Source organism: Trachurus trachurus, assembly GCF_905171665.1.
Source record: "Trachurus trachurus genome assembly, chromosome: 16".
Lineage (NCBI taxonomy): Eukaryota > Metazoa > Chordata > Actinopteri > Carangiformes > Carangidae > Trachurus > Trachurus trachurus.
In genome coordinates, this window is record NC_139902.1 from 27,477,614 (window position 1) to 27,621,792 (window position 144,179).

At 43.3% G+C, this 144,179-nt stretch overlaps 3 protein-coding genes across 3 annotated transcripts; 2 read left to right on the forward strand and 1 right to left on the reverse strand.

The window, feature by feature from the left end:
- Window positions 1–28,702: 28,702 nt before the first annotated feature.
- On the reverse strand, window positions 28,703–37,277 carry LOC310998808 (alpha-N-acetylgalactosaminidase-like). The gene is made up of 9 exons (XM_083989010.1): window positions 37,182–37,277; window positions 34,997–35,153; window positions 34,113–34,253; window positions 33,141–33,352; window positions 32,947–33,041; window positions 31,584–31,745; window positions 30,675–30,872; window positions 30,143–30,283; window positions 28,703–29,082 (listed from the first exon to the last, which is right to left on the reverse strand). The coding sequence occupies exons 1-9, from the start codon at window positions 37,219–37,221 to the stop codon at window positions 28,897–28,899; spliced, it is 1,332 nt and encodes a 443-aa protein (XP_083845136.1). The 5' UTR covers window positions 37,222–37,277; the 3' UTR covers window positions 28,703–28,896.
- Window positions 37,278–44,954: 7,677 nt separating this feature from the next.
- rrp15 (ribosomal RNA processing 15 homolog) lies at window positions 44,955–52,938 on the forward strand. Its single transcript, XM_083989877.1, has 5 exons — window positions 44,955–45,013; window positions 46,377–46,711; window positions 49,416–49,513; window positions 51,239–51,431; window positions 52,453–52,938. Exons 1-5 carry the CDS (start codon window positions 44,974–44,976, stop codon window positions 52,606–52,608), a joined length of 822 nt encoding a protein of 273 aa, XP_083846003.1. The 5' UTR covers window positions 44,955–44,973; the 3' UTR covers window positions 52,609–52,938.
- Window positions 52,939–56,975: 4,037 nt separating this feature from the next.
- On the forward strand, window positions 56,976–95,269 carry tgfb2 (transforming growth factor, beta 2). Its single transcript, XM_083989863.1, has 9 exons — window positions 56,976–57,935; window positions 58,325–58,699; window positions 84,008–84,171; window positions 89,666–89,798; window positions 89,945–90,055; window positions 91,620–91,818; window positions 93,017–93,170; window positions 94,411–94,733; window positions 94,770–95,269. Exons 2-8 carry the CDS (start codon window positions 58,354–58,356, stop codon window positions 94,567–94,569), a joined length of 1,266 nt encoding a protein of 421 aa, XP_083845989.1. The 5' UTR covers window positions 56,976–57,935; window positions 58,325–58,353; the 3' UTR covers window positions 94,570–94,733; window positions 94,770–95,269.
- The last annotated feature ends 48,910 nt before the right edge of the window (window positions 95,270–144,179 follow it).

Consider the following 144,179-nt stretch of genomic DNA (forward strand, 5'->3'; position numbering starts at 1 on the left):
GTCTTTGGTCTAAGTATAAATCTTTGGATAGTTATGTAAAAAAGAAAAAATTCCTCTCCACATTTCTTGCATTTCAGCATCTACAGAAACCACAATGCATTGCTCAGTTTTGAAATCGTGTCCAAGAGCCCAGAGATTGTAAAACCCAGCGGAGCCCAGAGAGGAGCCGACCTTCAGCAACACTCACATGGAGCAATATTCTCTTCAATCAGCGTGATTACAACAGAAACGCTGTATAAAGTGTAAAGAGTGCGATGATGAAGACCTGTCTCCACGCTCCAAAATCCTCATCATCATCATCAGCATCAAGCCATGTGAGGCTTCACAATCAGCTGCTCGGGCGTTGATGGAAACATTATCACCCTCAGAAACGTGGTGGCTTTGCTCTTGAACTTTAAATTTAGCTCTGTGTTTGTTGCTTTGTCCACCACACACACACACTGATTGGTTGTCGTCGCCCCCACAGACAGAATCACTATTGACACGTACTTTATTGCATGAATAGAGATGATGAGTAATACATACAGGGAGCATCAGGGAGAGTTGGTGATGCTCAGGAACAATGAGTTATACAATAAACGTCTCTAATCACAGTGTCTGTGGAAGTGTGTGGTCATGTGGTCGTGTGGTCATGTGACTGTGGTCAGCAGACGCAGTAAATGTGGGTTGTTTGTGTTTCGGTTTCCACAGAAAAGTTGTTCCAGGACACCATAAAGATTTACTGGTGTGAGTCTGTGTCATAGACGATCGGATGTGCCACATCAGACGCTTCAAACTCAACCTCCACCTTCCACCGTCACTCTGCAGGCTCCAGTCGCTACCTCCCTTCAATAATTCGCAAATTTTCTACTCATCGTCATGCCAAGGAAGGGTTCGGAGAACTTTTGGAGTCATCAATCAAAACGCTTTAGGAGTTCCAGGGGGCGTCCGGCTGGCAACGGATTGTCATATAATGGCGGCGGATAGAGTTCACTTTTGAATCGTCCAAAACACACACTATGAAACATCCAGATACCTCCATACTGCTCGTCTGTACTGTAGTCCAGGCAATTTAGCTCATTTTGGACCCACAAATAGAAGTAATTGTCACAGAAGGTTTTTCACCATACATCATTTCTATGAGGTGTCTAGAACAACATACTAAAAGTCCTAAGAAATCTTAGTTGGGGAAATATGTTTAATTTGCATTATTATTTACTGTATAAAGTCTATGGTGCCGACAACAATACACCCCAATGGGACTATTTTTTTCCTTTACACCTATCACAATGAAACTTTACACAATGAAAGTATCCATGAAATGTAACATTTTTTGTATTACAAGTTTCTTTGAAAATTAATTTGAATATGCAAATGAGCCTTACACTAATCAAATATGCCCAAAATACACCCGAATAGGCTTATTTTTTTTCCTTTACTCCTACCACAATGAAATTTTACACAATGAAAGTAGACATTAAAAGTAACATTTTTTGTATTACAAGTTGTGTGTCAACACACACTATGAAACATCCAGATACCTCCATACTGCTCGTCTGTACTGACCCAAGTGTCCTGAAGCAGCCACATGAAAAAGTTGTTTGGAAAAAAAATAATTTGAGTGCCTGCGCAAGATGTTCTTTGTCATACATCCAGTAGTTTACAATGATGAACGAACATCTCACAGCAAATCTCGTGCATGTGCACAAACATCAACAGAGCCACTGGGAGCTACTGCTACAACAAGGATAAAAACAGAGATCAAATTATTTTTTTCCCAACAACTTTTTCATGTGGCGGCTTCAGGACACTTGGGTCAGTACAGACGAGCAGTATGGAGGTATCTGGATGTTTCATAGTGTGTGTTCTGGATGATTCAAAAGTGAACTCTATCCACCGCCATTATAGTCTACTTGCCAACAATGAGTACCCGGAAATGTTGAGTACCCCAAAGTTTTATGTTAGAAATAGATAGTATGGGTCCCCAGTATTCAGAAACTGCCGGATGCTAACTTATATATATTGGACAATTAGCATAATTGACATAATTAGCATAAATTAGCATAATTTCCTATATGGGCAATATTTCAACAAAATTGACTTGGCTGATCTGGGTTATATTGGAGTGGTTTTAGGGGTTATTGATGATGCTGAATCCATTTCTGACATTTTCAAAATCCAAAATGGCCGTCTAAACCGGTGACCAGATTTTGAAATCCATCAAAATCGGCCCACTGGTGGTTAAAATCTGGTCACTTCCGGTTTAGACAGCCATTTTGAATTTTGAAAATGTCAGAAATGGATTCAGCATCATCAACAGTTAGCTTCTTAGCAGTTAGCTATGACCTCTCTCTCTCTCTTTCCTGCTCTCTGCTCTGTTTGCCTTATGGTGACTAATTCTCCTCTGCCTCTTTAAAAAAAATACTAATACATGTAATAAAGGTGGGTAATTTGCCGTAATGGAGGCGAGGCTCAGTGTACTGGAAGTGCAGCCCTGCTTCCCAGCAGCTCCTGTTTGGGTGGCTGCCTGTAAAAAGAGGTGTAGTCCTAAGCCGCCGGCTCACACCCGCGCACAGTCCAGTCATGCAGCGGGTTTCTGTCTGGTCAGGGTTCACGTCTCTTAATGATCCTTTTACTGTCTGATGATTACATCAGCGTCTTCATACAGTACACACACAGCAGCACGTCACCTCCATCTCTCTCCGTTGGTCACTTTATTGATCATGTAGGCAGTGGCTGGGCCGTCCGTGGCCCGAGGTTAGCTCAGGGACATCCTGTCTCACAAATCAAACATGCTTCATTTCCTTCTTATCAGGGGGGCTGTTAGTTGCTCGGGCGGAGCGATGCCGTATCTGTTGCCAGGGACGAGCAGAAGACAAATGCACGTCTCATGTTGATTCAGAGGAGCTAATGCCTCCCATTAACAGTGAGACCACTTTGTTCCACGAGAGAGAGCTGCCAAAGTACACAGTGATGTAGCAACAGGTGGAGCAGAGAGCTTCGCTAAAATGGAAAAGGAGAAGCAGATTAAACGAAGCCCCACTGTTTCTGTTTAAAGGCTCATTTTTAGAAAAATCTGGATCATCTATCCTCAGGAAAAGTTTAACTGTTTCCAGTATGACAAAGATCCTCCTCCTCCTTCTTCTCCCTCTCCTCCTCCTCTTCCATCATCACCCCAAGAAACATTTTTCATGGAGCGGGATGAGCCGGCACTGTTTACCATCAAGTAAACAAACAACATAAGTGTTCAATTTCAGTTTCAATGAGGTTTCCTAGACGTCTTTCTCCAGGAATTGTTTGTGTGTTTGGTTATTTCTACAGTAACGACATGATGAGACACTATCGTCCTCTGAATCATCAGAAAGTACATGGATCACATGACAAACTATGAAAAATACAGTATAAACAGCGCTTGAAGAAAAGTGAAGTCTAAACAGATCTCACAGGGTCAAAAAAGCAAACCTCTAGAGACAATATTTAGTCCTTGAATATGATAAAACTCATTTTTTTTTATCAATTATATAATATAAGGCAAGGTAATACTGATAAACTACAGAGTGTTTATTTTTAGTAACAAACCTTGTGGCTGAAAATTTGTTTAGAAAACACTTTGTTTGGTCTGGATATGATTGTGGTGGGTTGATAACTGAATCTCATGCTCATATGCATGAATTTTATTTTTGCTGGGTGAAGTGGCAAAAGTATTTTGCAGCACTGAGGTTTATTTCTGAGAGCAGCTGTAGACATGACAGAGAGAGGGAGAGGGGGGAAATGACACTGTTTTGGCAGGTTCAAGTGTTATTTTCCCTCCGTGTGAGCCAGTTGTGAACCTCGAAATGAGTGAAGTATTTTGAGTATTTTAAGTTTTCCAAGTGTTTTTGAGTTGTGTTGCGTGCTACAGCTGCAGGAGCGCAGCCAACACAACATGTTGGCATTGGCTGAAAGCAACAACAACGACTTGCTGCCTTATGCACATACACACAGGCAGGACAAGCAGGAACCAGAAGTAAACCAAAGTTAACAGACTGACCTAGCACTAAGTCTACTGTCAGGACTCAGAAGACCTGTTCGTGTCTTCAGTAGGGCAGAGTACACAGATATCTATTATCTATATGGTTACAGAAAAGCTGGAGGAGTATGAGTAGGAGACTTTTATCATATCATATTTCTGGTTAGGGTTAGGGTTAATCAAACTGAAAAAATACCGAAGGAAATGATGAATGTGATCATTTCTTCCAGCTATAGGATGTTACAGTGTACACTGACTGACTACAAAAGAGGACAGGGTGCATTTGTTCCATATTTTGGCAAATTGGCCCATTGCTATAATCCATATAGTCGAAAAACTGCAGACGACGGGAATGCGCATCAGCGGTTTTGCATGAATTTCCCTCTAAAAAAACTCTGTCTCATAACGTTACATTATTATCTCATAGCGTGGTGAATGTACAGGTCACATGTTTTGGAGTTGTTGGATTGTGTATTTGATGAGTTTGATGAGGGAAACCAAGAAATCCCACGAGCCTCCGTGCTCAGACAATTAAAGGTAACAAACCTACTGCTATGACTACAGGGATTATGGCAATGGGCCAATTTGCCAAAAATGTTGAACTATCCCTTTAATGTTGGTGGGACTAGACAGAGGAAAGGTCAGAGGGTCAATAAAGGCACCACAGTTCATCCTGAGGTCATGAATGTTCAATAAAAGAAAAGGAGATCAAAGTCATGAATCACACAGTACTTATCGGCCTGGATCTAAGTGGTCAACGAAACAGTCTCCATCTCCTGAGCTGCTTGTTGAGCTTCACCATGCTGCACACACTGTACATGAGCTATAACACACCTACTGTATATCTTCAGTTACATTAAAGGGATAGTTCACCCAAAATTCAAATTGCACTCATTATCTACTCCCCCTCATGTCGACTAAGGGCTGGGAGAAGTTTCAGAGTCCTCCGTGGCTTCTCTGAGTTACAGGGGGTCTCGACGTAGCAGTGCATGTCCATATAACGGTTGCAAATGGATACCACTTTTCTTCGTAACAAAAAGACACACCAAAAAACATCCAAACACCTCCATGCTGCTTGTATGTAATGTCCGTCTTGTATTGAAGCCCCGAAATGAGAAATTGTTCTGAAAAAAATTAAATAAGTCTATATTTCAAGCTTGTTTGTAGCGAAAGCTTCTCTTCCTGGTTCGTCCAAATCTCGCGAGATTTGCGCCGGCATCAGTGCGATTACTGACGCTGGCGCATTACATTACATACGAGCAGCATGGAGGTATTTGGATATTTTTTGGTGTCTTTTTTGTTACGAAGACAGTTGGTATCCATTTGCAACCGTTATATGGACATGCACTGCTACGCCGAGACCCCCTGTAACTCAGAGAAGGTTAAGGCACGGAGGACTCTGAAACTTCTCCCAGCCCTTAGTCCACATGAGGGTGAGTGGATAATGAGTGCAATCTGAATTTTGGGTAAACTATCCCTTTAAAGTGTAAAACATCACCGATTCATCAGAAAACGCTCACTGATACATACATACCGCCTGCAGAGCTGTGGTCCGTCCCGTGTTGCTACACTGTCATCAGGGTGAAGTGGTTTGGTAACCGGGCCTGGCAGCCGCCGGCGCTGTGGGTGGTAACAGCATCAGCACCGTTCACCCAGATTACACCAGAGCTCAGAGTGGAGCCACACTGACTGTCTGTGACTGTAACTGTATACCTGTATGTGTGTCTGTAACTTGTTTGTCTAACATTTGTCTTCATTGTTTCTCTACCAGCATCAGAGACATCCTCACTGCAGCTGCTCTGATATGAAGATCTGACAAGGCTGAAACTCCACAGACAAGGAAACGAGAGTTACTGCATCATATTTCTTTCTTCCCCCAACCTCAGAGTTTCAGAAAATATACTCATTAACTCTCCTACCTGAGTTACAGCATTGAATATACAACAAAAAACTGAAAAATTTTACCTTTTGGGTGAATTGTTTATTGTTAATTCCTAAAGACATTTGAGTTCAACCGTGACATAGTTTCTGTATAAGTTTCTAAAGTCACGGTGAGTTCTAAAATTCTAATCAGCTCCTCTTTGAGTCCAAGGTCTTGAGATACCACATTAAAAAATTGTATTTTCTCGGGGCACTGCGACCTTGACCTTTAAACTTTGATTACCAAATTCTAAACAGGGTCATCTGTTACCACATTAAAGAGGCTAAAACAGTGTTTTCTCAGGTCACTGTGATCTTGACCTTTGACCTTTGATGACCAACAATCAGTTCATCCTTGTCGCCGCAGTGTGAAGGCATGAAAACCAAAAGGTTCAAACAGACTAAAGATAAAATTAAATTAACAACAACAACAAAATCTTCTTCTTTTTTTAAAAATAAAAATATATATAAAATTGAAGTGGGCTGTGATTTTAACCAAATCATCTTTGTGACAGGCGTTGAGCAGATTCAGTGAGAAAAGACTCCAAATCAGACTCGGAAATGATACATTTGTTTCATTTTTCAGCTATGGTCCGCGTTCACACGTTTGTTTTCACTCTGGTCCAGATGCCGAACCACTGGCATTTTGGGCATGACTCCTGATTTTAAGAATGAAACTCTGATAAATAACACAAAACTTTAACAATGGAGACACACGTACGCTAGTTATTTGTAGCACTGGTCAGTCCCTTTATTTACCACTCTCTGCAAATAATAGATTGTGAGCTAACTACGGGAGCCTTTTAAGCTCAAACTTGTGGCGTAGGCCTTGGCACGGACTAGGGTGCGGCCGCTTTCACACAACAAACGGACTTTAGCTGTTTTTGTGCACATCTGAGTGCAACGGTTGTGTTCACACTGATCCAAACGCACCACACTTGGACCCAAAGTTCAACTGGGTCAACCAAAACACTGCCTGTGTGAAAGCACCCTTAAAAGCTCTTATGTCCTGGTCCTTCTTCAGCTCCACTATAACTATGGTTATATTCATCCTCTGTGCTACAGAAGAACCACGTCTCCATGTTCTCCAACCTTCATGACAGAACATGGAGGCTGGAGGTCGGGGTTCCCTCCAGATGATGTGTTATTAGCATTGTAGCATTTAGCTGCTCCTCCTGGTCCTATCAAACCAATGAGAACCAACAAACTCTGTTGGGTGTAAAATGTCTCATTAGTATCAGACATCAAAGTGAGAGTACTTCCTCTTTAAAACTCTGTTGTGAAAATACAGCACATGGTTTATGTCCCTCAGCGTCCACTGTAGCTATACCCGGTGTCAGATGTGCGGATGCGGCTGTGATTCTCCGACCGACACAGCTCCATAAAAACTTGTCTTAATGTGTCTGTAGGTGTGTGAGACATCTCACAGTCTCACAGCTCCCCAAGGCTCCCACTGTCTCAGCCCTAAAATAAGACCGGAGCTATAATGGAAACCATGTAGTTAAATCTAAATCGGTGCATGTGTATTTGCGTGGGCGGCATATTTTATAACAAGGAAAGTGAAAGCATGGATTTCATGAAAAATGCCTGTTTGCGCCGAGGGCAACCGTAATGATAGGGCCGCGGGCCGAGGACGTGAATGCTGACATCCACGTTGCACGACAACCTCAGGGGAACGGCGAGCTGCCAAACACGCCTGGTCGGATAAATGCTGGGCCATGTCGCATTACTTTGCTGTAACAAGCTTTTTTACATGCAATTACAGGCATGCAGAATGAGTTTGCTCAGCATTAAGGGGACATTTTAGGGCCTTACAGCTCAGTTAACTGACTGACCTTGGGTCGGCCCTCTCTCACACTATTTTCAGGTTGGAAACAGCCTTTTTTTTCTCCACTTGGAGCGTGACAAACGAGCTCATTGCGACAGGTCTGCGTGCAGGAGAAAGACAGCGGAGAAAATACATTGTATGCATTATGCTGCATGGCCTATAATGTGCTGCAGAGGAGAAACTATAGCTCCAGCAGGGAGTCTCTTTCATCAACATAAAGCTGTGTCCATGATGGACAGGTCAGCACAGATGTTGTCTGAGCTTATACATGAAATCAAAGAGTAAAGAGCTGGAGCCTGCAGCAGCAGCAGCAGCAGCAGCAGCAGCAGCAGCAGCAGGTGGTCTGATCTGTCATCTACTTCTCTTTTGATAAAAAGAAAACGGTGAGGTTATGATTATAAGAAAACAAAACCAATGACTCCTCCAGCCCCGAGCAATGTTAGATCATTAGTTCTCACTTTCAGGTTCATGTTATAATGGATTCAGGAAACAACAGTGCTCTGCTCCTGTTGTATTTACTACAGCCACATTTTTTTTTTTACAGGATAGTCTAAATGTTATAGATCCATCCACATATTCCTCTTTCTGACCTGAGGGGGAGCTGAACGGACAAAACCTCAAATCACAATGGATTTAATGTAACATGAGTGGATCCTGAAGGAGGATAAATTTGCCCAAAATTGGAGAAATATTTAGGACAAAAGTATTTGCAAAAATCAGAGATGAAACCCCACACGATGTGTTTCTTCAGACTTTTTTGCTGTCTCCTCTGTGGCCCAGTGAGGACGGAGCTATAATAACTTGTTGTCATTGAAATATTACTATTTTCAGTGGTGGATTAATCAACATCTGGCACTGTGGTGAGTGGTGAAGGCAGCAGAAGACTTTGTGTGTGTGTGTCTGTGTGTTCACAGCAATGGAGGAATTTGTCATCTCATAATTTTTCCACCAAAATTTGCAGATATAAGCAGATTTTTTAAACCCACTACTAAAAGTGGATTGTCTTTTCCACTGCTCGTTTGCATAAATGAATTTATAGAGCTGCTGTCTGCTGTGCAGGTAAAACAGATCAATCTCATCCCCAGGTTTGTGCTCCTGAAAAACAGTTGCCTTCATGATGTGTGTTTTTAACTTCTAAACTCATTCTAAACTTATTCTGATGCTGCATTCACTTACTCTTTCTAAGTACAATGTTGCCAGTGCCACAGAGTTTCCGATTCAACAGCATTGTCCTGGATAACAGGTGTGTTTACAGTGTTTGTGCTCTGAAATACACTGCCCGTCCAAAAAAAAAAGGCACACACTAATATTTTGTTGGACCACCTTTAGCTTTGATTACAGCATGCATTCACTGTGGCATCGCTTCAATAAGCTTCTGCAATGTCACAACATTTATTTCCGTCCAGAGTTGCATTCATTTTTCAAATATTCTCAATGGGGTTCCAGTCTGGACTCTGTGGTCACACTGGACCGCATGTCTTCCTTGAGGATGATGGATCCTCACTCTCCTTCCAGTTTTTAATAATGCGCTGGACAGCTCTTAACCCAATTTTAGTCGTCTCGGCAATCTCCTTAGATGTTTATATTGCTTGATGCATGCTAATAATTTGACCCTTCTGAAACAGATTAACATAATTTCCACGACCACAGGATGTGTCTTCCAACATGGTTAATTAAGGGTTAGGGTTATGAGACTTCATCAGTTAGGGTTAACTAAGTTGTTGCCTGCTGAAACATAATCATCCATGTAGTAATTATCCAATGGGAGGCTCTTTTTGGATGGGCAGTGTGTGCTGCAGCAGAAAAGATTAGAAAATTAGTGGTTTCATCCAGCTGTTGCATTTATAGCTGATTGACGCAGAAGCCAAAAAAACACCCAGTGCTACTGCAGAGTCATTTGAACCGTGTGAGAGTGCTGACTGTCTCCTTCTCCATCCATTGTCAGAAACTCTGTGTTTGTGGTTCTGCTTGACTTTCACACCTTAAATCCATGTTATAAGTTAGTTTTAACTATGAGCTCCTCTGGTGTGAGGTTAAACTTCACCTGTCTCACCTGTCATCTGCTTCCTGCCTGTCAATCATCAACATGTTCTTGGATGGATGCATGGTTAAACATTGTACTGTATTGTACTGTATTGCACTGTACTGTACTGTACTATACTGTATTGTATTGTACTGTACTGTACTGTACCAGACTGGGTCTCTGTAGGATCCAGGTCCTGGTTCTGTCACTGCTCTGCTCTAATGACTGAGATGAATTGCTCTGGTTATTTTGGTTCAGGTCCTCAGACCATGTGTGTGTGTGTGTGTGTGTGTGTGTGTGTGTGTGTGTGTGTGTGTGTGTGTGTGTGTGTGTGTGTGTGTGTGTCACCGCAGTGAGGGTGGAGGCGCTGGGTGTATGGTCAATCTGAGACACACCCCCTTTCTCCGTGTCCTCATGTGACCTGTCGACCTCATTTAAGCCATCTTCAGAAACACACACACGCACGCACACACACACACACACACTTACACACATACTTCGACATTCTCACTTGCTCTTTCACAATGTAACACACACCCACTGACCTCAGAGCAGTTGTCCATGTCAGTCCTTGATTGTATCAGACTAGCTCACTACATGAAGCTGATACACTGAGGCTGGAGGTGGAATCAGCTGATCGGCTGACCTGCACACTTCCCTCCGTGTATTTTCATCAGTGCACGTCGCTCTCGGAGACACTGTTATTGATTTTCATTGTCTCTGAGAGGACATCACGAGGACAGGGGAGAGACTCTCAGCTGATGACTTGGCGACTAGGCTACCTGCTGGGCTGGCGGGTGACCCGCTGTAGATGACCAGGCACATTTCTTTAACAAAAATGTACTTACGTAATGAGGAGAATACAGCTCAAATGAAGCTGTTTTCATGAGCTTATTGTGAAGATTGACTTAAGTCTCCACTGACAGAACCAGTGAGGAACCAATCGGTGACCTTGACTCTGCAAAATTCACCTGTCAGTTAGTCTGGGGCCGTTGACTCACTGTTTTGGTAGCAAACTGATCCAGGGCGAGAGAGACAGGCCTTTCCGTCAAAATAAAAGCAACGAGCTAATAAAATGCGGTAAAACTCTTTAATTTAAGGAATATAATTTACAAGAAAGTCCCCGAGCCATTAAGTTAACATTTTGCTTTTATTGTATTACGAGTTAATGTCTATTTTATACGTTTTATGTTGGTAAACACTTTTATTTTGGTGAATTTGGTGATTTCGGTATCCGTCGGGTACCAGAATGCAGACAAAATTCGGAGTTAACAGACACCAGGCTCTTCGCTTGTCTGAAGAGCCTGGTGACGCGAGGCTACCTGTCAGTCCACGATTGTTTCCTGCAAAAACTGAGTGGTTGTATCATTTCCTACGTAAGGCAGCATTCGTTCAGATAACTACGTAATACTATATCTGCTGCTCATTTTAGTTTTTGAATTAGTGATTGAAAACTCACTCACTGTATCAGGTTCACTGCTGCCATTTTTAACTCACTGAGCATCTTAGTTATGTCACTGGACTCAGACTCAAGATTAAACTGGATGCAGATTTATACGGATAATTACACTCAAGATGATTAATGAAGTTTATGATTTATTTTATGCTGGTCTCAGGTAACCTGTCCTATCATTTATTGAGGTTAATATTAAAGAGTTTATTTGTCCTTTGCCAATTAAAGGTGGATCTACATTTGATTTACTCATCTGTCAAAAATCATTTGTATTGAATTTGAATGTTCACAGCAAACATGCACATATTTCATTAATTCAGATTCATTAATCACAGAGAATGCCATTAATTACATTATTTTGTAATCACGAAGACAGTCCTATTTCTAATCACACACTTCACAGATATGTCTTTTTGTAGTGTACAGTAGTAAACTAGTACATTAAGAACAAATGAACTAACTCAGTCAACTGTGTGGTGGTAAAAAGCTCCTACTGAACACCAGGAAGTGAGCAGGAGGCCCACATCTCCAGCTCCAGATGTTTACTGCTGATCACATCTGGGTGCACCTCCCCCTCTCACCTCAGTGTGTCTGTGTGACTGTGGTCACGACACTTGCACAGTGAAGCGTGAGTTGAGTTGAGTCTTGGCTGAGGAGCAGAGGATCAGCAGAGATCTGTGGAGGAGGAGGAGGAGGAGAGTATATGAAGGCTCCTCTGCAGGATTAAACACTCTCATCAGGAGTAATCCCACGCTGGGTCATGTTTCTCCAAACCAACCACAAACACACTAAGGAAGTCCCGATCCAGACAGTTATCCGGGTCTGGAAGGAAAAAGAGCACGCTGATAAAAACTAGACAAACTTTCCTGTGATGTGTTTGTTTATCCAGTTAAAACCATTTCTGCTGATTAACACCTCAGCGTTTCCCTCACTGATGTCTTAACCAGCTGATGAATGTGTCATGGAAGAAGTTAGAGGATCCATCATCCTTCATCTGCACGGAGAGAGGAACAGCTGACCTGACGGAAAGTAGTAAGCGAGCGGAAACTTCAGCTGAAACGGTTCAACCTGGGAAGGTTCCCGCTCGTTCCATCTGTCACTACCTGGAAAAATCAGTGGATCACACATTTGTGGTTCACAGTGGCTCAGACTGTCAGGTGATAACAGACCGGGGATAATGCCCCAATTTCTCCCTTGAAATCAATGCAACTACAAATGTTCTGGTATTTAGAAGAGTATGTCTTTGGTTTGCAAATGACTTCATCATTTTTACTGGGGAAGATGATTAGATGAGATGATGGTTGATGCAACAGTCTGTGTTGTCTCTCCATTTAAGGACATGTGGACCAATTTGAAGAATGTCATCCATCCTCCTAGACTTTCAAAGACAGACTTCACGCTCTTTGGTTGGAGAACACTTAGCTGTCGACATTTGGCAGCTGCTAAATTTACTTGCCAATATTTCCTGACAGCATTACGACTGACATAATTTAAATTTTACACTTTTACGCTGCAGTACTCCTCCTCTCTCTCCCATTGGCAAGCTCCCTTCCATGTTATTTATTTAACTTTAATCAGTTTTCTCTCCCTTTATCCAGGCCGGTCGGGGGAAGAGAAGAGAGAATGAACTGTTTGTACGTTCACAGATCATTAGATCAGAAACATGAACATCTTCCAACCTCACAGGCACACACAATGTTGTAAATGAAAAGTGACAGAAGTAGAACAACAATAATAGAGCTCGTTGTCTCAGTCGCAGAGAGAGGTATTTCTACATCACAGAGAATAAAGCTGCAGAGGAAATTATTTTTGTTATTTTTGTTCCAGGAGGAGGAGGATGTGAGGACTGTGATGCTGATTCATTATCTCTGTACTGTCAGTCACTGAGTCCAAGATTTATGATACTCACATCCAACAGTGCTGAGCTGGGGAAATTATGGTTAATATAGCTAGAGCTCATGAGAATGGGTCTCATACAATCATTAAAAGCAAACTGTAGGACAATCACTGTATATTTTTTAACAGCCAAAAACACTCTTTGTATTGTTTGTGAACTATTGTGAGGACTCAAATATTTCTCATACATCCACATAAATTACTGGGAAAATTGCTCCTAATGAACTTTTTGTGTAGGTTCCACCATCAAATCAATGTTTCTTTGACAACATACATCACTGTTGCATTACAACATATGCTCACAGGGAGTGAACATTCGTGGCCCCAGAGGATATCTCCTTGTGTCCTCACAGTGACACACTGACCTGCTTCAGGCCTGGATCTCCACATTAAACATCTTAATCCAGTTAAACCTGTTGTGCTCATTCACAGGCTCCAGAGGATGAACCCTGTGGGAGCTCATCAAATGTCAACTGTGGACTCGACACGGATGATGATGATGATGATGATGATGATGATGATGATGATATGATACGGAGGAATCTCTTGATATACTTCTCTGTGAATGCATACCGAGCATTTTCCATCTTCTTGAGAAATGATTGTCCAAACGTTTGGATTGTTTACGTGCATGTTTGTTGGTTGTCAGTCTTCTTCTCTGGCGATCTGCTGGTACATGACTGACCCCTACTGTTGAGAAGTGGAAGAGTGTAAAAAAGAAACCAAGCAGAGGTCTTCTCTTACAAACATTGTGTTTGCAAACACACAGATCACATTTATATATATGAACCCACTGGAGGTCATTGGCCCTGTGACCTCCACCCCGAGAACAAACACATCATATAAAGCTGTTGATTAAACTTCAAACACTATCATGTTGTGATCTCGCTTTCTCTTTCTATAGATCCTCAGCTTGTTTCATGTGAAGTTGCTGTGGACCCCCCACTCCCCCACCCCCCATTTATCAGAGTAGGAGACAGGATATATTACATGTGTTGGTCTTTTAATTGTCCTCGAGACCCTGCTGACCCCCGGCTGCAGTGGATTATTGGAAACATGAGTCAGTGTAGATGGAAGCCAGATGGTGGAGTGAGGGTCTATAGAGGGAACACCTTCTCCCACTGAGTTATAACATGAGTTATGTAAGAGCTGTGTTTTTCCATAACAGGTCAAGTGTTGAATTATTAGCCACGTTTAAACTCAGTAAGAGTCATGTGACACCTCTGTGTTTGATCTGTGGTCAGACTGACGACAAGAAACCCAACGCTAACTGCCCACAGTGTTTATGAAGGTTACATGTTGCCCATGTCAAGTTTGAAGGATGGAAAAACTATTGTTTGTTGGATTTTTTTTTTCATTTATATATCTGGAGAGATGACCCGGCACTGACATTAGCTGGCACTTAACCCAGTCATAAAGACTTCTCCCATAACTGCTTCATAATCACCTCTCATTAACGTGAGCTTTAGCCTGTGGTTTATCTTTGGTTTTTATCACTGCACCATCAAAGGAGAACATGATCCCATTGAAAAGTCCAGGTCTAATATTAGTAGACGTGTTGCACCCGTCTTTCCTGATGGTTCTTTTAATCTCCTAGGACCCATGATGCCTGACCAACAGCAGTGACAGTGATGAAGTGTTTTGAGGGTCAAGTGAACAGGTACAGTATCGCAATCGCTGAACTTCACAGACCCCCCTGTAATTTACCAACCAGACCTCCAGTAGGTAGAAGATGCAGCTCTGCAACTCTACTGTAAACTCACCAAAGGAACCATAAAATAATGTCAATATTCTGTTTATGGATTTCGTCATCTGCTTTTAACAGTAACCCAATATTTTAACAGACATGCTCGCTACAGAGGCTGCTTTGATCTCGTGGACTCTTGATTTTCTCAGCTGTAGGATCCAGAGGAGACTCATCTCTCCGGGATGTGATTTATCTCCATTGTTTATTGTATTCTCTAACTCCTACACTGGTAATTTCCCAAATACACATGTTACTTTAGTATGCAGACGACGCCTCATTTGTGAACCTCCTGTAAGATAAGGACTGGTCCCTGACTCCCTTCTAAACTAATGTGTGAAGTCCAACCAGTTTCCCCTTCTATTTGTCATGGTTACAATAATAAACACGCACACTGTATCAGGAAGGGCGTAACTACCATGACCTCTATTACAAGCAGGGCCATTGCTAGTAATTCTGGCCCCCCAGAAAAATTACTTAAGTGGGCTTCCTGTATATTATCACTTTTTATTTATTTCAGCCAGGGCAACGATTACGATAAGTGACAGTTACAGACAACTTGTCTGTCATTCTGATTTAATACTTCTTGTTTCTAATGTCATACCAGGCATGTGAAAAATAATAACATTGCAGCATCTTGTATTGATTCAGTAAGGGACAGTGCATGTCATTTTTCAATACAGGATGATGTTGTATTATACAGGATTATTCCAGTATTGTTTTTACTTCATTCTTTTATGTGAAATGTAGGTTTTTCCTGTGTAATTACTGTATTATATCTGTGTAATGATGGGCTACACTGTCCTCAGTGCTTTTCAGTTGCTCATCTACCATGCACAAGTGAGTTTTGGTCTGTCTTTTCCATCCCTGTACGCAAGCCAGTGAGTGTCAGTCCAGAGTCCTCTGGTCTACGGTTCCCTCGTGGTGGAACAAGCTACCAAAGTCCATCAGAGCAGGAGCATTTCTCTATCTTCAAGAATCTCTTACAGAGGAACTGTGCAAGTCTGGTCGCTTCTCCTCTGTTTTGCTAACCCTCCTCCTGGCCATGTGCATTTGTTTTTATCGAAGTTGGTGAGAAAGCAGTTCATGGAGCACTGGGTAACGTTATTTATCATATACGATGTTACAATGTATATATTTGTGTCGTCTTATACGTCATAAACAAGAAATTACGGGTTACAGGGGGCGTTTGTGTCGCGGTGCCACAGAGACGAGAGCTGGGACACCGGGTTGTTGGCTCTGATTGCCTCCATTCTGCCTGTAGCATACAAGTCATTTATTAAACCATCACAATTACTCTGAAGCTGTTTAATTAAGGTGAAAATGCAGCATAGTTAAGGTAAAAAGTCTGCATAGTTCCTCTTTAAAAGGATTTGGGGCAGGATTTGTGAAAAAATGCACATGCATTGTACGTTTATTAATGCTAATGGGTGATGAGGCATTCAAAACCAAAAAGAATGAGTCCACCCACGTATCTCTCCGTTGCCTTGAACAGGCTGTATGCTGCATAATGCGCTGTAATTCCTGGTCCGAATTTCCCGTGCAGTCCTGCGGATGTGCATCAAATGAAGCTGCATGCGCTTCCTCGACCAACGGCTTTGGCTTGCGACCGGCGACGGAGCTCTTGCAGTCAATAGAAATGTGAACAGCGAGTAAGGAAATAACGTCACTTTCTTAAGTTTAATGTTTTTCATGTGAGAAAGTGACAGTTTAGATTCCCAATCTGTGGTCAGTTTATCCAAATAACGCCTGTAAAGAGATTTGCACCAACGTTTTCGAAGAAGTGACTGTGGGAGCAGCCGTGTGGCACAAGAGGCATCAAATCTGGATGGGTATTCAATGTAGAGTCTGAAAGAGTTCTGTGATGATGGGGTCAGAACAGGGTTGTCGGCCCTGACTAATCTCTGAGGATCCTTGGTTTCTAGTCTGCATTCTGTTGATCAGCCAAGGAGGGACATAATACTACTGGCCCTGAAGATGATGTAAATCAGAGGTGTAGATGTGGTCATGCACCTCGGAAGCACTGCCTTGGGACTTAACATTCATAACATATCTGCAGTGGTTGTTGTATCGCCAGATGAACGTCCGGATGGAGCCAGACATGCAATGGTCTCGTCAAGGCGTTGACCTTTCTCAAAGGGACTGTTGAGTGTGAATGTGGAGTGTGAATGCAGGTTTAAGCATTTAACCTTTGGGAGAAGAGTCAGACTCGCAGCCTGGTCACACCAGTATGCATGATAGCGATGCTCTGAATCAGAACCACTTTATTTTGGTGCAGTCACAAAGATTGTAACCTATGTAGGTAAAATAAGGTTTGACTATCTGACGCCAACCCTTACTCTCTAACACTCTGAACATTTGAGCCCTTCTCCAGTTGCAGACTATCTTCACACTGCTGACCGCAGTGGAGGAAAAAGAGCGTTAGCTTAGTCACGTAAGCATTGACATGTCATCCAATTAATGACATCTGCTCTTTGTAAATAATTCCAAAGGCTTTAGGTATGGTTTAGAGTCTCGGTAAGTGAAGGTCTCATATGATGTATCGTGTCTCCATACTTGAAGCTGGAGCGCAAAAGCCTGCCATCATAAACATGGATGAGAGTTACGAGGTGTAGACCCATAGGGGAATAGTTCACACCTTTAGAGAGGTCCTTGAGAGAATTCAGAGAAATAGAGAAAACTGTCCCTAAAACATGTGACTTCATCTGTCAGTGAATTTTGTCACCTCCAGAGTCTCGTGGGGGATTGGTATCATGCCAATATTAACCCCAGAGGCATTAGTCCTGCCTCCCTTTTAAACATTAACCCAGCGGCAGCTGCTTTTATCTCGAAGCCCTATGAGGAATGTGTTGACCGTGGTGTGGTTCAGTATCTGTAGGACAATGTCAGGGCTTGACTTCAGAACTATGTGAGACTGGGTCATATCCAGAGGGGTTTGCACCAGAGAAAACAGTGGCCTGGTTACTATGTTGTTTTCTGTGACATAGAATCAGAGAAATCCAATCACTAGCTCCCCTCTCAGGTCCTCTGTATTTATGTTGGGGGCTTTACAGCTGCATGCTGGGAAGTGCCGCTCCATTAGAAGAGAGGGTTTGTTCAGGGATGACCTTTGGGTGCCTCACCTGGAATCAGCCTCATGTGCTGCCATCTAAGCCACATGTGCAGATTGCATTTCAAGTGACTCGCATTTGTCACCGTCCTGTGGTGAGAAGCTAATTTGACTCAGGATTTACTGGGCTCTGTCCTGGGACTGCTGTCTCATGATCCCTCTGACCACTCCCTACATTTGATCTCTACTGTTTCTATTGACTTGTCTTGACTATCTTTATTTAGATTTGGTTATTTTTGCTTTCGCTTTATTTCTTGCTTTCTCCCCCACTCCGTTCCGAGATCTCGGAAATACACATTTTTTCTCTCCCCAGCTCCGCTCAAGCGAGGCTGAACCCGGCTTGAGCCCGCATTGGAGCAAGCCTGCTGCAGCCGCCGCTCCTGCTGACAGCAGACCGGGTTAGAAAAAAAATATCTTTGCTCGGTGCTTTGGTTGGGTTTAAGCAATGAAGAAAGGAGTTTGTTAAGTTTAGTAAAAATAGACCAGGTAGAGGCTAGACTGGCTAGAAGCATAATGAGCGTTATATGTCATTGTTATGAAGTATTTGCTTGTTGTGCAGTTAATTATGCACATGATCTGTTTGACCCCAAAAAGGAAAAAAGGATCAATGTGCAGCCTCTGTTTCCTTTCTGACTGTGTCCGTCTGAGTGGGGGGGGGGGGGGGGGGGGGGGGGAATGGAGAGTTTTCCCCAATAGCCTTTTCGGAATAGTGGGGTCTTTAGAAAAAATAGGAAACCCTGCTATTACCAAGAATGGAAGTATATTTTCGGAAAGGTGGGGTTTCGGAAAAGCGGGATCTAACCGTCTTTATAATGATGTTGTGATATGGCAGCAGCAGATGTTGTTGTTGTACTTGATGTGACCCTTTTGGTTCATAGCAACTTGGCCTATTTGTGTAAACTTTTATGTGCCACCTTTGACACACTTTTTACAGGAGTCCCAAAATTTTTGCTCAAAAATAAACGCAGAAATCCGGCTTAATCATTACGGTCTTCTAGTCCTGTGTGGTGGTGACTGTGTAGGGCCCCCTCCCCATGTCTGAATTTTGGTCTTTTGCTTTGTTTTGTTGTGCTCAGGGACGTTGGAGAGTCACGATTTCTCTCCAACCAATGACAGACCTCAGGTGAAGCTCTGTGCAGCAGAGTATGAGGGCTGCTAGCAAGTGCTACATATCCGCCACCGCTAACACCCACTAGTTCAACACTAACTTCCGTTAGCACTGGCGGCTAGCATCTGCCGCTAGCACTCGTTTCCCAGTTCAACACAACAGCCCTTTCCTTTTGTTACGGCATAACACTCAAGGCTCCTGTTGTCAGTGACGCAGGGTATCGGTCTGCCACTCCAGCGCTTCACTCAGACTGTATAGGCTATTTCCTTTTCTTTGCGGCCCTGACTGCTGCTACTGCTGCTGCTGCTGTCTGGGGCAAGAGGCTGCACAGTTGAGCACGAGAGGAGGGCCCCAGTTTGAATGTTTGTTTACTGCAACGAACAAACCTCCAGACTCTACTTTTAATGTGCAACATTTGCTTCTGATTGCAGCTTGAAGATCCACTCCTGCATTTCCTCAAACATATTCTGCTACATTGGGTTCAAACTTTTTGGGGTGATATTTAGGCTACTGATAAATCAGAAATGAAACAGTTCAGCGTGTTATTGTGTAATTTATCATTTCCTAAAACAAACACACCTACCTCGTTGCTATCATGTCATCATGCATCTCCTTCTAATCTTTTTTTATCAATATTTATGACAGATGAGTTCCATTGGTAGGCTGTATGTGAATAAATAGCTCAGTACAGTTTAACACCAATTAAGTGTTCTCACATGAAGTGAGTATAAAATAAATATTGATTATTTTCCATTATAACTCAATGAGGCCATTCCTTTAGGATTTGTGGTTCTGGAGCTGAATAACTGGGCTTGATATGCTTCACAGTTTGGCCTGAGCTGGATTGAGGCAGGTGGCTCTGACTTTGACCTACTATCAGCTGCCAGCAGGCAGCTGACGACTTGGCCCAGTGCCATCCACAGACTACTGCTGCTGCAACGTGCAACTGTTCATGTAGGCACTTGACCCAAGCCTCAGAAAGGCTGATAGAGGCCTGGATTGGGTGGGGTTTTCCAAGGGGTGATTCCTTTTCACGTTTTTGTTCTTACATTACATTTCTTTCCTATAAGGTTTTCAATCCTGAGTTTTTGTTTGTAGACAATCACCCAGTCACACAAGGTTTGTTCAAGTCTCTGAGCTGCTTTCACTGCTCTCACCGTCCTCAGGTCTGGTAACAGGTGAAAACTTAAAGGTATGACTACACCCTCCTGTATTTAAAGACGCAGTCCTCCAAATTTGCTTACACTGCCTGCTGGTGGTGACATGTTCATATTACATCCTGCTAGGTACAGTAGTTGTACTCGAGACACGATCTGGAACATTCTGCACTGTGAAAGAGCGAAGTCTCCTTCTCAGTCAGGACTGAGTCTAATTTGAACACACAGGTTCATAATACAAATGGTAGTAAAAAAAATCTGATTAGACACTATAGACAACTTCAGAGTCTTGTTAGGGGTTGCACGACTTCAGATTTTTTAAAGTCGACTCTAATGTTATGAAAGTCGAGTCGACGTCGACTAGTCGCTGATGACGTCATTCATATTTTTCCCATCATAACTAAAATCACAGGAGGAGGGAAAAGCTTTGCAACATCTGTATTCACTGACTGACAGCTCACGCACAGAAATGAGTCCACAGAACAGCAGCTTTATAAACAACAAGCTCAACAATCAGTTTGTTTTTTTGTAACATACACTCCTATAGCCTACAAGTGCAAAAGATAATAGGCTACTGTACCTATTGTCCGTTAAACAATTAGGGAGGAAAACGACACACAGGCCTCGTCACCATCACAGTCCTGCTCACTCACTGTTTAACTCACAGTTTTTTTTCCTGGTTGGTTGTTGCTGTTGTTGGTGGTTGTTGTTGTGCGCGACGTAAAGCTGTCGATATGAGCGGAGTTTTTTTTTTTTTTTTAAATTGCCGGCAGCCGGACACACTGCCCGCGGCAGCGCAGCGCCTCACAGGCGCACCGCGCTTGGCGTCTCGCAGGCAGCAGCTTCTCCTGCTCTCTCCGCGCCGGTCAAACATCGACCCGTCTGTGCTACTCGGTTTTCCACACACACACAGGTCTGTCTCTAGCGCTGTATGTATGGATGTGTGTCTTGTGTGCAGACGCAACTGATATAGACGGACAAGCAAACTAATCATCATTTATTTTATTTTGAAAATTGACCGGATTCTCTCGCCTTTTCTGTGTCCGACTTCCTGTCTGGTACGCGCTCGTTCCATCCAGCTTGACGGCGCTCGTATTTTTTTCATTCAGCGCACTCAGCTGTTGTTTCAAGCCGCTACTCCTGTACTGTCACGTGATCAGCGACTAGTCGACGTCAAGCTGAAAACGTCATTGTGGAGCAGTAAGGTCGACTAGTCGATTAGTCGACTAGTCTGTGCAACCCCTAAGTCTTGTCATTATCTCCAAAAGCCTTTTTTTTTTAATCAAAGTATCACAGTGTCACAGTTCGGAGCTCTTGTACCTTCTCCTGGGAGATCTTGAGCTGTTCTCAAGCCAGATTAAATATGTTATCCCTCTTGCATGTTCTGGGTCTCCTCCAGGGTCTCATTCCATTTTGTCACACCTGGATAATCTCCACATCATAACACTAACATTACTGCTGACAGCACTTCAGTCTGGCAAGAAATCCTTGAGGTGCTGACTCTGATCCACAGTTTGATGAACCAACAAAACCACATTAACTGCAAAGGCCAGAGGGCAAGAGTGAACTCTCTCTACAGCACCCAAGGCACCCTCAAGGGACCACAGCACCCAATGACAATGTATTTAACCTTTTTAACACCTTTTCAAGTGCACAAAACTCATGTAGACTGGAGGGGAAGCCTCTAAAACACATACTCCTTCTGGACTCTCAGAGGAACTCTGGGTCAACCAAGAATTAAAGACCTCCATCTTCCGCTTGACAACCTCCTTCACCACTGGCATCCACCAGAGTATCAGGCTGAAATTGTGACAAGCACTTATGGTTCTCCTTACTTCAGTTCTACAGGTTCAATACAGGTTTGTTCAACAGTCTGCTGCACCACATTAAGTCACCACTCCGTATTGATCAGGTATCCGCACAAATACCTGGTCTTTCTCAATGTAGGCAACTCCAGAGGAGGAGAAAGTCAAGCCTACTCTTGAGGCCTGTGTTAAATTTTTCCAATAAGCTGCTCCTGCTCCAACTTCTGCAGCAGACAAATAACATACGTCATTCCTAGAAACAGGTTGTAGTTCCTGAGTCACTATACTTACCAGTTACGACAATGCATCCATGGCCAATGGTTCAAGGTTCCTCCACCAGATGTTCACTGACAAGCTCCCCTCGTTGGCTTTGCTCCAGCACTGCCCAGATAGCATAACAAATCTGGCTCATACTTGGGCCACCTGCTTAACTTCTTCTAGCACAACACAGTCCCAGTTCCGCCTCCCAAATCCAACCCAGATACAGCACGATTGTCTGATGCTGTTTTCACATCTGGACCAATTCTGGCACAAACACAGAAAGCCCTCTGGCTGTCAACCAACACTGGAGCACAACAGTGGGAATCTGCCCAGCTGGGGGAGTATAGGGGGCAGATGTCGTGCGAGGACTCAGACATATGATGAACCAGAAGTTCAGTTTTTGCTGTGATAATGATGATGATGTTTTATCCAACGTCTGAAGTGATCTCTGTGTTCTTTGTCACCTGAAATAAATGTACCTTGGGAGACCTTATTATGGACCTTAAGAAAACAGCTGAACAACCTCTCCACTGTAATGGGATGGTGAGTTTTATATCCATGACACTCTACTTTTTCTATTAATATACATGGCCTGTCTATGAATGGTGAGTGGTGTGTTGGAAACCTGCTGAGATACAGAGGGAAAAACTTTAATTTAGATCTGTGACACTCTTTTTCTTTAAACAATAAAACTGTCCTGGAATAAGTCGAGAAGAAAAAAAACACAGATGTCCTTTTTAAAGCATATTATTCAATTGATTGTGAAGTCGTCAATCCAAGACACATTACGGATAAATCAATTGAAAATAAAGACGCATATTAAGAAGTAGAGGTAGATATCTACGACGTCTGTCATCTCTTCCCCATGTTGGCGACACACTGACGTTAACAGCCTTTTAGTGTGGGGTGGCTGTGTCTCAGTTATGTCTAGTTAAGCGTGTAACTGGGTTGTGCAACTTTACTGCTTATATAACAGGTCATTTAAAATGGTTAATTGGTTTGGTCGTGTAGGCTACGTGCCGATTGTCCAGTCCAGAGTGTTAGTTTGTGTCAGTGGGTTGAGAAATCTGAGAGAGACCGGTCCGTGAACAAGAACCTGGAACATCCTGGGGTTGTCTAATTACAAATGAGGGGGCGTTTAACGATATCAGAAACTCGCCCATCAGAAACAAAGAGACGACTGTGTTGTACAACCAACAGATGTCACAACACTGACGAACATGAAAACGACCTGTCAGATGATGAGAGAACAATAGGACGAGCCCTGTAGAGACAGATCGGTCATCTCCATCCCTATATATGCCACCCACAGCGTCCGTCAAACCTCTCACCTGGTCACTCTGCGAAACGAGGGACATCAACGGTCATGCAGCAGGTTTGATGGATCGTCATGTCACATCCACAGCAGTTAAAGGGATAGTTCACCCAAAATTCAAATTTCACTCATTATCTACTCACCCTCATGTCGACTAAGAGCTGGGAGAAGTTTCAGAGTCCTCCGTGCCTTCTCTGAGTTACGGGGGGGTCCGTGCAGCAGTATTTGTCCATATAATGGTTGCAAATGGATACCAACTTTCTTCGTCCAAAAAGACACACCAAAAGACATCCAAATACCTCCATACTACTCGTCTGTAATGTCCCTCTTGTATTGAAGCCCCGACATGAGAAATTGTTCCGAAAAAAAATGAATAAGTCTATATTTTAAGCTTGTTTGTAGCGGAAGCTCCCAGTGTCTCAGTTCACTGCTCTTCCTGTGTCAGTGCAAATCTTGCGTGATTTGCACAGACCGGCGGAACAATTTCTCATGTCGGGGCTTCAATACAAGAGGGACATTACACACGAGCAGTATGGAGGTATAATACGGACCCCCCCCCCCCCGTAACTCAGAGAAGGCACGGATAACTCTGAAAATTCACCCAGCCCTTAGTCGACATGAGGGTGAGTAGATAATGAGTGAAATTTGAATATTGGGTGAACTATCCCTTTAAAGCCAGCGGAGCACTTCAACTTGCCGTTGCACTCACTCGTGGTGAATCTGACCCCCAGACCAGGCCCCTCCCTCCCCTCCCCTCCCCTCCTCTCCCTCCTGATCCCTGAGACAGCAGATCAGCGGGGGTGGAGGGGTCACAGGGCAGGGGAAGCGGCTTTATTAGGGGCAGTAAGTCTAAATAATGGCCTGGATTAGTTGCAGATGGCAAGGTCACCCGGACTGATCTCATGCAGGGAAGTTTTGGATCTGAACTCAGTGATCTGCTCATAAACATTAGAGACAGTTTCAGAGACACACAGAGTACGAGCACATAGGGACAAGCACATGCTCTGCAGCTAAACACATATAAACCAGGGGACAAGCTGCCCCACCTGGGTCAAGCCCCCCCCCCACCGCCGATGTGTCCTCTTCAGAAACCATTAGACCAGACAGCCGAGGTCTGTGGTATAACCAGGGCTGGAAAGACCATAAAATATAACCAAGTGCATCTTATTTCTGTGTTTATTATTTATTATAATAATCATTTATAAACAATCAGTCGAGTAAACATCTCTGTTTGTAAATTATCATACTAGTTTAAACATTATTATTATTATTTAAAATTATGAAATACACTGAGTACACTTATTCTGTGTTTATAAATAGTAATAATCATAAATAATGAAATATAACCTCAGACTCTCTGTTTAACATCCTGGCTGAACTTTTATTTTGAAATTACTTACCCTATATGTCCTTTTTTATTATCACTTACTGCCTTTGTCTTTTTTCCCACCACATTTCGTTAGGGAGTTTTCCCACCCACCTACTCACCGGTCTGCGGTTTGTTTCCAGTCAGTGCACTGTTCAGCCTTTGTCACCTGTTGCTGTTTATTTCCCTGTTGCTGTTTCTATCTGTGTTTTCTTTCTGCAGGTCATCGCTGCATCAGTCTGGTGCCAGTATGTTCCCAGTTTTTGTTTAGCCTGTTTATAAATAATTAGTTGCTGTACATGTTTTATTTTGCACTAAATAAGGACTTTGTTACATTTTACAGTAACTGTGACTCCTGCTCTGACTCGTCCCTCTCTAAAATACATCCAACAAAGGAAACCAGAAGAATATAAAGTGGAGAGACTGCCGCAGATACACATTTATACACACACACTCTCTAAAAATGGTCTTTACACACAGCAGAACAACTATCCTCTGAGAGCAGCTAAAATAACAGCAGTTTACCAGCAGCTATTTGTGGAGCTGGTTTATTTGACCCGAGGAGTTTCCCTCGGAGACTCTGAGCAAACACGGAGCAGGACCAAGGAGCACCAAGGTGCCACATCTGTGGGCAGCTGCTGTGACCTGAGCCGTCAACTCGCAGCTGAGGATCCCACAGTGCAGGTGAACAGGTGGTCAACAGACTCACTGACTCTCACTGAAACTCAAGACACAAATGTTCACATATATGTATCTGTGAACATGTTGGATCAAACCCATTTGGTCCAACAGAAGAAATGACATTTTTTTCTCCTGTTTCCAGTGAACCTCCAATTCTGACACTCTCCAGTGCAGCTACTGAGGGATTTATGGACAAAAACACAAATGCAAATACCTGTGATCCACCTGGACGGGAGGTGGAGTCCACAGACTCAGGAGAAGTTTCTGTTTTCCTGAAAATGAAAATCGAGGCAACTGATTCATCTCAGAGCGATGGCTTAGTCCAATGTGCCACAGACCAACACTTAAAAGGGAAATCAGTTAGGCCTACAGTGAATGTCCACACTGTATGAAAACTGCATGAAACTAGTGGAGGATGTAGCTACAGTTCAATGGTGCATGGAGAAAGAAAAATCTAAAGAGCTCAAAACCAAAGCAAAACCTTCATCAAGGTCACCTGTTTGATTTGGTTTATCCATGACTGTTTTATCCACATTTTTCTGAACGTCAAAAATGTAAGCTGGTTTTGCTCTTCCGGTGGAACTGAATGTTTACATTTCCATGGTTTCAGTAGTCGCGGTAAACGCATGGATCTTTTTTTTTTTCATTGAAAATCTGTAAAACGCATGGATCATCACGCCAGCTTTTAAGGCAGAAGTATAAGCGGAATATTTGTGTTAATATAAGTCTTAAATAGTTATATCTTCCGACGGCAATCACTTACATAGAGTGTTTGTTCCGAAACACGGGTCTGTCAGTCACTTTGCTCTGCTGTAAGCCGAGGAGAAAACGTCTTGTATACTTCCTTGTATCCTACAACCTTTATCCAATGAGGAGAGAGAACGGCATGAAGGGCTGTGTGTGCAGCCAAGGGATGCGCGTGAATGTGGCGACGTAGGGACGAGGACCAATAGATCCATGACGAGGGCGGGGACTGCTAACTCTATCAGCTGACAAGAACGACCGGATCGCTTACTTCTGCTTTAATAATTGATATGATATCACACAAATGGACAACCACTGTTAAAAGGCAGCGTAACAGATCCATGCGTTTACCCCAACTATGACAACTAGTGAAACCATGGAAACGTAAACATTCAGTTCCATGGGTAGTGGATGCTGATGGAGGGAAAGCTTCGGTCAGTCACTCTCTAACCTCTGGTCCAAGGCCGAGACCGCAACTCCTCCCCCCTCCTCCCCCTCCTCCTCTGACAGTGACGTGTGCGGTTGGGACGGTGGACCGAGAGCCATGTGACCGCCAACCACACGGCGCACGTGATCAAGTCCACCAGTGTCGGTGTGGACGGACAGTGAGTGCGAGCGGTGCCCATTCATTGGCGCATCAAAGCCTCTTTGTAGCATTAACACACAATAGGAGACTGAAAGTCAGACTGTGGTTCTCTGAGCAGCTGCTTTCTGCAGGGCCACAATCGGCCCCTTCATCTGATCCCAGGGGTCAGGAAGGATCGTCCTGTTGGGCCCACAACAAAGAACTTCCACAAATGATGATGCACCCTCCCGCCCCCGCTCCTGCGACCTCAGCAAAATGGCCGCTCTATCCCGCAGTCATTATCCAAATGTATGTGAAGACACAGTGTCAACTGTGTGTGTGTGTCCTCTGCAGCTCTGGTGGCTGCTGGGTCAGTGAACTGTCACTGATCTGCTTTCAGCTCATCCAGCCTCATGTTGGGATGCACCCTGTTAGACCAAGTGCAACTTTCATCAGCTTTCTAAATATAAAAAAAAAAAACCACTGCACTTTCTCTCTCCTAACCCGTCCTGTATCTGTTCTACACACAACCTCAGTGTCTCCCAGGATGGTTTCACTTTCTTTTTGTCTGTTCAGCAGTCTTCATCACACTGTTCCTAACCCTCGGGTATCTCCACACTCAGGACAACCAGACTACCTTTCTTCCTGCACCAATCATCCTCTTTTGGTGCGACCCATTCACATTGAAAGTCATGAAAAACGTACAGGAAAGCCATTAGCCACTGCTAGCCATCGTTAGCAATAGCCTACTATTTTGATAACACACATATTACACATAGGCTACAAACAGCGTAGGAAAACATCCAGGTATAAGAATTTAACAGTAGCCTACTTTGCACATGGATGGGCAACAGTTTTGAGAGAAATAAAATAAAACCCTAAAATTGCAGAGCGTTCACTTACTGTTGAGGCGAGCAGCAGCAGCCATCTTGAATTCTTGTGGAATTCGTCTGACTTCCGTGTTGGAGGGGGCGTTCAAGATTAAAACTGCAACTTGGTGCTCAGAAATCCTGATAACTGGAACGCACCATTTATATTCTCCAATTGCACTTCACTGCTGCATCCTGATTAGATTCCTTTTTCCTACAGTAGAGCTCCTCCCTCTTTCTTGATGACTTCCTCCTTTATGACTCATCACTTTACCCCCTCACACCACTTCTTCCCACTGGCATCTCTCCGTCTCCATCACTCTGTTGTTTCCTTTTAGAGTCAGGACAGTGTACAAACCTTAATCTGGACCATCAGGCCAGACACAAAAACAACCAGTCCTACACTTGTATAGCCCAGTGTCCACAATCCAAAGTTAGCGTGGGTTAATAATCAGAAATCAGAGACTTTATCTCACCAACATTACACACACGAATGCACCAGCACACTATCAGGTTTCCTATATTAATCTGAAGACATGTCAAAACCTAATAAATCCTAACTAATCTTTGTCAGTGTTTGAAAAGCTGTGGATCAAATACTTTCCTTCACGTGTGACTGTGTTGAGTCAACACAACTTGTTTAGCTGTTGTATTCAGAACCTACTTGTTGACCTTTACCGGCCCAGTTTGAACATTATACTTGTTTGGGGGTAAATAAAATACACTGTGTTCTCACTGCCTCACTGATTTGACCCAAACAAGTTCGATCAGCAATATGATGATGTTTTTCTTTTTTTATACATTTACTGTTTTAACCTCCAACCTTTAATTTAATTTGACTCCATGGAACATCAGAAAAATTTATTTCAACAACAACAACATCTAGACAAAATTACTTAAAAGTTTCCTGCTGAAACAAACAGCATAAAAAAATCAGTGGTTTTAATCTTTAAAAGAGAAAGTTCATCGGAGCACATTTAGCGTTAAAGATTCAGAGAAAAACAACAACATCAGCTCGGTGATGAGATGAGTCTGTCATTATTTAACGTCCCGGCTCGTCTTCTTTAAAACAATGAGTGACGACCAGGTCCGGCTCTGTGACGGTCTCTGAACTGTGACGTCCTCCTGTGGACGGACTCGGCCTGCGGGTAGACGTACCACATGACCACACCTGACGGGTTGATGGAGACGGTGAACTCTGTGGAGACGTTCAGTCCCGTCACCGTGGAGCCAGCGAACACGTCGTAGGCCTGGAAACGAGAGCGAATCAAGTAGATGAAGAATAAACTCACATTGTTGTAATGGAATATCAATAACTTTATGTTGTCTGTGTTTGTTGTGTTTATGCATCCTGATTTAAGCCAGACACACACACACACTCTTCAGGCCACTGTTACAATCTCACTGTGATGTACACACCAAAACAGACTTTGTTGTTTCAACACTTGTGTCATGAATCACTGAGCAGAGTCGCAGAGACAACAACACACTGAAAAAGATGCATGCTGGGTAAAATCATCCTGCTCAGTAAAACTATTATTACATCATCACTCATATACTGTATTACTGAGTCATCATTTATTACTCTGAACAACCTCCTGTTCTGAGAAAAAACCTGGTGCATGCTGGGAGGAGGATTCCTGATGATTAACTGACTCTGACTGGCTGATGGTGTTTCCTCTTCTCTTTCAAAATAAGAGTATGATGTTATCCAAGACCCAATCAGCTGTCTGTCAATCAGAGTGTCTACTCTTCCACAATATCTGATGTTTCTGCTTAAAGGGATAGTTCAACATTTTGGCACATTCACCATGCTACAGTATGAGATAATAACAGAACGTTACAAGACGGGGTTGTTTTCGAGGAAAATGCAGAGACTGCTTGCTGAAAAACTGCCCCCGACATCAGCGGTTTTGCATGAATTTACCTCTAAAACAACTCTGTCTGGTAACGTTCTGTTATTATCTCATAGCGCGGTGAATATGCAGGTCACAACTTGTCCACCAGAGCGTTTTGGAGTTGTTGGATTGTGTATTTGATGAGTTTGATGAGGGAAACCAAGAAATCCCATGAGCCTCCGTAGTGTAGCTCTGAGCAGCTCGCGGCTCTGCTCCGCCGTTCCAAAAATAGCTTGCACCGACAATTAAAGGTAACGAACCTACTGCTATGACTATAGGGATTATGGCAATGGGCCAATTTGCCAAAATGTTGAACTATTCCTTTAATCAGTGGCTGAAACAGTTGATTGGTTGTTCCGTTAGTGAACTAATCATGTCAGTGCACACAGACAAACACGGCTGGAGGACAAACCTCGTAGTTTCCAGGTTTATATTTGAGTTTCTCCAGAGAGCAGCGGTAGAGCAGCGGCATGTCCGTCCTCCGGCTCAGGAACACCAGGCTGCTGGCCGACTGAGCCAGAGGCCGCCAGAACACCTCGATACGACTCTTCTCCTGCTCACACACACACACACACACACACACACAGATAAATCAAAGTCAAAGTGTTTATTGTCATTTGCACAGTGGAAAGGTGAGTTTCCCTGACAATGAAATTCTTACTTTGCTGTCCTCGTCATAGAAAGCCAGCAATTATAAGAAAAAAACTAGATGTCCCTAGATGTACAACACAACAACAACAATGAGCAGCAATAGTAATACAAGAGATAAAAGAAGAGAGAAGGAGGTATGATGTGTGTGTGTAATATGCACTATGTATAATAATAAATAAATAAATAGTGTGCAAATTGTGCATGTGCAAATGAGGTGCTACTGTGTGATAAATGATCTGTTAGTTTATCGTAAATAACCTGACGCCTCTGATGATGATGATGATGATGCTGACCTGCAGCAGGCGTCGTCCCTGGATACCCAGAGGGTCCTGGTTGATGGCGATGGCCACTTTGTTCTGCAGGATGGCCCTGGCGCTGTTGTCCAGGTCTCGCAGGTCGTTGGACATGATGAGCGGCGACGCCATGACGGCCCACAGAGCCATCTGAGAGCGAGCCTGGTCCAGGCTGAGGCCAAAGTTACCGATGATCAGCTGACGAGAGAGAAGGAGGCAGGCGGAGGGATCATGAAAGCATTGTCTACATATACAGTTACTGTTATTCATTTGATATCCTTTGGTATGTGCATGTGGGGTGATACAACCCTACATATGTACTTGATTTTTATATTTATTATTATTTTATAATTTTATTTTATTTTCTCCAAGTTTTTGGTTTTGTAAAATATGTACCATTGCTTCGAGATCTCTGTTTCCTGTTACTTTGGTGACATCGGATGGATTTTTTTGCTCTATTTTTCTTGTCTATCACCTGATATGAATGTATTAAGATGCCTCTGGTACTGATCACATGACTGTATGATGGTGTTTTGTATACCTGATGATAGTGTCATGTTACTGTTGCCATAGCATGCTTGTGCACATATTTTTTCTTATTCTTGTTGAATATTTACTATGGAATGTTTTGAATATTGTGCATTCAAGATGTCTGACCTGATTGATCATGTGACCCAAGAGTATATTAGAGGCTCGCTTTCTTCACCTGTGTTAGTCTGAGGAAGGGCGCTTGAGCCCGAAACGTTACTCCCTTTGGGTGATAATAAATTATTTATTGCTCTGGAGCTTTTTGCTGGTGTGCGGATTTTTCCTTTTTCATCATATGAGGGATCATGAAACCCTGATGGTTTTTGGAGAGAGAGAGATCACCGGAGAGATCGGTTGTGTTCGAACCCCATCGTACTGTACCATGTCGGGGTCGTTCCAGCGCCCCGGCCCTGCAGCCGGCTGCAGTTCGTCCTGGTTGGTGAAGAACCAGTCGACGATGCCCTGCAGACTGTCCCAGGAGTCCTGGATGTCATCGTAGTTCCTCCACAGGTGACAGATGTCCCCCAGCAGAGTGTAGTTCACCTGGTAGCAGCAGGAAACACAGAGTCTTATCATCCAGTCGGCAGCAGAGAGAGAGAGAGAGTCTATAGTCTACAATATAAAGCAGCTGCAACAGTTTTAACCTCACTGAAGATTCACTGTAAATAACTAAAAATCATATCAAAGACCAGACAAGGAATTTGACTTTTGGCTCCTTATTGTTTATACATTTGTTGAATGTGCTTTTATTTTGAAAGACTTTTGTTTTGAAACGTGCTTATCTTACTTCAGGAGTTCACAGTTCACTCCCTGTCAGTGGTTTTGAGGGCACCAACTGAATTTGTACACCTGCATTTCTTTCACATCACAGTCATAAGTCAATAAATTCATAGTTGCACCCATATATTAAAGTCCTTTTGTTTTTTGTTTTAAATGTATTTGATTCGTGAGCATTTAAAATGTTTTAGCTTGCAAATCGTTATGACTTTGTGACATTCACTATGTTTGAATTATTTTTACTGTTTTGATCCTTTTTTAAGATAAGATCTGAATACTTCTTCTTGCACCGATGAGTAAACAGCAGCAGCTCTGTGACACAAACTCAGAGCTTCAGTTTACACTGTGTCAGGTTCAGTTTGGGTTCAGCTCAGCCTCAGTTTATATTGTCCTATTACACTGATTAACAAACAAATTCAAATCGCCTTTTGCTTTCACCACACACACTTGTGATACCACGCAAACTTTCCCTGTTGTCCTGGTATGCAAGCAGCATAAGCATCTTAGTAGTAGTTTCTAGAAAGTTAGCATGTAGCCTATAACATGTGTCTTTGGTATGTTTAATGTAACATACCAAAGACATTTTGTAATTTAGTGTTAATTACATCTTTATTTGTTCAATTGTGCTACTTTTAGGAACTTTTTTTTTTTTTTCAAATTGGCAACATCAGATCTGTAAAAAAAAACAATATATCAAATGTATGATTGTATTTAAATTGTACTGAAAGTGTTTTATTCAGACTTGAGGCTTGTATCATCCACATCCTGAAGAGCTGTCTGTCTCTTTGTACTGCCATAATCCACACAAAGCAGAAAGTGTAAGAGTTGCTTTAACTGGGTATTTTTAACAGTTTATACAGGATAGTTATAATAGTCCTTTAGTTTTACTGCAGTAGCATCATCCTGGTCTCAGAGTCAGTTCTGTTATTGAACCCTGGTCCAACAGTGACACAGTGAGGACACTCACACTGGGGGGAAGTCCTCCCAGGTAGGCAGGCCAGCTGCAGGAGTAAACCATCGGTCTGCCTGTAGCGTTCAGAGCCTTAGACATCCGAGGGTAACCTGCAGGACACGAGACAAACGGTCTGTGGCTGCTCCGTATCTATACATTTACATTCAAAACATGTGTGAATTCGGTAGATGAGTGGACGTTCTTCTCACCAAGCATCTGCTCCGCCGGGTTGGACCAACAACCATCAAACTTCAGGTAGTCCACCCCCCAGCTGGCAAAGGTCTGGGCATCAAGCTCGATTTTGTCCAGCGTGGTCCCGGGGTAGCCCATACACGTGTGGTTGCCCATGTCTCCATATATGCCCAGCTTGAGTCCACGGTCATGGACGTACTGCGCCAGTTTTGCAATGCCCCCTGGAAACCTGGAGGAAAGAAGGAAACAAGTTTAAAGGGATAGTTCAACATTTTTGGCTAATTGGCCCATTGCCATAATCTGTATAGTTTTAGGAGTAGGTTCATTAACTTTAATTGTCGGTGCAAGCTATTTTTAGAACGGCGGAGCAGAGCCGTGAGCTGCTCAGAGCTACACTACGGAGGCTAAAGGGATTTCTTGGTTTCCCTCATCAAACTCATCAAATACACAGTCCAACAACTCCAAAACGCTCTGGTGGACAAGTTGTGACCTGCACATTCACCACGCTATGAGACAATAACAGAACGTTACCAGACAGAGTTGTTTTAGAGGTAAATTCATGCAAAACCGCTGATGTGTGTTCCCGTCGGGAGCAGATTTTCAACAAGCAGTCTCTGCATTTACCTCTAAAACAACTCTGTCTCATAACGTTCTGTTATTATCTCATAGCGTGGTGAATGTGCAGGTCACAACTTGTCCACCAGAGCGTTTTGGAGTTGTTGGATTGTGTATTTGATGAGTTTGATTAGGGAAAACCAAGAAATCCCATTAGCCTCCATAGCGCAGCTCACAGCTCACAGCTCACAGCTCGCGGCTCTGCTCCGCCGTTCTAAAAATAGCTTGCACCGACAAACCTACTCCTAAAACTATAGGGATTATGGCAATGGGCCAATTTGCCATAATGTTGAACTATCCCTTTAAACACTGAACGTGTCTCAGATATCGTCCAATGATTCCTGGATGTTGGTGCAGGGCGCGATGGGACCGACCTGGTGGGTTCAGGCTGCAGTCGTCCTCCCGCGTCTCTCTGCATGGACATCCAGCAGTCGTCGATGATCACATACTCGTAACCCAGCTCCTTCCAGCCGTCCTCCACCAGTCGGTCCGTCATGTCTCTGAACAGGCCCTCACTGTGGACAGAGGGGACAGTAAATGTGTCAGTTGTGTATTATTGTGTGTTTTTTTATATATACTTCCTGTTTTTTTTGTTTGTTTTCTACATTTCTTCTAAACTTTATTTAAAGTTGCAATAACAAACAATGAATTCAGTTCATTCCAGTTAACATTTTCTGCAATAGTAACATTATAGTTGCATACATAAGACAGCATAACAAGAGTCAAATAAAAGAGAGAAAATAAACAAATGAATAAAATAAAATCCTGGTGTGACAGACTTTGTAATGTAGCCTAATTATAATTGTTGTGATAGATTAGATCATAGTGGATATTCATTATTGATATACATTTCTTATTTGTAATTAACTTAAGAGACTTAAAATAATAATCAACTTGAAATTTCCATTTATGGATGTGAAATTTGCCTAATAAAACATAAAGGTTGGAAATAGTAATTTCTTGTCTTTGAATTCGAAAAAAGTAATAATGTTCTTCCCCTCAATGTTGATTTTATGTTTTGTTTTACATACTTCCTGTTTAGTTTCTCTTCTTGTCAGGTTGACCCCATGTATTTCAGTGTGGGCAGAGCTGATGGTTTGTGTGTGAACAGCACCACCATGTGGACACTTGTATATCACCACATTATGATGTTATGATACAAAACCAAAGTGTTTTCCTCCAGCAGAGATTTTATAATCAGTGCTTCAGTGTCTTCACCCAGAACGAATAAGAAGAAAGAAAGAATCATGAGTCAAACCTGATGCAGTTCTTTGGGTCGTCTTTACAGTCCACGTCACAGCGAAAGCGTTCCCAGGCCATCCATCCCATGGGTGGCGTCCTCGCCAGTCCGTCTTCCATGGCCACGGTCAGGGAGACCAGGACCAGGAGCTGAATCACTGTTAGAGACCCCATTCCTGAGAGAGGAGCAGCATAAACTCATCATGGTTATGAGACTGTGACCTGTTGCATATCAGATTGTTCTGCTCTGTCGGGGTTTATATCCTCAAACTGTCCTGATGCACATGGTTTTATTATGAGTATCGTGTTTTACAGTGTGTTGTTAATGCTGCACAGTTTATTCAGCACAGAGAGGAGCTGTGTGTCTGTCTCTAATCTTATCTTCAACGTAGATTTCAAAACCCACTGTAAATACCTCCGGATCATAAATCAGGTGAGTTCACTTCCAGAAAACACGACTTTAAGTGTGTTTGTATTTCAGTAAAGAAGCTGCTGTAGGTCTGAAACCTCCTCACTCAGTGCAAGTTGCCTCGTAAAACCTGGAAAATTTAGTTTTAAACAAACTAAACTCAAACAGGAGGAAACATCGCCTCATCTGTTTGCACTATTTTGTTTTTAAATATTTTAAATACTTCCATTTAAATCACTGTTTTACTCCTTTCTTTCTTTTGTACGCTTTTGCTGTATTTCTAGGCCCAATACTGTGTGACACTGTGGTATTGTTCAAACTCACATACAGGATTAGGCTATTCGTTCATCTAGCACCTATTAAGAAGAAGGCTTCAGTGCTGTGCAGACATAAATAAGCTGCAAACAGTGGTGGCTAACATTAACACATTGAAACTAAGGCATAATAGTTAAATGGTTAAAGGCGAACATAGTAGTAGAGCTGTAACAATTTATCGATTAATCAAACAACAATCGATTATTAAATTAATCGTCAACAATTTTGATAATCGAATAATCACTTTGAGCAGTTTTTAAAAGAAAAAAAAGGCAAAATTCTCTGATTTCAGCTTCTTAAATGTGAATATTTCTGGTTTCTTTGGTCCTTCATGACAATAAACTGAGTATCTCTTTGGTTTGTGGACAAAACAAGACATTTCAGGACGTCATCTTGTGGTTTGAGAAACAGTGATTGACATTTTTCAACATTTTTTTTACATTTTATTGACCAAACTACTAATCGATTAATTGTGTAGCCGAGCGTTCTGGGTTCGCCTATACTGTAGTGATGTAGAAAACAATAAACGGGACATGAGACAAGATAGCGTGTCCAGTAGCAGCTCCGCTCACTTTATTCCTCCAGACCGAGACACCTATACACACCAGCGGTAAACCCCGCGAACTTATTTCCGCCCTACGGCAACTCAGAGGGACACACCTCCTTTTCACACATAAACACAGAACAGTCTGTTACAATTGTTTAAATAACTGACGGATTAATCGATAATGAAAATATTCGTTAGTTGCAGCCCTATAGTGTAGGGTGCAGGAGCAGAGGCATTTAAAACAACAGCAGATGGAGAAAATAGAGACATTAACACAAAGCTGAGAGGTTATATAAATGAGATTGTGCAGATCTGATTCGCAGGGGGAAGTTATTCCACATGGTCGAGTCGGTCACCTTTTGTTAGGAGATCAGATATATAAAGGCTACGAGGTAATTTAGAGGTTTGGTTAATAATCTTTGAATCAACAGTTAAAGGTTTGTAGCTCAGCATATTTCTGATTTTGGCTATATTTATCAGTTGCAGGAAACAAAGAACAAGGTTTAAAAGACAGATTCATGCCCTGTTGAAGTGATATTTGATATTAATGTCATATTTAGCTATAAATAAACAGGAGGTAGTGAACCAGCAGAACCGTCACTGTGACATAGATAAACAGACACAGTTCAGATATTTTGCCCATATCCTACTAACAGATTCAATGACTTAGTGTTATAGTAGTATCCTCAGAAGTAGAGACATCTGAGGATAACAATCTGTTTTGTTAGGCCTATAGACTAAGACACAAACAGAGAGAAACAAACTTCTGTTTCCTTATTACAGCATGAACTCTGACCCTGTTTAATATCTTGTCCAGAGAAAAACAGGAAGTGGAGCAGATCCACAGACCACATCTACACACATTCACGCACACACACACACACACACACTAACTGTATCTTAATGTTATATGATTAAATGGCAGCGTCTTACCTGTTAACCTGAAGCTGCAGCTGCACTGTACACAACTCATCTAAACGGTCACATGACCTCCTCCCCCTCCTTCTTCCTGGATCTCCGAGCGGGGGCACCATACGGCCAGCCATACGGCGGCACGCTCCTTTGCTCTCTTCCTAGTAAGGTAGGTGTCATGTCATGTGACTTGGAGTCACATGATCAAACAGGAAGCTGTGGTGTTTTTTTGTTTCTTTTTTCCACTGCTTCAGTTTCACTCTGCTCACACAAGAAATACACACACACACACACACACACACACACACACACACACACACACACACACACACACACACACACACACACACACACACACACACACACACAGGGTGTTTCTGCACTGGTGTTTGTGCTGTAATAAAACATTAAACCTCAGACATAGAGTGTTTTGTGTGTATAAGACATTTTTTAAATTTCCTGTTTATTAGGTCTACCACCTGTTTTGTGCGGTAATGAATGCGTATCAGTGCACCTGCAGCTACTGTAAAGTGTTTAGTTTACCTTAATACCTAGAGATCCAATTTCAAAATTAAACTTAAAGGAATAATTCACCAAAAAATGAAATTCAGTCATTATTGACTCACCCTCATGCTGATGAATACTCCAGAGTAGTTTTTTATTTATGCCTGGGAGGGCAGTTCGTAGTCCAATGAAAGTAAATTAACTAAATAACTAAATTTACCATCGATTGTTGCTTTTTAAAAAATCTAAAATATTGAATTATTAGATAAATATAGTGATAAGGTTTTTCAGGTGTTTTATGTCATTCAAGCTGATTAGAGCATGATAGGCTAAGTTCAGCCTGCAGTCACATTCTCTACTGAGGGAATTTACACCCACCCTGTGTGTGTGTGTGTGTGTGTGTGTGTGTGTGTGTGTGTGTGTGTGTGTGTGTGTGTGTAATCTTCCTGTAACAGGCGATGACCCAGGTTACCTGAACATCGTCTCCTGCTCTTCCACCTGCAGCCTCGGTAACAGATCAGGTTCCTCCACATTCTGCCTGTATCTTATCTGAACATGTTCGTGTGACTGCAGGGGGGGGTCACTGTCAGGTCAGAGGTCACAGAGAAGAGAAACACATGACACACATGAACCCCTCACATCACAGTCAGTCAGTCAGTCAGTCCCGACGAGCCATGACTCAGTGTCTCAGAAAAGTTTTTTTTTTATTATTATTATCAAAATCTGCAGAAGAACTGGATCAACTGCTTCAGGGACTGAATCACATAAACCAGATCTCATTCATTAACTGTGAGGTTTGAAGCAGAGCCCTCGGCTGAAATCTGGGGAGGTGGAGTTCGATCTTCACCTTCATCTTCATCTTGGGCCGTCACAGAGGTCAAAGGTCAGATTTGTATAAGTATAAACACAAAACCACAGAATAATGTTTGTTTTTTTATCCTCCTCCTGTTTTTCAGGTTTATTTCATATAGGGGACAAGACATAAATATTATTCAACTACATCAGATAGCACCAATTACTATAGGACCATAATGAGGTAAAAATATGAATGAATGAAGTTTTGAAGTATTATCAAAGAACTGTTGTAATATGAAAAGTGGAGATATTGGTGTCTCTGCCCTGGGGCTTCTGATCAGTAAGTAACACAGTGAACAAAATTAGAATAAAATAATAATAAATAAAAAAATTATTTATTTAAAATTTGTTCAGACATTGTGTTTCAGTGTTTATCAGCTTCAATATAAAAACACAACACACACAAACAAAAGTCCATGTTGTACCATCCCATCATCTCCTTCACTCTTATTATAGAGAGCCTAAGCGGAAGCAGGAAGTAACGGCGCCATGGGACCTCAACTCTGAAAAACTCGCCATTCAAATGAATGAGACTGAAAATTTTATTTCGTGATCCGATTGAATTGCGCCATGAGAAAAAAATATGTCCTCTACCTGTTTAAAACATCACGTTTCATGCCGAGAAATCGGCCGTTTATCATAAAACGGCAACAGAAGAATGTATTTTGTGTAAAGACCGCTCTACGGACTACAGATCTGTGTCCCACAGAAAATACGTCACCAACTGACACAGGAAAGGGCGGCATTTGGTGTGTGACGTCACCTACGCGACTTGTAGTCTTTCTGCTTACAGATTCTTCTGAATTTTATTCTACAATAGCTTTACAACAAACTGCTGATTTCTCGGGATGAAACGTGATGTTTTAAACAGGTAGAGGACATATTTTTTTCTCATGGCACAATTCAAACGGATCACGAAATAAAATTTTCAGTCTCATTCATTTGAATGGCGAGTTTTTCAGAGTTGAGGTCCCATGGTGACCGTTACTTCCTGCTTCCGCTTAGGCTCTCTATGACTCTGAAGCATCGTCAGCTCATTGTGACACATTCACATCCAGTGTTAAAGTTCCCAACAGCGACTGGTGATACTAAGTGAATTAAAGTCTTACTGAGCTGCTGTGCAGTGTAGTTTGTGATGTGATGTCACATCTCGATTTTGAGATAATGAGGTTGGTTTTAGAGGCACCTGGTCTGACAGGAAACAGAGGGATTTGGATCAAATCCTGAACAGAACAACAGAACAGCTCATCTCTGACTCTCTTTACCTGCAGCTCCAGTCTCATTGGTTCCTGCTAATGATGTGACCTCTCCTTTAAAGGGATAGTTCAACATTTTGGCAAATTGACCCATTGCCATAATCCCCGTAGTCATAGCAGTAGGTTTGTTACCTTTAATTGTCGGTGTAAGCTACTTTTAGAACGGTATTTCCCTCTAAGACAACTCCATCTCGTAACGTTCGGTTATGATCTCATAGCGTGGTGAATGTGCAGGTCACAACTTGTCCACCAGAGCGTTTTGGAGTTGTTGGATTGTGTATTTGATGAGTTTGATGAGGGAAACCAAGAAATCCCATGAGCCTCCGTAGCGTAGCTCTGAGCAGCTCACGGCTCTGCTCCGCCGTTCTAAAAATAGCTTGCACCGACAATTAAAGGTGACAAACCTACTGCTATGACTATAGGGATTATGGCAATGGGCCAATTTGCCAAAAATGTTGAACTATCCCTTTAACTAAACACAGTCAACACACAGCTACAGTAAGTGCAGCGGACACACACCTTCCCAGCGGGGGTCTGCGGGTCTCCTCCTGACTCTGACGTTAGAACGGGTTTGTCATGGCGAACACGTACGCCACGGGCACCTGCAGCCCGATGTTGACGACGTGCCACTTCCCCATCACCAACGCTCCGGCGCTCAGACCCGTGACCGTCGCCACCGTCCCCGCCCACGAGCTCCACCTCCCGGCCACGGCCGAGGCGGCGCCCACCGACACCCCCGCCGCCCCGACCACCCCGAGCAGCGCCCCGGCTTTCCCTCCTTCACCCAGAACCGGCGCCAAAACCTCCACGGCGGCCAGTAAACCCCCGGCGACCAAAGCGGCGCCCGCCACGACTCTAACTTCCCCGGCCGCTCGCCTCACCAGCGGGCCGCCGACCGTGGCCCCCAACGCCAGCTGGGACAGTTTCGCCACAAAGAAAGCGGCGTTCAGAGCCTCCAAGGACGACTGATGGTTCATGCGACCGCCGACCTCCTCCTTATTGGGCTGGATCTTCCCGCCGGCCTTGTGCACCTTCATGGCGGTTGTCACGACGACCTGGCCGGCGTGCAGCGTGAGGATGGCGATGACGAAGGTGGCGAGCATCCCCATGCATCCCACCAGCATCCAGAACTTGAAGTCGGAGGAGTTCAGCAGCACGTAGGCGATGACGCCGACCAGAGCCAGGAGCACGATGAACACGGACTGGTGGCCGCCGTAGCCGAACACGCCGAACGCCGACGTCACCGCGGCGACCACCGTCATGGGGATCCCCGCGAAGGCCAGGAAGTCCACGTGTCTCATCACCACGGTGTTGATCCAGTCCTGGATGGTTCTCTGCTCCATCTCCGCCTCCTCGCTCTCCGCCTTCCTCCTCTCCAGCTCCTCCCTCTTTCTCCGCTCATACTCCCACGCCGTCATGTCCGCCGCCGCCGCTTTGCCGCCTTTCTCCAGCAACAGGATCCTCTGCTCCACCTGCGCCGTCGCTCTCTGCCTCTGCTCGGCCTCTGTAATCTCGATCTTTTTCCTCTCCTTGTCCCACACTACAGATCCCAGGGTGCAACAGGCCTCCGACTGCTTCCAGAGGAACTTGAAGACGAAGTGCAGCGGCGGTTTGAGCGCCGTGAAGATGCACAGCGCCCACAACAGCCCGACCATCCCGAAATTCTTCACGATCCACTCCACGGCGATCCCCAGCGTGGCGCCGCTCAGCGTGGTCCCGAAGGCCCCGGCCAGTCCGGCTGAGGCCCACAACCCGGGGGTGTTTGTGGTGGTGGCGTGGGAGGAGGAGCCGCAGCTCCACGTGGCCACGAACACCGACGCCACGGCCGCCGCCAGAATCACTCCGGCTACGACCGAGGTCATCGCCGTGGTCAGAGCGGTGGCTCCCATCAGGGTCCCCAGCCCCAGAGCTCCCACAGTCTGGACCTCCTCTACCACCGGTTTCAGCAGCTGTGGCGTGGTCATCACGGCCAGGATCTGGTCCACCGGGTCCTCGGTGGCGCCCAAGATGCAGCCGCCCACGGCGCCCAGCGCGAAGCCCACGGCCGCCTCTTTGAAGGGGCCTCGACCTGTTGACACAAGACAAGACAACTGTTCATTTATGTTTCTACAGAGGAAAATTTAAAGGGACTACGAGGAGTTTCGGAAAGCAAAGTGTTTTCACACTACATTTCCCATGAGCCTCCGCGCGCACGGTGAAATTCTTGGACCAGCGCAAGATGGATGAAAGCGAAAACATTTGCCAAGAATGTTTTCATTGATCAAGAACGAAAGTAGGAGGTTCGAAGACGATCAGATACCGTCGTAGTTCCGAGTCCGACCATAAACGATGCCAACTAGCGATTATTATTCTAGTGACATGTTATTCCCATGTTATTCCCATGACCTGCCGGGCAGCGTCCGGGAAACCAAAACTAGGAAATGTTGGGCGAGTCAACCACTAAATAATATTAATAATATCAACATAACTATAAAGACAAAATAATATATTTATCGAAAATGGACCCATTAAAGCAGAAGTAAGCGATCCGGTCGTTTTGGCTAACTTCTTGTCAGCAGATGGAGTTAGCAGTCCACGCCCTCGTCATGTATCTATTGGTCCTCGTCCCTACGTCACCACATTCACGCGCATCCCTTGGCTGCACACACAGAGAGGACCGCCCCTTTATGCCGTTCTCTCTCCTCATTGGATAAAGGTTGTAGGATACAAGGAAAGTTTTCTCCTCGGCTTACAGCAGAGCAGAGTGACTGACAGACCCGTGTTTCAGACCAAACACTCATATAAGTGATTGCCGTCTGAAGATATAACTATTTAAGACTTATATTAACACAAACATTCTACTTCTGCTTTAACAAGTGGGTAATGTAGATTCATCCACATTAATATGAGACTCTTTTATAACCAAAAGCAAACTCCTCAGGCCAGGGTCTCTTTAAAAGAAAAGTTATGAACAATTTGATTCTGTAAAATCAAACTGAGAAAAATCTTCTGTTATTGGCGACACAACTTAAAACTTCTGACAGCTAAGTGTGTCAGCGGACAAAATAATAATGGATCAAATGTAAAACATTTCACTGACTAGATAAAGATTTTTTTACCTCTGATATCATACCACCCACCTCCTTGTCATTGAATCATTTCATGTCCCACTGTCACTGCCATATCCTGCTTACTGTGCATATACCGCAATACAACTCTGCTGTAAATAACATATATATCTGTATATATATGTCCAGTATGTATTATTCATCTCATTGCACTACTACTTCATTGTTTATTTGCACTACCAACTGACCACCTTTAATCCACCGGCCACTTACTTATTTATATTGTACTGTATATAAGCGATAAACCAGAGTCAAATTCCTGGTACTATACTTGACCATTAAATGTGATTCTGATTCTGATTCTAGTGGTGATAATATAATAACACGATAAATCTGAGCAACTCACGACTCTCACTGACTTCATGCTGACTTGTGTCGAGGCATCGCAGCCTCTCACCTGACTGGCCGATCTGGTTTTACCTGCACAGCCACCATGCTGCCACGATCCCTATCTGTTCACACACAGCATGTGACTCCAGTGAGTGACATGACATACTGTAAGCATGTGGCTGAGACGACCGAGGAATAAGAGGAATATTATTATTCTTATTAAAGTAAATCTGAACATCTGTACCAGTTAACATTAAGACACATTGTTTGTCTACTCACTGGACTGCACTGGAGGTGAAAGAAAGTCACTCACTGAAACTGTTGAGAGATAAATGAAAATACAGATGCAGATGCAGAAAGAAGGCGTGTTTGTTTTCTTACCCAGTTTAGCCTGTGCCATGTTGTTCTGTGACGGGTTCAGACTGAAGGATCCTCCTCCTTGTGGTTCTGTCCGGGCTCGTCCAGACCTGAGTCCTGAGTGAGTGCAGCTCTCTCCGATCTAACATGTGGTTGAAACTGCTTCTCAACTCTGTATATATATGACAGCAGCTCATACAGGATCCACCCACTGTACCGGTCTGTCTGTCTGTCTGTGTCCTCCTCCTCCTCCCTACAACTGGTCCTGATCTCCAGGTGATTGGTGTCAGGTCAAGCAGCATTCCTCCTTGTCCTGGTGGCGTCATCTGTCATCTGTCATGGCTTCTCCACGTGCTCTGTCATAGCGGAAAGACAAAGACCTGGACCCTGAAAACCCCGCAAAAAAGAGCAATGGACAGTTGAACAAGGCAACATTTGACCAGCAGCGATCTTTGTCAAACAGAAAGGAGGATCAATAATTTATCACTTAGGTGGATGTGATCGGTATGACTGTGACTCAGATACTCTCAATGGAGAAACCAGAGCCAGGGCTGAGTAACGGATACACCCATATAGCTACACCCAGAGAGGACAAAGCATGGCTTTATGGAAGAGACGCATAGTATTGGATTAAAGTATTTTTACTTTGTATTAGTCATGACTCATGATAGAGCAGAGACTGTGGGATTGAGGTTTACTGAGCAGCTGATGAGAGTAGGTTGTCAAACACCTGTCGAATACTAGTGAAAACTGGACACGTTTGAGTTTAAAAGTTTAAAATTTAGGATTAACTGTAAAAAACAAACAAACAAAAAAACAAAGAGTAAAATTAAAATAGAATATCTTATTTCAAATTGTCTTAATAAGTTTGTACACAATTTTTTTTTTTAAAAAAAGGAAATTTATTATTTTTTTGTTTATTTTATCTTCTTTTTTCTTTTCTTTTTTACAGTGCAGCAAATATTTTATTGGTGTGACAAAGAAATATTTTGATAGTAGGGTATACACTAGTCTATTTTAAAGCCTACTGAGTTTTTTTGTTTTTTTTAATAACTTGACTCACCAGTTTATTTTAAACTCTAATAAAAGAAAAGCTGTTCCCCTTGTAATAATACTTTAAAAAACACAAAAACAAAGTCAGACTATGGCAGAGGAAAAACATGACTTTTACCTAATAAATAAACAATTAATATCCAGATAAGACGGTGTGTAATAATATAAAATCTTGCTTTTATGTTTACTTATTAATTCAATGTAATTTTGTTCGTTTTATCATATTATTTTGATATAAACTCCCATATTGTGTGGTGTTGAGTGGTGTGAACGGGCGGAAACCGGAAGTGGAACCATGCTGCCTGCTGCTTGGTCGTCTGTTCCCACACGGAGCAGTTTCAGTGTAACACCATGATGGCAGCCGTGGAGAGAAGACATGTGGATGTGTCGGGTGAGTTTGTGTGTCCTCGTTTCTCTTGTCTCTTCTGTTTAACACACACTCACAGGTGTGTGTGTCGCGGGTCTGAGCCCTGACGGACTGACACGTTACAGGTGAACGAGCTTCTTCCTCCGCGTGCTGTCGGGCCAACTAGCCTAGCATTAGCTTAGCGTTAGCTTAGCACGCTAGCACTGTGGTCAGCTTCGAAACACAAGAAAAACAAGAACAAGAAGAAAAAAACAGTCACGTTAGGCACAACTTGAAGATCGGGTCGTGTGTCCCAGAGTGCTGCTGATAAATGTTGTGTTACGGTAACTTAGCAACAACACCTTCACACCTGGGCAGGCTGCTCCAACGGTGTGTTCACGTGCTGGCAGTTAGGAGGCGTAAACAACATGTTGGAAACTACAGGTAACTGTAATTAGACCAGTCCTCCTCACTGATATAGTTTACTGTAATTAGACCAGTCCCCAAACTAGTTAGACCAGTCCTCACTCTTATAGTTTACTGTTATAGACCAGTCCTCACTGTTATAGTTTACTGTAATTATTAGACCAGTCCTCACTCTTATAGTTTACTGTTATAGACCAGTCCTCACTGTTATAGTTTACTGTAATTATTAGACCAGTCCTCACTCTTATAGTTTACTGTTATAGACCAGTCCTCACTGTTATAGTTTACTGTAATTATTAGACCAGTCCTCACTGTTATAGTTAGCTGTGAATAGACTAGTGGTCCTTACAGTATTCAACTCTCAACACAACTCGAATTGTGTTTATGTGGCAGTTGGCCAAAGTGTCAGCATAGATCAACAAAAAAAATTAAAGACAATAAAATAAAGTAAATTCAAATAAAAGCTATACTAATAAAAAGATAAAAGTTGAGGTGTCTGTGTCAGGTTGAGTTGAAAGCCAGCAGGAAGAGCTGGGTCTTTAAAAGTGATCTGGACCGGTCACACACAGGTGGTTTGCTGCTGAGTTTCGTTTGGTGCCTGTCAGCATGCACTGTGGTACCTGATTTGTGCTCCTGCTGTTTACTGTAATGCCTCCTCCTTTCATGAACTGAGGAATAGCTCAGCTTCATCCTCTCAGTAAAGCTGTAAACTCTTACACCTGCTCTGACACAAGGAGGAGGTCTCTGAATGTCTCTGGTTGACTGTGTGGGGAATGCTTTTTTCATCAGGTTCATGTTCACTGAAGTTTATTCTCTTACAACTTAGACACAGGATCTGGTTCGTTACTCATTGATATGATTGAAGTTTATGTCCTTATCTCATAAAGAGTGACTGTGGGTAGAAGCATCATGAAGTATTAAAAGCAGTGAAAGCTGAATATATATTGAACTGTGTGGGTTTTTTTTTCTTTGTGTGACTCAGAGGACGACTCGGAGCCTCAGTTTGAGGAGGAGAGCGGCCAGAGTGAGTCTGAAGGAGAAAACGAGCTGGACGGGTCCGACGGTGAAGAAGGAGAAGGAGGGAGCGGCGGGGACGAGGCCGAGGACGAAGATGGAGGAGAGGAAGAAGAGGACGGAGAGAAGGCAGAGGACGAGGATGAAGACGGAAACACCAACGCTGGGTGGGCCGAGGCCATGGCGAAGATCCTGGGGAAGAAAGCCCCCGACAGCAGCAAGAGCGTCATCCTGGTGAAGAACAAGGAGCTGGAGAAGGTGAAGGAGAAGGAGAAACAGGAGCAGCTGGAGAGGAAGAAACAGGTGAGACACACTGGTTTCATCCAGCTGGAGGATGAACAGATTTCAGGGATGCAAACAGCGCGCCGAAAAGCGAAACTCGCTTTTTTCATGACCAATTAGGTGACTTGTGTGAATCGTTCAGATCCGAAGAGTTTTTGTTTTTGGGAGGGGGGGGGGGGTCTCAGCTGGGGTCAGTAAAATGTTTTTCTAACAGGCTGACAGTGACAATCACGTGAAACTGAGGCGAACTCATTCATGGTTGTCTCTGGTTATAGCACATTATATAGGCCTATATGTCCATTACACACTTTTAGGCCTTAAAATGTCTTAAATTTGTTGAATTATTGTGTTCAAGACTTAAATAAGACAGCTCTTAAATTTTCGTATGCCCACCATGGGCGAGCATTTCGCTCGCATTTGCCCCTAAAAAAAAAAAACATGTGTGAACCAGGAAAATCACAAAAAAGAAAGAGCACAACCTGCGATTGGTCAAAAACTACAAATCCCACAATCCTCTGGCCTCAACAATAACAGTAGTTGTGTAAGTAAGGGAGAGTGGAGCTGTCGGTGAAAAGAGGAAACAACGCCACGTCTGGTCCTGTTCTATGTTGTTCGTTCACACCGTCACCGTTTATTCGTTACGTCCGCGGTGTAAAAGGCCGTGACGCAAAGACGCGATTAGGCGCGAGACGCGGTAGACGCGACTTTTTTTTTTTGCGACGCAATACACCCGATTCTTTTATGGCGACGGGACCCTCGCGTCTTCGTCTATTTCATCGTGTTTGGTGGGAAGACCCAAAGGGGGCCCCAAAGGGGCTTCCCCCCAAAGGGGCTTCCCACTCAAACACGAGGAACGCTTTTTTTTCGCGCGAGCTTTTACGCGCAACCAAACGCGAGATACGCGAGATAAGCGAATTAGCGCTCGTTTTCACTCGTTTCAAAAAAAATTCACGAGCCCGCCTATTTTCACTACAACAATTTTTTTTTTTTTTTTTCAAAGGAGGTTAAATCGAAAGCAACTGGACTTAGTTATTTACTTATTATAACTAAGTCCAGTTGCTTTCGATTTAACCTCCTTTGAAAAAAAAGTCTAGGAAGACGTTTCACCTTCATCCAAGAGGCTTCATCAGTTCATGTAGCATCTGACCAGGCTGGGACTGGTCCAACTATCTGGTGTGGAGACTCGGTATAAGTCCAGTTGCTTTCGATTTAACCTCCTTTGAAATACTATGACCTGGACAAATGAGAATATGCACAGGCCTACAACAACATTTCTGCTCTCACCAACCATGGTTGAGGTCACAACGCTGCTGTAGCTGCTCTGGAAGTCCGAGACACTGAGGCCAAACGCCGTCGCTTCTGGTCCATGAGGCGAGTTCCGGGCTGATGAGCTACAGAGACTTTAGAGTCAAAGGAGCAGTGCGTCGCTGTGTCGGACTGTTTGGATTTAATGAAGAAGCTGCACAGAGTCAGGTGAGCAGAAGCTGCCCCCCCCCCCCCCCCCCCCCCCTCACCGTGGAGCCGCTGCTGTCTCACAGCCGCCACCGACCCCTAGAATAAAACACACCGACCCCTAGAATAAAACACCACTAAGCCGTGGACGGTCGCTGCGTGGATAAAATGCTGACGACCAAAACAGCCGCCACCAGGTCACTGACTGGAGAGTTTTAAAGTCGGCACATGAACGCAGCTCAGACCGGCCGGTGCCTCAGCGCGGTGATCAGCAGGACGCTATACCCAGTACCGGCCAGCTCAGTACAGAGGGGGGGGGGGCGATAACGTGACGCACAGTATACTGTTATGAGACACATTATGCATCCCAACTGTCTTTTTTTTAGAGGATTTTTTTTTTTTTTTTTTTTTACCAAGAATGCGCCCAAAAAAATCATGATCCTGGGGCCAAAATTCGAAACAAATATGTATTTTTTTTAATCATAATTCTCATTATTCTCCTGATGTCGGTTTAATGTAAACAGATTGCGCTGATATGCGTCATGTGACAGCGGGGCAGAGCTGCAGCTGCTGTGCTGTGATGGACCTGATCAGACTGGTGGTGGTCCACAGTCAATCAGTCCCAGAGCCTTCCTATTCACCTCCAATGTAGACGCGACGTGCGCGCTCGTTACCCAAAGCGGCGCGTATCCGCGTGCATTCGGTGCGACGGCGCCGCCGTTTTCCCCCCGTGCATGTCCGTTGCTGTGTCAGGCAGGTGTCTCCCACGGAGCTCTGCCCCGTTTCAGAGGTGAAGGAGAGACGTCGCCTCCGCGATGTAGAATGTGTTCAATTAAAGTGAAACTAACACATTATATCGGCCTATATGTCCATTACACACTGAATGGGATGTTAAATCCCATGTCTTTATTTCTTCAGTTTATTTTAATAGTAATAATTATGACTAACATTCAGTGAAGACCTAAAAATCAGTATCTCCAAAATTGAAATATTGCAATGGTTTTTATTTTTTTAAAGCATTTTTAATATAGAAATGTTGGCCTTCTGAAAACTGTCCATCTATATGCACTCAATACGTGGTTGGGGTTGAACTACTGGAAATAGACTTTTCTGTGATATTGTTAATGGTGAGCCCCCCCCCCCACGACAATTCCTCTCTTTTTTGGTCCTGACCCGTTTGCATCCCTGAGATTTATAAACTCCAAACAAGAAGTCCCAGCTGTGGGAGAACATCTGCTTGGTGCGATGATGTGTTTGTGTTTCTGTCCAACAGGTCGACAAGAGACAGGCCTGGGAGATGCTGTCCAGAGTGAAACCTGACATAGCGAAGGACCGAGAGAGTGAGAGAGCTATGCAGAGGATCGCCACCAGGTATCTATTCTTTATCTACCAGGTTTGGTTTATTCTGTCTAAGGATGTAACTAGGGATGCACATGATTAACCGTTTAACTGTTAACCGATAACAAGAACTTTGACCGATTAATACTATCGGTTATTTATTTATTTTATTAGCTCCTTATGTCGTCAACTCATGGGGGCGTGTCGACACGTGCAGAGTTCACGTGCCTTCAGTCATATTTCGCAGCAAAAAGTTACACAGGAGGACTGACAGTATGTGCAGCAGCCCCCATGAAGGAAGATCAGACAATAAATGTAGCCTACACGGACATAGATGTTCATCACCTGTAACAACGGCGCTGGAAAAAAAAAAAAAAAAGAGGACGTCGCTGCTCTCCAGCCTGTTCACCTGCAGCTCTCCTGCAGCTCCACAGAGGAGCTGTGAGAGGAGCTCTGCTGCTCCTTCAGCCTGGTGTTTGGCAGCACTTTGTATAAAAACAGTTCTACATTGGACGATCTAACCTCCAGAGCGCGATCAGCTGAGACAGAGCGCACTGATCAGCTGTCGCGGCGCACGTGTGTATTTAACGGCAAAAAAAAAAATAGAAACCAAAAAAATTGTTTGTTTTTTTTGTTTTTTTTGGCCGTGCGCCGCAAGATTCTTAATCTTATCGGTTAACGGTTAATAATCGGTTAACGAGCGTTGGTTATCGGTCAGAAAAAAAATTCAAAATGTGCATCCCTAGATGTAACCGAATCCACTGTTTAGGATCGGCATAATCCGAACCTTATACCCAATCCTACTCCCATCGTCAGCCCATACAGTAAACACATCATAAATACAGTAAACATTACACAGTGTGTTTTATTTTAACTGTAAAGAAAACAACGGGCAATAAGTTAAACCACGATTTTGCATTTGAACAGAATTACTGCATCTCAGAACATCACTGAACATTTAAAGAGGAACTATGCAAGTCTGGTCACCTTTCCTCTGTGTTGCTAACCCTCTTCTCGGGCCATGTGCATTTGTTTTCAACAAAGCCGTCGAGAAATCAATCAATAGAGCGGTGCATAATGTTATATATCATATAGGATGTTATGACATGTATATTAATGTAATGTTAATGTAATGTAATGTATAGTAATGTAGTTTGATCTTGCAAGGTTGTTCTTCAGCCAAGAAACGTTGGAAGGCAGAGAGCCTCCATTCTCCCTGGAACAACATTTATTAAACCATCACAATTACTCCAAGGCTGTTTAATTAATTTTAAAATGTAGCATAGTTAAGCTAAAAATCTTGCATAGTTCCTTTTTAGGCTTCAAGTCATTCAGGATACAGGCTTTAGTATTTGTTGTCATTCAAAACAAGAAAGAAAAAGACCAAAAATGTGAAATTATTTCCACAGAGCAGAGAAAATATATGCCTGTAAGTAGTATTTTATGTGTTACATGTTAATGTTAAAATAACAGCTGTTCGTCTTAAATGTTTTCCATTATATGTCAGCATCAAGCAATATTTAGTTTGTGATTATGACAGTGATGCTGGCTGTGCTGAGAGTGCTTTGAACTTTGTCGTTCAGGGAGGGCAGAATATCGTTTGTAGGCATTCCTGTAACCGTTGACATGCGCAGGGCAAACCATCAAAAAGCTCAAAATTCATCCCACTCCGAAATCGAACCTGGATATACGGTCCATCCCTAATTCTGTGACAACCTCATGTTGATGCTGATCCACTGTGTGTGTGTGTGTGATCAGAGGGGTGGTGCAGCTGTTCAACGCTGTGAGGAAACACCAGAAAACCGTGGACGAGAAGGTGAAGGAGGTGGGAGGATCAGAGAGGAAGAAGGCCAAGATCCTGTCCTCCGTGTCCAAGAAGGACTTCATCGACGTGCTGAGGAGGACAGAGGGAGGAGGAGGAGGAGGCTCCACCAAACCTGTGAGATTGGAGGTCAGTCCAGTCATGTGACTAATTCATGTTCAGATGTGTCGTCTGAGAGCCCGTCCACACGAATACGGACTTAATGAATCCACATAAGTATTTCATTGTTTCAACGTTACTATATTTTTTGGAAACGCCGCCCCAGTGTTTTCACGTAGACGCCCAAAACGGATCTTTTGTGCAATGATTATGTCACATCCCCCACCACTCTCACCTTCTGTAACCTGAGCCACAGCGCTTGATGTTTATAGTCTATAGACGTAATGTAACAACAACAAGCCGACTACTGTCGCCTCCCTCGGACAGTGCAGCTGAATCGTGCCTGTTAGATCATCCCTGATCGCCATATTTGCTCTGACACAACTCCCAGTCAACATTTAATCCACTTAAAGCAGAAGTAAGCGGAATGTTTGTGTTAATATAAGTCTTAAATAGTTATCTCTTCCGACCCGTGTTTGGTCCGAAACACGGGTCTGTCAGTCACTCTGCTCTGCTGTAAGCCGAGGAGAAAACTTCTTGTATACTTCCTTGTATCCTACAAGCTTTATCCAATGAGGAGAGAGAACGGCATGAAGGGCTGTGTGTGCAGCCAAGGGATGCGCCTGAATGTGGTGACGTAGGGACGAGGACCAATAGATCTTGACGAGGGCGGGGGCTGCTAACTCCATCGGCTGACAAGAAGTTAGAAAAATGACCGGATCGCTTACTTCTGCTTTAATAATGTTTGGAGTTTAAATAGAGTGGGAACACTTTCAGTCTTCTCTGTTTTTGGTGTTTGTTTGGCAGCGTTACAGCGCCACAGTGGATCCAGATATTTATGGAAACGATGTCGTGTTTACGGGGATTTTTTTTTAAAGAAATCGTTTTGGGTGAAGCTCCGTTTTCGTGTGGATAAGGCTTCAGTGGCCTTCACATAAATTAACTAAACTGTGATTTCATCAAGTGGCCACATGGGGGCACTGCAGCCTCAGGAAACCTGTAGGGAGCAGCGCAACATGTTCTCACTGTCTGTGTCTGTGTGTGTGTGCAGGCTGCTGCAGAGGAGAAACCTGCGTGGAGCGTCCTCAGAGACGACTTCATGATGGGCGCCACCATGAAGGACTGGGACAAAGACAGTGATGGAGAGGAGGCCGGTGCTCCTGCAGGAGGAGGAGGAGGAGGCGCGGACGAAAGTGATTCAGACTGACACCGAGGGGACTGTGTGGTGCCTTCAGGGACGGTCTGGGTTATTACAAACCCTGACCTTTAGAGACCAGCTGCTTCAGAGAGAGGACGATGACAATCTGACAAATCTCTGTCCAGTCGCTGAGGCCGGTCTGTGGAGGAACCGTCCTCTGCTCTGTGGACACAGATGAGACTGGAGGACGGGACAGAGGCTCCTCGGTGCGGATCTGCAGCTTCTGGAGTCAGAGTCTCTGCTCCTGTCTCGTCTACAAACTGTTTTCTTATCCAAGTGACCTGTTAACTCTGTAAATATGAGTGTTTTGTACAGTAACGGTTGAATAAACAGCCAGTTCTTATATCTCCTTCAACTCTTGTGTTATCGCTCAGTGAGAGTGGTTGTGATTTGTTAAAGGGATCGTTCAACATTTTGGCAAATTGGCCCATTGTCATAATCCCTATAGTTTTAGCAGTAGGTTCGTTGCCTTTAATTGTCGGTGCAAGCTATTTTTAGAACGGCGGAGCAGAGCCGCGAGCTGCTCAGAGCTATGCTACGGAGGCCAATGGGATTTCTTGGTTTCCCTCATTAAACTCATCAAATACACAGTCCAACAACTCCAAAACGCTCTGGTTTTCGAGGCAAATGCAGAGACTGCTTGCTGAAAAACTGCCCCCGACAGGAACGCGCAACAGCGGTTTTGCATGAATTTACCTCTAAAACAACTCTGTCTGGTAACGTTCTGTTATTATCTCATATCCCTTTAAAGCAGCTGCTCACTGTGGCTGTTGTTGTCAAACAGGAGGAAACAGTGTATTTGTTGGGGACTATTTTTAGTGGTGGATTAACCTACAGTAGGAGCTCTGTGTTTGTGGTAAGCAGGACTGTGTGCGTATGTTTGTGGGACTGAGTCAGAAGATCCTGAGGATTTAGACACACAGACAATATTCAGGTGATGAACGGTGACTTGTCTGAGAGTTGAGAGTCCTGGTTTCTGGTTCCTGACTGTTTCAGAGTCTTTTTCTTTCTTTTTTTTTACAAAGCTTCATTGAGAAGAAGCTTCATCTGCCAGTGAGTGATGGTTGTTCTCCTTGAGATTCTTCCATCTCTGGAGCTCAGAGCCACCTGTTCAGCTTCTTGGTCTCCTCTCCTGCCCCCGATGTCTCTCTTAGTCCAGGTCTAGCTCTGGTTGTGAGGCCACTGCCACTTCGTCTTTTTGGGAAGCATCAGTCCTGCAGCAGCTCCATCCTCCTCATAGTTTCTCTTCTACGCCGTCCGCTTTAAGACTTCATAGATACAGGTGTGTGTCTGTCCACATTACATCCTATCAGCTCAGTTTATCACACATGTAGAGGCATCTCTGATAGATCCAGAGGAGCTTGGAGAGTCACAGGAAAAAGACTCTGAATACTTACGTCAGTGTAAGATTTAAGTTTTCACTTTCCAAAGAAAGTCTAACAGTCTGTTTTCACTTCATCAGGATGGAGCTCTGAGTGTCGACTGATGAAAACATGACCCACAAATGGTTTTTATCACAAAACTAACAATCTGTGAATCAGTGCTTCTGAACGAACTAGTGTGATCTATTAGCTCCTGTATGAGGAGCAGGCGTTGGACATGACATCCAGACTTAAACACACACACATGACACCACAGCACACACACACACACTAACACTGTCACATGTGATTTAGTGGCACCATCTGGTTTGCAGCAGCAGCCTCCGGTGCTCAGAGTCTCGCAGCGGCTGTCGGGTCTGATGGGCGAGCGGCTCAGCACGACAGGTGAACGGAGATGCTCTGATCCGTGGACCGGCTGATTTGACGCCGCGGCACCTGTCGGGGATTTAACGGGACTTCCTGCCCCTCAACACACACACACACACTATACATATATATACAGTATAAATATATGTATAAATCCTATGTGAGATTCTGCTCTCCTACACAGGCTACATCAGATCTGCCTGGGAGGTCTGGTTCTGCACGACAACCAATCAGCTGTCACCCTGATGGACTGACTGATGACATCATCACCTGTTGCACAGAGGCTCAGGTGCAGCTTCGTGCCGCGATAACACATCTTCAGGACGCTATGACTGAAACACAAGATTCCTGAACCCGGAGTTTGTCCCTGTGCAGAACTACAGGGACAGTGTGTGACAGGTGCATCCATTCAGTCTGTTGTGTTATTATAGTTTATCATTCAATTATTGCTAAACACACAAAAGCCTCAAGGTTCTTCTTGCAAAACCAACCTCAAAATCAATCAATCAAAATAAAACCACCACTCATAAGTAAACATATATACATCATGTGTGTAAATATAAATGTAAATTCACAAGCAAGACCAAGAACAGTCATTTCAGAAGAAAACCGAGCAGCTTTAAATGTGCATATACTGCTGTTGTGTTATTATAGTTTCTCATTCAATTATTGCTAAACACACACTCCATAAAAGGCACTTCATGCACAACCAACCTCAAAACTGTTTTAGCTGATCTGTTTTATCAACCCAATCAAAATAAAACCACCCCTCATATGTACATATATACATCATGTGTATAAATGTACATATATATTCACAAACAAGACCAAGAACAGTGAAACTGAGCAGCTTTAACTGTACATATATGTATATTTAACATAAAATATACACATACACAATCTTCAAATCACTGTTATTCATCTTGCTCTTCCTCCTCAACCTTTTTTTTTTCTAACTTCAACCTTCAACAACCTGTGACCTCTGACCTGTTGTGTGTGAACAGTGCGTCATGTGTGCATCACAGTGCACACTATTGAGTTTTTAGTGAGTGAGTTTTTAGGGGGGAAAAAAAGATGATATGAGATCTGCACCTTTGTGTCGTAACTGTTGAAAATTGTCTATGGTTTTGCCAGAACAGTGATTGATTGAACAAATGTGTTGGGGCCTCTGAGGATTTCGGTTCAGACGATGGAATTTAGTGTTTCTTGAGCGATTCAGAAAAAAAAACTCTTAACTTGTCTGGTTGTGTGATGGCTTCACTAGTGTGTTGTTATCATTTTGTGTTCACTTTTGTCCACATCCAGCTCCTAATGAACATGTTGTGAGGTGACACAGTTCAGACAGACGTCACCACCAGAGGGGACAGGGCCGATCGTCATTATCTAATCAGCTGCATCAATAAGCACGTTACACTGCAGTTGCATCAGGAGAGACTCCTGTTAAAACCGTCCTGTTGTCCTGCTGGGTCAAAGTGACCCGATCTGTTCCCTTCCTCCGTCCTTCCCTCTTTCCTTCCTTTCTCTCTTCCTTCTTTCCACAATCCTTTCCCCCTTCCTTCCTTGAACCAATCTATTCTCTCTCTCCATCTTCCTCCCTCCCTTCCTTTTCCCCTTCCCTTTTCCTTCCTTCCTTTCTTTGTTCCCTTCGTCCTTACTTCTTCTTTCCTTTTTGACCCAATTGACCCAATCTGTTCCCTCCCTCCCTCCATCTTTCTTTCCTTCCCTTTTTCCACAATCCTTTTCCCCTTCCTTCCTTGAACCAATCTGTTCCCTTCGTCCTTACTTCTTCTTTTCTTTTTGACCCAATTTACCTGATCTGTTCCCTCCCTCCATCGTTCTTTCCTTCCTTTTCCCTTCCTTCTTTCCACAATCCTTTTCCCTTCCTTCCTATCTTCTTTCTCTTCGTCTTTATTTCTTCCTTCCTTTTTGATCCAATTGACCCAATCTGTTCCCTCCCTCCCTTCATCTTCCTTCCTTTTTCCCTTCCCTTTTCCTTCCTTCCTTCGTTCCCTTTGTCCTTACTTCTTCTTTCCTTTTTGACCCAGTTGACCTGATCTGTTCCCTCCCTCCATCCATCTTTCTTTCTTTCCTTCCTTTTCCCTTCCTTCTTTCCACAATCCTTTTTCCCTTCCTTCCCTTCGTCCTTATTTCTTCCTTCCTTTTTGACCCAGTTGACCCAATCTGTTCCCTCCCTCCATCTATCTTACTTTCATATTTTCTTCTCTTCTTTCGTCCCATCTTTTCCTTTGTCCTTCCTTCCTTCGTTCCCTTCGTCCTTATTTCTTCCTTCCTTTTTGACCCAGTTGACCCAATCTGTTTCCTCCCTCCACCTACTGTATATTTCTTTCATTTTTCCCTTCCTTCTTTCCTCCTATCTTTCCATTCATTCTTTCCCTTCGTCCTTCCTTCCTTGACCCAGGAGGACAACAGGAGGGTTAAAAAGAGAACGAGAAAAAAGTGGATCTTGTTGTCTGATGGAGAGACGCTTCTCAGTCTCTGGAGGAGTAAACACGACCAGCAGAGTTTCCTCGCGCGGACCGGCTTTAGGACCCTGCGTCGCGCGCACCGGAGGCCAACGGACCATTATCCGCTGCAGCGCTGTCCCAATGGGCACAGCGAGCACTCCTATTTACAACAAACCGTCTCGTAGCGTGGATTGAAGGGTCCCCAGCTCCGGCGGTGGTGATGATGATGACCGCAGACCGGGTTTGAAGCGGGCGGAGGGGGGAGCAGCACGTGGTAACTCCAGTCCCTTATAAACCTTCCCAGCGGCCGCTGCTGTCCGCTTGGCACGCGTAAAAGAAGCCGTTCCCAACTAGATGGGGTGAGGGAAGACGCGTCAAACGCTCTGCAGTCGCACCGAGGAGAAAGGCCCAGCTGTTTTTTGTTTTTTTGTGTGTGTATGTGTGTTTTGTTTTGTTTTTTCTTCCTCTTATTCTTCTTTATCTCACCGCGCTGCTTTTAAAGGAGGATTTTCACCGTGAAACCAGTTTTCTCTGGATTCGGTTTCACCGTGAGGCGGCAGCTCAGCCTGAGAGAGTTGGCACCGCGCGTCCTCCGCCGACGCCAGGAGCGGGTTTTTTGGGGGGGGGGGTGGTGTTTGTTTTTACAGAACTTGTGGAAAATAAAAAAGAAAGAGACGAGTATGGAGACACCGAGGCTGAACAGATAGAGAGCTCGGTGGCCGGTGAGGAGCGGAGCGGAGCGGCGTGCCCAGCAGCGGTCTGGATGTGGTGGAGGTGTGCTCAGCGCTGACGGATCACCACCGCTCAGCTGTTTTCATCCACATCGTCTGCTCCAGCAGCTCACTGGCAGCAACTCGGCGCCTTTTTACGCACTCGGCTTGGCTGTGGTGCGGTCGGTCACGGTCAGCGGGGAACAGATCTCGGACGGACGCACGGACGGCGGCTCTTCTTCTCTCCGTGGAGGCAGTTGAATGGATTTTCAGGTTCACTTTACTGAAACTGTGGGAATTTTAGAGCCAAACGATTTTCAAGTAACTGCTTGGCGCGACTCGGCTGGCGTGCGTAAACGCTCTCCGCTGTGATCAGTTGATCAAGAAATGCGTCTGCCTGGCGACGTGTAACTGTAAGTTCCCTTCCCTCCCCCCCTGAGTCTGTTTGTGTGTGTGAGTTTTCAGACATTTTATTTAATAGGATAAACCCCTTGAGAGGAATCCTCAACACAATCAACAATCTACAAACATACAACAACAAAGACAGACAGACATCAACACAAACATACAAGAATCAGCACAACCTCTCAATGGCCGCAAATGGAGAAATGTATAATAATAACATAATATTGCAAATTGAAATTACAGTGTGTTACAGATAATATTGATATAACATCATCTCAAACATGTGCAATTTAACTCGAAATAAGAAGACAAGGCTTATTTAAACCTATATAGCGTATATTTAAAGGAAGATTATTCCAGTCTGATGGCACTTTAAACATAAATGCTCTTTGTTTAGCTCTTAGTTTGAAGACACCGGAGGAGAAGATGAACCTGTGTGTCGTCGGGCTTCTCCTCGCGCTGGATTTAGCCACCGTGGCGCTCAGCCTGTCCACGTGCAGCACGCTGGACATGGACCAGTTCAGGCAGAAGCGCATCGAGGCCATCCGAGGGCAGATCCTGAGCAAGCTCAAGCTCACCAGCCCCCCGGAGGACTTCCCCGAGCCCGAGGAGGTGTCGCGGGACATCGTGGCCATATACAACAGCACGCGGGACCTGCTGCAGGAGAAGGCGAACGAGCGCGCGGCGACGTGCGAGCGGCAGCGCAGCGAGGAGGAGTATTACGCCAAGGAGGTACACAAGATCGACATGCAGCCCTACTACCCGTCAGAGAGTAAGTGTGTGTGCATGTGTACGTGTGTTGTGTTCTCTGTGTGTGTACATGTGTGTATTATGTGTGTTTGTGCCTCTGCTTCTGAGCGTAAAGTGTTAAAAGTCTCAGACAGCGTTTGTGCGCTGGTCACGTGTGCTTGTGATTGTTTTGGAAAATCCGTCCCATCATGCTCTGCTGGAGCAAAACCCAGTCCAACTTAACAAAAAAAAGAAAGAAAGAAAAAACAGTCCAGCACCGTCACTGTTTGGACCCGCAGCAGCAGCAGCTCTGACTGTCAGACCGAGCCAGGGTGTGTCAGAGCGGCTGGAGCGACCTGACAGGCAGAGCTGCTGCTGCTGCTGCTGCTGCTGCTCTGGAGCTCAGAGCCACGAGATCTGGGGTGATTTGACTTACAATAACACATAGACACACACAAAATGTCTGTGGATATAAGTAGGTTAGAAGTTCAGAGGGATTTTCACACAACGCCTTGATTTAACAAGGATTCTCTCATCCTCTCACTGGGTCACTGGGAGTTGGAGTTTAAAGCAGAAGTAAGCAGAATGTTTGTGTTAATATAAGTCTTAAATAGTTATATCTTCCGACAGCAATCACTTACATAGAGTGTTTGGTCCGAAACACGGGTCTGTCAGTCACTCTGCTCTGCTGTAAGCCGAGGAGAAAACTTTCCTTGTATCCTACAACCTTTATCCAATGAGGAGAGAGAACGGCATAAAGGGGCGGTCCTCTCTGTGTGTGCAGCCAAGGGATGCGCGTGAATGTGGTGACGTAGGGACGAGGGCGGGGACTGCTAACTCCATCTGCTGACAAGAAGTTAGCCAAAACGACCGGATCGCTTAACTTCTGCTTTAATCCCAGTTGACACAGAGCGAGGTGAGGGTCTCCAGGACTGATACACACTCACATTCACACACCTATAGGGCAGTTTAGAGCAGGCATGTCCAAACTATTCCACAGAAAACCTGGCTGCAGGTTTTCGTTCCAACCAACCAGCAGCAGCAGCAGCAGCAGCACAACAGACTTGACTCATTTTAATCAACTGATATCAGATAGTTGATTGGTCAGACTGTGTTGTTCTTGATTGGTTGGAACAAAAACCTGCAGCCACACGCTACTCTGTGGAATAGTTTGGACATGCCTGATTTAGAGAGTCTCCAATCAACCTAGTGTGTGTGTAGACTCTGTCTGTGGAGGAAGCTGGAGAACCCAAAGCAGGTACATGCAAACTCCACCCACAATCAAACCTAGTGGTGTAGTCTCATTTGTTGTTGCGGGTATACTGAAATCTAATGCTTTTTAATCTGATATGCTGTTCATACAATAGACTCTATAGTTTTGTTATAGTGGGTATAATGGATATACCTGAGTATCACATAGACTACACCACTGCTACAACAGGGCTTCATACTAACATCTTTTACTAGGCTCACAGTAGTGGCTCCCCTAACTTCAAATTTTAGGAGCACAAGCAGAAAATGTAGGTGCGTAAGTCGACTTGCAAAACAAATATTCACATTTCCTTTTCATTGATTGATTGATCCTCACACACATTGGCCTGACACCTGTAGTGACAGAGAACAGATTAGTTGCCCCTTTCCATGTTTCACAAGTGTTACAAAAAAAGGCAAATTTACTGGTTGCACATGTGAAAGTAGATTACTTGCACTGTTTCAAATTGCAAGTTTGGAGCCCTGCTCAAGGAGAAACTAAAACCTTGCGTGGCTTTTTGTTAGCTGCTGTGTGTGACTCACTGGGCTCATGTGAAGATGCTCCATCCTCCTGGATGAGCACAGTGCACCTGTAGTCACCTGTAGTCACGCTTCAGACAAAACAACAGAGGCAGCGACACCTGAGGATGTAGCCACAGCTGCTAACACCAGTATCAACGTAACTGCTGCAAAAAAGCAAAACAAAGGAAATATAAACTATAAAACTCCAAGTCAGAGTTTGATACGATGACACGTTTATTGAAGTTCATAATTCACATTTTATTTCATGTTCTCCTCTTCTATTCTCCTGCGTGTGGATCCATCGCTGCAACGTTACTTCATCACACTCGCGTGACACAGCTGTAGAGGAACCAAAGAGGAAGTGTGACATCATCATTGGAACAACATGATGTCAACACCGTGTGCTGCTCGTTGATTGGTCAGGGGGGTATTCATTAGTTTAGTATAGCAGATGCATGAAAAATAATGAGGTACATTAAATTGATAACAGAGAACGCAGCAGGAGCCCCTCCCACCGCTATAAAAACACGACATGTGATGGGACGTCCTCATTTTTTTCCCCCTAAAAATGTTAAAACCGGCGCTGATGTGAGAACAGTGACATCATGACCAGTTGTTATTGTTCTGAGTGTAGTAGTGAAATCTGTTCCTCGTGTTGTCGTGTCGTCAAACCATCACAGAGCAGACCTCAACTCCAACTCTTCAGCTTGTCATCGAAGATCTGACCGTAAATCACCAGTTCCTGTTTGTCGATTCAGTGTTAAAACTCATCAGCTTGTTTTTTTCTGTGTGGTTTTCCCAGAATGCACTGGACTGGTCTTTAAGTGTGGCTTTTTATTTGTCTTTATTTATTCACACTCAGTGTAACAGGAGTTGATCTAACACTACGCGGCCTGATGTTGATCATCTGTGTGTGTGCGTGTGTGTGTTGATCTGCAGAAACAACTGGTTTCATTCAGCTCTTAGCGTTTGCAGAGGAAGCTGTTTGTGTAATAATCCTTCAGGCGGGAGGCGCGGCCTCAACCGCTCTGCTGACAGCCCCTTTCTCCACGCACCGGGCTCTGCAGCCGGCCCTGACCTTTGACCTCTCGTGCGGAGATGAATTTCTGCTGCAGCAGATCAAAGACACATGAAGAGGAAAGGCTTTTTGGCCGCGGAGGCTGAATAATCACAGTCGGCGAGTGAAGCCGCGGCGGAGACGTTAACCAACACGTTTCCTCCTCCACATCAGAGCCGCGAAGCGAAACCGAGCAGAAATAAATGAGTCGACGTCCCGAGGCCCCGAGGTGTTTTCTGCGCTAAATGTTTTTCTTGGCCCCCGCCTGTTGTGTAAACACCTTCAATATGAATAGACAGGGCTCGATGCCAAGGGCAGTCAGGAAGGCATTCACAGGGTATAAATAATATAGAGTCAACACACAGGGAGGGGGAGGAGGTGAGGAGGGAGGAGGGGGGAGGGGCCGCGGACTGGTCCCGTGAACTGGCGACACTGGCCAGGTCCTGACATCTGGAGACAGATGCTGACAGCAGAGAGTTAACCCCCTCAGCTGATAGGCCGTGTTTATTTAGTCTGTGCACACTGCGACGTGTGAAAGTGAACTTCACACACACACACACACACGCACGCGCGGTATCAGCCTTATTTGGTGGGGCGCCAGGAAGTCCTCAGAGGCTGCAATGTGTGGCACAGGCTCTGGAAGGTTTACAAAAATGTTGGGCAGCAGCAGGGTGAGAAGTGGAGGGGGTGAGGCAGAGTCAGTGTGTATGTGGACGGACGGACGGAGGGGCAGGGAGAGGGGGGGAGGTGGGGTGGGGGAGGGAGGGACGGGGGGGTTTGGAGACACCGTCCCAGGTCTCACAGTCGTCTATTTAAACCCAGTTTGCTGGGAGTGAGAGAGCGAGTGTGTGTGAGTGTGAGTGCCACTGCCACTTGCTCCATGGAAAATTCCAGCAGCACAGACGCTGTTGCTGGGCTGTGGACGGGCGGAGGGAGGACGATGACCCCCCTCCACCCCCCCTTCCCCATCCATCCTCACCCACTCCAGCTCTGCTCCCTCCCCCCTCTTCCCCCCCTTTTTGTCTGCAGGTGTTTTCTTCTGTTACACTGAAGTAACGAGTCAAAGGGGAATTCAGACAATGTTTTGTTACACACACGTGTCAGGTCTCGTCCGTCTGTGTCACGGCTTCCGATGACGTCGCTGTGATGTCATCAGGGTTACTGAGAAACAACACACAACTATTATTGACTGTTATGGGTGGGGTATGTGGTCCTTTTAAGAAACCCACTGTCTTGTTACAGACATACAGTATAGTGTCGAAACGTGTTGGGTCGTCCCTGCAAATTCAATCAGAATCAGAAACAGAAAACCTCAATTGTCCCTTGCAAAAAGCAGTGGAAAATTCTCTTTGACGTGTGCATAAAATAAACATAAGTTAAGAAAAACACAGTTTAACATAACATAAAACAAACAACATATAAAGACAGAATAAGACCTTAAAATCTCTCTGATTCACTCAAGAGTGCCTCAGGATCTCCTTTTGACTGCATCATCGTTGTTCCAGACAGTCAGTTCTCTTTTTAACTCCATTATTATTTTTTCTTGACCTTGAGTTTTTTTCCATATTCAATTTTTCACCTTACTGTACACCTTTAGCCTTTTGAAGCACTCACCCCACCCCATTTTTTTCACACATTGATTATTTTCAAAGTAAGGTCATGATACAGAGGAGATATAGTGAATTCGAGGTGAGGTGTAGTGATCTCAGGTGTCAGGTGTGATGTCATGTGAACTGTAGCAACTTCAGGTGAACCAGACTTTTTTGTATTTTTCACCTGAAAGCGTTGTGTTGTACCGCTCTCACTCGTCCCCTCCACTTCTCCAGTTTACATCATCACCATGCACCACCTTGTTTCCAGAGAAACGTCGGCTCCAGAAAAAACCTTCAGTGGCACAAAATGTCCGAGGTCACCACAGACTGAATCCTGATTCTTACCATTGAAAACAGAAAACATTTTTTTCTGCAGCAGTGGAAGCTAATGAAACACTTTCTCCAGTGACAAACCTCTGATTACCATCAGGTCACTGAGCTGCATTGCAGGAAGTCAGACTGACAGAACTATCTACTGGATAGTTTGAAACCAAAATTTGCAGCATAAAGTGAAAGAAATTATGCATTTTATCTAATGAACAACACAAATCTCACTCAAAAAGTTTGATCCTGGTTCAACTGCTCATCTGGATCCAGCAGGAGGAAAATCAATAATTAAAGACTTGTCTCGTTTGATCAGTTTAAAGGGGAACTATGCATGTCCGGTCACTTCTCCACTGTTTTGCTCCCTCCTCCCGGCCATGTGCGTTTGTTTACAACGAAGCCGGCAAGAAATCAATCAATAGAGCGGTAGATAACGTTATATATTATATACGATGTTACGTCTGTCATAAACAAGAAAATACAGGTTACGGGTCTTGCAAATCTTGCAAAGTTGTTTTTCAGCCAAGAGACGCTACATTGAAAGCAGAAAGCCTCCATTCTCCCTGGAACAAGTTACATGTAATTTATTAAACCATTAAAAATACTCCAAAGCTGTTTAATTAAGGTAAAAATGTAGCATAGTTCCTCTTTAATGTGTAAGCAGCTGCAGCCACACAGGAGGAGGAGAACGTATCACACACTGCTGTTTATGGTCATCAGGTTCTTACATGTTGTTTCCTTTAAAGGGACACCACATTAAATCAAATAAATCTATAAACGTATCTCTTCACCAACCAAGTAAAACATTGTGTAACTTCTCCTGTTATCTATTCACGAAAATCGATTATTTTGTTCAAAAGTAAGTTTTTCATTAACCAGTAATCCCCCCATCAACAAACTGAAGTGTTCATTTCAGCTCTGAATGAGCCGTTCATATCATTCATATCTACATGGAGCGGTTAAGCTCGGTGCTGCTGCCATGTGGTGTCTCCATGTTTTTACGTTCAGTGGCAGCGTGACGGTAGGAAACCACGGAAACTCAGCGGAGACACCGGAGCTGTCGGCTCAGGTGGAGGTGGCGTCTGTGAACAGTCACCGCGGTAACGCAGTGAGGAGGAATGGAGCGTTACACTGATGCTGCATTCACCTGCAGTCGGGCAGACGGCCGTCGCTAACAAACCAGATGTCATTTTAGTCACAGAAGTCGAGAGAAAGCCGGTAAAACGTGGGTCAGGTAAACAATACGACATCGCCATTGTTTTGCCTCGATCTGTCTGCCGTCTGCCCAATTTCAGGTGAATGCAGCATGAAAAATATGATTGAGTTGCTTGCGATATACAACCGCAACGCTAGATGGGAGTAATTCCTACACAATGTACCTTTAAGCAGAGCAAATTCTTTATTAGAGTGAATTATCTGTTCATCTTCAGATCAGTATCGGGAACACCATGTTTATTGATCATATTGATCACACAGTTGCATGCGAACAGAATCAGACTCCACAGCTCCACATGGTTTGGTTTGGCACAGGCTGTGTGTTGTGTGTGTGTGTGTGTCCTCTGCCCTCAGCATGGACTCCTCACACACACACTGACTAATATTGTGTTGTTGTTATCGTGTGTGTGTGTGTGTGTGCGTGCAGAGATACACTCAATCACAGCCAGTGTTTGTCTATGATGATGTGCAGCAGCTGATTTACTCCTCTGTTTGCTTTGGAGGTGTCCTAGAAACACACACACACACACACACACACACACACACACACACACACACACACAGCGTCCACAGCCCCGGCAGCAGTGTATCTGACAGTGACAGGGAGCCCGCTGCTATAAATCTCCTGTCAGGGTCTAATAATCTTGGCCGAACTTTCAAACAGCGTGCAGAGAGAGAGGCTGTTTGTTACAGCAGCGAAACACGGAGCCAGAGATTTACTGTGTATTTACAAAGTAAATGTGGACCACATGTTGCTCTCTGCTCTTATTTACTGAGCAGTAATTAGCTCCCATCAGGTAACAATCCACCACATTACACACTTTGAAGCAGGTTTAACAGCATTTGTGTTGGCGAGGTCACATGAAAACACACCGCACGGCGCTGGAGAACATCAGTGTGAAACAGCACAATGAGGAGACTGAGAGCTGCTAATCTCCCACAGTGGAGGGTGTGTGTGTGTGTGTGTGTGTGTGTGTGTGTGTGTGTGTGTGTGTGTGTGTGTGTGTGTGTGTGTGTGTGTGTGTGTGTGTGTGTGTGTGTGTGTGTGTGTGTGTGTGTGTGTGTGTTCATGTATCACCAGAGTGGAGACACAGGACACCGAGAGCCACAGGTCTCAGATCAGCCTTTAAATCAGGACTTCTGGAGTCTGAAGGAAGAATGTGTCACTTTTTAATAGGAAGCAGATATTATTAGTAATGGTGTGTGTGTGTGTGTGTGTGTGTGTGTGTGTGTGTGTGTGTGTGTGTGTGTGTGTGTGTGTGTGTGTGTGTGTGTGTGTGTGTGTGTGTGTGTGTGTGTGTGTGTGTGTGTGTGTTGTGGTTGAATGTTGTGAGTTCAGTGTGGAGGAGCTCATCTGAAAAATTAAATAAACATTAAAGGGATAGTTCAACGTTTTAGCAAATTGGCCCATTGCTATAATCCCTGTAGTCTTTGCAGTAGATTTGTTACCTTTATTTGTTGGTGCAAGCTATTTTTAGAATGGAGGAGCAGAGCCGCGAGCTGCTCAGAGCTACGCTACGGAGGCTAATGGGATTTCTTGGTTTCCCTCATCAAACTCATCAAATACACAATCCAACAACTCCAAAACGCTCTGGTGGACAAGTTGTGACCTGCACATTCACCACACTATGAGATAATAACAGAACAATACCAGACAGAGGTAAATGCAGAGACTGCTTGCTGAAAAACTGTCCCTGAAGGCAACACGCATCAGCGGTTTTGCATGAATTTACCTCTAAAACAACTCTCTCTGGTAACGTTCTGTTATTATCTCATAGCGTGGTGAATGTGCAGGTCACAACTTGTCAACCAAAGCGTTTTGGAGTTGTTGGATTGTGTATTTGATGAGTTTGATGAGGGAAACCAAGAAATCCCATTAGCTTGTGGCTCTGCTCCGCCGTTCTAAAAATAGCTTGCACCGACAATTAAAGGTAACAAACCTACTGCTATGACTATAGGGATTATGGCAATGGGCCAATTTGCCAAAATGTTGAACTATCCCTTTAAGCATGAGAGCAATGCATGATGGTCTATATTGGTCATCAACCGATATATTGATCAGTGATAGATACATCTGATGTGTGTGTGATACATGTGTGTTACAGAGTGTGTTGTGACGTGTCTCTGTGTGGATGTGTGTGTTTTGTGAGTGGGTATGATTGATGTTGTTGGTCTGAGTGTGTGTGTGTGTGTGTGTTGCTAAGTGTGGGTGATGGATGTTGTTGGTGTGTGTGTGTGTGTGTGTGTGTGTGTGTGTGTGTGTGTGTGTGTGTGTGTGTGTGTGTGTGTGTGTGTGTGTGTGTGTGTGTGTGTGTGTGTGTGTGTGTGTGTGTGTGTGTGTGTGTGTGTGTGTGTGTGTGAACCTCTGGTTAATCTCCTGCACCTCTGTAAATAAACAGAGGCGTGTGGCAGCTGCTGCTTTGTGGAGGGAGTCTTATAAAAACACACCAACACAAACACACAGATCAGAGATGTGGGACGAGCTCCAGACCAGTGTGCAGGTCTCTGAGTGTACAGCTACACACACACACACACACACACACACACACACACACACACACACACACACACACACACACACACCCGCGATCGACCTTTATCTCCACAGGTGACCAATCATCACTGTGTGACAAGTGGGCGTGGTTAACTGTGGTTTGACAAACTGTGTAGAGGACGACACAGAAAGCTTCTGACAGTTCTCTTCACTCTTTGTCTTTCTGCACTAGAGCAATGCATGATGGTCTATAGCCTACAGTGGCATCATGCAAAAGTTTGGGCACCCCTGGTCAAAATTTCTGTGAATGTGAACAGTTCAGCAAGTGGAAGATGAAATGATCTCCAAAAGGAATAAAGATACAGATGACACATTGTCTTTACATTTGAAACAAGATTAATGTATTTATTTTTCATATGTTACATTTTCAAAGTGACAGAAAACTTTAGAAACTGTCACAGAGTGTACATAGTAAATATCTTGTCTGATATCTTGGTCAAAGTTATGAGAGCTCAAGTCTTCTTTTGCAGGCTGCTGCTTTGTTTTCCCTTTTTCCACCTAAAACTGTAGAAAACAAAAAATAATACACTGATATTGCTTAAAATACTGCAGAAGAGTGTTTCATGTTTAACTTTATGCCTTTTGAGATCATTTCATCCTCCACTTGCTGAACTGTTCACATTAACAGAGACTTTGACCAAACTTTTGCATGATGCCACTGTATTCATTTATTGGTCACATCCTACATAGTGTGATACCAATTTTCACAATGCATTGTGGGATACTTTCCACTAGTCCACTACAAGAATTATGGTGTCTTCCTGTTGCACTCAGAAGTCAGAATTTCTGAGCTCCGAGTAGAAACTTTTATCTCGAACGCCTCCTGAAGTTGGACGGTACACAATTAAATCGTTATATTTTAATTTAGTTATATTAATCGTCCATTTTTCCAACTTCCATGTTTGTTTTTCACCTGGAAAGCGCTCAGCTGAGCCCGGAGGTGATGTCATTCCCAGCTCCGACTCCCATTAGTTTAAGGTCACATTGCGGCTTTAAGGCCGGTCCAGCCAGTCCTGATCCAGGCGGCTGCTTGCTTTACTGTAATGAACTTATATGACACTGATGTGTTCGGCACCGTGCGCTCAGACCGAGGTGCCGCGGCGCCACAACCTGCAGGCGGTGTGTTGTTGCTGCGTTGCTGCAACAACACACTGCCTGGTTACTGACCATCATTTTTCATGTCTGTGGCAGTGCACAGCCAGCAGTCAGCTGTGGCGACTGCAGTCCAGTTGTTTTTGTGTCTCTGAGTCTTGATCCGGGTCCTCGCAGTCCAGATCAGAGGGAGGGGGGAGGAGGGAGGGAGGGAGGGAGGGGTTGGGGTGGGGGGGAGCAGCTGCAGGGAGAGCTGAACACTTTAAGACCTCGGGGTATTTGCCTGAGTGACGGACCTCACCACAGGGTTGTTGTTGAGAGCCCGCTTTCTGTTCACTTACGCAAGACCTGGACGGCGCTCGCTGCCGTTGGAGCCGCTCAGCCTCTGAGCCAGGCAGCGTTGCATAACGGGAGGAAGAGAGAGAAAGCGAGAGTGAGAGTGAGAGAGGTAGAAGAATAACAAGTTCTCTCCCTCAGCACTCTCTGTATTGTTTACAGCAACGGCACAAGTCCCGAGTAAGATGATAGTCTTAACAGCAGTGCAGGATGGAGGAGAGGAGGGGAGGAAAGGGGAGGGGAGGGGGGGTGTGGCGCTCGGGCCGAGGCCGAGGCCATGGTGGTGGTGGTGGTGGTGCAGCGGCTCACATGCTGGACAGTTGGAGTGTGGACAGTGTTTGTGGCTCTTTGATTATGCAACAGGTAGAGATGTGGTCACGGCTGCTGTGTGTCTGTCGCCGAGTGATGTGATGAGGCAATGTCACTGTGTGTGTCAGTGTGTGTGTGTGTCAGTGTGTGTGTGACATCAGCCCAGACCTTCAGTATGTTGTTGTTGTGGAAGAGTCACATGGTGATGGAGAGCAGAGAGCAGAGAGAAGAGCAGATCAGATCAGTCGTCCACCGTCCTGCAGGTGATGTGAGATGTTCAGTCTCGTGATCTTAAAGGTGGCGACAGATGTGGAGGTCAGTGGTGTACAGATGTGACCTAAGGTTCCTCTAGATTAGTCTAGTGGGTTTATTTTGGTCTTGTAATAAACAAGTACAATAGAAAATCAAAAACAAAACACAAAAGGTGTAGGCTGAAGCATCCTACCCTTCTTGAATTAACATTTTCCATCCACTCATTTGAAAAATGTTGACAACAAAAAACCTGCATATTCTACATACAGCCGTTTTATGAGCACACTGGTATTTATAATTCAGTTTTATATTTATTAATACTATTATTTTTAAACAATCAGTGGTTCCCAATCCTTTAGGCCGCGCACCCCCTTCTACTTTCCGACCTATAGCTGACACACCCCCAGTGCCCGACACATAAAAATAATCATCTCTTTATCAATTGCATTTTGGGTACATGCTTTTATTTTTTATCAAAATGATTTATTAAAACATTATTAATTCAGGTTTATAAATGATTTACATTGTGAAAACCCCATTTGAAATAATGTCTGAGTTATTTATTTATTTATAAAATATAACACCATAGCGTCACCATTACCCTTTTCATGGCACGCTCCACAGTTTGGGAATCCCTGCTCTAGATACTTGGTGCTTGATTATTTAAACCATGTGATGACCTCATACAAGCAGATGTTGTTCTGAAGGAGTTCACCTCTGTGATGCTGCAGTTGAGTCAGGAACAGCAATATCAACTCTTGTCTCTGTAGTGAAAACGCTAACCTGCTACCTCGGCCTGGACAGTGTTTCTGAATGCATCCTTTTTTAAATCTATTTTGAACTTTTTTTTTGTTTTTTTTAATTGATAGGTCTGTTGAGAGAGACACCTGCTCAACCCAGTGAGCTATACGTACGGTACACAGCCCCTAGTTTCTATTCTTAACAAGTGTTTATACATTTCTCAGACATTTTTTAAAGGTGGTAAAGTGATGCATGGTATTTGTTTTCAGACAAGTTTGGATCTTTGCTGGTTATTGAACAATCAATACACGCTTTCAGTGTCTGTGTGTAGTGATGTCCTATAATGGACTGTACAAACAATAGTCTAAAGATAACACACCCCAGATGGGACTCGAACCCACAATCCCTGGCTTAGGAGGCCAGTGCCTTATCCATTAGGCCACTGGGGCTTCGTGTGTTGAGGCGAAAGCTCAACTGTGCCTTTGTTGTTGTTTTTTTGTACCAAGCATTTGCACTATTTAGTCTAATTTGTTGTGAATACAATTTCTTTTGTTGCAAATTAAAGACTTGTTGTTTTCTCATCTTTATATACCGGCTATAAAACCTTGTTAAACTATATTGGACCAAGACTCCAAAGTTAATTCTTGTACTTAAAGTGTTTTAATCTGTTTTTTGCTTTTTTTTGTGATCCCAATAAACAAACTGTTTTGTTACATAATACAAGTAACTGCCGTGTTGGGCTCGTTAAGATTCATCTGAACAGACTTCTGTCCTTGAAACAAGTAGGAGTTGTAGTTTAAAACTTTAATTATGACAGAAAAAATGTCATAATTGCTCAGATGCTTTGATAGATGCATCTTATTAGAAACACGACGATGCCTGAAGCTCTCATCCAGTGTCCATCCCCTCCACCTGCTCGTGGAAAGACAACAGAAAGAGAAAAGTTAACGTTTCTTACAGAAGCTTTGAACTCAGTTTCGGGTGTTTTGTGTTGAATCTGTTCACTAATTATAAAAAAAATCTCTTTGTATCTTGTGTTCAAGTTCAAACCCACGAAAAAAAAGTGTGTTTACTAATCCAGTATCAGTGCCGATCACAGCGCAGTGCACGGTGATGTCATGTTATAACGGACTGAGCAGCTGCTGCTCTGGGCCTTTTTGTTTTGATCAGAGGTCACGGGGTCACATTAAAAGTTTGTTGTGTGTGTGTCAGCGACTGTGTTACCTCATGTGTGTGTGTGTGCAGAGTGTGTATTTGTTGCTGTGAACTGTGCAGACTGACAGCCCGCCCGCCCGCCCGCCCAGGGCAGGCCCTTCACAGCTCGGTTTATTTTTAGTTCAGGATTATGAGCAGAGTTGTTTTCAATTTACTGTTGGCAGGTGAGAGCGGAGTGGGCGGAGTCAGGAGGAGCCAGACAGGCGAGAGCTCACATTCCCTCTCTGCTGATCCTTTTCTTTCCTCTCTCGTCCTTTTCTCACACTGTTATTCTCTCACCCCCCCTCCCCTCCCTCTCTCTCTCTCCCCATCCCTCCCCTCCTCTGCTCTGTTCCTCTTGTCTTCATCACTCCTCCTCCTCCTCCCTCTCTGTCACTTTGTTTTCCAATGTGTGTGTGTGTGTGTGGGGTCTTTTACTGCAGCTGTCAAACAACAGAGGAGCAGCTGATGTAAATGTTGTTGTCTCATCTTCTGTTATTATGAGTTTACTGAGCAGCCGTGATGGTTCATAAACTTTATGCCCCGAGTTTTGACTCCCAGGCTGCGCTCAGTCTGCAGGTTGTTGCTACTGCTGCTGCTGCTGCTGGGACACTATTGATACGATGAATGAAAGTCACTGGCTTCTTTTTGCATGTTGTGTTTGCAGATGCATGAGTGGATTTATACTTTACTGTTGAAATCAAGACTAATTTTAGTCTATCTAACCACCCAGGTGAGAAACCGATCTTAGAATAAGTGAGATTACATCAGCATCTCAATGTTTTCACATGAAAACAAAACAGGTGAGATGAAAGTTGTCCAAAACATCCTGGATCAGCATCTCCCCACCTGACAGCAGTTTCATCCTCTGGCTCATATACAGACCCGTTTCCCTCTCAGTTGGTTAATGAAACTCATTTTCTTTTACCTCGTCATTTGAACGTATTTAGCATGTATTTCTGTTGGCGTGTTTGCGATTTCTTTCTCTCTCTCTCTTTTTCTCTCTCTCTCTCTAAATAAACCCACTTTCTCCACTTCTTCTTTTTCCTGGTTCCTGTCTGATGTTAGAAATAGTCAAAAGTAGGTCAAATATTTTTCCCTCAAGTCAGACGAGAGTTTTTCAGCCCCGCAGACCGACACTCAGCCGCTCTTTCCATTCTCCAATGGTAGGAGTGATTCTGAGGTAGTAAACAGTCGCATCCGCTAATAAATCTGAGTTTGGGGGAATTTGCACAAATAGAAATAGTCTCCACCCCTTCCTTTATGAAAAATAAACCACACTATCTCCTCATTAAACATTAGACACTTGCATGGTGTGATGTTGCGTTTCATTAAACCTCCATGTTTTGCAGTGGGAGTTTCCATAGCAATGGAAATGTTTAAATTATTACACAAGACACCCGATAATGCGACCGCTTGATGATGATGATGATGATGATGATGATGATTACGTCCGTGCCAGAAGTTTTAGACCAGAGCTCAGGAGACACATGTGCACATGTGGACGTCCCGATGCCAGCACATCTGCAGAAGCAGTCACAGCTGGATTCCTCACAGCGTAATTATTTCACAGCAAATGTTTTCATTTATGTATTCCCACACTCTGAATCTGTTATTGTTCATGGAGCCGAGCAGTATGGCCGCCACCTGCTCCGCTCATGAAGGAGGAGAAGCTGAGGTTTGGAAAATAAAAAGGGAAATGGTAAAAAAAAAAAAGAAAAGAAAGAAAAAACCTTCATGACCTGGACTGAGCGAGCGGAGCTGCGGTGGAAGACGCAGTCAGAGTCGTCCTGAGCTCGCTCCAAGTGAAACAGTTTGAGCCGCGATTGTTTCTTCCTGTCTTCGGTCAGATGTTTGCCCGCTGCAGGTGTCCTGCTGCTCGGCTCCGGCCAACACCATAATGACTCTTTCATGTTGCAGCCTCCGACTCCCCGACACTGTGTAAAGTCGCCTGTAAAGTTGAGGCCATGCAGCCGCAGCTGAATCATTACACCTCCTCCTCCTCAGAGAGAGAGAGTGAGAGTCCGGCTCAGTGAGGAGAGTTTGGTCAGCTGCTCTCCTCTGACGACACATCCACACCTCAGGAAGTGTGTCTGTGGTCAGCCGAGGTCAGGGTCGGGTTGTGACCTCAAACAGCTTCAGACCCGACGACCTCGACGCTCAGGTGTGTGGGAACGTCCTCTACTCTGTCGTCCTGGTTCAGTTCTGCCAACAACATCTGTCCAGGCCCAACATCTTTTATTTTTATTTAAACCAGAAGTAAGCGGAATATTTGTGTTAATATAAGTCTTATCTTCCGACAGCAATCACTTACATAGAGTGTTTGGTCGTCAACACGGGTCTGTCAGTCCCTCTGCTCTGTAAGCCGAGGAGAAAACGTCTTGTATACTTCCTTGTATCCTACAAGCTTTATCCAATGAGGAGAGAGAACGGCATTAAGGGCTGTGTGTGCAGCCAAGGGATGCGCGTGAATGTGGTGACGTATCCATGACGAGGGCAGGGGCTGCTAACTAACGAAGTCAGCCAAAACGACCGGATCGCTTACTTCTGCTTTAAGGAGGACAGTGCACATTAATGAACATAATAAAATGTAAAGGTACCAGTGTTGGCCAACGGCTAGTTTCAGACTGTAGTCCTCCTGGCAAGGTGTTAAAAGCCATTAAAATGAACAACAAGGACATAACAACATAATTCATAAAGACAGGAAAAACACAAGAAACACAGAAAATCGGTACACAAATTGGAACTTATCCAAACAGAAACCAACAGATAATAAAACTACAAAGAGAGACAGTTAACATGACACTACTATAAAAAACAAACAAAGAAACAAAAAACAGGAAGTATAGTGCAATTTACTGTAGTAGATTTAGGTGAGATGGGCTGTTTACGATAGATAAAATGGATGGAGATGCAACAATGCAAGACCAGAGCAGGGTTTCTTGATGGAGTTGTGCTAGGATGGGTTGAGAACACAACAACGTCTAGAACTAGACATTCACCAGATCTGTGAGTTTCATTATAACAAATCTGAAGCCTGAGGTCTCTCGTCAGTGTTTGTCACTCGGGGCCTGTTGCTTGGTAACAAGTCTGTATATACGTAGGTGGTTAGCTGTCGGCCGGTGTCAGGTTCTGCTCACGTCTCTGTCGGTGACGGTTTAATCTCCGAGGACAGATTTAAGAGCTGCTGCTGCTGCTGCTGTAGCGGGTCAGAAACTCCTCCTGCACCATAAATAAACTCTGGAGCACTGGAGCGCTTCGTCGTTCCTGTTGGTTTTTACCACCGTCACCACAGAGAAACCAGAGGCTTCAGTTCACACACCTACACACAACTACACACACAACCTCAGCAGCTCAGTCAACAACTCACATCTCACTGGTTTAACCCTCCTGTTGTCCACCTGGGTCAAGGAAGGAAGGAAGGAAGGACAAAGGGAAAGTAGGAAGGAAGGAAGGAAGCGGGAAAGAAGGAAGGAAGGAAGGACAAAGGAAAAGATGGGAGGAAAGAAGGAAGGTAAAAAGTAAGGAAAGATAGATGGAGGGAGGGAACAGATTAGGTCAAAAAGGAAGTAAGAAGGAAGGAAGGGGAAAAGGCAGAAAGATGGAGGGAGGGAACAGATTTGTTCAAGGGATGAAGAAGGGAGGAAAAAGGAAGGAAAGAACGATGGAGGGTCAATTGGATCAAAAGAGGAAGGAAGAAGAAGTAAGGACGAAGGGAAGGAAGGGGAAAAGGATTGTGTAAAGAAGGAAGGAAGGATGGACACTCTCTAAGCAAGACCCTTGCTATATGTACAGTATATATAAAAGAAGAATTATAAGGCTATGAAAGCCAAACTGATTTTATTTTACAGCGATTATACACTTATACAAATATATTCATTGGTAGTATATTCCGATTTTACACACTGTCCCTTTAATGTGTGCGTCTTTGGCAGAGATAAACTAATTATTCACTGATGATGACTGTTGGACCGTAGAGCTGCGGTTCACCTGTGCAGCTGTGTGGCGCCTCAGCAGCGAGCGCAGCTGCAGCTACAGCAGCAGCAGCAGCTGGACACAGCTGGACTCTTCAGCTCAGCTGGCTGTGTGCAGACTGATGAATACTTTAATAAACGGTAATTCTGTCAGAAACGACCCCATTAGAGATGATTTCAGAGTGACCGCTCTAATCATAGGCTTCGCTCTCAGCAGCAGCAGCAGCAGCAGCAGCAGTAGCAGCGCCGTCGTCTCTCCGTGTGTGCGCTATAGCTGCAGCCTGGTGCCGTTTTCACGTTGCACTTCATATGGAAAAGATGTAGTAATGACAGATTAGGCAGAAGTCCGGCGCTCACGCTGGTACTAACTCTGTCATTGCAGAGCGGAAGAGGTCTGTGAAGTTTCTGCTGACAAAGCCACCAGTCAGAGCGTCTGCAGGCCAGAGGAGGAGGGAGAGCGGCCAAGTACAGCAGTCTGAGCCCCCTCCTCCCCTCTCCCCCCCTCAGGAAGGAAGTCTGACAGATCCTCCACCAGGTTCTCTCTGAACTTTGAGGTCCTTCATTCAGGAAGAGGTTTTATTATTTGAAATGGTGCTGGACACTGACAGACGGGTCTGGTCTCCCTCTGTCTTTAGACTGTGTAGCGGTCGGGTTCTGTCAGCGTGTTATCAAACCTGAAACCCTGAAATCAGCATCTCACTCACATCCAAATCCATCAGAGACTCATCAATCATCAAACGGACACTGATACACTTCATCTGCACCAGATGACATTTGCATTCATCCACCCGACAGGACAGGTTTAGGTTCTGTAACAGGCGTGGACTGAAGAACTCGCGTGGTGGAGGTTGTAGTTGTACAGTTTGTGTTATTTCAATCCACATACGTCTCTAATCCAGGCCAAAACACCTACTTACCAAGTTTGACTGCCTCTGTTGTGGTTGTTGTTGAAGCCATGAATATTGAGTGTTGAACAGATTTATAGTCTATAATCTGAAACAGTCAGAAGTTTCATTATTCACTGAAAATAATAACTGATCAATCACAGATCAATCACTGTTGTGTTTAGGGGTGGGCAAAAATATCGATATGGCAATATATCGCGATACGTTATACCGCGATACGATATCGATATTCAATATTTAAATATCGATTTTCTTTTTCAAAAAAAAAAAAAATTCAATTTTTTTTTTTTTTTTTTTTTTTTTTTCAAATAATAAATCATGTTTCAGACCTAAATCCAATTGAAATATGTTGTTGTAACTTGCACTTGTATAAAATGGGGGCGGCGCTGTCTTATAATGTTACAGAAAATGATTTTTTAAATACCATGAATGGAAAATTACATAAAACAAGTTGCTACTGACTTTTCAGTATCATAAAGCACTGTCTTGGTTTACATAAGACATGTTATAATGTTCATGCACTTTAATGTATCCAGCTGTACAGTGTTTATTCATTTGTACATTGTACAAAGTTTTGGAATAAATGCATGAGACTTTTTCCTTTTTATGTTTTTTTTTTCATTCACATATATCGTGATATATCGTTGATGAAATTTCTTGCAATATATCGAATATCGCAGATATCGTGTATCGTGATATTATCATTATCGTGGGCCAAATATCGCCACAGTATCGAATCGTGAGTTACCCATATCGTCCCACCCCTAGTTGTGTTTGTTTCAACCTCAGGAGCTGTGGGTTAAAACGAGAGGTCAAGGATTTTTGACAGTTGTATTGACATTTTCCCCCCTTTTTTATTGTAAGTTGATCAATAATAGGCTACTGATTGATAAACATGATGACCACTGACCTTCAGTATTGAGATGAAGCTGCAGAGCCAGATGGAAATATGGTCAATGATTTGAGTTTTCATTATTTAAAGGGGCCATATGTAACTTTTTCTATAGTTTTCATTGTGAATTAATAAATAATAGCTACTGACTGATAGTCACTGACCTACATGATTGAGATGAAGCTGCAGATGAGTTCAGCATCAAACTTGATTCCTTCACTCACCAACATCTGTCTCCAGAGGTGGAAACAAACACCATGGTTAGCTCTTGTCTCTCTATCACATCTTTCCTCCAGTTGAAGTTAGCATGCTAGCTCCATCCCAGTCTGTCTTGTGATCGTCCAGCTCCCCAGATACAGTAATAACCTTATGTATATAACCTTACTGCTAGCTGAATCTCTTGACAAGCTGCTGATGTTAATGCTAATGTTAGCTCTGCTGCAATAGCCGAGCTTTCTTTTAAACGGCTCTTTTCACAGTTAATCTCACTGACTGCATGGGGACAATCCGTCATAAACTCCCTGCACGTTTTTAGCTGGAAGTTTGGTCCGCACGGCACGAGCCGCGCCAGTGGTGGGATGTGAGGTAATGGGAGTGATGAGTAATGAAGTGACTGATTACAGGAATCAGGGCCCGCGGTGTCGGCCCCGTGTGACAGCTCCTCTTCTTCTCTCTCTTCTTCTTCTCGCTGAGGGAAGAGCTGCATGAAAGAGTAACGACATCTATGTCACCGCGTGAGAGTGTGTGTGACATGATGACATCACTGAGTACCATCACTGCGATGCACACACACATACATGCACTCAAGCACGCACACACAGACCACAGCGGCGCCAGTTGTGGTGGATGATTTTCATGTCAGGTCTGGATCAGTCGGTGGTGATGTGGGCGGACTGTGCCGAGCGCCGCGGCCTGCAGCCACTCAGGGATTTCCTGAGGCCCCACACTCTCAAACTAACCAGCCCCTTGGAATTTCCCTGTCCTCCTCACGCTGCTGCAGAGAAAACCCAAGTGTGTTTCATTCAACTGAGGCTGAGGATTTAACTGTGCTCGCTAAGATGAAGAAGAAAGGGAACCGCCAAATCAGCCGTTAAAAATCAGCCCCATCAGCAGAGGATCTAGTCTTCACTTCCCTTCACTCCTCCTCCTCCTCCTCCTCCTCCTCCTATACTCAGACCAGTGTCAGCCTGTGTGTGTGTGTGTGTGTGTGTGTGTGTGTGTGTGTGTGTGTGGAGTTCAGACGAAAAGGATAATACGCTAATGATCTGTTACACAAGTTTACAAAGATAGTGAAGTCACCCATCCTCCTCAATGGGATTAAAGTGATGTGATTAGATTAAAAAGATAATATGGTCATAAGACTAAAGGGAGAGAGAGAGAGAGTCTGGAGATTGTGTTAAAACAATAATAATATTGTGAGTGATCTACACGGTGGTCTTAATCCGCTTGTCTGGTCTGGGATTGATTTATTTTACTGACTTGCTAAGCTAACAGGCTAGGTCATGAAAACATCCCCAGATGCTACAAGAGTTTTAAAGTGGAACATATTTCTAATGCATGGTTGGGAAATAAATAAATACACCTTAACTATCAGTATGACAACATCTATGACGTACACTTTAGGCGAGACAGCCAGGTGAATAGGCTTAATAGATATCACTATGAAACTTTCCTAGTTTGTTATGTAGCTACATAAAAACTAAGAAAAAGTGTAGGCTATTACAAGTTTTCTGAATTTTATGTTTATTATGCAAATTAGGCGCTAACTCATTAAATATATGAGGATTTGCATGTATCGCCAAGAACAGAATCACCAACCTTGGATGGTGCCAGAATCAAAATCTTGGTTTCATTTTGTTGATAGCCTACATTCCACAAGAAACTTTTTACAGAAGGGATTGTGGCTGGGATGTCCTCTTATCAGCCCATACATCAGGAAATACCATCTACAGTCATAAAAAAAAATCAATTTTCACCATGTTTTTGGAATAAAATGTACTTTAAACCCAGCTATGAATGATTTATCAACAAACCCTTCTGCAAAAAGAAGCAGGATATAGATAGGAAGAAATGTGGAAAGTTTGGTAAGTGTAGGGAGATGGGTATTTCATATCTTGGTGTGCAAGAAAAACCCATTTTTGAGAAAACGGCTTGAAAGAAGACATGAAATTGGCATTTTCTGGGGTGCTGTTTTGCCTTATAATCAGATCAGATATAACATGGATCTTATCGGGGCTACACGTCCTCATGCTGCCTTCGCTGAAGCTGGGTCAGGTTGAGTTACTTCTTTTCTCTTTGTGTTTTCCATTGCTCACGCTGCAGTTTCTCCCCATGCCAAGGAGAAGCACTAGTGGAAACTGACACAGCGCCATCTATAGGAGTGGTGAGCAAAACCCAGTAAAAAAAAAATGTAAACAGCACAGTGCCCACATGACCCCGATGTGGTCGTGGTTCGGTCAATGTACCATGTATCTGGTTTTGGTTTTGGTCACTGTGACAAGTTACTGTAACTGCTGGAAGCTGAGACACAGCTGCGTCTGTCTGACACAGTTCACACAGTGACCGACCAGCTGTGTACAGATGTGTAGAGGTATGTGAAGGTGTATGGAGGTGAGAGGAAGTGTGTAGAGTTGTGTGCAGATGTACAATGGTATGTGTATGTAAGTAAAGGCGTGTAGATGTGTGTACAGTTGTATGGAGGTGTGTAGAGTTGTATAGAGGTGTATGGAAGTGTGTAGTGTTGTATAGAGGTGTATGGAAGTGAGGTGTATATAGGTGTATGGAAGTGTGTGGAGTTGTAGAGGTGTGTGTTTAGAGTTGTATACAAGTGTATGGAAGTGTGTGGAGGTGTATACAGGTGTATGGAAGTGTGTAGAGTTGTATAGCGGTGTATAAGTGTGTGTAGAGGAGGTGTATACAGGTGTATGGAAGTGTGTAGAGTTGTATAGCGGTGTATAAGTGTGTGTAGAGGAGGTGTATACAGGTGTATGGAAGTGTGTAGAGTTGTATAGCGGTGTATAAGTGTGTGTAGAGGAGGTGTATACAGGTGCATGGAAGTGTGTAGAGTTGTATAGTGGTGTATGAGTGTGTGTAGAGGTGTATACAGGTGCATGGAAGTGTGTAGAGTTGTATAGTGGTGTATGAGTGTGTGTAGAGTTGTATACAGGTGTATGGAAGTGTGTAGAGTTGTATAGAGGTGTATAAGTGTGTGTAGAGGTGTATACAGGTGCATGGAAGTGTGTAGAGTTGTATAGTGGTGTATGAGTGTGTGTAGAGGTGTGTAGAGTTGTATAGCGGTGTATAAGTGTGTGTAGAGGTGTATACAGGTGTATGGAAGTGTGCAGAGTTGTATAGACGTGTCTGAGTGTGTCATTCCCAGTGAATAACTAACAACCTTCTGGTATCAGTCTTGAGCGCAGATATCAATCCAACTAAACACTGAGCTCTCTTTGTGAGTGTCCATCAGGAGTGTGTGTGTGGTGTGTGTGTGTGCGCTCCACCATCAATGCGTCCAGTGTTGAGCCGGAGCACAGCGGCCTCATTCATGGGGCTGCAGCGCCGTGTGTAAACAGTCCGCCCTCAGCTGCTCCTCCAGGAGCTGAAGTGTGACTTTCTCTGCTGACGAGTGGAAGGAAATGAGAAAGAGCATCGTTGGTGTTGGCTCGTCCTCCCCGCGCCGCTCACACGGCTCACTGTTCACGCCGGCCGACCGGCCCTCGGAGCACCGGCACAGGGATTCACCAGGATCAAATGCAGAGACTGCTTGCTGAAAAACTGTCCCTGAAGGCAACGCGCATCAGCGGTTTTGCATGAATTTACCTCTAAAACAACTCTGTCTGGTAACGTTCCGTTATTATCTCATAGCGTGGTGAATGTGCAGGTCACAACTTGTCCACCAGAGCGTTTTGGAGTTGTTGGATTGTGTATTTGATGAGTTTGATGAGGGAAAACAAGAAATCCCATTAGCCTCCGTAGCGTAGCTCTGAGCAGCTCGCGGCTCTGCTCCGCCGTTCTAAAAATAGCTTGCACTGACAAATAAAGGTAACAAACCTACTGCTATGACTATAGGGATTATGGCAATGGGCCAATTTGCCAAAATGTTGAACAAATCCCTTTAAGGTGGACTGCATCACATCACAGATTGATTTTATTTCACAATGTCTAGTTTGTGGTGGGTTCAAGGTCCTCAGAGGATAAATCATACGGTTCATTGACCTCTCATGTCCAGTTCACCCCCTGCAGAGTGTTACTGGCCGGACTGGGGCAGCACTGAGACCTGAAGTTATATGATGCGTTCAGCAACAGCTGGATCCATGACTCAGCAAAGTTTTCCTGGTCAGTCAGAGCATCACATCTGCTCTGGGAGGACAAAGCCTCTTCTCTGTTCACAACTTATCGATTTTAAGCCACTTTTGATTTTTATATAAACTCCTTTGCTGAGTGTTTTGCTCTGTTGTGTTTGTGTGTGTGTTTTTATAGAGTGGTGGTTTTTATTTATTTATTTTTTGTAATAATTTTTGTATTGGATTTTTCTTCTTCTTTTTTTTGAAGAAAACTGAGATGTGGCAGGCAATAAATGTGCAAAAACAACAACAAAAAGAAAATGAAAAACATAGATTACTGTAATCGAAAGGCAAAAAGAAAAGATGACAACAATTATTGAATTACTGATAGAGATATTGTTACAGTAACCATAATAGAAATAACAAATCAACACTTAAACATACTTCCATGTCCGTATGTTAATGAATAAAGGTACAACGACAAGGTTTGTATAGAGGAAACAACCCATTGATTCAGAGAAGGTGTGAAAACGGCTGTGAATGAAGTTATGAATGAAGAACAGGTCCAAACCGTGGCTGGCCTGTGGATTTATCTCCGGGGTGGTGTAGAGGTGTTGCAGCAGCACCTGTCGCCTCGGTGGAGTTACAGAAGAAGCAGGTGATTGGTGAAGTGGAGTGGTTGTATAAGGTGGAGAGGTTGGAGCGGGTTGGTGGAGGAGCCGGGGTTCCTGTTGGAGAGCAGACAGAGTGAGGAGCCGTGAGACGAGAGCAGCAGGTATTTGACAGCTAGATGTGACGTTTTCTCTGGACAAACAACCGGCAGCTGAATCACACAGTAAACCCCTGTCCATGTCTGTGTGTCTGTGTGTAGGTGTGTGTGTGTGTGGAGCTCAGTCAGTCTGCTGCAGCAGGGCCTCCGGTCACTGACACACACACTTTGCATCCTCTCAGGATGTTTCTGATTCTCATCGAACAAATAGAAGAGTTTCCAGTGAATGACGGAGACGGATGAGACACCTGAGATCTGGTCACACTAGTTCCTGTGTGTTACAGTGATGTTGTGTTTGAAAACACTGATGTCCCACACTCAGTGCTGCACCTGAACGCCTCAACTCTCTGATGCTGTGGAGACACAGAGACATGACATACAGATGTTGTACAGCTGTTTTTACCTTGTTTTATCTATCTATCTATCTATCTATCTATCTATCTATCTATCTATCTATCTATCTATCTATCTATCTATCTATCTATCCATCCATCCATCCATCCATCCATCCATCCATCTCTTTCTATCCGTCATCCCCCTCTGTCTGCCTTTTCTCTCTTTCGATCTATCCCGTTTCTTTGTCATTTTTACTTTTACTTTCTTTCTTTCTTTCTTTCTTTCTTTCTTTCTTTCTTTCAATCTACCTTTCTATCTATCCCCCTCTTTCTTTCTACCCCCTTTCTCTGTCTTTTTACTTCTTTCTTTCATTCTTTCTACCACCTTTCTCTGTATTTTTCTTTCTTTCTTTCTTTCTTTCTTTCTTTCTTTCTTTCTTTCTTTCTATCTACCTATCATCTATCTATCTATCTATCTATCTATCTATCTATCTATCTATCTATCTATCTATCTATCTATCTATCTATCATCATCTCTCTCTCTACAATCATTTGACTTTTTTAAAACTTTATTTATAAAATAGTCTTACATACGACACACACAGTGTAATGCCAGTAAGATGCGTGTGTGTGTGTGTGTGTGTGTGTGTGTGTGTGTGTGTGTCTGTGTGTGTGTGTGTGTGTGTTTCACTGCAGCTACTGTCACAAAGATGGATACAGATGTGAATACAGATGTTTGTGTGTATATAAACAGGTTGAGATAGTATCTGAGTAACAAGGAGCGTTCAGAGACAGTGACTGTGTTTGTGTGTGGATTAAGGCTCCACTCTCCAAGTGTGTGTGTGTGTGTGTGTGTGTGTGTGTGTGCGCTGTTGCTGTGGTTGTGGCTCTGTGTAAACAGACCACAGTGTGTGTGTGATCCAGACCTCTGCGTTACGTTACAGACATCAGACCTCCAGGATCTGCACTGTCAAACACTGCTGTGCCACACACACACTCCGCACCACACACACACACACACACACACACACACACACACTCCCACGCCACACACATGGTTTCCAGCATTTCTCTACAGTACATGTGTGTGAGTGTGTTGTGCAACATCTGTCAGACATGGTAACACATGTGGCTGTCAGTGCTGCTGTATGTCACACGGTCCTGTGTCGATGCTACTGTGTGTGTGCATGTGCATGTTTGTGTGTGTGTGTGTGTGTGGCACAGAGGGAGTGTGTTATCATGAGAAACAACAGTCACACTGATCTTTAAAGGGACGCTCCACAGTTTTACACATCACCATCTGTTTACGTGTCACATGGAACGTTCAGTAACCCTGGTGATGTCATAGTGATGTCATCATATTTTTACAGTAAAAAGCCTGAGTAATAAACGGCAGCGTGGAGCCTGAACCATGCAGAGGCTTAACGTTCACTCTTCTCTCTCTTTTATCCTTTCAAAAATGTAATTAAGTCAAACAAACAGGATCAATAATTTATCTATTGATCTGTTTATTGATTGATTTGGCTTCAGTGACACTTTCAGGTACGAGCTCTGTCTCTTTTTGGTCCAGATGCAGGAAGAAACTGAACTTATCATCTTATAATTTATCACCAGACGTAGATCTGTCGTCCCCTCCGTTCACCTCTGTCTCTCAATTTCAATTTAAATAGCTTTATTGGCATGACAAGGCAATAAAATAATATTAATAAAAAAATAATTAATAAATCTCTCTCTCTCTTTCTCTCTCTCTGCAGACGTCATCTCTTCGACACACTTCAACCCGTACTTCCGGCGGCTGACCTTCGACGTGTCGTCCATGGAGAAGAACGCGTCCAACCTGGTGAAGGCCGAGCTCAGGATCTTCCGTCTGCAGAACCCCGGAGCCCGAGTGTCCGAGCAGCGCATCGAGCTCTACCAGGTACACACAACAACAACAAGAGTGTGTGTTACGTAAGGGATAATGTATAGTTCGGAGGTTGTTATGGAGAAATAAACCCCGACAGGTTGTATGGAACCCCGACGCGAAGCGGAGGGGTTTCATTCAACATGAAGGGGTTTATTTCTCCATAACAACCGACCAACTGTACATTATCCCGCTTATTACACGGTTTACGAGTGAAATAATTAATTTGAAACATAATGTTGATCAAAATACGACTTTCATCGATTTAAAATTGCATTTAGCGAATCTGCAAGACCGGTCACTTCCGCTGTTTTGCCGAGCCTCCTCCCGTTCGTGCCTTTGAAGCCTTTGATAATCAATCAGTGGATCGATACATTACCATACACGTGTTACGATGTGTGTATTGTGTGTAGTCGTATCTGTCATAAACAAGAGATTAACTTTACTGTTTACGGGGTGCGTTTGTGTCGCGGAGCCGCGGTGCCAGCTGCACCGAGACGAGAGGAGAGCTGTGACACCGGGTCAGAGGCTCTGATCAGCAGGTTTGGTTTCCAGTAGCGATGTAAAGGAGCCTCCACTCTACTTGTAACAGGTTACAAGTCGTTTATCTAACATCACTAATAGTCCGAAGCTGTTTAATGACGGTAAAAATGAAATATAAGGTAAATATCCCGCATAGTTTCTCTTTTCTGTGCTGCGCTGATCAGAGCGGCATCCCTAGCAACGGTCTGTTATACTTGACGACGGTCATTATTCAGAAATAACAGACCGCAGAACGCAGCTCTGGACCAATCAGAGAGCAGCATTCAATTGATAGCTTTCATGTGACGTCACGGTCCGTATGGAACGCCCCCCTGGCGGTCAAAACAATCCACTTCCCCGCTGTCCGCGGATTAGGACAAGGCAGAAAAACACACATTGCTCCCTGCTGCTTCAAAAATACCGGTGTTATGGCCCAACTGGTGTCTGATTTAACTGGTTACCGAACCGAACAACAGCTGTGCTGCACTTCCGTCCGCAGATTTGTCACAAATTCACAAATAAAGCCGCAGTTAACATGTTACTGCAGCCAATATGCGTCTGTGAGTGAGCTGTTCCGCCAATCTACAGTCAGTCAGCGCCACACTACTCTCACTCTGCACAATACTGCACAGTATGACAAAGCCTGTCATGTTAAAGTTACGAACTAATGGAAAACACTCTGAAAATACGCTAAACAACACCGGTCATCGTCCTCGCCGCGCCGCGGTCGGTCCCGACCCTCGTTACCGTGTCGCTGCCGCCGCGGGCGGTGCTGCTGCCGTGCCCGGTGGCGGGCGGTCCCGCCGGGTTACCATCGCCGCCGCCGCCGCCGCCGCCGCCGGTCCTGCTGCTATCGGACCGCCGTCATCGTTGCCGTCGGTAGCGGTGCGTAGCAAAGCTCCGGGGGGAGGAGGGGGCAGCTGGTCACCGTGCAGCCCAGCTAAGGGCTCTGGTTTGTGGGTGAGAGGAGCAGGGAGCCTGGGCTCAGTTGGCTGGAGCTCAGCTGTGGAGCTCAGCGGAGCTGCGGTACCAGGACGGTGTTCCCGTACAGGAAAGTTACAGGTACATTTCTACCACTTCAATGAGTTCAGAAATATTATTTTAAGATAAAAAAAAAAAAAACTACAAAATGGGGCTTTTAATCAGAAACCAGTTGAGCCATAACACCGGAGGTATTGGTTGCAAGCGGTGGAGGATGATGGATTCTCCACCAGGTAAATGTAAACATCGCCCAACTGGAGCTTCGGCAGGGAACTGGTCATTTTAAACAGCTCGTATACAGCAGCTGGTGTTGAATATGGGTCACAAGTGCCCAAAACTTCAAAGTTGTTTTTATATCTTTCTTTCTCGGCCGCTGACAGATGATTTAAGTCATTACTCGGTTGTTTGTCCATAGAAAGTCCATTGCGGGGCCACTTTGGAATGTTGCTTTTTGACCGCCAGGTCCCTGGGACGTGACGTCAGTGAAAGCTATCAATTGAGCCGTGTAATAAAGCTTTTTATCGGAAAGACAAGTTTTGTGTTGATCGTGTTACGTCCTGATTAACTGGAGTCAAACAGAGAGACACAGTCCCTCATCGTCCGTCACCATCATCCTCACTTTTCTCTTGTTTTCTCTCTCTGCTGACCCGGTCCATCTATCTGACTGTCTGTCTCTCCTCTCAATTCAATTTAAATTCAATTCAAACAGCTTTATTGGCATAAAATGTGTTGTTGCCAAAGCATTTTACAAAATATTTGTCTCTCCTCTTTCTTTCCCTCTGTCTCACTCTCTGTCTCTTGTTTTTATGTCAGTCAATTCAATTCAATCAGCTTTATTGGCATGAACAGAAATGTGTTGTTGCCAAAGCATTTTACAAAATATCTACATACACACATTACAATTTTACAATTCATATTTAGTACAGTACAATACTGTCAGAGGAGCTGCTGTCCCTTCGCCTAACAGAACTGACACTGTCTCTTCTGGGGTTAAAATGTGAAAAGTTCTTATTTTCTTCTCTATTTCCCTGAAGTGAGTGTTTCTTATTGGAGAATACTTGTCACAGTAGAGGAGGACGTGCATCTCTGTCTCTATCTGTCCTCTCTCTCTCCCTCTGTCTCACTCTCTGGCTGTCTTGTTTTTTCTGTCTGTGTCTATATTTCTTTTCTATCTCTCTGTCCATCTCTCTTTTTCTCTGTCCATGTCTCTCTCTCTGTCTGTCTTTTCTATGTCCTTGTCTTTCTGTCCATCTCTCTGTCCCTTTGTCACTTTCTCTGTCTCTCTGTCTGTCTATTGCTGTCTGTCGCTCTGCCTGTCTCTCTTCTCTCTTTCTGTCTCTTTCTCCATCTCATTCATTCATTAATTCATCTCTCTGTCTGTTTCTCTGTCCCTCTGTCTGTGTCTTTCTCTCTCACACTGTCTGTCTCTCTCTTTTCCATCTCCCTATCTGTCTCTTTCTGTCTCTCTCCATCTCTCCCTCCCTCTCTCTCTGTCTGTCTTTCTCTCCCTCTCCCTTTCCGCCCTCCTCTCTCTCTCCCCCTCTCTCTCTCTCTCTGTGTGTTGACAGCTGAACTAACCACGTCTCCAAAACTGAGACTGTCTCACACAAACACTGTGTCCGTTAATGTGCGAGGGAGGACGGGACGGGCCGGTACAAAGAGGGAGACCTGATAACATCCACCTCGTTCACATCCATCACACACACACACACACACACACACACACACACACACACACACACACACACACACACACACACACAGATTCTGTATCTATACATAGCAGAACTTTACACCTCGTCTATAAATGTTTGAAAATACCCCGGCCTGTGTTAAACCTGCTGCAGATGCTGCTATAGATCACACTCGGACGTTTTCTGTCCTTCATCACTGAGGTCAAACAACAAAAAAGAGGAGGTTGAACTGGACATAATGAGTTTAAATCATTAAAACTATGAAGTGACAAACACTTATTATCAACAGCTCATCACCTGTCTCATTGACATAAATATTATTTAGACTGGATGAGCAGGAAGTGGAGATCCAGACGGAGCTTCACGTCTTTGTCTCCGTCTCCGTCGGGTTTCCCACAACAGCTCGAACAGGAGATGAGAGCGAAAGCAGCAGGAATAGTGTTTTACACATTAGGGCCGAGACGAGCCAACACAAACACTTGGTTCTGAAGGACAGCAGAATAACACGGCTCTGTCCAGCATCTGGTTACACTCTCACCGCTCCTCCCAGACCTGGACCTGGCCAATCCATCAGAGACCACTAAGCAGGTTGGAGACCTCGACAGGGACTGGTATTGTTTAGGTTTTTAACAGCGACTCCTTTTCAAAAGAGCTTAAAACATGGATTAAGTGCTTTATTTTCTCATGATATGTGTTCGATTAACATTCTTCAGTAGCAAATACAACAGGACTGAACATAAAACTCAAACAAATGGTCAACATCTGTATATCTCTGCATCTGTCGGCGAGAAACTTTCTCTGGATTTCATGTTTCTGCTCCAACAGAAAACAGGTTTAGTTTTAGCTTGTGAGGAGGATGAAAGTCTAAACCAGAGGCAGAGGTGGTGAGATAAAATAAACTTTATTAACGGCATAAAATAGGAAATTTATTGTCTTGATTTCTTCATTTTGTCAGAGCTTACCCCGGTTAGAGTGCCCATGCCCCGTGTGTTGTTCTCCTAAGCCGCTGCACCTGCTTGTGTGTGTGCTGTGTTGATGTGTTGTTTATCATGTTGTGGCCAGGCTTTCATCGTTTACATCAGTTTAGACTGAGAACATGACGCCTCTGCAGCTGTTTCATTTTCTGCATTGCAGCACCGAACGCTATCTGAGCCTGCTGTGTAATACATGCTGTACAGTAGCCTACACTGCTGTCACACATAAATAAGAATGAATAAGTAGTTGTGACATTAAAAAAACACAAATGAATGAAAAGAAGAAAAGAAAAACACAGTTGTAAGACACCAGATGTGGGATACTTCACCCAAAATCGATAATTCACCAATTTTCTACTCACCGTCATGCCAAGGAAGGGTTTGGAGAACTTTCAGAGTCATCAAAACGCTTTAGGAGTTCCAGGGGGGGTCCGGCTGGCAACAGATTTTCATATAATGGCGGCGGATAGAGTTCACTTTTGAATCGTCCAAAACACACACTATGAAACATCCAGATACCTCCATACTGCTCGTCTGTACTGACCCAAGTGTCCTGAAGCCGCCACACGAAACAGTTGTTCGGAAAAAATTTAATTTGATCTCTGTTTTTGGCCTTGTTGTAGCAGTAGCTCCCAGTGGCTGCGTGAGATTTGCTGCGAGATATTCTTCCGTGTTTACATCATACATCCAATGGTTTACAACGATGAACGAACATCTCGCCGCAAATCTCGTGCATGTGCACAAACATCAACAGAGCCACTGGGAGCTACTACTACAACAAGGATAAAAACAGAGATCAAATTATTTTTTCCCGAACAACTTTTTCATGTGGCGGCTTCAGGACACTTGGGTCAGTACAGACGAGCAGTATGGAGGTATCTGGATGTTTCATAGTGTGTGTTTTGGACGATTCAAAAGTGAACTCTATCCGGCGCCATTATATGAAAATCCGTTACCAGCCGGACCCCCCCCCTGGAACTACAAAAGTGTTTTGATGACTCCGAAAGTTCTCCAAACCCTTCCTTGGCATGACGGTGAGTAGAAAATTGGTGAATTATCGATTTTGGTTGAAGTATCCCTTTAAGTAATCTTGTAATCAGAAGCTGCCTGCTCTCAGTTATGATCAATTGAATCTCAACCTGTTGTGTTATCAGTAATATAAACAGTATGAAAAGTGCAGCATCTAAGACAGTTCACAGTCTGTCGAACCTAAACCAGGTTTTTCTGAGGGTTAGAAACTAAACAGAAGAGGAAAAGGAAGATATTTGTACGTTTATATGGTGCCGTCCTTCTCAGCTGTAAATAAATATCTTCCCATGACTCTGGTTTTGCCCACAGGTTTTAGGACACAAAGACCTGACGTCCCCGACGCAGCGGTACATCGACAGCAAGGTGGTACGAACGCAGACGGAGGGAGAGTGGCTGTCGTTTGACGTCACGGAGGCCGTGAGCGAGTGGCTGAATCACAGAGGTGAGTGTTGTGTCGTCTCGTTTGTTTGTTGTTGTTTTTTTTATTGTTTTTTTGTTTATTTAAGGAGGACAATGCACATTAATGAACATAATGAACAAATTACCTGCGTTGACCTCACCTGGACGCGACTCTTCATGTCTCCACAGACAGAAACAGTGGATTCAAGATCAGCCTGCACTGCCCCTGCTGCACCTTCGTACCGTCAAATAACTACATTATTCCCAACAAGAGTGAGGAGCTGGAGGCGCGGTTTGCAGGTGACCTCATTCACGTGGTTGTTATGGTGCTTCTATGTGTTTATTTTATTATTTATAATGTATTTTATTGTTGTCAAGAACCATAACCAGTTAGTGTAGTGATCCTCCTCTTCCAACTTCACTTCCAACAAAACACAAGTTTTCTTTACTGGGCGATTTTAGTTTTTTTTTTTTTTTTTTTTTGTGAAATATGGCATGCTCATCCAAAGGTAAGGTATAAATGTGACTTTACACTGCAGCAGATAAAATGGCAGGTTTTCCTGAATCATATTTTGTATAATACTACTATATACTATACTATACTATACTATACTATACTATACTACCTGGAAAAATAAGCTTAATATGGGCAAAAATATAGAACTATTCCCAGGCGTTATTAGGTCTATGTAGGCCTTTACGACTCAATGATTTCCTGCTCACTATAGTTTTAAGAGGAAACAGTGCTTTTGTTTGGGACTATTTTCAGCAGTGGATTAATCTGCATTTAATCCTTGAGGGAGTAGTCTGGGTTCTTATTATCATTATTATTATTTTTAATGCAGAGCTTGGTATATACAACCAGCAGAGAGGAAAACAACAAGGGCCGACATGTGTTTGTGTGTTTGAGACTGCGCTGTATATGACTCTGGCCTCATATGCTCTTTTGAGTTTGAGTGTGTGTGTGTGTGTTTTGAGTGGGGGTCTATCAAGTTACGATAATTTAAAAAGACTCCAACAGCAATAAACATCGGTTAGGAAGTCGTCCTAACAACCCTGAGGGAGCAGGGTCATCATGATCCCAGGGCCCCCCAGACTGTGTCACTGTGTTTGATCCACATGAGGACATGTTGTGTTGTTTCCACCTCTGATCTGATGAAGATGATGCACAATTTATCTTGCTAATACAGTATCTCCCCCACAATCAGTGTTACTGATAAATATTTGATTAAAATAATGTTGGTAGCCAGTAAAAAAAAGCTATTACAAGAAGATGGCTATCAAAAGAGCCCCCATCGAAAGAGGGGTGGATTGCAATTTTGAAAGAAATACTGTATATGACGTGGAAAAACTGACTTTTTCCTTGAACATGTGCATGGACAAATTGACTACATACTGGAGGAAATGGACAGCTTATCTGGAATAAGTGGCCCCTCATCACAATAGGACACAGTTAATACTTACTAATATGATTGATTGTGTTTTGTTTTTGTTTGAGTACAGTGTCCCTTAATGTCCTACTCGATGTACTCTCTCAATGCTTATTGTACACCTTAATGAGAAGGCTTTCGCCCTGTTTTGATATGAAGAAAAGACTGTGGGCAAACAGAACAAAAAGGACCGAAATGTCTCTAAACCCTGGACCTAGCCCTATCTCTTAAGATGTACACATCATTATAATTCATCTTCCCCCTGTGTATTTTATTTTTTCCATCTGTGCCTTTTTTTAATGTTCTTTTCTTTTCCCTCTTTTTTTCCATATATACTGTAAAACTAATTCTTAAAAATAAAGTTTAAAAAAAAGAAGATGATGCAGTTTGATACTGATAACCGAATCTCCCTTTTTATCGTTGTTGTCGTGCAGGAATTGACGACAGCTTCATCCACGGTGGAGACCTGAAGGTGTTTAAGAGGCGGCGGCACAGCGTTCGGGCTCCGCACCTTCTCCTCATGCTGCTGCCTTCATACCGGCTGGAGTCCCAGTCCCAGTCCCAGTCCCAGAGCCAGGCGCCGCACAAGAACCACCGGGCCAAGAGGGCGCTGGATGCTGCCTACTGCTCCAAGTACGCAGCACACACACACACACACACATTTACACACATCAGGGGAAACACATATTGAGCTGAAATATGCCTCAGGGAGAAATCCTCCTGTGATCAGAGCTGTTATTGATGATTTATTGATGTCACATGATTAAGAAACAGCTTCTTTTAATATTTTTTGGATGTTTATTGTTTTGACAAGGACACAGTGTTTGTAAAAGTCAACAACCTGTTGATCAGTCCGAGAGTAAACAAGATGTCAGACAAACATCCATCACAGTCAATGTAGAAGTTCTGTGTTCAGGTGTGAGTACACCTACACTGCAAAAACTCAAAATCTTTCCAAGAATATTTGTCTTATTTCTTGTCAAAATCTCTCAATTTTAGTCAAAACTAATCTCTTTCCACTTAAAATAAGACTCATCACCTAAAAATCAACTTGTTTTTAGGCAGTTTTCACTTGTTTCAAACAAATTTTCAAAAATCTGCCAGTTAGAGTTTTTCCGTGCTTGTAATAAGAAAGAAAAACTTGATCCACTATTAGATTTTTCTACTTATTCCAAGTGAAAAATGCTTGGAAAAAAGTAAAAAGTGTCTAAAAACAAGTTACTTTTTAATGTGATGAGTCTTATTTTAAGTATAATTAGATTTGTTTTGACTAGAAATGACATTTGACTAGAAATAAGACAAATATTCTTCGTAAGATTTTGAGTTTTTGCAGTGTATAAGACATGTTTCATCAATCAATCAATCAACCAATCAAACTTTATTCATAAAGCACTTTCCTAATAGAAGGAAACAGCACAAATTTCTTTACATAATAAAATAATAAACAACAAACAATATCCATCCTCATTCCACATTCACATGCACAAACACACATACATGCACATTCACACACACAAAAGTATTCAAGTAGAATTAAAAACACTCTATCTTACACTCAACAATTTGCAATTTGCAGCGGAGAAAACACTAGTGGGTGGATAAAAAGAAGATTAAGTAAGTAAATAGCGTAAAATAAGTTTTAAAAAAAGGGAATGAAATGGTTATACTACATAAATTAAGAATCCAGTAAAGATCTATTAAAACAACAAAAAGCAATTAACAACAATTAATATTGCTAATAATCTATAAAGTGGATCAACAGCAGCCACTGATTCCCACAGCTGATGGTTGACGTCACCTTGACTCACCCGTCGTCTTTCCTTCTGTGCAGAAACGTTCAGGACAACTGCTGCTTACGGTCGCTCTACATCGACTTCAAGAAGGACCTGGGCTGGAGGTGGATCCACGAGCCGAAGGGATACGAGGCCAACTTCTGTGCCGGGGCGTGTCCATATCTGTGGAGCGCCGACACGCAGCATTCCAAGGTAGGACGTCGAGGGGCACTGGGGGTGGGGGTCAAGCGTTAGTCAGGTTTCCATCCAAATGTATCGACATTTTTGAGCGAATTTTGTGAAAATGCGCAAAAATGAAATGCAAATTTATGCCCGTTTCCATTCATTATTGTTTTGCTGTGGGTAAGTTCATTAGTGATCGTTTTCTCCCCCGGGATGACGATGTAGGTTCACTGGCCGAGCTCACACAGGTGGAGCTTCACTTCTCCGGAAAAACATCGTAGCAAACTTCTAAACAGGCCGTCATTTGGATAAACGAACCGCACATTGGCGATCTACAGTTACTTTCTCGCATGAAAAAATATTAAAACTTAAAGGAGAATTGCGGTCATTTTCTAAGTAACGCTCTACAGCTCTAGGTCCCCGAGGGCGACCATAGTAAAAAATCCGAGAAAAATATGTGCAGGCTGGACCTAGCTCTCCTCCTGCTAGCTGTGCTACACTGCAGTTAACAGCAAAGTAATGGGGGCAGTTCTTCTAACCGCGACTTTGGCCTCTATGTAATGCTCAAAATTTCACTACACATGCTTTGCAACATCCACCAGAGCAGTGTTAACTTGTGTGTTTTTATCACGTACCTCTGTTTACGCTAGCTTCCTGGGTAGACCTTACTAGTCGACTGCCGAGCTTGGGACTGTTTCCATATCAACAAAGACAAAAACCCAAGGAAAACATAGATTTAGGAGGAAAAAAATGATTTTGGATGGGGAAAAAAAGCAGTTATATTCATATTGATGCTTTTTTTCCCATCCAAAATAATTTTTTTCCTCTTAAATTTGTAGCGCATCTAGCAGGAGGAGAGCTAGGTCCGGTCTGCACATATTTTTCTCGGATTTTTTCCTATGGTCGCACTCTGGGACCTAGAGCTGTAGAGCGTTACTTAGAAAATGACTGGAATTCTCCTTTAATAAAGTGACATAATAACAACATAGCGCTACTATACAGCGGGAAATAAAACAGCTTTTCGCCTGTTTTACAGCTGTATGTGCCACTGCATTCTGGGAAACTTGTATACTGTATGCTGCGGTGTGAACAGCATCGATCATCGTTTGTTTTTTGCAGATTTTCGGCCTTTTTTCGAATATCTGGCGTTCCCATCCAAGTTTTTTTTTCCGCAAATTTTGAAAATGCTAATAAGAATAGGTGGATGGAAACCCCACTATTGACTGTGTGTATGATGGTTTCTTGACGGCTCTTTGTGCTGCTGTTCCAGGTGTTAGGTCTGTACAACACCATCAACCCTGAAGCGTCAGCGTCACCGTGCTGCGTGTCCCAGGACCTGGAGCCCCTCACCATCCTCTACTACATCGGCAAGACCCCCAAGATAGAGCAGCTCTCCAACATGAAGGTCAAGTCCTGCAAGTGCAGCTAGAAGCCTTCAGAAGCCAGCACACACACACACACACACACACATGCACACACACAGTGGACTTGGACATACACAAACCACAACAGTACACTTTCATGCACTACGACACACACAGACCGTTAAGTGGCGTCACGTTACCTCGGACTTTGATACCGATACTACTCAGAGTTTGTTGTGCATTGACTCAACCTGCAGCTCTTTAGAAATTCATAGTATCCTGACCCAGAACGAAAATGCATATCATTATTTGTAAGACGTGCCTTTATTTTGAAATTCCCCTGGGTCTCTCTAAGTGCTGCAATTTCATATTTTCTTGCAAAGATCTAAAAAACAATCTAAAAATATTTAGTTTGAGACTCTAAATAGGAGTAATGTTCACACTAAAATCTTATTTTAATGTTAAAACAAACTGAACTGATCTGAACTGTCAATAATTGTCATTGTTCATTTCATTTCAGTGGTTATGGTTTCCTGAAATGACTGTAAATAATGTTCAGCAGCGGTATCAAAGACAGAATCTGGGTTATTGTGACCCCACTGAACACATACACACTGACACACACTGACACACACACATGGCTTTTGTACAGGTCTGTCTGTTCTGGCGTTTTAAGGCCCTGTCAACATGCACCACCTCACACACCGAGACACGAGAGTAAAGGCAAACACTGGAAGTTTAAGTGATAAGTGTCTATATGTGAAATAAGTCCTGAAGATAACACAGCCCCACCAACCCCTCCCACCCACCACCACCACCACCTCACCCCCCACCCTTCACCCTCCATAGTCTTCAGTCTTCACCACCACCCACCACCTCCTCCTCCTCCTCATCTCTGTGTTTGTCTGTTTTTTTTTTTCTTCGCTCATCTTTTCATTCCATCCTGTTGAAAGTTCATGTTTTATATTTAAACTCCACTCATCATTCACGTCGTCGGCCTCACACTGATGACACCGCAGCTACGTCGTCCACGTTGTTACAGGTCACAGAGGCTGGAGAATCTGGAGTCTGTGAGAAAATGAGAAGATCGTTCTGGTTTATTATTATTATGGATCAGTTCAGAGAGTTGATAATCCCAGTGACGACTGATTTCCAAAGAGACCAAAAGCCCAAGTTGTTATTCTCCCATCCATCTCCCATGTTGTTTTAATTATAACACACCTGCACCTGTATCTGTGTGTCCATGTCGGCATCTGAAAGTCTAGTGCACAACTGGTCTGAGGTCAGGTATGCAGTATTTCGCTGCAACACACAACACAAGCATAATTTGCTAAAAACCTAAAGGGATAGTTCAACATTTTGGCAATTGGCCCATTGCCATAATCCCTATAGTTTTAGCAGTAGGTTTGTTACCTTTAATTGTCGGTGCAAGCTATTTTTAGAACAGCGGAGCAGAGCCATGAGCTGCTCAGAGCTACGCTACGGAGGCTCATGGGATTTCTTGGTTTCCCTCATCGAACTCATCAAATACACAATCCAACAACTCCAAAACGCTCTGGTGGACAAGTTGTGACCTGCACATTCACCACGCTATGAGATAATAACAGAACATTACCGGACAGAGTTGTTTTAGAGGCAAATGCAGAGACTGCTTGATGAAAAACTGCCCAGGGGTCATGACGTCCACAATTTTTTCTTAACAAACTGACAATGTGTAATGTCAAATATACGTATCTCATGATGTGATTTGTGTTGTCACAAAGTGCACAGAGTTGCCGGCTGTGTCAGGACTGGTCTCATTGGACAATCATCATTTTTGATCAGCTATAATAACAATATGTGCATCAGCATGTGTCCAGGCCAGGTGCACATGAGTGAGAAGTGATTGACCCAGGGTGTCACCTCACCTCCTCTGCACCTTCATCACAGACCGACTCCTCCTCTCTTCACTCATCCCATTATTTAGTCGACACATATAATACCAGCTTCAGACAAACGGGTTCAGGCCTCGGAGAAAAGGAGATGTGGTCTTTGGTAAGTGACGATGGGAGCGACGCAGGGCAGGCGGGCGGGAGGAGATACAGTATATAGGAGCGACGAGAGAAAACGAAGGTGTTGAAGACGAGACGAGAGAAGAGAAGAGATACGAGCTGAAAAAAAACTGAAAAACCCGTCCATCCCACCACCGTCGCCGCGGCGTTGTCGTGTCATCAGTGTGTCGTCCTTCTCGCCGCCACTCAACTTTTTACTTTCACCCTCCTCCGACCTCCTGCCGAAGCTCTGTCAGTCATTATCTCTCTTTCTTTAAGAAATACAAATTGCACTGATGCTGTTTTAATTTTCTTTATTGTTAAGTTTTTCTACTTTTCTTATTAGTCTCACCTACCTACCTACCTACCTACCTACCACCCCCTCCCTCTCTATCTGTCTCTCTCTTCCACACACACACACACATACACAGTCAAACACACACACTCACCCGCCCCCCACCCCCCCAATCCCCCACCCACCCGCTACAAGGTAAGCAGTGTTGATGTAACGGCGCCCGGACTCGCCCCAGTTGAGGGCGTTGAGTGCCAGTGGACTTACTGAAGAGCAGGAGAGAGAGCGAGGCACCGACTCTGTCACCATAGAGCTGTTATTTTTATGATGTGTATTTGTTGCTGTTGTTTTGATAATGATGATGATGATGATGATGATGATGACGATGATGATGACGATGATGACGATGATGATGATGATGATGATGATGACGATGTTATTGTGACCCACTATGCTGTATTGTAACACAGTATTGTTGTGGTGCTCTAGTGGTAAATAAATTATTTAAGTTTCAAGGGAACTTGAGTGTGTGTCTTAATGAATGATATGGGATTACAAGACACATTTAAAGGGATAGTTCACCCAAAATTCAAATTTCACTCATTATCTACTCACCCGCATGTCGACTAAGGGCTGGGAGAAGTTTCAGAGTCCTCCGTGCCTTCTCGGAGTTACAGCAGGGCTCCGTGCAGCACTGCATGTCCATATGACGGTTGCAAATGGATACCACTTTTCTTCGTCCAAAAAGACACACCAAAAAACATCCAAATACCTCCATAGTGCTTGTCTGTGAAATTTCAATTTTGAGTGAACTATCCCTTTAATGAAAAATACAAGAAAGAAGACTAGACAGTCCTTCCTGTGACACATACATAAACAATTTAAGATTACTTTCAGTACTCAACTATATATCGCTCTTCGTCTCATTGCCCAAGCCTTTTCAAGAAATAAAGAAAATGCAAATATATTCAACTGAAAAAGATGTTTTAGCTTCTCAGCATCGTTTAACCACACAAATTCGTTATTTGGATCTATCTAGCTAAACAATTTTTGTCTTATAGAGTCATAGAAAGGACAGTAGAACACAAAATTATTTTTTATTGTCTTAAACTCTCTTGATGTTTTCTGTGTAAAAAAAACAAAAAACCACAAAGACAAATCGGAGGCTCGTGTTTCTGCTGCGTCTGAAACGTGATCGTGCTGCATCGCATGATAAATGATCAAAAGAGGAGACGGACCAAACAAACAGGAAGAGACGGGAGCAGGAGATGCTGATGTCAGTGTGTGTGTGTGTGTTACTGTGGCTTTGGTCTCATAATGCAAACAGGCCTCAGGATAAACACAAGCACATGTTCAGATACAGTGTCCCCCATCAGACAAGCACGTACATGTGTGTCGTAAAACTATGGAGGGTTAAAACTGTCAAACTGATCAAATGACTTCATAAATTCATTTTTCATTAAATAGATGATTAACAGGGAAACAGACAGTCACACTGATGCTACAGTATGGCAGTATCCACAGTCCCTGTTCTGTGAAACAATAAAATCCACAATTTATATTAAATTGTATTTATCAACATTATTATATGACTATTTATCCCGGTATGACTTCACAAGAAGACTACCCTCATAAAAGGTCAATAATTTGTTTTTAAACATGTCATATCATAAACAAGTTATGACATAGTTTTCATATGTTAATGCACTATTTGGCAAGACCATGTTAATGCTTACTGATTTATAATGGTTAAACAGTAACAGTGAATGATGATGGGTTTTACACTTGACATAAAATCTCATCATTTGATGTTATAATTAGATTTACCTAATAAATAAATAAATAAATACATGTAATTGCTAATAATTTAACAAACAGGTTATGTGATGAAGCAGACAGGTACAAATGCTGAATGGTGGAAGACAAATAGATCACTATTTAGCAAGCAACAGGTCACAGCCACCAACCCATATGATTTATAAAGGGTTTAACAAACCAGTTAATAAACAAATAATAACCATTAATAAATCATTTACAAGGGTCATCTTATTGTAAATTGGCACCATTTTCTGTCAATATTTATAATTGTTCATTTATAAAAACAGGAAACTAGTAGAAGGACAACACTGCTGAGTGTGATGGAAAGACTTATGGATTTGCCAGCTTTTTAATAGTTTATAAATGATGTATAAATGGTTAACAAACCAGTTTATAAGAAAATACAGTAATAACCGTTATTATATCTTTTACAAGGGTCGTCTTATTGTAAAGTGGCACCTTTGTTCATTTATAAAAACAGGAAAACAGTAGAAGGACAGCACTGATGAGTATGGATTTATAACTTCAGTTTTGATGGAAAGACTTGTGGAGTTGCCAGCTTTTTAGTAGTTTACAAATAATCAAATACAGTAATAACTATTATCTCTTACAAGGGTTGTCTTATTGTAAAGTGGCACCTTGATCTGTATATATATATATATATATTATTGTTTTGTTATAAAAACAGTAGAGGGACACTAATGCATTTGAACTTCAGTTGTGATGGAAAGACTTGTGGATTCACCATGACTGTGTATAAAGTCTAGGTAATCCTCCCATACAGAGCCAGGTGAGTCATGTTGGGTGGGGGGCTGGGGGGCTTTCACCGCTACACCACCGTGCTGACAGTCTGAGAGAGATAGGATGGGCGGCGTCCGGGGGAATGGGAGTGGGAGCAGCATTAACAGCGTGTGGGGGAGGTTTTTTTTGTCGACTGTGGAATGAGGCTCTCTGTATGAGGGATTAAGTCTGTGCGGCGAAGCAGTGATAAATAAAGGCCGTGTGGTCCCGGCTCTGTGTGGTTCCTGTCCAGGGGAGAAGACCAGGGGAGAGCCTGGCACTGGCTCCCAGTCATAATCTGGACCTCCACGAATTATAACTCAGCATCTCAGCTGGAAACTATTGAAGTGTGTCATCATCTGGGTCATTGGCGATCATGTTGCCCAGAGCGAGGAGGAGGAGGAATATAATATAACATGATGATATATCAGCCTTTTATTGATTCAGTCAACATGAGCAGATGTTTAAACTCTTATCCTGTGGGAAAAATCACTTCTGTTATACAGCCTATAGAGTGAAACGCGGAGACCAGAGTGTGAATTATACAGTGACAATAAGAGGGGGTTGACTTGTTCTCCAGTGTGAAAGGGAACCCGTCAGTGGAGACTGAAGCTACAGTGTCCTTATATACGATTGCTCAACTAAATAAATGTATAATATTTTCTCCTGCAATGTTGGTGTGTGAATATAAAGCCTATACTTTCCACTACTCCTGAATGAACCCCTGAATTATCATATGTGTTAACGCTACAGGTTAACTCAGGGAGAAAAACATGGATCCCCAAAAGAAGTTTGGCGTATTGTGGCTGATTTCTGAACCTGAAAAATATACGCAACAGCAATTTATACTTGTTTTTGAAGCAGATGAAGATTTGTCAAAACATCGACAAATAGGTTTTGTTTCCATTCGATTCTTACCGTTAACGATGAGGGACGCCATTGTTTCGTTGCTGTCATTGACGTCAAGTTGGAAAGTTGGAGCTCTGAGATGACACCCGAATTTCCGACCGGTAGCTAATTTCCAAGTTTGACGCTGTTTTTACAAATTAGAGCTTGTTTTTATTTTGTTTGAGCTGTCTTGAACGTAGCATAAACTAGTTATCTTAAACTGTAACAGGCTAAAGTTGCAATCTAATATGCTACACTGTAAAAACTCTAACTTAGACTAAATTTATAAAACATTACATTTTCAAAACATCAGTCAGCTAAATTGTAACAAAAGGCTAAATAAACGTATTAGTCAGCTAAACTGTAACATAGATAAAGTTAGAAACTATCTTAGCCCACATTAAGGTTTTAGTCAAAAACTAGCTCAACTGTAACATAAGGTCAAACTAGCTAACATTAGTTAACTGAACTGTAACATAAAGCTAAAGTTAGGAACTATCATTAGTTAAAGGCTAGGGAGGCAGCTTTTTTTTGACAGTATTAGGCAAAAACTTACACACTAACCTTGGGGATAATGTAAATGAAGTGATGTGAAAAAAGATCAGACGTCTGCGTCTCCCCTAGGCTCTGTTTTCAGCCTGCAAAGAATCTACCCGTGACGGTTGATTTTGACCAATCACAGAGCAGCAGCCCTTATTCGTATTATTTGGACGTTTTAAAACGTAAGAAAGAGACGTTTTTTCTCTACTCGCTGCTCTGGCTGAGGGGATGAGAACCGTGTGGACTCAACTCAAAGCTTTTTTTCTAGATTTCTGCCTCCCTTTCCTTTAAGTAAACTTCCTAGCATACCGGCCAACTCCCGCGGTTAGTCTTCCTATTATTAATCCTTTCTCCTGCCCTGCTCCCTATTTGTAATTGCTCTTGCTTTTCTTCCATTTCCATAGGGATATGAGTAGCCTACTGTACGTGCTGTGCATCACTGCACATGTTCGAGCTCACATCCATGCCCATGCTCAAGGTGGCGCTTTATTAACTGAAAATCAACGAAACTTCTCCCAAAAAGAAATATTCAGTCTGACCTTCCCGTTGGAGTCGATAGGTACGTCAATTTATATCACACATTTTGCAAGCTATGTCGGTCCAACTATTGGTCCTTGGGTGTCCTTGGTAGGCTTTGTATCATGGCACCATTGTCTGTACCATGATATACCAAAGTATGCACCACAGTTTAGTGGTACAGTGCATTCTGGGAGGTCAGATCCCTTTAAATCCCCTCATGATCGAACCAGCTGGCAGATAACCACTCTACAGGGACAGAACAAAACACAAACTGCTTTCAGCATCTGGAGGATAAAACACAACTGCAGCAACTATTACACAATAAAAAAAGGGTGCAAATGACAGTAATAAACTACACACACGCACAGTCAGTCAGAGTGTGGTGTAGAAAAGAAACAACCAAAGAAAGAAACTCTGAACATGTTATTTTATATGTATCACATGTTAAAGAGCAATCACTGTGGTTAACACCGTGTCTGGGAATAATAACACTGCAGCTGAACCACAGCCAGGTAATGAAGGCAGCAGGTTATAACATGGAAGAATAAGAATAAGAGGAGGAATGTGAGAGACAAAAGAAATGATATCTGTGGTGGTGGTGGTGGTGCTGCTGCATCATGAGTCTGACGGTGATGATAAATCTCTGCAGATCGAGCTTCCACGGAAAAAAGTCTTTTTTCTGTGGAAGCTCAGAAACTGAATCCACTGTAAAAGTTAGAGAGTTTATTGTAACTTCCTCCGTCGCACAGCGTGATAATGTAACTCTGACCACAGCTGGAACTGTTGCATCACAGAGAGAAATCAATCATCAAAACTTATTGACCACTCGGTCCCATCACCCTCATCTTCACTTAATAAAGTTCAGCCCGACTCGGCTGGAAGCGATTCTCCTCCTGGACCCGCTCCAGACCCGCTGTGTGTGTGTGTGTGTGTGTGTGTGTGTGTGTGTGTGTGTGTGTGTGTGTTGTTAAACCTGAGACCACATAGTCCTGCAGGATGTCCACTCTGCTGAACCTCACTTTAACGCACATTTGGTTTTTAGCTCATTGTCTATTGTCTAACTATTTATGGTTTGGTGTATTTTCTTTTTTTATGAGTTGAGTTTATTTAACCTTTCACCTTTAACCGACCCACATGCAAGTTTATATGGTCTTGCAGCTTCTGTTTTAACATCTGTGCTTTTCAAATAATGTCATGTCTGTGGTTTGATTATGGGTCATCATCATGTGTTGTGAAACTTAATTTGTGTGTGAGCGAAACTTGTGCCAGTTAAGTGAGTGAATCCACATTCGTTTGATTTGTGTGAATAAATAAATGATGCATTTGTTTAAATATACTGTGTCAGGCGGATTGGGAGAGCCGATACCTGCAGCCAGCCGGCCACCCTCCATAGCTACACCAGATGTCCTCCAGGATCCATCATCTCCGCCATGGGCTGGAAAACATCAGAAGTCATGCAGCTGACAAGAAAAGTTGAGATGTTGCTGAGTTGATAAAAACATTTAGTGGCTGTAAGTTTTGGAGGTGTTGTCATGATTTCATTTGCTGATTTTTATTCTGATTTCTTCTGGCGAAAAGAAACCTCCAGCTGTCCTGTTCCCTCCCTTTAAGCTCGGACGGTGCTGATGTTTTAAAGATGGGACTGTATGTGTGTGTGTGAGAGAGATTGGATCTGATCCTGATCAAGCAGATGGACCCATTGTCTTTACTCCGGGCCCTGAATCTGGACGAAGGGAGACAAGGAAGGAAGGAAGGCAGGAAGGACGAAGGGAAAGAAGGAAGGCAAGGCAAGGCAATTTTATTTGTATAGCCCGTTTTTTACAAACAGTTTGTCTCAAAGGGCTTTTCATGGCATCATAACAACATCCTCTGCCCTTAGACCCTCACATCAACTGAGGAAAAACTCCATGGAAAACCCTTTTAATAGGGAAAAATCTGAGAAACCTCAGGGTGAGCAACAGAGGAGGGATCCCTCACCCAGGATGGACAGACGTGCAATAGATGTTGTTATAGACAAGAAAACAGGAAGGACAAGGGATAGAAGGAAGGAAGGCAGGAAGGACGAAGGGAAAGGAAGGAAGGAAGGACAAAGGGAACGATGGGAGGAAAGAAGGAAGAGAAAAAGGAAGATAGATGGAGGGAGGGAACAGATTGGGTCAAAAAGGAAGGAAGAAGTAAGGACAAAGGGAAGGAAGGGAGGGAGGCAAAAAGGATTGTGGAAAGAAGGAAGGGAAAAGGGAAGGAAAGAAAGATGGAGGGAGGGAATAGACCACGTCAACTGGATCAAAAGAGGAAGGAAGAAGAAGTAAGGACGAAGGGAAGGAAGGAAAGAAGGAAGAGAAAAAGGATTGTGGAAAGAAGGAAGGAAAGAGATATCGAGATAATTAATCATGTGCCATCCCAAACCGATAGCCTTTATTGTGGTGTTATGGAATGTTCTGTAATTTATTGTCCTTCCTCTCTTCTCTTTTATACACCTACTGTATCTGCCCATGGGACAGGAGGGGGGGTAACCGCCATTCCGACATCCCACCAGTCCGACCTAGGCCTCTTATTGTCTAAATGGCAACACTTAATTTTCTATGAAACGTCCCGTCATTCCGACAATTTTTGCCTCCTATGGTCGGAATGATGGTGTTTTTTTCTTTTTTTAAACATCATGCCTTTCTGACAATTCCTTTATTAGCTTTTTTTTTTTTCCCCAAAATATTTTGCACTGGTTGGGTTTAGGCAATGAAGAAAGGAGTTGGTTAAGTTTAGTAAAAAGACCAGGTGGAGGCAAGACAGGCAGACTAGTCCCTGTCTGCGCTCTGCTGCGTAATTACTGTACGCACAAGCATGTGGGTATTCCTCTTTAATCTTTGATCAGCATGTCGGAATGGTGATATGTCTAAATGGTGGGATGTCGGAGTGGTGGGATGTCGGAATGACAGCATGTAACCGGGACAGGAGATGGAATTTAGCTGTATGGCTACAATCTCTTATCATATTTATATTTTTATTTTATTTTTGTCAACAATAAGGTACAAACAAGGAAACATAAAACAGAGAAAGAACAAAATCATATACAGACAGGTTGACAAGGTTGACATAGGCCATACATTAGAGCAAATGTTCACACACATTCACACTCACACAGACAATGAGTTACACAGTTAGAGAATATGAAGTCCACTTTTCCCAGTACTTAGTAAACTGTTCAGCTTGTAGTCTTAGGATGAAGGTCAGTTTTTCCATGCATTGTATTTGGTTGACAATGGTGATCCAGTCATTCTTTGATGGCAAATTTGTCTGCAGCCATTTCCGTGTAATGGCCTTCTTGCTTGCAGCCAAGAGCACTTTGTAAAGATAGTTGTCCTGAGCCATACTGTAAGTCCAACTGGGAATTTACCCAAGTATATAGGCTACAACGCGATAAAAGAAAAAATAACTTTTAAACCAAGGATTGACTGAATTTCTCCATTACATTTTTCTTTAAAAATGTTCAATAATATGTTTTGTCCCATTTCTAAATAACTAAACTTGTAGACAGATTCCTGAGGCGGCTGGTGCTGGAGCATTTCTTCAGCGCTACAGTGTGAAGGAGGTGAAGGGCCCTCTGCGGTAGTCCGTCCGTCCGTCCGTCCGTCCGTCCGCACTATAGTAGGCAGATTTGTTCGGGGGGGTCAAAGGTCTCTCCGTCTCTGGGGAGAAAAGCGATTTGCAGATTTTTGGTTTACTCAGCTGCAGCTGCGGTGCAACAATAACCCAGAATCAGAGAGAGAGAGAGCGGTCCTCGCACTGTGACATCAGCAGTGAGCAATGCACTGGCTGCTGACACACACACACACACACACACACACACACACACACACACACACACACACACACACACACACACACACACACACACACACACACACACACACACACACTGCATGTCTGACCGTGTCGTGTGTATGTGTGTGTGTGTGTGTAAGGCCCAGCAGTGTGTTTGTGTGTTTGGATGCTCGCAGCCAAGACATTCCTCTGACAGCAATTTGAGCGAACCTGATCCCCCCCCCCCCCCCCCCCCCCCACCCCACCTCACCCCACTCCCATTCCCACTCCGACTCCGACTCCGACTCCGACTCCCTCGCCCTGCGCCTGGTGTGGCGGCGGGAACAACCCACAGGACTCAGTGTTATGTTGCGTCTGTAATTACACAGGAAGGCCAGATCTCTTTGAGCCCAGGATTAGCCACTCTCTTTGTGTTTCACTCAGAGAAAGGAGGAGGGGAGGAGGAGGAGGGGAAGAGGGGTGAGTTTCCCTCCTCTTTCTTTCTTTCTTTCTTTCTTTCTTTCTTCCCTCTCTCTCTCTCTCTGCCTCCCTCCACAGTTTGACAGGCGTCTTGATCACGATAGAGAAAGAGGCAGGAAGGCTGCAGCCGCCGGAGCCCCGGACATTCAATCCCTCCAGCGCCAGACCGCCTGTCTGTCTGTCTGTCTGACGCTTGAGTCAAGTTCGCTTTCATTGTCCTCCTTTAGCTTGAACACAAAACACTTTGAGATGAAGCGCTCTGAAAGATTAGAGGCAAAGAAAACGGGATAGTAAGAATATACAGACAGAGCGCGTTAGATGAGACTGAAAACAAATCTGTGTCATGACTGTGTATTAGGGGTTATGGGAGGTCACCTATACTCCACTGCACCTCCACGCTGGTAAACCTAAAAGACCTACATATGTTTTTGTGCAGAGAGAAAAAGAAATTACAACAGAAGTCTCTATTTTGCCCCAATCTGGAAACAAACAAACAAACAAAGAGAGTTGGAGGTTTAATACCCAGCTCCAAGTCCACATGTGTCTAACTGTTGCCTAAAGCCTCCATTTATACAAACGTGTTTTTATTTGTAAAGTGGTGAAACATCCACATGTGTAAAACCACACTCTCTGATGTTCACTGCTGGAGAAACCAAGAAAGACACAGGGAGAATATGCAAAATCCGCTGATGAAATGGTTTAAAGGGATAGTTCAACATTTTTGGCAAATTGGCCCATTACCATAATCCCTATAGTCATAGCAGTAGGTTCGTTACCTTTAATTGTCGGTGCAAGCTATTTTTAGAACGGCGGAGCAGAGCCGTGAGCTGCTCAGAGCTACACTACGGAGGCTCATGGGATTTCTTGGTTTCCCTAATCAAACTCATCAAATACACAATCCAACAACTCCAAAACGCTCTGGCGGACAAGTTGTGACCTGCACATTCACCACGCTATGAGATAATAACAGAACGTTATGAGACGTTTTAGAGGTAAATTCATGCAAAACCACTGATGCGCGTTGCCTTCAGGGACAGTTTTTCAGTAAGCAGTCTCTGCATTTGCCTTGAAAACAACAATTTATGGAAAAACAATGTAATATTTCAAGAAAAAGGTGGTAAAATTTGAAGAAAAAATATTTTAAAATTCTCTCAAGGACCCCTGGAAGCCCCCGGACCCCACTTTGAGAAACGCTGCTCTAACACACATTTTTCCTTGACCCTTCAGAGAGTCACACTCCTTATTCACACTCACTCCTCCCGATGTGATGGCAGAGTCACAGAAACACAGCTGATATGGAGCTAAAACCTGGTTGATGGGAAAATGGAAAAAAAAAAAAAAGAACAAATGAGATTTTAAAAAACTGAATTTCTTCTCACACACAAAGTTCAAGTAAACAGAGAAACTTCCCCCGATCTCAGCGTTTATTCACTGCTCCTCCATCCTCCTCCTCCGGATGAAACTATGACTAAGGTTAAATGTGATGCTCTGCTCTCTGTTATTCTGTCGTTCTGCACTAATAGAAAAACAGAGATGAAAAGTGTGTGTGTTTGTGTGTGTTTGTGTGTGTGTTGGTGGTGAGCTGCTGTGGAACAGGGAGCCCTGTGTGGATTTGGTGTGGGTGGGCCGCGGAGAGAGGTTTAGCCCCGGGCTGAATATAATCTACAGTGTGCGTGTGTGTGTGTGTGTGAGTGTGTGTGTGGGGTCAGGATGAGAACATGTAGATTGAGTAACCACTGAATCCCTCTTCAGATAATAACCAATAATAATTAGAGGAGATGTGGAGACTCCCGCTGGTGCTCCGAGGTGCACAGAGAGGCAGCGGGACTGTGATGTGATGGAGGAGGAGGAGGAGGAGGAGCAGGGGGGGGGGGGGGGGGGTTCCTCTGTGCACTGGGCATTCACACTGTTACCTCTGATAATAGTGATCTGGTATTGTCATTATGGGGAGTCGGCCAACGCGTCCACAGAAGAAAAACCGCTGCTCACGTTAACTCTTTGTTTGCACGGAACAACACAGAGGACGCACAAATGAGGAACACATTTCATCCTGCGGTCACACACCACATCAGTGCGCATGCAGGTTCACACACACACACACACACACACACACACACACACACACACATGCACGCACACATACACACACAGTATGACAGCAGCTGATTCTAACCTTTGTGAATGAATGTTTATAGGACGACAGGATGCAGCTTGTAGTCCACAACAAAACTCAAAGTTGATGCTGCTTCAGGTGACTCCTCCTCAGGTGTGTGTGTGGGGGGGGGGGGTTGTTACTGTTATTTCACATGGTCCATGTAGAAGATAAAGTGAACAGCATTGTTTGTTTTTATTCATTTTCAAAGCCCTGTCACAGTTATTGCCTCCTTATTTATCATCTCTGTTAATTCTGAATTCACAAAACATTGGTACCCGCTTGTTGCTTTATACTGTATTCCATTAGTCAGAGCTGAGCTTGGTAAAAAAAATTCCTTCTCCCACAATGCACCTCACACATGGACCAATCTGCAGAAAATCTTAAAGAGATAGTTCAACATTTTTGACATTTGAGTTGTTTTCGAGGTAAATGCAGAGACTGCTTCCTGAAAAACTGCCCCTGACGGGAACGCGCATCAGCGGTTTTGCATGAATTTACCTCTAAAACAACTCTGTCTGGTAACGTTCTGTTATTATCTCATAGCGTGGTGAATGTGCAGGTCACAACTTGTCCACCAGAGCGTTTTGGAGTTGTTGGATTGTGAATTTGATGAGTTTGATGAGGGAAACCAAGAAATCCCATTAGCCTCCGTAGCCGCGTAGCTCTGAGCAGCTCGCGGCTCTGCTCCGCCGTTCTAAAAATAGCTTGCACCGACAATTAAAGGTAACGAACCTACTGCTATGACTATAGGGATTATGGCAATGGGCCAAATTGCCAAAATGTTGAACTATCCCTTTAAAGTTAGAATCTCTCCCATCAGTACCGCAGTTCAAAATCCTCATCTCAAACCTGGCTTCACTGGATTGTAATTGTTTTAATTGCACTTGATAATGATTGTTTGTTTGACCTGTTTTCTAATATTTTCTTTTATGTAAACTCTTGTTCTTTTCTGTATTTGTATTTGTTGTTCTCTCGACACCATTGTAAATGAGGATCTTCTTCGAGGTTGTTGTGTATAAAGGTCATAATAACTTCGAAGAACTTCACACCCAGAGGAACTCCTCATCTGGCTTTGGGTAAACCACAAGTTACCAGATGTTGACACCGATGGACTCGGCCGTTATTATTCACCGACTGTGAAGATGCTGCCTGATGCATGGGAGAGATTTACTATCCAGGTGCCATTGTTTTCTCCCAGAAGAACCCCCTGCAAACTAGTGATAAATACAGGAGACATAATAATAAAGACAGAGTGAAAACAGAGTGGAGACAGAGTGGAGACAGTGGAGCGGCTGTGATCGGGGGAGGACAGTGAGTGTGGGACAGGAGCAGTGGAAACAGTGTTGGGGAATATGACATGGCTGAATGGAAACTCCATGAGGCTGCTGCTGTCTCTGCTGCTCACGTGCTTCTACTTCACCAACACACACTCTGCTGCTGCTGCTGCTGCACTCTGCTTGGCTCGCTCGGCCATCACACACACACACACACACACAAACACATACACGTGCACGTTTATTCCTTGTGAGGACACTCGCTAACATAACGTTTAAGGCCTCCGACCTCCAGTCTCCACCTAGTTCTGACCCGAGGTGACGGTGCGTCCGACAGTCCAGTGAAGCCCCCCAACTCCCACTCCCACACCTCCACCCCTCCTCTAGAAACCCCAACAGGTCCTCACAAAGATACAAGTTCACGCACACGCTTCACTTTTCCAAGTAAAAGACTTTGCCAGGGTTCCTGGATGCCTGCACAAACATCTGGGGCTGTAGTAGCTCAGGACTCAGGATGCAGTCAGAGTCCTGCACATAGTATTATGTTTTACACAGTCACATTACAGGGCTGGGAATTTCCCAGAGTTTTATGGATTTTTTTTTTTTTTCTTTTGGTGGGGTGGTTGACAGGGAGACAGGGTGTGTGCTGCTTCTCTCTCTGCAGGACTTTCTGGCCTTGACCAGGTGTGCAGCCAGGACCCCTAACCCCCTCGTAGTCCTCACGGCTCACGCTGACCTGCGTGATGATGCATGAGGACGACGATGTCATCACAACGCTCTGGGGTTAAATCAGCCTGCTGACCATCCTTGTGCGTCCATGACTCAGATATCAAACATATAAACATCACAGGACACAGTGGAAAATAAGAGAGAAAAGAGAAGAAAAAAGGGCAAGTACACACTATTAAGCATTAGATAAGCATTAATAAATATTGAATTCTTCTTTTATAACACATGGCTACTCATTAGTATGTTGTTTATAAATACAGTTAGTGCTTATCAGTGATGAGTAAAACATTTTTAACTGTGTTCATAAACTACATACTAATGAGTATTCATGTGTTATAAATGATGAATTCAATATTTAATGCTTAAAGCAGAAGTAAGCGATCCGGTGGTTTTGGCTAACTTCCTGTCAGCCGATGGAGTTAGCAGTCCCCGCCCTCGTCCCTACGTCACCACATTCATGCGCATCCCTTGGCTGCACACACAGAGAGGACCGCCCCTTTATGCCGTTCTCTCTCCTCATTGGATAAAGGTTGTAGGATACAAGGAAAGTTTTCTCCTCGGCTCAGAGCAGAGCAGAGTGACTGACAGACCCGTGTTTCAGACCAAACACATATGTAAGTGATTGCTGTCGGAAGATAGAACTATTTAAGACTTATATTAACACAGAAACTTCTGCTTTAATTAATGCTTTATAGTGTGTACTTATTATAGAGTGATACTGAAAAAAGGTTTGTGCAGGGAAACTGTAGCGACATTGTGTTGTTTTCACTGGTGCTTCTGCATGTGAGCGTCGAGTTGGTTAAGAAAACATGATCAAAGGGAAATCTGTGGTGTTTATGGTGAGATCAGGAGCAGAGCTTCGCCACAGTCGCTGTTTGTTTCTGTGTAAATCATGAACGTCCTGCAAAACGTCACTCAAACACAACGAGCCGAAGAGTTGCATTTGTAGATGAGACACATTTTTATGGGTCACACACTGTGAGGCACAACACCTGACCTGTGGGGGGTTGGGGGGTGCTACGCTTCTTCGATTAACCCCCTTTTGCCTCCAACATCTGAAGTGTGCAAGGAAACAATTACCCACAGCTGCAGCTGCTGATGAAGCTCCGAGCTTCAGATGTGTGACCTGCAGCCTCGGCAGCTCAGCGAGGGGTCTCACAGAATAAATGCCCCCCCTTGCCTCCCATGCCCCACAGCCAGGGGGGCAGAGATTAATGATAGGTAATGACTCACACCACACTCATGCGAGATGAATGGCCACAGCATTGCAAGATTAATAGAGCCTAATGGTTTGTAATGTTGACTGTAATGGAGCTGTCGCTGCTCCTGTGTGAGGAACAGCAGCTCCCCGCATCACTCCTTATAAGTTGTTGCTCCGCTGAACAACAACGTCCAAGCGCGGCCGACCATCCGTCATCCACTGGGGTTGTTTTTGGCCTTTTATAATCAGTTATTGCCCCAGAGAGTGTGTGGCACAATGACAACATGAGAAACTGATAAAAACCGATTTGTGTTGACCCTTTTATTATCGTGTCACTCTTTAATGAAGGTGGTGATAGAAAACTATAGCTCCACTAGGGCCAGACAGATAAACAACTTTGCAGAAACTCACTAAAAAAAAAGTTTGAATCCCGAAGCCAAAGAAAAAGAACGTTTCAATTAGAGGGGGTGGGCGGGGGGCGCAGAAAACAACATACAGTACACCCCTCAGAGAAATAAAAAAAAAAGATCCACATTCATTGAAAATGATCTTGATGTGCCTCGGGATTTAATAAGTTCTCCCCTGGTCCGCGATGCATCCCTCCACCGAGTTCACTTCAAATCAGTTCAGTACGTTTTGCGTAATCCTGCTGACAAATAAACAGACACATGTGAAAGTATAAAATCTCCTTGGCAGAGGTAGAAAGAGGTTTTAACACAATGAAAATGTTATTATTAATCTTATAAGGAGTTCATGATGTTTTATAGCTTATTACCCGTTGCCATTCATTTTCCCATTTGTTGAGATTAAAAAAAAGAAAAGAAAAAAGAAATTATGTTTGTTTCTAACGTCTCCCTGCACCATGTCCTAAGAACTGACCGATCAATCAGCTCGCCATCTTGATGTTGATACGAAACAAAGGGCGAACCTTTACTGCATGCATGATGTTTGCAACGTGTCTTTTCTGCAACATAGATCTTAAAGAGGAACCGGGTGCAAGAGTTTGACCTTAAAGGAGCTGTGTGTAAGACTGTGGCCAAAACTGTTGCTGCAGTCAAATTCAAAATACTGCAGCTTAACTGGATAAAACTGTATACATGCACTGGGAAAACTAATTATTGTGCAAAAAGCTACTGTAAGTGTGCTTCCAGGAGAAAATAAGACACTCCAGCATCTGTCCTCAAGTTCTTCTCCACTTTCAGCCGTCTCCATCCAAGTTCTGTTTCTGCTTTTGTCAAGACGTTTTTGAGAGTCATAGCGAGGTCTTTTCATGTTGGTAACGTCAGACATAAACCACAATTTGTAACTAACTGGCAACCTGGATGCTGAAAAAGAAAGCAGTGGGTGGAGCAACAACAGGCCAAAACATAAACATGATTTGTGGGCTGCAAATAAAATGTTAAGATGCGAATATTCTGGCTGTACAATTGTTAGTTAGCTCAATATTTCAAATTAACATGATTTCTTCATCTCTGGTGACATATTGGGTGATTTTATGATTACTTGCTACATACATTTCTTACATATAGCTCCTTTAATTAAACAGCTTGCTAATTGTGATGGTTAAATGACTAGTTCCAGGGAGAACGGAGGCTCTCTGCCTTCCACCTAGCGTCTCGAAAACCAACCTTGTAAGATCAGAGCCTCCGACCCGGTGTCCCAGCTCTCGTCTCACTGACACCACAATACAAACACATCTTGTAATCCATAATTTCTTGTTTATGACAGATAAGACAACATTAATATACACATCCTAACACGTATATGATAAACAACGTTATCCAACACTCCATGGATTGCTTTGTGCTTTGTTTAAACCGAATGCACATGGCCAGGGAAAAAGCGACCGGACTTGCATAGTTCCCCTTGAATTTCTAGTTTTTGTTGCATAAATCAAAGCATCTCATCATTCATAGGGGTGATGGGAGGTGGGATGTGGTTGGGATAACGTGTCCTCGCCGTGAGGAACGTGCACCTCCACGCATGCAGCTGCTAAAACACATCGAGGTTTCCCTGAAGAAAATGTAAAAAACCCACCCAGTGTTTTTTTTGGTGTGTGTTTTTTTGAGCTCTGGTTAGTTACTGCGTGAAACCACCTGCATTTATACAAGCAACTCTTTTCATGGTAATAATTCTTTAACAAGCTGCTGTTAACAAATAATCAGTTGCAGAGCGTTGAAGAGGAACATATACGTGGAGATGAATTCAGGTGAACTGAGGTGTTTGTTTTTTCCGTTTCCATCACTGCGAGCCTCGGAGATAAGTCGTGACGACTCATTAAAGCAGGTAACCTCGGGGTCTTTACCTGTTTTCTCACCTGTATAGAAAAAGTCTTGTTAGAGCAGCAGCAGCAGCAGCATTGAGTTTCTCCTGCAGGCTTCTGGTGGAGCAGCTCGACGCTGTGTTGGTCAGTCCAGTCCCGTTTGTTCTCCATCTGTGTGCTGTTAATAAAAAATTACAACGATGCACTGGGACCGTAAAGTTCAGCGCTCTTTGATTAATTCTATTTGTAAAACTGTGATATTACTCAGAGTCTCTTTGCGTGTGTCAGGTGTTCAGGTGTTTAACGCTCGGGCTGATCTCAGCTCTCCAGGGCTCGGCCGTAACCCTACACCTCGTGAACAGCGCGGCTCCGACCGTATGTGTGTGTGTGTATGTGTGTGTGTGTAGTTTTTGAAGTTGACTTTCTGACTCACTGGCTATTATCAAAAAAACATGACATCGCTGGCCTCCTCTTGATTATTGCATAGGTTTGGCACCGGCCAGCGGCAGTAATGTAGAAAGTATTCTGCCTGAAATGAGATGATTGCATCATTATGCTGCTGCCAGAGCGGAGCGGAGCGGGCCGAGGGGATGTGGATCTTCCTCTGTGAACCCCACATAGCTGCTGTTTATTGTTTTAGGATCCTGATACTCAGCTAAATGAGACAGATGAAAACTCAGATCACCGTCACATATGATATCTTTGTAGCCCGGCCAGATTTTTATATTGTACGTGATCTCGATCTATGTGTATGTGTGTGTGTGTGTGTACACTGTGCAAGTGTATGTGACTCTCTCTCTCTTAGGCCATGTGAGAGAGAGAGAGGCAGCAGTGGATTGAATAACTCCCCTGATCTCCCCTGTGGTATGGACCCCCTTATTGAATGGAGCGTTGTCTCTCAGGCCAAGCGCTGGCCTTGATTTGGCGCCAGGAAACCCAACTGTCCCTGTCCATCAGCATGACGAGCCGAGCCAGGGATAAACCCAACGACCCGACAAAGGGGGACACCATGCAGCGCGAGGGCTCGGGGCTCCGGGGTGGTTGTAGACGCTGGGCAGAGGGTTACTTACTGATGAACTGCAGGCAGGCAGAGGGAGGGATGATTGTATGTGGCGCTGCAACATGTAGCTACCATGTGTGAGGTGCAGGGTTAAGAAAAAGATCTGAGGAACAAAGTCAACAGAATGCAACCTGTAATTTCAATGTTTTAAGACTTTTTAAGGTCCAAATTGTTACATATACTATAGTAAGGCTCTTAAAGGTGTACAGAAATGGCCGTTTGTCCTGTTTGTCGCGCAGAGTTGTCACGAGCTGCAACACAAGTTTACCCGAAGGAAAACGAATTTGATTGGTCGTTATCGAGCGGGCAGGATATTCAAAGCTTGGAGCGAAACCGAGCTCCGTGTGTGTGTGCGTGTCTCAGACGTTTGAATGACGGATGACGGCTCCAATATCAGTGGCTGGTGAATCGTGAGCAGGCTGACGTATAATCTGTGCGCCTGCATTATCCAATGCAAAAATAAATACCACACTTTCATCCCAGATTTACTCAAAAATAGAATTTTGCACAAAGTTTTGCCTACATCGTCTGATAGATGAGTTATTATACTAATTTTATGACCCAGAGGGATGAAATTCAATTTTCTTTTCTGTACACCTTTAATGTAGTCAGCAAACTCTGAAGCTGCAGTTCCTCTAATGGCCACTAGAGTGAGTCACCAACAGTGAGTCAGTCCCCATAGACTCCCATGATAAAATGATTAAGATTAAGATTCCTTTATTTGTTCCAAAGTGGGGAAATGTATGCAATGGTATAAAAAGAGAAAAGGAATAAAACAAGAAGAATATAAACATCACACGACAATGAGTTATAAAAACGATAAAATGTGCAATAGTCCAACTTTACAGCTGTTTATAGGCTGGCACCAAAACTGTTTTGGTCTCTACAGCCAATTTCCACCTTCATGACGACTCCACAGGGATGAAATGTTTTTACATTACTCATCTATTTGCATTTTATTTTATCGTTAAGCTCTGCATAGTTGAAGGTGAGTCGCAAAAAGCACCATGAACCAAAATCTCAGGTCCACTCTCCTCTTTACTCTTTGTCCAGTCAGATGAGCTGATGGATTCAGAAAAGCTCCTCAGAAACCTGTGGGTGACATCATGGAGGTGACGTCCATCTGTTTTTATTGTCAGTGGTCAAGACCTTATAATATTATGAAGAGAAACCAGCAGTTTCATGATGATCGGCACCTTGTGGCAGTAAAACTCACTTTACAAAATAACGGTATGTGCATTTTGTAAATTATAGTGGATAAGCGATGCTCAGGGGATTATAGAGCAAATATTATCAGTGCGTTTAACAGAAATACGACTTTCAGTACTCATCTATAAATTATAATTAATGTTTTAGTCAGAGCACTTTGAGATCTCACATGTGGAGCAGAGTAGAGGAGGGGGTCGTCACGTCTCAGATATCTGGGGTAAAGTGTGTTACAGTGAAGCTGAGTGAATATGCAGATTCCCTCTTGAATCCATCTCGATGGAGAATCCGTTCTTCTGGAGGACAGAGGTCAACCAAAGGTCACGGAGCAGCTCTAACACATACACACACACACACACACACACATACACACACACACACACACACACACACACACACACACACACACACACACACACACACACACACACACACACACACACACACATCACACACACACACACATAGACATACACACACACAAACCAACCACAGCTCTCTCTATCGGCCGTGAGTGAATCTGGCTCCATCTCTGCTTCCTCCCCAAATGCTCTGTGATTGTTTTGCTGTGGGAAAACCCCCGGTCCTCAGTGTTTACCAAAACACCTCCCTACACACACACACACACACACACACACACACACACACACACACACACACACACACACACACACACACACACACACACACACACACACAGAAAAATAAGATCTCACCAAAACAGATCAATTGCATGTTTTTTACCTTTATTTGCGACCATCTGTTTTATACCTAAGACGCGTTCCCTTGAGGATTTTTCATCTGCAAAACACACGAATGAAATCGCAGCTTGTGTTTAACCCTCTTGTTCCCTTCCTCCATCCTTCCTCTTTCCTTCCCTTCTCCCTTCCTTCTTCCCACAGTGATTTTTTTCCTTCCTTCCCTTCTTCCTTCCTTGAACGAATCTGTTCCCTCCCTCCATCTTTCTTTCCTTCCTTCTTTTCACAATCTTTTCCCCTTCCTTCCTTCCTTCCTTCCTTCCTTCCTTCCTTCCTTCCTTCCTTCCTTCCTTCCTTCCTTCCTTCCTTCCTTCCTTCCTTCCTTCCTTCCTTCCTTCCTTCCTCTTCCTTACTTGGACAAATCTGTTCCATCCCTCCATCTTTCTTTCCTTCCTTTTTCGCTTCCTTCTTTTCACAATCCTTTTTTCCCTTCCTTCCTTCCTTCCTTCCTTCCTTCCTTCCTTCCTTCCTTCCTTCCTTCCTTCCTTCCTTCCTTCCTTCCTTCCTTCCTTCCTTCCTTCCTTCCTTCCTTCCTTCGTCCTTACTTCTTCCTTTTTGACCCAATTGACCCAATCTGTTCCCTCCCTCCTTCTATCTTTCCTTACTTTTTCCCTTCCTTCTTTCCTCCCATCTTTCCCTTTGTCCTTCCTTCTCACCCTTCCTTGAATTAATCTCTTCCCTCCCTCCATCTTTCTTTCCTACCCTTTTCCCTTCCTTCTTTTCACAATCATTTTCCCCTTCCTTCCTTCCTTCCTTCCTTCCTTCCTTCCCTTCGTCCTTACTTCTTCCTTTTTGGCCCAATTGACCCAATCTGTTCCCTTCCTCCTTCTATCTTTCCTTCCTTTTTCCCTTCCCTCTTTTCACAATCCTTTTTCCCTTCCTTTCTTTCTTCCTTCCTTCCTTCCTTCTTCTTCCTTCCTTGGGCAAATCTGTTCCCTCCTTCCATCTTTCTTTCCTTCCCTTTTCCCTTCCTTCTTTCCACAATGGTTTTTTCCTTCCTTCCTTCCCTTCGTCCTTACTTCTTCCTTTTTGACCCAACTGACCCAATCTGTTCCCTCCCTCCTTCTATCTTTCCTTCCTTTTTACCTTCCTTCTTTCCTCCCAACTTACCCTTTGTCCTTCCTTGTCTCCCTTCCTTGAACGAATCTGTTCCCTCCCTCCATCTTTCATTCCTTCCTTTTTCCCTTCCTTCTTTTCACAATCCTTTTCCCCTTCCTTCCTTCCTTCCTTCCTTCCTTCCTTCCTTCCTTCCTTCCTTCCTTCCTTCCTTCCTTCCTTCCTTCCTTCCTTCCTTCCTTCCTTCCTTCCTTCCTTCCTTCCTTCCTTCCTTCCTTCCCTCCCTTCGTCCTTACTTCTTCCTTTTTGGCCCAATTGACCCAATCTGTTCCCTCCCTCCTTCTATCTTTCCTTCCTTTTTCCCTTCCTTCTTTCCTCCCATCTTTCCTTTTGTCCTTCCTTCCTTCCTTGACCCAGGAGGACAACAGGAGGGTTAAATATAAAAGAGGAGACTCAGTGGGTTTCTACTCGGTGATTGATTCACTCTCCAAATCGCTACTTCATCTCACAGAATCCACCTCCTCAATGAAACCATAAACAAACCTTCCATTACTGGAAGTTATTAGGCATTGTGTGTGTGTGTGTGTGTGCATGTGTGTGTGTGTTAAAGTGTGCGTGGGAGGGTAGAATAGTGTGATATGGACTCCATGCGTGGGTGTGTTTGTGTTTGTGTGTGTGTGTGTGTGTGTGGTTTAGCTGCTGGTGTGTGTCTGCTCCACTGTCAGCAAACCACCATGCAGTGTGAACATTGACCATGGCATGGGAACCAGTAGTTCGCACACACACACATACACACACACACACACACAAACACACACACATTTCTGGCTCTTGTATGGGATAACACTCGCTCGCACTACTTTTGCTTTTTTTTCTTCTTCTTCTTCTTCTCACACTTTGGAGCAGGTTCAATCGGATTCCTGGTTTCATGAATAGTAGCCGAACTTGGCGAGAGTGAAATGACAAATACATTCCACACATTCACTTTTCTTCTATTTATAAGGTCTCTGGTAATAAACATACAGTGCTCTGTATAATGGTTTTTGACATCATTATAAATCTGTTGATTGTTTTCTCATCATGAATCCAGATGATCAGCTCCGGTGCATTAAAAGTTGGCCCACACACACAGAAATTACACTCGCATTAGACTGTGATTCTGAATTGCACAATCACGGTCTAATATGAATGAATGCGAGTTGAAGTCCAAACTGAAAAATGAGGGCGGCCGACGCCCCTCGTTTTAGTTGACTCGAGGCTGCACAGGTGGAGGAACAGGAACAAAACAGGAAAATATGTTGTGCTGCTTCAATGACACGGTAATAACGTAGTAATCATCTGACGAAATTGCAGTCGACATTTAAATTAAAGACTGAGCCGTGCATCGCAGGTTTCAGCAACTTCAGAGCATAATAACGTTTTATTAGAGGCAGGTTTGAATGTCTAACTATCTCTGTGTTTGATATGTAGAGTCTTTGCCTCTTTTAGTATAATGATACATGTAATTATAGCACTTTATTTGCTTGTTTTTTAACGGAGATGAGGCTCAGTGTACTGGAAGACCTCCTCCTCTTCTTCTCTGCAGTTTCAGAGCAGCTTGTTAAACTGATTATGTGGCAGATAAGATTATTCGTCCACTGTTCTATTCTACTCGACTTAGCCACAGGTTCTTCTATAGAGGCTTAACGAAACATTAGTTATCAATAACAAAACAATATTTTTGGTGGTTATAGAGACCGTGATGTTTTATATTGAATGTAGAGTGATGTTTGCGAGACAGAGGAGCAGATACAGGCGAAAATACACAAAAAAGGGCCTAAATATTGTTCAAGTGAACAAGCAAAACTCATGAACTGATAGAAATATTAACTAAAAATCACTTTTAGAACAACCCAGATGGATAAATGCTAAATTTGAGGTGAAATAATCCCTTTTTTTTTTAACAGTTTACAGCTTTTTTCTTTAAACATAAGGCAAAAACCAAGGTTTGCTCTCTTGTTTGTTTGTTTTTTGCATTTATGGGATATAAACGTCTATCATACTATACAAAAGTAAATATTGATTGTTTGTAGTATGTAGTATAGTATTCTTTCCTAACCTTCTTTAGTTATAATGATAAAAGCACTTTATTTGCTTGTTTTGTAATGGTGAGGCTCAGTGTACAGGAAGCCCTCCTCCTCTTCTTTTCTGCAGTTTCAGTAAGATTATTAGTCCACTGTTTACTCATGTTAGCCAGGGGTTCTTGAACGAGACATTAGTAATCAATAACAGATCGATATTTTCACTAAAATTCACTGGAAAAAGGGGCTTAAAGTGCTTTTTCTAACAGGTTATAGAACGTTAATAAAACTTCTTTTACCGTGAAAGTCAAGAGATATATGTGATCTCGATCATTTTTAACTCAAAACCAATGAAAAACAAGGAATTATAACCACTTTTAACTCTAAATGTCTTTTAACTTGCATTTTAACTAATATTTTTTCCATTTATCACCTTTTTGCATTCAGTATTATTACTATTATAGCCAAGGCATAAACAGTGAATCTGCTCTGTACTGTGTCAAAGTTAAGGACCTTGGACATTGAGACATTTCCGCTCTAATCATCCACTCTGGTGGTCCAGGAGGACACAAACAACAGTGTCCCCAGGTTGTTCCATGCTATTCGATGTCTCTTCAAAGAGAGGCAATTAAGTGGGACCAGAGATCAGAGATCACTTCCTGACAGGAACAAACCAGCAAACTGTAAATAAAGTTGTTAAAGGCAAAACAGAAGAACTTTGACTTCTGCAACTTTAGTGTTTTAAATGTAGGACAGCAATCGACTAATGGAGACATTTCAAGCACAGTCTGTCTCCACTTTTACACACAAACACACACACACACATACACACACACACATTCAGACTCCAGACCAAAGCCAGTGTCAAGATCAACAGAGACTCTGTGACTGGAGTTTGAACAGGAAGTGAATGGGGTCAAAGTTTATCCAGCAGACAATCCACAGACCCCTCAAGACCGACTGAGTCCCCAGCCGCACTAATTGGACCAAAACACACACAGACACACACACAACCACACACACACACACACACACAGACATTATGCCACAGGTACTTTGTGGGGACATTACATAGACGTGCATTCATTTCCTGGAGAATTCAATGAACCCAAACTTTAACCAGTGACCCAAGCCGATGACACACCACACACACACACACACACACTTGCAGCAGCAGAGTGTTAACATGTAAGCAGCTTATTGTTCTCATTGTCCTACAACATCTGATCTTTATCTCATTAACAGACACCAGATCGTTTCCTCGGCGGCGGCTGCTGCTGCTGCTGCACAGACTTCAGACTTCATGTTGATGTTTAAATGGCAGATAAAATCTGTCACTAATCAAATAAACAAGTCACATTAATTGTCCATAAATAGAAATTTTAATCTGCCTCAGATCTTTCTCAGTAAAACACTCGGTGGTTGTTTGTTTCACATTTCTGTAGCTTTATATCCACCGCACATGTATATAAGGAAGAAATGGGAGGAACCAAACTGGAAGAGGAGAGGAATTCCCAGTATCAGATGCTGCGTTCCCAGCAGCAGCGGCAGCAGTGGCGGCGGCGGCAGACACCATATCCCAGACGCCTTTTCCAGAGCCTTAAGAAAACAAGAGGGTGGAGTGAAGAAGTGGAGCAAGATGGAGAATGTGAAAAATCTGCAGAATGATCCCGACAGAACATGATAATTTAGCAGGTATGAGAAGAGATGGAGAGCATCCACAGAGGAGGAACTAGATGACAACAATGAGATAGAGAAAAAAAATTAAAATATTATATAATAAAATCATAGGCACTTCTGTTCATCTCCACATTGTCAACACTGTGTCTTCTCATTTTGTCCATCCAACATGCAACTGTGTGTTCAGGTAAAGTCACTGTTCAGTCTTCTGCTTTTTAAAGGGATAGTTCAACATTTTGGCAAGGTCAAGTCAATGCTTCTGCTTTTTAAAGGGATAGTTCAACATTTTTGGCAAATTGACCCATTGCCATAATCGCTATAGTAGGCTTGTTACCTTTAATTGTCGGTGTGAGCTGAAGGCAACGTGCATCAGTGGATTTGCATGTATTTACCTCTAAAACAACTCCGTCTCGTTCTGTTATTATCTCATAAAGTGGTGAATGTGCAGGTCACAACTTGTCTACCAGAGCGTTTTGGAGTTGTTGGATTGTGTATTTGATGAGTTTGATGAGGGAAACCAAGAAATCCCATGAGCCTCCGTAGCATAGCTCTGAGCAGCTCACGGCTCTGCTCCGCCGTTCTAAAAATAGCTTGCACCGACAATTAAAGGTAACAAACCTACTGCTAAAACTATAGGGATTATGGCAATGGGCCAATTTGCCAGAATGTTGAACTATCCCTTTAATACCAAATTAAAGGACCTATTACAGAATCACAGTTTAAACAGAATCTATTTCATGACGAAAAAATGCTACTGACTGATTAAAGGAGCAAATGTTGGGGGAGGAACCGGCCTCTGGCGTAGAGAGATGTCTGTAAATGACACATTATCCTAAAGTTGCCGCACTTAAACTGAAACCAAAATATGCAGCCGCCACTTTTCCAGATGACATAATCTGCAATATTACAGCAGCTGTTTGAAGTCTGGGCTCAAAGGAAAACAACAACACATCCTCTCTCTCTCTCTCTCTCTCTTTCATATATATACTCCCTCAAATAGCTCATAAACGCTGCTACATTCATCACCAGAGTGAGTTTCCTTTCTCGGGGAACAAAAGCTTCCTAGTGACGGAGACACAATGGATCCTGGTCTGCAGCTCTCAGCCAGACTGGCTCTGCTGGTCCGAGAGAGGGAGGGAGAAAAGAAAGAGAGGAAGAGGGGAGGAAGGCAGGGTGTAGGAGAGATAGAGAGAGAAAAGCAAAGTACATATCAACACATTTCAATTTACACATGATGGATTATTGTTACATGAGCTACAGATAATTACTGGGGATGTGAGTTACATTTCAAAAGTGATTGAAGAATTAAACCTTAGTCTGGCTCAGGTCTGGAGCGTACACACTTCCACACTTACTTAAACCTATATATGTGTAGATTAATCAGTGATTGTTTCAGTTTTTTAAAGTTTAAACTAGAAATATAGTCCATTTTATTGAGGCTGCAATCACTTTAAAAGCTCTAATCGATTGTCTTTGTGAGCGATGTCGGTGAAATGATCCTTCTTCATTATGATTTCAATATGAGTAAGGCAAAAAATAAAAAACAAGGTTTGTATTCTTGGTTCTTTGAATTTATAAGACTTTAACTCTTATCATACTGTACAAAAGTAAATATTCATTGACATACATAGTTTTCCAAGGTTTTGCTTATTCTGAATATCTGCAACGGCTGATGAAAAATATTGAAAATATTAAGTTTATGAGGAAAACGTCACATCAACATTTGACGTAGATCAGCTTCATTATTCTGGATTTGGAGGTAAAATATGAAGGAGGAAGATACAGTAAGTGTATTAAACAGTTAAATGTGTCAGATGCATATTTATGTTTATGTTTAATCTCCCAGCTGCTCTTTTTTCATCGGATCGTCTGGACGTGTCTGATCAAAGCCAAGTTTTGTGTTTCTGACGCGTGACATATTATAAAACAGTAATTTGTCTAAGTGCTCCAGGACATTATTATTTCCATTATGGTTATTACTATACAACGACCGCAATAGCATCATGGGAACAGAGAACATGAAGAATCATCAGTAAGACGATCTGGGAGGGAAACACGTGACACATATCCCATGTCTGAAATAACAGCCTGCACTTTGCATGCACACACTTGCTGCAGTATGAACCCAACACCACTCGTCTGTCTGTCTCTTTGTCTGTCTGTCTGTCTGTCTGTGGGCCCTTGGGCATCACCCACTCCACCCCAACCTGCTGAAACACCAGCCTGTGCTACATGGAGGAACTAGAATTACCACCTTAAAAGGTCGTAGCCCTCCACCAACCAATGCATGACCTTTGGCCTTTGACAACCAAACTCTGATCGGTTTTATCCTCGTGTCCAATACACCTTTTCCACTGAGCTGGTTCCAGTGCTAGTTTGGAGTTCTTACAGTAGCATTTCGAACACCTAAGCATCGACTCCTTACTGCTGTAGAGCCACGAACCGGGCTGAGAAGAGCCCATGTGACGCTATAGCGCTGGGGCGAGGTTAGCAGACCAACAGGACCAGAGCATATATAAATATACATAGACGTTTTCAATATCTTATACCATGGTCTGACGCTAGTTGGTAACCGTAGCAGGAGAGACTCGCAGCATAACAAGTTTTCTTCAGCACATCATAACCACTGGAGTCTGTAACAAACAAGCGGTGAGAAGTGCACTGGCCCTCTGAAATAAAACTTTGTGTCACGTAACATTAAGCTTATTCATCTCACTTCCCTAAACTGGCGAACTATTAGACTGCAGCAGAGTGAGTTTCCTTTTTATTGGCTGCAGACGAGAGATATTAAAGGGACAACGAGGAGTTTGTATATGGTTTCAATAAATATATTGTCTTGTCTTTATCGTTATTTTGTTATTATTATTTAGTGGTCAGCTCGCCCAGCATTTCCTATTTTCGGTTTCCCGGACGCTGCCTGGCTGGTCATGGGAATAACGCCACCGAATCGCCGTTTATGGTCGGAAATACAACGGTATCTGATCGTCTTCAAACCTCCGACTTTCATTCTTGATCAATGACAACATTCTTGGCAAATGTTTTCACGTTCGTCCTTTCGTCTTGCACCGGTCCAAGAATTTCACAGTGCGTGCAGAGGCTCATGGGAAATGTAGTGTGAAAACACTTTGCTTTCCGAAAGTCCTCGTATAGTCCCTTTAGTCTGCTCAGCCACTCCCTGTGAAAAACTTGTGATTTTTATTTAAAAAAACATTCAAGCAGAAATAATTGATTTAATAATTATTTCCTTGGTAAGTGAGGAATAAGTGGGATGATACCCTTCGAGGTGTCCGATTATCAGTAATTATTGGACTTCGCGGAAACGTTTGTTTAACTACTACAGTTTGTGATGCAAGCATAGCCAAAGCTAAGTAGCCAGGCTAAGGCTAACGTTCATCATCACAACGTCTCGCCGTCAAGACGTAGTTGCCTTTCGCTGTGATTACAACCAAGATAGGTAGCCAGTGGTTGTATTTTTTAATGCAGGCCTACAAAGACAGGAGCTGCACCTGCTTGGGGAGCGTACGTGGCTCTGACTTGGCTCGTTGCCAGTGGAAAAGCAAACTGGTTCTTTGGTGGCACGAGAGTTGAACCAGCAAAGCACCAGCACTGAACTAGCACCAGGTTTATTTATGGTGGAAAAGAGGTACAAGTGAAGAAATTCACTCATGGACGAGGTGAAAACATGAGGCCCGAGCTGAAACACCATCTTGATCCGTGTCGTGCGCTTCAGCAATAAACTGAGAGTGAAGTGGTGCGGAGTGAAGTCGAGCAGCTGGCCGATGTCGGAGACTCGCAGCTTCAAACCAGATGAGATGTGGTGTGAAGTAAAACACAAACAGAAGTGTTGTGGAGTTTTATTGGTGCTGATGGGACATTAACTGAACTTTGGACCGAGTCAGGCTGCTTCCTTTACCCTGGATCATGTGTGTGAGTGTGTGTCACAGCCTGATCTATCTTCTCAATTGTTGTCCAAACCATTGGAAGCAGCCCATTGAGTGCAGCCCACATTGGCCATGTCCTAATCGCAGCAGTGCTTGTTGTACTGAGCGTCGCCGTCTTGATTCTACGGAGGCTAATGGGATTTCTTGGTTTCCCTCATCAAACTCATCAAATACACAATCCAACAACTCCAAAACGCTCTTGTGGACAAGTTCTGACCTGCACATTCACCATGCTATGAGATAATAACACAACGTTATGAGTTTTAGAGGTAAATGCAGAGACTCCCATCTGAAAAACTAGCCCTAGAAGACAATGTGCATCAGCGGTTTTGCATGAATTTGCCTCTAAAACAACTCTGTCTGGTAACATTCTGTTATTATCTCATAGCGTGGTGAATGTGCAGGTCACAACTTGTCCACCAGAGGAGTGGAGTTGTTGGATTGTGTATTTGATGAGTTTTATGAGGGAAACCAAGAAATCCCATTAGCCTCCGTAGCGTAGCTCTGAGTAGCTCATGGTTCTGCTCCGCCGCTCTAAAAATAGCTTGCACTGACAAATAAAGGTAATGAACCTACTCCTAAAACTATAGGGATTATGGTAATGGGCCAATTTGCCAAAAATGTTGAACTATCCCTTTTAATGTTATTATATAGGCTACAGGAGTAAAAATGTTGAGTTTGTTTTTGTTATTGGCTGTACTTGTTTTATTTAACACACAGACATGAGTTTATCTGTTATATTCTGCTTTTAAATGAACTTTGGAAACAGATTTAAAATGTGCGCCAGTGTCAGAAAAAAATAAATAAATAAACATGATCCAGGTAGGACGTGCAGGAAACACTTTCCAGAGTTCAGCGCCGAAGCTCCGTCGTGACTCAGGAGATGATAGATGCTGATGTAAATGTAATAAGCTGCTGAGCCATTTGTCTTTTATTTGCACTACGTACTACTAAAGGGATTATTTCTTGATCTCGACATCTGTTAAACTGTGATCATAAAACACTTACTTCATGAGCACAAGACAGTGATTTCAACCTGTTGGTATGCTGAGATCACAAAATTACAAGACAAACTGTTCCTCTGTCATCGCACAATCAATATTTACTTTTCTTATGAAATGAAGCCCGTTAGGAGGAAGACACGGGAGGAGACAGAGGAATAAATATTGATGATAAAGGTTGTTTAAAATGATCTAAAGTGTGAGTGGAGACCCGGTGTGTACGCTCAGCCTCAGCTTTCTTGGATGCGTGTCAGTGGTTTGCTGGTAAAGACATGTTCGGAGCACAGAGGACACTGTGTCTCGCTTTGATATCGAATGTCAGCAGCAATTATTGTAGGAGCAGAAAATACTCTCCTTTTAAAGGGTAATCCGAGTCTGTTGTTTTCTGATGTTGTTTCTATCTTTGGTACAAGGTGTTTCATTTCTGCCGTTATTGCACTTCACCTCATCTTGATCAAATGTCACCGCTCGCACCGTAACCCCCATGTCACCCACTAATGAAACTGGTTTTAAAGACTTCCCTTCTGTCCTCTCCACCTCCACCTGCAGCCTCCTCCTGCAGCTGCTCCGACTGCACTGGAAGTTAATGCTAATCCTGGAAATCCTGGAAGGAAGAGAGGGGTTAGACAATAGGATTTGGCAAAGAGCATCAAAATTAGATTTAGTTGCTTTTTATTTGACTGAATGATTGTGCAATGGTGTAATGTGCACCTTTACGTCCTCTCGTGATTTTCCATGACTTTCATTTCTACATAAAAATGCAAATTTTTAGAAAAAACTGTTGGATCTAAGTTTTACTGTTGCTACACAGCTAGCCTTGGCATTAGCAGCTATTCAGTTTCACAGAAAGCCATAATCCCTATAGTCATAGCAGTAGGTTTGTTACCTTTAATTGTCGGTGCAAGCTATTTTTAGAACGGTGGAGCAGAGCCGCGAGCTGCTCAGAGCTACGCTACGGAGGCTAATGGGATTTCTTGGTTTCCCTCATCAAACTCATCAAATACACAATCCAACAACTCCACAACGCTCTGGTGGACAAGTTGTGACCTGCACATTCACCACGCTATAAGATAATAACAGAACGTTACGAGACAGAGTTGTTTTAGAAGTAAATGCAGAGACTGCTTGCTGAAGCGGTTTTGCATGAATTTACCTATTAAATGATAGTTTGTTATAATAGCTACATTAAAAATGCAAAACAATACTTATTCAAGTACTCAGCTTAAACTTCAATAACCGAATGTCGTCACCCTCTATAGAGGGTTAAAGACAGTTAGCACCACAATAGGAGCTTATCAACAGCAAACGTAAATCATACTTGTTTTAAATATCTATAGAAACATTGGTGTAAGGTTCAAGATTTGACAAGACAGAATTCTTTATCATCTTATATTTGTTAAATACTAATCAACTAGTTTTATAAAAACTTAAAACCTCGGTCCCACCAAACTCTTGCTTGGTGATGATACATGATGACTACAGGCCTCACACCACCAAAGCAGCACTGTATATACTCTGTAATAAAATAATATAGATGTTTTTACAGTTTTATTTATCAGGCTGTGTCTCTGTTCTCTATCAGAACCTTCACACACTCTCCTCCTCTTGTCCTCATATCTCCTCTCACCCTCACTTCCTGCTTTAATCAGACTCTTAACATACCAGTGAGGTAAACAAACAATACCACTCACGGAAAGTATGACCCTGTGATTCTAGGAAGAGAGTGCAGGGTCCAACATAACTGTACCATAAACTCCACAGTCAGATGTATGGCTTTATTATTATTATTATTATTATTAATAGCTGAGTAGTGAGAGTGGAAGCTGCACAAAGAGACATCTGTTTGGTCTAATAAGGACATGTACACAGCAGAGACATGTAGTGGAGAGGATGGAGGAAGAGGAGGAGGAGGAGGAGGAAGGTCAGAGGTGTGTTAATGCTTCACAAAATTAAAACTGCAAGATTTATCTGTGAAAATATTAAAAATTCAACAGATCAAACAGCTTCTAATCTCCTTCTAATCCTGGAGCGCTGAACAGGATTTATCACCTGCTGCAGAATATTTATTTCTCTTTGTAATATTTGGCTTCAGAGGCTGAGAAGCTCCTTCTTCCCTCCTTCTTTTTCTTTCTTTCTTCCATTCTTTCTTTCTTCCTTCCTCCCCCGTGTGTTAAAAACCCCTGAAACCGAGTCGGTAAATAACATCGCAATAATAAAATAAAACACAAATTAAGTCTGTTTTCATCTTTGATATCATCATCTAATGTTTCGTAAAGCTGAAAGAGGAGAACTGGGATGCTTAATTTGTTATGTTTGGTTTTCACTGAGAATGATAACTCATGTTTATTATAGGCCTGTGTTTCATAAATGTGAAATATTGTATATATAATATTTCAGCTGTTTGTCAATGGATCCGTCGCCTGTGGATTTCAGAGGCACACACAGTGGCTCCTCCACCTCCTCCTCCTCCTCCTCCCTTGTTCTTCTACATTACAGTAACGGGCGCCTAGTTCAACCAGAGCTGAGGTCAACGTAATGAGAGAATGGAAAAAGTGACTTGTTTCTCTTTCTCATTCTTTCTCTAACTGTGATGAATTTAACATGTTGAAAATCATGAAATCCAATCGAACATGAAGCGGCTCTCTAGCTGCCCACAGCGGGGGCCAGATACTTTCCAGCCTTTTGTTATAACTCACAGTTGAGTAACTTTCCCAAAGTGTTTGAAACGCAGCCACGATGTGCGATAAGTGCAGCAGCTGCACTTCCTGCAACTTTTTCCCCCTTCTTGCTGATCTGATGATGACCGACGCCGCCACCACCACTGCTGCTGCTGCTGCTGCTGCTGCTGCTCCGCCACGCTCCTGCACTTTCCATTTCCTGTCAGAGTCGGCCTACTTTCCCACCAAGTAGTAATGAAACCTTCCAGCCTGACTGGACGACTCGGTGGTGGTGAGGCACTTTCCCACACTGGGATGATTGTAACCATTCACTCTTCAAGTCAAAGTGAATCAAGACGCCACTTTTTTTTTTTTTTTTGTGTAAACACGTGAGTTTGTGCAGTGTGTGTGTGTGTGTGTGTGCAGTGTGTGTGTGTGTGTGGATGTTGGCTCAGTCCGTCCTCCGCTCATATGTTCCACTGCACCACGGCTCCGTCCTCGGCCCGGCTGCTGCTGCTGCTGCTGCTGCTGTTTCACTGATCTTCATCTCCAGCTTCAAATGTCACGTCTTAATCATCTCGCTCTGCTGTTACACACACACACACTCTTATCTCCAGTGTCAGCTCACTGGCACTGTAAAAAAAAATAATAAAGTCAAAACTGTCATTTCTATCTTGTGTCTCTGGAAAATAAAACATCACTCCACTGTGAAGTGTTTATAACAGTCAATACTGTAACTTTTGTCTCTATTTATTGTGTAAAAAAACACTATTTGTCACTGTTAAGTTGATTATTAATAACAGATATATGATGTAATATATAACCGTAAATGGTATTGGCTGTAGGTGGGATTTCCCAGCATGCTTTGGGGTGATTTAAACGTAAGAATAAAATGGATTGTGTTTCATATGTTATCTCAATGTTTAGCAGGATGTTAACTACGTCATGCTGCTCTGGTTTTTCAAAGTAAAACCACATTACACCACAAGTGACGTCCATGGAAATATCAAATATTGATTGATTGCCGATATGAGGCCCTGAAAGAGTCATATTGTTTAGATGTAAAATGTAAAGTTGAATAATTTTATAGTTTTATTTCCAACCCTTGTATAAGACAGGTTTTTATGCTTCTAAAGTGACGTCATGTGCAGCCACAGTAGTTTGCATAAGGAGAATATAGTTTTTCTACTGGATGACTGATGCAATTTGATTATAAATGTGTATTAAAATAGAATTACATCTCTTTTTCATTCACATACTGCTCCTACTACTCTCATTTGTGGCTTATTTGACTTCCAGAAGGAAAGACACCACCGGCCCACCACCACAGCTCAAATACAAATAAATGTTTATGGTTGTTATGCCACATAATAAACATAAAAAACATAAATTATATGGCAAAACAGTGTTTTAATGGTGAAAATGTCTATTTATATGGCAAATTTTGGGGAACTAGGTCAGATATTAACCATAAAATCATCATATTACCATAATAGTATAAAAAGTTGAGACATATTTATCGTTATTTGGTCAAACTTGGACGAGTGAGCAGGTTGAGGGAAGCACAGTACATGTTTGGATTCATTCACAACCTCGGAGCTGCTGAATAAAGTCGTTTCACATTATCTCAGTGAGTTGGTTCAGGAATTCGCTCAATAATAAAGAGCCATAAATAAAATATATTTAAAGAGTTTAACCTGGATCCTGCTCAGTGACCTTCTCTGAGTTCATGTGTGTGTGTGTGTGTGTGTGTGTGTGTGTGTGTGTGTGTGTGTGTGTGTGTGTGTGTGTGTGTGTGTGTGTGTGTGTGTGTGTGTGTGCACCTCAGGCTCCTCCACCTCCATCCACACCTGCCAGCAGCAGTCAGTCACCCATGGGCGACCTCCTCGTCCATGTGTGGATGCACAGTGAGCGGAGTGGACAGGACGGAGCCGCAGGGCCCGGGGTGTGTGTGTGTGTGTGTGTGTGTGTGTGAGAGAGAGAGAGAGAGAGAGAGAGAGAGAGAGAGAGAGAGAGAGGGAGAGAGAGAGAGAGAGAGAGAGAGAGAGAGGGAGAGGGAGAGAGACTGTCAGCTCAGTTCCCTTCACACAGCATTAGTGTGAAATCGTCCATTAGGATGATGATGAGGTTTCCCCCCTCGGGGCAACTGCAGGTGTGTGTTGGAGCTTGAACGCTGTGTGTGTGTATGTGTGTGTGTGTGTGTTTGATTCCCATGTGTGATGTGATGTGACACATGATAGTAAGACAGGACGAGCTGAGCTGAGGGAGTGGCAGAGAGAAGAGAAGAAAAAGAAGGAGAAGAACGGGTAATAGGAGATGATACCGCTTTATAAAACCTTGCATAAAAAGGTTGTATTACAGTATATTGCCTCATAAATATATCATAAAACATTTTTTATGACATTAAAATCTCATATGCGTTCAATAAACATTGTGAAGATTAATATTTGTTTATTTTGTTGGCCAAAATTACTATCATTTAAAGGATTAACATCACTGCTAAAAGAGAGAATCAAGTCGGTCTGGGCTCACGTATAAGACAGTTTAATGGTCTGTACAGAGATTATATGATGGTTGCGATGTTATTTTGCAAAAATCTTTTATTTGCAGTTAGTCAGTCAGAAAACTTTATTCAAGGGGCAATTCTGTTAACACATAAACCCACATTAGCCACCTGTGGCATACATACTACACCGTTACATTACAATACAGTCGAAGCAGTCAATGCTATTTGATTAGCAGTTAGTCTTCCTTGTGAGGGCATAGTCGTACTTTCCACACCGAATGACCCAACAAGATGGTGGACAGGATGTCCAATAAAACTTTTTTCCCTTCCTGACAACATTGCCTCTTCCACACGGAAGCTGAACTCCCAAAACCTTGGAGCAAACTTTCACGAAACTGTGCAAAATGCCATTCTTGTTTTTTTTTTGACAACCCATGAAACCAACCTATAAAAGAAAATGTTAAAAGTCTTTCAATAAAATTCACATTATCTGAAAAGAGTTCAGGCTCGACAACAAGTGGATCCTCTGCTGCCTCCTCTTTACAACAGATTCAGTGTTGTCTGTATTATTCGACAGTTTGCAGCATATGTGTAAACCCTGAGAACATAAAACAAAAACAAAATCAACACAAAAAGATAATCAGTAACATAAAAAATCATTAATGTTTTAATCTCTTTAAGAATTAAAAAAAATCGATTAAACATTGTTTTCACATTTGAAATTCAACCACTGTTTTGTGAATGTCAGTAAATATAGAGTATGTCAACATGGAAAGAAAAAATATGTATAATACCTTTAACAACAAAGGTTTACAAAGTGTGAAGTGATATAAAATGAGAAACACATACTGTAGGACCAGTGGCAGAAGAACCAAACAGCCGGGACATAAAAACCTATAAGAGCTGAAGTCAGAAAATACAAGAGGAAGCAGACAACGTAAATTGAGACCAGGAGGAACCACAGTGAGATGTACGATGATGTCATGATGTGATTAAACGATGGAAACAATGAAAGAGGGTTCGAGAGATAAAAAAAAAAAGAATCAGAGAAAGAGATGAAAGTAGATAAGAAATGAGTAAAGCTTAACAAAGTAATAGCAACAGATGAGAGAAGCTGAATGAAATTTAAAAAAAGAAACATTAAAAGATACTATAAGGGTTTATAAAGGTCTTATTACTCATCCATGGGACAAAGACCTGGTGGTAAAGAGTTAGTGAGTGAAGAGAGGAAGAAAACAAAAGATGTAGAAATGATGATGGAGAGAAAACCAAGAGGAGGAGGAGGGATGGGGTGACTGAGTTTAGGACCTGCTGAGACCTCTGTAGGAATCCTGTGGTTGTCTGTCAGATGTTGATGATAATAATAATAATAATAATGTGTATGTGTGAGTGAGTCTGATGATGAGATGTGTGATGTGTAATTTACATGTTTTAAAGAGGACGACGGTTTGATTCAGCAGAGCAGCAGGTGATGAATGAAAACAGATACGAGGTCCGAAAGGCTCAGACTTGATCCTGGTTTTTATCTGATGCTGCGGCTCAGTTCAGTTCAGTCTGGCATGAAGCTGCTAAACCTGCAAACAGGGACACACTCATGAATACTGATCACCGACGGCGACGGACAGAGCTCTGGTGTTACAGAAATCATCGGAAACCTCATCGGAAAAGTTGAGACACTGAGATGATGGAGACAGTCTGGACATCAAACCTGGTTCTGGATCTGGACTGAACCACATTAAAGACATTAAACAAAGCCAATCCGGAGAGTAAGAGAGACAAGTTAAAGGGATAGTTCACCCAAAATTGAAATTTCACTCATTATCTACTCACCCTCATGTCGACTAAGGGCTGGGAGAAGTTTCAGAGTCCTCCGTGCCTTCTCTGAGTTACAGCGGGGCTCGGCGCAGCACTGCATGTCCATATGATGGTTGCGAACGGAGCTCACTTTTCTTCGTCCAAAAAGACACACCAAAAAACATCCAAATACCTCCATAGTGCTCGGGCGCATGGCGTCTGTCCGACTACCCATTTCTCCGACCATACATTTCTTTATTTTTGCGTCCATTAGTCCGACCTCCCATTTCTCCGACTTAAGTAGCCCTAACCCTTAACCTTACCCTAAACCTAACCTTAACACTGTAGAATGGGTAGTCGGAGAAATGAGCTGTCGGACTTTTGGGCAGTCGGACTGATGTATGCTCCCCATAGTGCTCGTCTGTAATGTCCCTCTTGTATTGAAGCCCCAACATGAGAAATTGTTCAGAAAAAATTTATTAAGTATATGTTTTAAGCTTGTTTGTAGCGGAAGCGCCCAGTGTTGCTCTGCCGTGCGATTTGCGGAGCCGTGAACTTGGTGTCAATGCAAATCTCGCGAGATTTGGACGGACCAGGAAGAGCTGGGAGCTTCCACTACAAACAAGCTTAAAACATAGACTTATTTAATTTTTTTCGGAACAATTTCTCATGTTGAGGCTTCAATACAAGAGGGACATTACAGACGAGCAGTATGGAGGTATTTGGATGTTTTTTGGTGTGTCTTTTTGGACGAAGAAAAGTGGTGTCCGTTCGCAACCGTCATATGGACATGCAGTGCTGCGCCGAGCCCCGCTGTAACTCAGAGAAGGCACGGAGGACTATATGACACTTCTCCCAGCCCTTAGTCAACATGAGGGTGAGTAGATAATTGATGGCGGTGCACGTACGTGCATCGGCTCGGCACTCCAGTAGAGTCCGTATCTGACTGTGCACTTTGAATTTCGTTGTACACACAAGTACAATGACAATAAAGTATCTTGAATCTTGAATAGAAATTTGAATTTTGGGTGAACTATCCCTTTAAGGAATAAGTAACAACAGCATATTTCATCAGTTTTGTGAAACAGCAGAAGAAAAATCCTCTGAAATCATTTCAACAATAACAATAACACGAAGAATTAACTTTATTTGAACAAACAAACAAACAAGTGTCATCATGCTCTACATCTATTTCCCAGAAACAGACTGTGTGCCGCCCACGACCTTTGGCCTTCAGTGTTTCCACTAAATTGTTTGCAGCGTTACGGCCTGCGAGCGATTTGTATGTGTACAAATAAATAACTCGAGTTTCTGATGAGAAAAACCGTGACACGAAAATAAAAGAAATCATGAATTATTCACATAAACTAAATTAAAAGATCATGTTTTAAGATGCACTCCATCAGGTATCGCTCATGTTCTGTATCAATTTACCAGCATCTATAAAAGGCCGATGATTGTTTCCAGAAGAATGCGTCAGTTTCAGCAGCATGACGCTGCAGTGACACTTAACATGGAGATTTTAACAGTAACATGGGCACAAAGGCCACAGAGGCAACAACAGCCTTTTATCTACACATTGATTTTCCTGTTAACATGTTTCCTACTTTGTCTTTTTTAGGGTTTAGGACTCCTTCATTTGACCTTTGTCCTTCAGAATAAGAGTTGTAGAGCATATGGAGAAACTTCTACACCACTACATTTCTGAAAATTAACATTTATTTATATATTTAGCACTTTATATACTGTATATAGCACTTCATGCTACAGTATGTTTGGCCTGTATGAATCTCTATAAATAAAGTCTGATTGTACGACGGAGTTTTAGGGCCACAAAAAAAAAACACAGACTTTGTGTTCAGACATCATAAATTTACGAGATAAAGTCGTAAATTTACAAGAAACGTCGTAAATTTACGAGAATAAAGTTGTACATTTCCTACGAGAAAAAAGTCATAACATTACGAGAATAAAGTCGTAAATTTACAAGAATAAAGTCATAAATTTACGAAGTTTGTGATTTTTTTATTTGTCAATGTGGCCCTAATACTCTGTCGTATGATTGATTGATCGATTGAGTATGTGTCTTGTTCAGTTGTGCTCAATCTAACCCTAAATAACCGGGGGAGGTAGAAGAACATCTGGAGACTTGCTCTTCACCTTTGTCCAGATTTACAGTTTGTCGTGCAGCTCTTTAGAGCGATGGAGAGAGGGAGAGAGAGAGAGAGAGAGAGGGACAGAACCCAGGAGAACCCAACCCGGGGAGGAGAACAGTGAACCTGCGTGTGAAACAGTAACAGTCCCCCACTGTCCTCAACTGTTTCCTCATGTCATGATGTCATCCCCTGACCTCCAGCGCTGCTCCACAGAGGACCGGCTCCTGCCAGCGGGGCCAGGAATGCTGCTGGGTTTGTTGTTTGTGTTGAGGGTTGTGGAAAAAAAAAAAAAAAACACTGAAGCATTTTGGGAATATTCACTGTAACGCTGTCGGCTCCAGGTCGGCTCACAGGCGAAACACAGGGAGGGATGAGGAAACGATCGTGGGTTCACCTTGATCACCTTCATTACATATGAGGTCGAAGTTTTCCTCTTGATATGGAATCAGAGAGAGCGTGATGCCCCAGAGCATGATGGGATGTTAACTTCTCCTGCATCTGCACTTCCTATAGACCCAATTCCGATGTTTTCCTCTCAAGTGGCAAAGATTGGATCTGTGACATGAATGTGTTAAGTCAGTCATTGCGAGTTGTATGTCATCATCAATAATGCAACAATAGTGCATTTTGATGAAAAGCGTTATGAATAGCTTGACATATTATGTTCATTTGGTCAGCATCCATGTTGTTTTCCTGCTTTTTCCTCTTCCACGTTGGAAGCCAGACTGCATCTGCACATGTGGGTTGTTTCATGCAAAAGAAAGCAGCAGGTGTAAAAGTAGATATCAGATATGGATCACTTCTAATGGACAGTCCTTGCAGTCAAGCAGTTTACGGGTTTTCCTAAAATATGTGATAAATTATGTTGGGTATTATATATGTGATGAAATTGCGGGAATTTGCAAAAACTGCGGGAGCTGACCTTTGTTTCTTTTGGGCTGTCTCATGTCACTTCATAATGTTCCCAAGGCAAAATGGCAGCTCATGTGTGAAGTAAACGTGCAACATTTTTCAACTTTCTGCAGTGCAGAGATATACAGTATGTGACATTTTTTTGCAATGGAAACGAGGGGATTATGAAATCATGCAAGCCTCGTGTATTGTGATTTATGTGGCGACCCCTCTGCATAATGTCCACACTTTGGCTGAGTATGTGTTGAATTATCGCATAATCGTGTTTTTCTGGGGGGACTTAATAGAAAGTGTAAAGGCAAGTGATACGGGCAACAAGTCAGAATCGAGACCTGCAGTGTGACGACTTAAAGACTTATATTCCTCTGTCTATTCACAGAGCGCTCTATAGGCTCCTCACGTCTCTGTGCATAAAGTAAGATTTCCTTTATCCGCATATAAAGTGTGGAATAATCGTTTCTTTATTTGCAGTCACACACCTCATTTTCCTCCACATCTGTCCTCAGCATGTGTGTCTGTGTGTGTGTGTGTTTCTCGCTGTAATGAGCTACATACAGTAAATTTAAGATGCATAACCAAAGCGCTGTTAACGGCTCTGGAAAATGAATGTAAAGCTTCTCTGTGGTGATCTCGGTGTGTACGGGAACACTGACGTCAGTGTCTCCTCGCAGTCCCGAGAAAGTGCGAAGCCTTAAATTCCAAAAAAAGAAAAAGAAAAAAAAAACCCTCCTTCCTCCGGCCTCGACCAGCGCCACTACCAATAATAACAAACATCTTATTTTCCAATCAGCTTAATCAGCGGTTATTAAAAAGTTCCTTTCACACAAATTATTGTTTTAATGATTTATGTGGAAGTGGAGAGACGTGAGCCAAGAAGGCTGTTTAAGAGCTCTAATGATTTCTTACTTTTTCCTTTTAGCAGCGTGTGTGTGTGTGTGTGTGTGTGTGTGTGTGTGTGTGTGTGTGTGTGTGTGTGTGTGTGTGTGTGTGTGTGTGTGTGTGTGTGTGTGTGTGTGTGTGTGTGTGGGTGTGTGTGTGTCTATGTGGGTGTGTGTGTTGCACTTACAGTAATGTCTTTATATCAGTCATTACATCATCCCGGTCATTCCGCTGCATTCAGAATAAGAATATATAATCTAATTACAGTCCGCATGAGAGGGCTGTGCGTGCGTGCGTGCGTGCGTGCGTGCGTGCGTGCGTGCGTGCGTTCATGTATGTGTGTGTGTGTGACACAGGTGACACAGTAGCTCTCTGTGGATGTAGATGTAACCTCAGCGAACAGACTCTTCTTTGTGGGATGTTTTTACTGCGGCATTGAGACCAGGTCTGTGGGGGTTGAGGGTGGGGGTGCACTTACTCAGTGGGACCTCCTGGTCATTTCCCTGAGTGGAGACGACCCCCTTGGAGACCCCGGGGCATGCAACAACACCACCATGAGCCCCATGAGTGGAGTGGAGTGGGTGCGTGCATTGCATGGCGTCCACGGGGGAACGGGAACAGGAACAGGGGGTTGTTCTGTGTCACCGTGGTGATGATGTAATCTCTGTCCGTGTTTGTGAGATGTGAGGCCGTGATTGTGCGCACACACCGGGCGCATTGTGCAGAAATGAATGGAGCCTAAACATGAGGGCGATCGGAGCCCTTTTGGCCTCCTGCTCCACCGATGACAACAATGAGGGCAGAGTTTGTTCCAGCACCAAAACTTTGTCAACACTCAGGGGGGAGAAAAAAAAAAAAGAAAATGAAAGAGATAAGACGACCCAAAGAGAAACAAACAGTCTTCACTGTTTCTATACAGCTACACATCAGTGAAGTGAACAGAGTGAGCAGACCTCTGTCCACAGGTGTACAGTATCTTCACCATCATTTGCAAATGTTGCAAGACAGCACACGTGTCCATAAGATAAACATGTTTTCTGTTCATTCTTTTCAATCTGAGCGTGAGAACAATGTAAGTGAGGAGGAAACACAATCTTGCGTAAATCTTGTATCTTTTATGACATTTAAAATTGTCAAAAAAAAAAATCTCAAATTCTCCTTTGCACATTGCAATTATCCTTGTCATAGGCTGGTACTGCTCACTGTTGTTTTGTAGATTTCTATTTTGTTTTTATTTGGGGGGTCTTTATTTTGGAGATATTGCTCTTCGGGGACAATAAAGATTTACAATACAATACAAACAGAGGAGAAGTTCCACCCCAACATGAGCATGATTAAGACAATCACAGTTGGGGAGACAAAATCAACGATGTCCTTGTCTGTGAAGAACGTTTGAGCTCTCCTTTTTTTCATTCCAAAATCAATCATCCATCGCTGTGGTTAATAATATTCATAGGTAGGCTATCGAGAATATAAAGTGAATGTTCAAAAAAGCCCAGGTGAAGCAAATCCATCTGGAGAAGAAGCCGTTGAGGAATGAATTCCCTGAAAAGACTGGGGAACTGATCGCAAACACCATTACTTCGACAGAGAACTTTTGTTTACATGCGACTTGACGTCCACCGAAGAGCAGCTATCGTCCAATCCGGTTGTGCATCATGCTGTTTGTCGCTCTGATTGGTTTGAGGTCTGTCCAATTGCGTACAGAGGCATTTTGATCTACGGCCATTGGAAGTCAGAGATGAAGACACCTTCACCTAGACCTAAAGTCTGTCTCAAATCAGATTAGCCAGGCTACAACCAAAGTATCTAGAAGCAAAATTTGCAGGTACCCTTTGGTCGAAGTACACCTTGACTTTCCAATCCACTTCCATTCACTTCCTGAAAAAATGTGGTACTTACGCCAAGGTCTCCGACATTTGATTTAAAGAAAATGTTGATTGAAAACCTTATATCTCAGATTTAAAGCATCGCTGTATCATCGTCTTATCAAATGACCATCACTGGCTTAGACTACTCTTTACATCCAGGACACAACTGAGTGGGCTGAAGAATGTAGTCAGGAGCCCACTCATACCTCTGACCCCCCCAACCCCCCACCCCCCGGCCCCTCCCAGGATCATGTTCTAGCTTATGACTGTGGAATTGAATCAACGTCTGTTTGTTCACTTAGACACAGATTTTCCACAGCGCTGGAATGTCTTCAACACATTTTCAGATGGAAAATAACAAAGGCTCAGTAGAAGCTCGGCTCTCTGTGTGTTCACACCAGATTATTCATGACCACCATGGTGTTTTTCTTTCGGTGCCAGAGCATGTTTCTCTCCTGTGAGAGGTATGAGCGTGGGTTGTGTTGCTGCCAGCTCTAGTGCACATTAATCACCAGGTCCACCTCCAGGACTCTCTCTCATTCCCTGCGCTCTCTCTCTCGATAAGATGCCGAACTCCCAGACATTCCCAGCAGCAGTTACATCCTGTCCTCTGCAGTTATCACCTCAACCTGGGACATTAACAGTAGACCTGCTCTTCTACTCTGCAGCAGCAGCAGCTCTCCATAACACTCCAGAGGGACCTTCTTCATTTCACCACAGTTTCTTTGTCACCAGACAACACAGAGAACACAAAGCCGTTGTTCAAAAGACAATCATCCAAACCTGGAAATATACCCACCTCAGGGCTGTGAGAGCAATTTCCCCGCTAGCCACTGTGCTAAGCTAAGACCATTTTGACAGGACACATGTTCTTTTGTCTTTGAGCCCTCTACAGCAACGTGATTTTGAGGTAACACAACAATATTGGTTAAAATCAAAAGTCAGTAAATAGATTTACCATCAACTACACCGTTAAAGTCGTATGCAGATGATGTTCTACTGTCACTGAACATTGTGCAATTTTGGAGTGTACAGAACATGCAACTTTAGACTGAGTTTTACTGTTTGGTTTTCTTGCACAAACTTCAAGTACGACTCAGTTTGTCATCTACACTCAAATCTCAACGAAAATCTTCAAACTCCAAACTCTGACAACAAAATCTCTATGGATACTGATCGTTGACCTACCTTCTTCCTTTATGTGCATCCTGGTGCTATCTGTTCCTCAGGGAAGCAATCGGCATGCATGCACCTGTCAACATGATGTTAAGAGAAATGTAATTCATCAGACCAAGCCACCTTCTTCTTCTGGTCCTTGGTCCAGTTCTGAGGTTCACATGCCCATAGTAGATGCTATAGGCTGTGGGTAGGGGGTCGACATAGGCACTCTGACTGGTAGCCAACTATGCAGACCCAAACTACAAAAGCTACAGTGAACTTACTGTATAAGAACCAGCATGAACTTTTCCTGCAATTTGTGTTACAGCAGCTCTACGTCCAGGCTATCCTTTACTCTACATGCACATCAGTGAGTTCCCACGGACCGCCATGGACCACCATGACCACGTTGCTGATTGATTCTTCAGACCACCTTTGATACTACAGACCAGGAACACCCAACAAGACATTCAATTTTTGGAGATTCTCGGACTTGATTCTCGTGCACATTGATCCTTATCCTTGTCCTCATTCTGCGGCTTCCAACACATCAACTTCAAGGACTAAATATTCACTGACAGGCTCCATTGTAACGAGATAATCAATGTTATGGCCAATCAGTGTATAACTCAACACTATCAGCTCTTTGTGTGTGATATAATGCAGATCGACAGGAGGAGAAGAAGCTATAATCAACTGTTACCTCACTGAGCAGTGTCGATACAGTCCAGCCACCTTTGATGTACTTCACAGCCCCTCAAAAAACACGCAAGACCCACTAACATTCGGCCTTTTATTGGCAGTGGGGAAGGAAGTAATCAGCATTCAAACCAAGTTACTTTGCAGCAGATGCAAGCAACACTTTTACAGATGACATGACAGATAAAAGGATGAATGAACTTTTATTGCCAGATTAACCTGCATTCAAGGTACCCATTTATTCCCAATCATTACAATGGCGAACAAGTATAAAAGTCAAATTTAAACCATTAATTCAACCACTTTAAATACATGTCCCAATAATGTAATCCATGACATCAAATCTAAGGATGTTCTGTTATAATTAAATTCTCAGTGACACAAACTGATTAAATTCCCTTTTAAAGTTAATAGCAGTCTCTTAATCTGCTTTAGTCATCTTTGTAGAATTACAGTGTGTTTAATTTAAAGGTCTAATTACTCATAATCATCCCTTGACCTTCACATGACTCCTGCTACATCAACGTATGATTTCTTATCTTCATGAATTTGTATAGAAAAGTCACACGACTCCAGTCTGAGTGGTTTATTGTGTTAAATCATTTTAGTTGTCAGCTGTCAGCATCACGCATAATCCTGTAACATGAACCTCACTCCTTCATTTCTCTCTGTCTGTCTCACCCGGCCCTCACCCCCCACCTCTTGTCTTTGAAATCCAGCCCGTCCTGTTGCAGCAGGACTCAGACTCCACTGGTCCTTTCATGTCCCGGCTGCTTCACTCACCTGTCGTCCAGGTGTGACAGGAACAGCAGCCGGTCTGAAGTGACAGATTAAGAACGTACAACAACAACAACTGAACTTTATTCATGTGTTGTATGAGTAAAGAGGTGCAGCAACAAAAACATGTAGAAAACCCTTTTTTTTTTAAACATTTGTGTGTTTTCATGTTTAAAGAGATAGTTCATAATTTTGGCAAATTGGCCCATTGCCATAATCCCTATAGTTTTAGCAGTAGGTTTGTTACCTTTATTTGTAGGTGCAAGTTATTTTTAGAATGGCGGAGCAGAGCCAAATACACAATCCAAAACGCTCTGGTGGACAAGTTGTGACCTGCACATTCACCACGCTATGAGATAATAACAGAACGTTACGAGACAGAGTTGTTTTAGAGGTAAATTCATGCAAAACCGCTGATGCGCGTTCCTATCGGGGGCAGTTTTTCAGCAAGCAGTCTCTGAAATGTTGAACTATCCCTTTAAAGCATATCAGGTCTATATCTACTCATTGCAATTTAAGAAAAACTTGTGCAACACGTCAAACATTCTGCAGTGGCAGATTGGAAGATTAGATTTATTAAAGGAGATTAAATATGTGTCTTGTTCCTTCTTCTAAAATTGCTATGATTATGTTTATTATCTTCAGACATCACAGGTTGATGAGGAGACTGGTCTGAGATCAGATTGTAGGACACAATCTGTCTTTTTAAAGTCTTTAAAAGTCACTTCCCCCTGTTCCCTCCCTGACTTTGGTGGCTCTGTTGTGTCTGAATGAAGCTTCACTTGAACACAAATCTTCACTTTTAGCAGATGAAGCGGTGTTTCATGTTCCATCACTGAAAACGCTTCATAAACACGTTTTATGGACTTTTAACACCGAACCGAAGCCTGTGCTGATACCTACCATGCTAGACCTGCAGTCAACTGAACCTATACACCTCGGAGACGACAACAGATTTCTATTGTACCTCTTTAAGTTCTCGACTTCGCTGCTCTCCAGTTACTGTCAGTGACAGATCCATCCAAACAAAAGGGGGCAAGAGATCTGTTCCAGAGGGCGTCCACCGTCCAAAGTCAACCTGAGCAGGGTCGGTGCCGTGCGAAGCGACGACGGCTCACTTCACCCTTTATTTTCCTAAAATACTCTGGAGTTGGCAGCGGCTCTCAGCTCGGAGAACACCGCTCCCCCCCCCCCCACTCTCTCTCTTTCTCTCTCTTTCCTGTGTAATGGAAACCGATGTGAAACTACAGAAGCTGTGTTAAAGTTAAATCAGGGGCCCGGGGAAAGCAGGTGCTTCCCCAAAACCCCTGGGAAACACACTCGCCCCTGAGCGCCGGTCCTCAGGATTAGTTTTCTCTACCCCACATCTGACCTCGGGGTCTGACCTCAGCAGCTATGAGCTAATGGGACGTGGCCCACCCCTCCCTGGAGCGACGGTGCGAGGTGGACGACGCCACCGCTCGTGCCTCGGTGGTGCAGCAGCAGGACGACTTCCTCAGAGGCAGCCGTCTTCATGGGAGGAGAGGTTTTGAGAGCAGACGAGGGACTACTCACGGCTAAAACAAGGTCATAAACAGGATAATTTATTTCTCAATCATGCTTTTGGGACAGATTGAGCAGTTTCATTGGGCCAGTTGTGTAAAGTGAAACTGCACTGTATCATATTCTGTCCCTGTTGACCTTTGTGCTGACATGTATGCTTCTAATTTTCTCCGTAAGAGAAAGAATGGAGAATACATCCATCCACATCAAAGTCGAGCCTGAGAATAAAACGGTATTGCCAGAAAATTCCTTGGCCTCCTGTGAGCATTCCTGCAAATCCAAAACTTCTGCTCCACCGCTGTAGGTAGAAGGAGTCACAGATTACATTAGAGAGGAGCGGTACCGTGAGAGAGGAGGAGGAGGAGGAGGAGGAGGAGAGCAGCGAGCCCGGCCGCTCGGAGCCAAACTGGGCCAACTGGTGCTGCTATCGTCCCTCCATTATCTAGCGTGTTAAAGGTTCAGCATGTTTATAGTTTTTCTCTCCATAAAAAATTTACACTCAGCCGCACTTTCATGTTGGTTGACTTATGTGGCGCTCTCTGGCAAGGCTGCAGGAGGGGGGCTTTGATGTGGAGCCATAAAAGCTGGAGGAGAGCGAGGCCAAGGCTGCATACTGCAGTGGAGGCTGAAGACTGAGGTCAGCAGAGATACACTGTACGCTGGGTGAAGACAGGTAGTGCTGCTAAAGATAGGGGGGGGGGGGGGGGGGCATTGGACCGGGAACAGTCTAATTCCTGGAGCGAGAGCAGCACAAGATGAACGGTTATGAGGACAAATAAAGTGTTTACGGAAAAACCGCAGCTGCAAATACTGTGAACTGTTAAAAATGGAGAGGAAGATGAAGTAAAGGCTTCAACTGTGAAAGAGTATAAAGGTAGATGTTTTTCTTAAAGCTCCATACAGTATAAAGGTAGATGTTTGTGTTAAAGCTCCATACAGTATAAAGGTAGATGTTTGTGTTAAAGCTCCATACAGTATAAAGGTAGATGTTTGTGTTAAAGCTCCATACAGTATAAAGGTAGATGTTTGTGTTAAAGCTCCATACAGTATAAAGGCAGATGTTTGTATTAAAGCTCTATACAGTATAAAGGTAGATGTTTGTGTTAAAGCTCCATACAGTATAAAGGTAGATGTTTGTGTTAAAGCCCCATACAGTATAAAGGCAGATGTTTGTATTAAAGCTCTATACAGTATA

What these genes read in the sequence shown, in the direction of transcription:
- LOC310998808 (XM_083989010.1), bottom strand. Translation starts at nt 37,221, where the DNA reads ATGAGTTGTGTACAGTGCAGCTGCAGCTTCAGGTTAACAG. An exon ending in CTGCAGCTTCAGGTTAACAG is followed by an intron (nt 35,154 to 37,181) that starts GTAAGACGCTGC and finishes CTCCTCTCTCAG; the next exon opens with GAATGGGGTCTCTAACAGTG. An exon ending in CCCGGCGGAGCAGATGCTTG is followed by an intron (nt 33,042 to 33,140) that starts GTGAGAAGAACG and finishes CGTGTCCTGCAG; the next exon opens with GTTACCCTCGGATGTCTAAG.
- rrp15 (XM_083989877.1), top strand. Translation starts at nt 44,974, where the DNA reads ATGATGGCAGCCGTGGAGAGAAGACATGTGGATGTGTCGG. An exon ending in AAGACATGTGGATGTGTCGG is followed by an intron (nt 45,014 to 46,376) that starts GTGAGTTTGTGT and finishes TGTGTGACTCAG; the next exon opens with AGGACGACTCGGAGCCTCAG. An exon ending in CCAAACCTGTGAGATTGGAG is followed by an intron (nt 51,432 to 52,452) that starts GTCAGTCCAGTC and finishes GTGTGTGTGCAG; the next exon opens with GCTGCTGCAGAGGAGAAACC.
- tgfb2 (XM_083989863.1), top strand. Translation starts at nt 58,354, where the DNA reads ATGAACCTGTGTGTCGTCGGGCTTCTCCTCGCGCTGGATTTAGCCACC. An exon ending in AGCGCATCGAGCTCTACCAG is followed by an intron (nt 84,172 to 89,665) that starts GTACACACAACA and finishes TTTTGCCCACAG; the next exon opens with GTTTTAGGACACAAAGACCT. An exon ending in GCTGGAGGCGCGGTTTGCAG is followed by an intron (nt 90,056 to 91,619) that starts GTGACCTCATTC and finishes GTTGTCGTGCAG; the next exon opens with GAATTGACGACAGCTTCATC.